Raw genomic sequence first — 144,179 nt, 5'->3', positions numbered from 1 at the left:
GGGTGGTGTATATAATGATTTACGCCATGCATTCTCTTAATATGTAAAGTATTTCTTACTTTTTCAACCTGCTATTCTCCAGTAGCAAGTCAGATGCAGAAATCTACAGTATTTAACCTAATATGCAAGAATTTCGTGAAAGTTTTGTGCCAGCTAGGCTATCAAATATAGTTGATTGAATGTTTAAGACGGTTCTCATAGCAGGCGTCTTTCAGATGCTCCGCTTCGCCTCCAGTTTGGGAAATAATCTACTTAATGTATATATATATATATATATATATATATATATATATATATCTATATATATATATATATATATATAAGCACTATGTTACATGTGTGGGCACTCTATGTTACCTGGCTGTGTACTCCCTCGAGTATACATCCAGGTAACATAGAGTGCGCCCAGTGATTTATCTTTTTACTCATGCTACAGATGGATCGTCTACCTGAAAGATGTATTAACTTTAACTACTGGCGTATCAAAATAAAAAAAAATTGGGAGGGGGGCGCCTGCCTCCCCCTCCCGATATATCTTGGCCGTATTGATCACCACGCGCCATCAACAGTACATGCGTACATCAAAGCCTCATACAGCGAATAATCCCTCACGACAAATAACAATTGCGCGGCGGCTGGAGACGCGGTGGCACGACGCGCAGTGTTCGATGGCTTGCGCTACATGAACCGCAAAAGAGGCGGCCGCCTCCGCGGCCAATCCGCGCTTTGCTGTGAGCGTATATGATTACGAAACCATTTAAGTAGCTGTTCGCGGCGTTATATTGGTTTCATGATGGCCTCATTACACATAAATATGTAATACGTACATTACGATTGTCTCTATATTACGCTCGTAAGATTTTTTTGCAGCCATCAGCGGGAAATGCAAGCGCTGCCACCTCCAAAGCTGAACTGAAGCTGCCGCTAACTTTCAGAACGCCTAGTTCGAAAGAATGTAGTGAAATTGAATATCTGTAACGCTTCTGATGCTCTAAGCATTGGGAGACGCTGCCACTGCTCCACCTCAAAACAGTGGTCTTCGAAGCACTTTTTGACATGTTGCTTTTTCTACGCTATTTTTTTTTCAGCCCTCGGCCTTGTCATGATACTTTTTCTCTACTACTCACACATATTATACACAAAAGTTTGGTCACTAACCAATGCAGAACCGGCGGTTGATGCTAAAAGTGCCTTTCTTTTCAAAACTGCGTGTGATTGCTGTAGCGAGATAGCAAAGTGGGCGAGTTGGTTACGATTCATCGTACCTTTAGCAACAGCACAAAATCAACGCGGAATCAAGGAACAAACACTCCGAAGAAACAGCGCCGTGTTGTTGTGTTTCTTCCTTTTGTCCGTGTCGCTTTCGCGCTGACCACAAGTACGAGTAACTGCTGTGTCGATATTAGCACGCGTAGAAGTAGGGCAGCGCGGATTCCGTAAATGCTAGCTTGGGCGTACAACTGAATGACTTATAATTGTGAGTTGGCTGAGTATGAAAGTTGTGTGCGGAGTATGGCCGTATTTGATTACGCGAGCATGCAAGCAGTACGCCTGTTTCACTTTGGCCGAAGTTCCGCTGCCGCTGCAAGCCAGCCATCGCCACTTTTTGTCGCCTTTATTCCTTACGCTACGAGGAAATGTGGTTCCACCTATTCAAGATAAGGCCTGACATTCTCAAGAACACGCCACTGGGCGCCATAAGAAGCGTGTATATGTGTGGCGATTCCGAATTTCTGATCGGTGGGTGTCACAGCTATCGCGGCTGCACGCACACCGTACGCCATGATGCGCGCTGATTGGCTCGTGTCCGCCGGAAAAGTTCGCGCATAGTTCGTCTAAAATCTTTGCGTATACTTTAAAAAAATAAGGCAGCGCACCAAGACACTTTAAGCTTAATAATTTGTGTTTAAATACCAGCCTTCCTTCCAGCTACGACTTTTTTTTTAATCTCGAAGGCCGTGCTTTTCCAAAATGCACGCCCTAAAATTAAATGTAGATCTCGGAGGCTAAATTCACTTGTTAACCGCAGTGCGGCGCTGCCGCAGTGTGACGGTTGACGGTGAGCTAAGCCACGTTGTGTGCTGTGAGTGGTGAGAGTGCTCGTTGCAGTTACACGGTAATTTAATCATATTTTCGAAGTGCCAAAAGAAAATGTGATCCGTACCGTGTGCATTAACCACCAGGAAACCTCTGGAGTCTGTAACGCCATTAGTTCGCCTTATGTTTCCTGTGATACGCCAGTGTCTTATGTGTACTACAGCGCCCGTCCGAGCTGCCTTTGTTCTCGCCTGTCCGCGTTCGCTCGTGGAATACCTGTAACTGTGGCTTCGAATTATGGTGCGTGGAAGAATTTGTTGAAAGGTGTGCTTTCGTGCGCTGGTGTTCATCGGCAATTCGACAGTGTTCGCGCCGGAGAGAGCGTCGTCGTGTGGTGCCTGCGAGACGAAGCCGTTTGCCGACCACATTGAAGGTAAGCAGGTGTGACGCTTGCGCGCATTCTCGCAGCTTTTGGTTCATGTAGTAAGCTTTGTGGAACGACAACAGAAGACTTTCTGAGCGTACGTTGACCATGTTGCTGTGCACATTTAGCAAAGCGTTTCACGAGGGGAGTTTCCGTGAAACGTAGTATTTGTTATCGCTTACTTGCTTTATGAAGTGATGTGCTACCACCGCTGATTGTTGGGATTTAATGGGCAAATATTTACGTAAACGCTGAAAGTTACTGTTTTCTCGGTAGTTTCCCGGCAAGAAATTCTTCCGTAGATATGAATTTCCGCAAGTTGCGTTTGTAATGCATGTCGATGTGTCACGGGCATCGCGAGTTGGCACCCGACTGCGATGTTTGACACTTGAACAGATATTAGATTGTGTGAAGATTGCTTTATTGATAGTGTTCAGTTTGAAGTCCAGCTTCGCGAGAACTTGTCTGCATTGTTTGTGTTCTTCGACGTGCTCGCGTATTTGTCTTTTATATTGCAGAGCAAATATAGACCGACATTACAACAGCAGAATTTCTTTTTATTCGAGGCATGTCAATCAGACGCTCGTTTTCATTAATATTTTCATCCGAAGAACAGGATGTCAGATCCTGCGTTTGTTAAAGACAGTGGCTTGTAGCACTGCCTAAAAAGGGATGCGATTTTCTTGCGATGCTTTGCGCTCGGTGTTTGCCACTCTTATAACCCACCTTCCACGGCTGGCGGTTCTAGTTAATAACGATAGCGGAATGTCGGTCAGATAAATGAGCAAAAGGAGTAGCATCGGAAATGGGATCGCTACATAATCGCGGCCTAGGTTTTAGACCGTTCATAATCGATTGTTCGTTTGATTTACTGGATAGTTAAGTTTTGGTGATAATTTCCCAAGTAGTCTGATGTTTGCTGCTGGTTTTATTCCCGCCTGAATTTTACCATATAACAGTGTAACCTCTTGAGATTTAACTACGAGACATCTGTACAAGCAAGCACACAAAGGTTTATTGGCCAGTTGCCCACTTCTAAAGGTCATGTACTACTTAGCAGCTGCTGCAATAATGTTTAAAAAAAATTGTGATCAGTTTAATGCCTGAGTGGACTGGCAGCTCAGTCTGTTTCAAATAACAATTAGTTAAAAGCTTTTGTGTTGCTCTGATGTTTTTATGTGCTGTTTTTGACTGCTCCACGTTTCTTAGCTGTGTGCGTACAGGCCAGGCTGTTCTTGCTTATATGAATATTTTTGAAAAAGTGAAAAAGATTGGCGTTTGTTTTGCTTTTCAGGTGCCTTGTGAGCTCTCACCCAAGCACCACATTCCAGAGGTCTGCTGTGAGCAGACGTGGCAAATTGAAGTAACATCCAGATAGTCCAATAAACTGTTCGTAGTTTCAGACAAACCTTTGCAAAGTATAGTCAAAACTTTCTTTTAAAAGTGCAAGCACTGATCCAACCTGATCTTTCTATCCAAACATTACATTTTATATTAGTAACAAAGACATAACTACAACAGCAGCACTGGATGAGGAACGTACAGTGGTACTTCAAGTGTTATACTGAAATAATCTATGAAGTCTAATTAGTTTGTAATTTTAGAACAAATTGGCATGAATTTCTCTGCCATAGCAGAGTTCCTATCCGTGCGCTGCATCATGTAGGGAACAGTAACCTTACAATGAAAACCAATGCAAAACTTTTTAACTCAGGAAAAGCTTATAAATATAAAATGTGTACACGGAATTCTTCATCTAAGCATGTCTACGTAAAATACAGGATTTAATCACTGCGGCCACATAAAGGATGTATAAAGGTAGGACACACGAAGCTAACATAAAAGCAGTGGCCAAATTTCAACATGGAGGAAACATAAAGTACGGTAACATAAGGGATACATAAAGGGAGGACATATGAAGGAAACATAAAAGCAGTGGCCAAATTTCAACATGGAGGCAACATAAAGGACATTTCCTCATGTGAACTGCTGGAAACATACAGTAAACATAAAGGACATAACCATTTTCATAAGGGCAGTGACACTGTGAAAAAGAAGCGTCTCGTGGCACGGCCGCATCCCGAACGCGCGGCTCGGTTCGGATCGCGCTGCTGATTGCTGGCGTCTCTTTAGACGGCGCTTCGGGCTGCCATGTCGTTCCAAGTCGCAGTGCCTATCCATCAGAAGCCGCCAATAAACCCCTTATCAATTCTTCGAAGTCTGGGCTTCAAACCCCGTCGCTTAAAATCCTGGAGCTGCGATCAAGTACGTTATCGCCCGCCATCACCGAGAGCTCATCCCAAACGGCGCCGATGCCAGAGTCCGTCACTTGCACAGGCATTCCACGACAACAGGATCCAAGATCTTCAAAAGTGCTGATGACGAATACGAGGAAAACTGGCTTACATCATACGAACGGGTGAGCGCGCACAAGTGGTAAGAGCCAGCCAAGTTAACCAACGCCATGTTTTATCTGGCTGGCGTTGCCCAACTCTGATTTCACAACAACGAAAGTGACGTACCCACCTGGTACGCCTTCAAGAGAACCTTTACGGAAGTGTTCGGCCGACCCGCTGCTCGCAAGCTGCGCGCTGAACAACGCTTGCGCGCACGAGCTCAGCAGACGGCAGAAACGTTAACCAGCTATATTGAGGACGTCGTGGACATTTATAAACAAGTCAACGTCACCGCCCGCTCAAAGAATTCACCAAACACTGAAAGGCATTGATGACGGTGCATTCCATATGCTCCTAGCCAGGAATCCACGTATGGTTTCCGAAGTCATCAGCCTAACATGCGAAAGTTATGAGGAGTTAAGGAAGCAACGCGCTTCGAGGGGGGGGGGGGGGGGGGGGGACTCGGCGTGCTCCGCGAATCGACCACTCGTTGGCGAGTCATCATAGCATGTACGACCAATCATCTTTCGTTGGGCAGGTCAACGCTTTCGTGAGTGTCGAAGTTGCCCGCCAACTTTCTTTGGTCCCCTTCACTCAGCAACCGACCTCCCGTCTTCCAAACACACTCCGTACTCTCATTTCCAAAGACGTCACTCAGGTTCTCCATTTTGCACACCACCAGCCACCTGCAGCCGCGAATGTTAACTCTGCGCGGCCAGTGCAGCCTTAGCCGCGCCTCTCACTCATGCGCAGCCAGTCCTGCCTGTGGCCGCGCCTCTTTCTTATGCGCAGGCAGTACGCAGGCCTCCATTGGCGCCTGCTGCCCTGCTGCACTCCTGGACCCGTCGCCTAATATTGCCGCCTTCGCCCTCAAGCGTGCGGCGACGCCTCTCGGACGTGAGGATGCAAACCACCCCTTTCCCTAGCTCCCACTTCACACCTGCACAGTTGTTCTCTCTCTCGGTGGATATATATATATATATATATATATATATATATATATATATATATATATATATATATATATATATATATATGTATGTATAAGTAATTATGGTCATCATCACCCAGGTTACGCCCACTGCAGGGCAAATGCCTCTCCCATACTTCTCCAACTACCCCGGTAATGTACTGATTGTGACCATGTTGTCCCTGCAAACTTCTTAATCTCATTCACACACCTAAATATCTGCCGGCCTCTGCTATGCTTCCCTCCCTTGCAATCCAGTCCGTAAGCCTTAATGACCATCGGTAATCTTCTCTCCTCATTACCTGCCTTGCCCATGCCCATTTATTTTTCTTGATTTCAAATAAGATGTCATTAACTCGCGTTTGTTTCCTCACTCAATCTGCTCTTTTCTTATCCCTTAACATTACACCAATCATTCTTCTTTCCATACCTCATGGCGTCGTCCTTAATTTAAGTAGAACCCTTTTCGTAAGCGTCCAGGTTCCTACCCCGTAAGTGAGTACTGGTAAGACACAGCTGTTATACACTTTTCTCTTGAGGGATAGTGGCAACCTGCTCATTATGATCTGAGAATGCCTGCCGAACGCACCCCAACCCATTCTTATTCTTCTGATTATTTCAGTCTCATGATCGGGATCCGCGGTCACTACCTGCCCTAGGTAGGTGTATTCCCTTACCACTTCCAATGCCTCGCTACCTATCGTAAACTGCGGTTCTCTTCCGGGACTGTTAAACATTACTTTAGTTTTCTGCAGAATAATTTTAGACCCACCCTTCTGCTTTGCCTCTCCAGGTTAGTGAGCATGCATTGCAGTTGGTCTCTTGAGTTACTAAGCAAGGCAATATCATCAGCGAATCGCAGGTTACTTAAGTATTCTCCATTAACTCTTACCTCCAATTCTTCCTAATCCAGGTGTCTGTATACCTCCTGTAAACATGCTTTGAATAGCATTGGAGAAATGGTATCTCCCTTCCTGAAGTCTTTCTTTATTGGGATTTTGTTGCTTTCTTTATGGAGTAGTACGGTGGCTGTGGAGCCGCTATAGATATTTTCAGTATGTTTAATACGGCTCGTCTACACCCTGATTCCGTAATGCCTCCATGGCTGCTCAAGGTTCAACAGAATCAAACGCTTTCTCGTAATCGATGAAAGCTATATATATATATATATATATATATATATATATATATATATATATATATATATATATATATATATATATATGTATATATATATATGGGTTGATTATATTCCGCACATTTATGTATAACCTGATCAATAGTGTGAATATGATCTATTCTTGAGTAGCCTTTACAGAATCCTGCCTGGTACTTCGGTTGACAGAAGTCTAAGGTGTTGCTGATTCTATTTGCGATTACCTTAGTAAATACTTTGTTGGCAACGGACTGTAAGCTGATGGGACTATAATTTTCAAGTCCTTGGCGTCCCCTTTCCTATGGATTAGGATTATGTTAGCGTTCTTCAAAGATTCCGGTAACCTCCAGGTCACATGGCATTGTGTATACAGGGTGGCCACTTTTTATAGAATAATCTGCCCACCAGTGTTCAACAAATCTGCTGTTATCTGATCCTCCCCAGCTGCCTTCCCGCTTTACATAGCTCCCAAGGTTTTCTTTACTTCTTCGCGCGTTACTTGTGGGATTTCAAATTCCTCTAGACTATTCTCTTTTCCATTACCGTCGTGGGTGTCACTGGTACTGTATCAATCTCTATAGAACTCTTCAACCACTTTAACTATCTCATCCGTATTATCTCATCCTAACTATCTCATCCGGCTTTGTCTCTTTGAGCATATATGTGCTTCTTGCCTCTTCCTAGTGTGTGCTTCTCTGCTTTTAGGCTTCCTCCGCTCCTGAGAGCATGTTGAATTCTATCCATATTATACTGCCTTATGTCAGCCGACATACGCTTGTTGATTAATTTGGAAAGTTATGCCAGTTCATTTCCAGCTGTAGGGTTAGAGGCTTTCATACATTGGCGTTTCTTGTTCAGATCTATCGTCTCCTGCGATAGATTACTGGAATCCTGTCTAACGGAGTTGCAACCGACTTGTATTGCACACTCCTTAATGATGCCCATAAGATTGTCGTTCATTGCTTCAACACGAAGGTTCTCTTATTGAGTTAAAGCCGAATACTTGTCCTGTAGCTTGATCCGGAATTCCTCTATTTTCCCTCTTACCGTTAATTCTTTGATCGGCTGCTTATGTACAAATTTCTTTCGGTCCGTCCTGAAGTCTTGGCTAATTCATGTTCTTACTATCCTATGGTCATTGCAATGCACCTTTACGAGCACTGCACCTCTTGTATGATGCCAGGGTTCGAGCTGAGTATAAAGCCTATTTAATTTCTAGTCTCGCCATTCGGGCTCCTCCACGCCCACTTTCGGCTATACCGCTTGCAGGAGAAAACATTCATAATCCGCCTACTATTCTCTTCTGCAAACTCTACTAATAACTCTACCCTGCAATTCCTACTTCATATGCCATATTCCCCCACTGACTTGTCTCCAGCCTGCTTCTTGCCCACCCTGGCATTGAAGTCGGCCATCAGTACAATGTATTTTGTTTTGACCTTACCTATAGCCCATTCCACGTCTTCATAGCTTTCGACTTCCTGGTCATCATGACTGGATGTACGAGCGTAAAACTGTACGACCTTCAATTTGTACCTCTTGTTAATTTTCACAACAATACCTGCCACTACCACGTTAATGCTATAGAATTCGTGTATTGCACCAGCTATATCCTTAGTAATCAAAAATCCTACTCCTAGTTCTCGTCTCTCCGCTAAGCCCCGGTAGCACAAGACGTGCCCGCTTTTTAACACTGTATATGCTTCTTTTGTCCAGCTAACTTCACTGAGCCTTATTATATAACATTTACTGCCCTCTGATTCTTCCAATAGCACTGCTAGACTTGCCTGACTGGATAACGTTCGATCGTTGAACATCGCCAGGATCCGATTCCAATGGCGGCCTGTTCGGACCCAGGTATTCTTAGCACCCTCTGACCGTCTGACCTCCGCCGCGTTCAATTACTTCGCAGCTGCTGGGGACTGAGGGCAGGGGTTTGATTGTTGTATTCATATAGGATCTTGTGTCCAAATACTGCACCAGGGTGGCCAATCCTGCTCTGGTGACGGAGTGCGTTACCGGTTCTGGTCACCGGGATGAGGCCGCACTCCAGGCCTGTTTATGCAAATTTATCAACACACAGATTTTTTTTTAATCCGGTGGAACATTGCATGGCACCGGGATTGCAATCACGGTCCTCTTGCATGCGAGGCGGATACTCTACCTCTACGCCACCGCTGCATCTAAATGCGACCCGCATCTATGGGAGTCGCACGCTGTCAAATCCTCAGGCCAATTACGGCGTCACCACAAAAGTGTGCTTGGTTTTAGTATGGACACTTTGTAAGTTCCAACCCTACTTATACCGGCACCCATGCGACTTGGTCACAGATCACCACGCACTTTGTTGACTCGCCAACTTGAAGAGATCCCACTGGCTGCCTAGCCTGTTCGGCACTGCGCATCCAGGAGTAAAATATTCGAGTCGTATACCGCAGCGGGAGCACACACCCAGACTCCGACGCCATTCCCGTTTACCTTTACCTGCAGACGCACCCTACAGAACAACTTCCGCACACTCCGTGTCATCTCTCGACATGGACTACTCTGCCACCACACAGCGTCATGACCCGTGGATCAATTCTTGTTTCGACGACCTATCTGGATCACCTACGATAGCTGTATCCCGCACCCTCCCTCGCCAAGCAATTCACTTTGACATTCCTGACCAGCTGCTCCCCCGACGCAATTACGCTCTTGAAGGCCTTAGGTGGCTTCTGGTGATTCCCCGAATCTTAAGGGCCCAAACATGTGCCTCTTTTCACAGCGATCCACACTGTGGCCAGACCGGAGTTTCCAAGACGTACGAACCAATTCGCCTCTGCTACTATTCGCGCGGCATGTACAATTTTGTAGAAAAGCTTGTTCAATGCTGTCTTGACTATCAACGCTGCAAATCACCGCCTTTAAGCCTGTCTGGTGCCTTGCAGCCACTCCCGTGCCGTGCCAAACCCTTCGATCGCGTCGGCAGCGCTTTATACGGCCTGCTTCCTATGACACCAGACGGCAATAGTTGGATCGTAGTTGCTGTTGACCATGTGACATGCTACGCCAAAACTGCTGCTTTGCCAAGTACTACAGCGCGTGATGTGGCGTCTTTCATCTTACATCGGTTCGTCCTTTCCTTTCTGCCGCAGGCTCCACGTTTGCATAATTTTTTTGGTGGAACGCAACTTGTCAGTGAAATCAGACATGTTGACTAAATGGTAGGGGACACGCCCTCATTCCGCTACCCTGACTTCCTTTCATCGCAGGAACCCGTACCTCCGTCAAATCAGTATGCTGCATACTCCGCTACCGCATCGTCCTCACAGCAAATGTATTCAAGCCGTGGCGTCGCTGCCACCCATGATGGAGACGACGCCTCCTTTTCCTTCCCCTGACTTCTTTCCGCCGCAAAGACCCGTTTATGTACTGGTCCACGGGCTCTATTACGGCTTCTTCTGCGCCAAGCGTACCACCTACATTGGAGGAAACAGCCTCCTTTTCGCTGCCCTGCCTCTATTCTATCGCTCAAGCCAGGCCCAGTAGCTTTGCATAGCCGCCGCTCCGGCTTCATCCTCACACCGATTGTAGCCAAGCGGTGATCATTCTACTGGCTACGCTGGGAGAGACCATCTCCTTTTCCCCTCCCTTGATTTCCTTCAGTTACACGGGCCCTGCCCTGTACTGCTGCACAGGCTCCCCTACGGCTTCGTCCTCACACTGAATGCATTGAAGTGGTACTTATAACGTCTAAGGTAAGGCAAAACCGCCTCCTTTTCTCTCCCCTGACATTTTCTGGCGCAAAGACCCTTCCGCTCAATATAGGGTGATAATATGTAGTGTATTTGGAGCAAGTGGTAATGATAACAAGAGCGCACCTACCTATGGTATAATGTAGCCTATTATGTGGTTTAATGACACAATGCTGATGTATAATTGTAGCGTGGCTGTACAGAAGTCTACAAATTGTCGCTATAAGGTGCGTAAAATGTTGTCACGTTGTAGTGACGCTCAAGAATCCCAGTAGCGAAATTGCGAATTATGATACTAGCCCTTTAGTGGGCGAACTTGTTGCCGTAAAAGTAAACTACATTCAATGCCCAACATAGCGGGGATAGTCTACGATCGCCGAAAACCTGATCTGCGGGTCAAGCGCGTAGGCTTTCTTACATGACTCGTAGAAATTCCCAGTGTAATCAGTGGTGCATGAGTGCTTTGGAAGAAGCACTACCGAATTCGCATGGGCATGCAATGAGATTACACAGTGTTTGGTGACAAGGGACAACGGATAGCACTGTCGACATTATTCAAGAAACTTCCGATACAGCAAACTGTGTCCTACGACAAGAAATTATGTTTAACACGTGCTAGCCAGACAAAAGCGTTCACTGAGGAAAGTTATACGAGTACAAATGTGACTATCTTCATTGTCAAAAACATCAACCTATTTTCATTTTCACTTCAGAACGAAGGCGTCTCCCTGCGATCTCCAATTCCCCTCGTCTTGCGCAAGCTGACTGCACATCGCGCCTGCACATTTCTTCGTTTCCTCCCTTAAAGTAATTTTCTGCCGTCGCGGACTGAGCTTCCTTAACGCGACTGTAGCCGACCACTGGTTATCTACCCTAAGCATTAGATTTGCTACCCAGCTACATTTATTTCTTTTAATGTCAACTTAAATATATATCGTGTGGAAAAAAAGTAGCTTCCGAACATTGTAGATATTTTACAAGATATCCACGTATGCTTACAGCACTCCTTCATTACCCATTGCCACCATGACTGCTGGAATCCATAATAAATCAAATAACTTTGCATAATCGATGAAAGCCACAACCACAGGTTGATTGTACTCCCTACATTTTCCATTATCTTATTGATCAAATGCTTGTGATCCATTGTAGAGTATCCCCTCCTAAATCCAGCCTTTTCTCTTGGTTAATTAGGTTAGGTGTTGCTCTTATTTATGCAAAAGCATCAAATGGTCAAATCAGTGTAAAAGCCGGCGATTGTCGCAGGTACACGAGGCCTAAATTCTCGTTGGCTGCCCCGCCACGTCACCCGCAAACCTCGACGGAGCAAAGTGGGCGAATGATATACCTGCTGCCGCGCTGACTCCACAGGTGTTCCGTGCGTGTAGAGAGCTTCGCCGAGAGGTCACGTAACTCTCTCTCTCGCTCTTGGAAACCTGCGTTATCCGTACGCACATTGTGCGCGCAAGCTCACGCCTGCGTTTAAACTTCGCCTTGGTACAGAAAAAACATTAGGGTTGTGAGGTTTCAGACTGTGAGCTCACGCTCAGAAGCTCAGTACCTTATCGACTAGGCTAAACCAGCGCCCTCAAGATAGCAGGCCTATGCACTCTGCTTTATGACATCATCGTCACTGGACCGAATTTTCTATACGGAATCCGGCGGGGACGTAAGCGGTGACGTCAAAATCACCCCGTTTTACACAAAACCGGCCCCGTTAGATTTTATGGCAGTTGGGCAAGGTAGCATGGCATCAGAAATGGAAGTCCACATGGATTGTGCTAGCTAGGAAATCGCCAAGCGTCTCAACTTGGTGGCTTCGTAACTCGGAGCACCGCTTAGAGGGCTTCAATTGCACATTGGTGCTTTTGCATTCATAACTCACAACAAGTGCTTAGGTGTCCTCGATTTTTCACTTGGAAATTATCTGTGTGAATTTTTATTGAACACTGACAGTAAACTAATGGGCCTATAGTTATTCAATTCTTTAGCGCCACCCCTTTTATGGAGTAGATTAATGTACAATTGACTTGAAACACATCTTCACCTTCTCTTATACTGCGTCTCGCTTTGACCGACTATTGAATTGCAAATTGCATAACAACGGGGGGGGGGGGGGGGGGGGGCAAGAGCTGTCTGTAGTAGTCACCCAACCGCAAATTTCTGTGTCCACTTCGCTCTCGGATCGGCCGACACCTTCACCAATTTTCTGAACGACCCTGGTGAACTGGTCCCTGTCCACGACGGGCACGTGTTTCGCCTCAATATTTCGATTTCACGAATACTCTTCTAGAGCGGTAGTACCAGAAAAAGAAGCCGTCAGGATTCTGGGAATGTGGGTGCAAATCAATCAACGCTGCACACACGCCATAAACCTACTTCTACTTCAGCAAGCGACGGCACAGGTGGCACGTATGATCACCCGCGTCTCGCAAAAAAGAAGTGGCATGAAGGAGGGAGATACGGTCAAGTTGGTTAAGAGCGTCATAATCAGCCGGATCACGTGCGCCCTCCCATATTAGAACACAAACAAAGGCAAACGGGACCAGGCCGATGCCATCATAAGGAAAGCTTACAAAATAGCGCTTCACCTGCCTGCCAACACCTCAACAGAGAAGCTGCTTGCCCTCGGACTCCACAACACGTTGGAGGAGCTCAAAGAAGCACAATTAGGGTTGCAGCTACTCAGCCTCCGGCAGACTAGCACGGGTAGACAGCTCCTAAAAACTGGGGCACAAACAAATTGAAAGGGTAGAACAAAGAACGGCAAACATACCCGAAGAGTATCGCAGCACCATCAAGGTAGGGTCCCTGCCGAGAACCATGGACCCGAATTTACACACAGCCAGGTGGAACGCTAGGGCGAAATATGTAGAAAAATACCTAGCAACCAAGGCGAACACGGTATACACGGATGCCGCAGTAATTCCTCGAGAACGAACGGAAACAGAACAAAGAGTTGTCGCGGCAGTAATAGACTCGAACTGCAGGGAAATTGCTTCCGTGTGGGCACGCGATTTTACGGTAACCGAGGGAGAGGAAACACCTCTTGATCTAGCAGCTGCGGAGGGCTACCTCACATATAGAACCCTTTTAATTATAACAGACTCTAAGGAAGCATGCCAAAACTACATTAAGGGCAGAATCGGTAAAACACGCTCCAAATCTTTCTGCGCGCTGGCCAGCAGAATAAACGCATTAGACACACCATCTTTTGGGTACCGGGGCACACTGAGATTGAGGGCAACCAAAGGGTCGATGGGATCACTCGCGAGCGTACAAACCGAGCGGACCTAAACAGAGATCCTGAGGATTTCATGAGAGTGGTCCCGACGTACTCTGAAATACTAAATTACCGTAGAGGGACGAGGATCAGATATCCCCCAACCCACAATACACTCACTCAACAACAGGCAGTTTACTGGCGAAAGCTGCAGACAGGAACTTTTGCAAATTTACATATACTATGCAACATGTTCCCAAGTCAGTACAGGAACACATGCCCGTCGTGTGGCGCAATACCCACACTTTATCACATCACATGGGAGTGCAATACGAATAAGGCATTGCACAAAATAGAAAATCGAGTGTGGAGCAGTGGGAGAGTGAGCTCTCCAGCGGCGACCATAGCCTCGAACGCAGGCTGGTGGATCATGCCGACGAGCAGCCATGCTCAGTGGTGCCCTGGAATAGGGACGCCATTCATGCAGGCTGGAGATCGTCATCAACCAATTGAAGATGAAGACATCCGGCATGACCGCTGAATAACTCTTTCTAGAGCAATAAAGTTTACCTCCTCCTCCTCACAACAAGCTTCTTCATTTCATCGCATTCCGTTTTGGGAACGCCATTTTAAGCTTTTAGCTCAGCATTTTCTTTTTCAAGCCGCAAGCACTGGGCCGACTTTCTGAAACTTATTAAAAAAGTCCAAGACCTGTTTTCACGTCACGTATTTCCTTGCGCAGCTCTCTCGAGGGCAGTCCGCATTTCACGATATTCTCGTTTGAACCCTTTGAAATGTTTTTCCATTTCGGCTGGCCACAGCACCAAAAGCAAAAGCAACAAAAGACGCTGAGGAAGAAAACAGTAACAGCACCGACCTGAAAAACAGTAGACAGTGGTTTAGTTGGCTGTGCGCATAAACGCTGCTGCTTCCAAAGTGTGGATCAGTACACCCTGAGCCGATCCGAGCTAAACAGTAATCCAGGCGGCGCTCACAGTTGGCCACAATAAAAACCTAACCGCGATGATCACAGTCCTGTCCTGGCATGATACGGGGCGGTGCGTCGACGTTATACGAGCGGGTCACCAGTGACTCGAGCTTTAATTAGTGTGCTCCCTTTACATGAGGCAGTGCATCGACCACCTCCGCTGCGGGTTGAAAAAAAGCACACGCAGCAATAAAAAGTGATGCCGGCCCTGAAACGGCTCGCAATTTCCGCAGAATACGTCCTGGCAGACACCACATCAACGGCAAGGAAAAACTGCAGTAAGTGAAAAACAGTAGACAACAGTTTAGTAGGCTGTGCGGAAATCCGGTACCGCTGCCAGGTGTTGCGTGCGGGGAGAGGGCATCGCCGCGAGCCCACGTCACCATTTATTTTGCTCTTGGAAGCCTGCGTTATCTGCGCGTCGATTTTGCGCTTACGTTCTCGCCTACGTTCAAAGCATAGCCTCGGTAAAAGAACAACTTTGATAATTGTGAGTGTCGAGTCTGGGAGCTCACGCTCAGAAGCCATGTGTCTTACACACTGGGCTAAATCAGCGTTTCCTAGATATCACGCATATAGGCTCTGCTTTATTGCATCATGGTACTTGGACAGAAATTTCAATACCGAAGCTTGGAGTGATGAAAGCAGTGACGTCAATATTGCAGCAACCTAATAGCGTCCGCATTAGATTTTATGGCCGCCGGGCAAGGTAGAAGAACCTCACAGACGGAATTGCACTGGCCTTCTGCTAGTTAAGTGCAGTTGCCCAAGCTTCTCAGCGCACCCACTTGTGGCCGAGGAGTTCGTAACTCGAAGGACTGCTCAGCGGAGTTCAGTTGGATAATAATGCTTCTTCATTCACAATTCACAAGAAGTGCTTAGGTGTCCTCGGATTTTTTCGATTGCAATTTTCTTTGTGAGTTTTTATTTAACACTGACCGCAAGCTAATCTGCATATAATTATTCAATTCTTAGCGCCTCCCTTTTTATGGATTTGAATAATGTTTGCAGACTACCAGCTGTCTAGTACAGTTAAAGTTGTGAGGCATTGCATTTAAACGAACCTGAGCTTTTTAGGCATGACAACTCCTCTATTCTTGAGTAAACCAACTGTTGCCCCATCTTCTCCATTCACGTTCCCACAGGTCATGTTTACAAGGCCCTTCTACCTTCATTGCTCGTTATAGAAGGAGCCTCTTTATCTGGTTCACCATTACTTCAAATGAAGGTAGCGTGGCAGCTCTGGGTACTGTACTGATTATTCTGCTGCTTTTACTATATAATCAGAATTGTTGTTGACATTTGTTGACATAAGGTATATTTTGTTTGAGAATCGTATTTCTTGGGAATATTATCTTCTAGGCAACAAGATGCGGCTTCCGCACCAATTATCGACTTTTAATCTAATAAAAAGAGCAATCGCTAACATGTGTCTTAACCACGCACTCCGAAAATCATGCCCCTTTGAAATGTCTAGAATCCTTGACATACAAGAAGAGCTTCATTTAGATGCAGGTTACCCAAACCATGTACTTGTTTCAGTAACAGAAGGTGCGTTAAAGAAGTTAAAAACAGAATTACACGCACATGAGTGGTTTTGACAATATGAAGAGGGTGGTTGTGCCGTGTTATCAGAACATATCACCAAAAAAACTTGGACGAAAAGCTAAATTAGATGTAGCATTTCCGAGCAGCAGAAATTGCTCAGTTTATGCAGTGCCACAAGTCCGTTTGCCGAAAAACGCTTACGAAGTAAAAAGAATCACTGGCCCCATCTTGTGTAATGCTTAAATAATGCTGTGTATCGCCTTCCGTTATCTTACGGGAAGGTTTACATTGCTCAGTCTGGGAGATGTCTGAATGATAGGCAAAGAGGACAAAAAAAAATTGAACCCATACCGGGATGGTCATGTGTCTATGGATTGCGGCGATTGTGGACGTCAACGCTTGTTGAAGAAGTGCTCTGTTTCGTCTACAAGTGTAGATCCAGTTATTTGAAAAGTTCTTGAAGCTGATTTCATCGCGAGGGCCGCTGTCAAATGCATCAGTCTCCCTTGAGATGATCTGACTACAAGTGAATTTGCGTTCCTGGAAGCGGCTGGTTATCATGTGCGGTGAAGGGTCTTTTTTGGTGTGCTGGCTTACAAAAACGATAGTTTTCTTGAAATAAACACTCATTTGAAACTTAGTGCTCGTCCTGTTGCCTCGATGTTATCCGCGTCTTCCAGGCCTATGACCCCCATTGTTGTATCTAAATAGCACAAAGAACCATACTCCTAGTCTTCTTCCCGTATTTACACGTGCTTTGACGGCAACTCATAACACTTTTGCATTGAAATCGCCCATGACTACAGTGTATTGAGTTTTCACATTTCACGCTCATAATTGAATATCATAACGAAATTGTTCTATTTCTTCAACAGAAAAAAAGCGCCAGGGGGCCGTGCAGTGCAGACGTGTGTGTCTCCCATCGGGAAGAGAGAGAGAGTAAACGTTTATTGTAGTAGAGGTTTTGTTTTGGTGGGTGGAGCCCCTCTTCCAGGCCCCTTTGGTTACAGTGACTCGACGGGCCTAGTCAAGGTTCGCCAGTTGGATTCCCTATTCCACTTTTCCGAGTCGTGCCTCCCACGACCAGTTATGAGGAGTGTTGTCTAGCAGCGGCGAGGTGACAGCCGCCGGGCGTAACGTGCACTGGAATGTTATGTGTTCCAATGCCCGTGTTCCTTCGCACCAAGGGCATTTGTTGCTGTATTTATCTGGGTACATATAGCGTGGCCTGTATAAACGTGGGAAAGTGTTTGTAAGCGGTGGCAGTCCCGTGCTTGCCTCCGGTCTAGGTCTGGGTGTAGCATGGCTCTGGTTCGCCTACTTAGTCGTTGTAATTCGAGGTTTTCTCTGGGAGCACCGGGTGTCGATGTGTTCTCTTGGGAGGTGTGGCCCACGGCTCGGCCTGTCATGCCTGGAGCCAAGCGTTCCGCCCATTCGTTCCCTACTATCCCTGTGTGAGCCGGGCACAAGGTCACGCAATGATCCATAGTGAGTGCTGTTGTTAGTTCCGTTCCTAGGTGAGACGAGCGCCGCTCTGATATATTGTGTGAGTGCAGTATGTTTGTTATGTAGTGATCTGCAGTTGCACCGCCTAATTATGAGATTCTCTTGGTGTTTAGGTGGGAAGTTAGCCAGAGTATGGGCTCTCAAAATGTTTTGTGTCTGTAGTTACGATGACCTTTGGATTTCGGTTTTCTGGGCTATGGCTTCTACGAACTTTTCGCGTTTTTTTACTCCTTTAAGCGAGTTGTCGACGTACCGTTTAAGATTGTGAAGCTCTGCAAAAAATAATTGCATTTGTGTGCACATGTTGTCTAGTTTTCCTTCCAGATTAGTGGTGGATGTAGACGTGTGTGCTATACGCTGCGTTTGTGATAGTGGTTTGGTCTGTGTGCGGAACAGTCGTGTGACTACGTTTGATTTAAGGGTTCCTCCCTGCGTCATCATGCTTGCCAATTGTCGTTTAAGCGTTTCAAGTTCATTTTTCACGCTGTCCGAGCTTGCCTTAAATTTTCTGTTTTCGGCATTTTCGGTAACTATTTTCTTTTACTCATGTTGTGTGAAAAGTGGGGTTGTGGAGAGCGCGACTGCTGCCCAGCTTACCTGTGGATTTGTCAGAACGGAGGCCGCCTTGGGTACTTATCTGGATGATTGTTGCATCTGCCTTGCTTCTCCTCCCTGTACGCCCTGTCGTGCTCGAGAGCGGGATCTGCTCGGGTGAGGTGAGGCTGATCTGGACCGAGCGTTCAGTCGGTGCGGAGATGGCGATCTCGTCCTTCCCTGTCGGTCGCGTTGGTCGCTTCTATGGCCGTTTGTGCGGTCCGATTCCTCATCCTCTGAGGCGAACCAGCGCGGCTTTTCGTGCACTTCAATGTGCTTGTCAGCGCTCTTTCTGACTTCAGGTTTTTTTCGGTTGCTTGAGGCGTCGTGGGCAGCTACGGTCCGCGGTGACGTGGGCTCCCTCACACGAGGCATACTTTGGCTAACACGGGTGTCCGTCCAATGGATTTCTGAGGGCACAAATTCTGCGCACTCGCAGGTCGGACTGTGGACAGACTTCTGTCCGATGCCCTTTTCAATGGCATGTTTCGCACACCAGAACAGTAGCACGGTAAGGATGACACAGGAGTTCGCCTCCGTTGTAGTACACCACCGGAGATAGCGACGCACCACAGAAAGTAAGGGCGGCACTCGTTCTTTCTCGGATCATTCTTGCTTGCATAAATTTCACGTCTTGAGTCCGTCTACGTATGTTGGCTATGATGGTATCCGGTGGCCTTCGGGGTGGAAGTCCGTGTATAACTCATCGGATAGCTTCCTCTCCACTGACAGCATATATGTTAACGCGATGCGAACGTCAGTTGATAGCGAGCGAGTGGACTCGGCGTACCTGCTCGGCGACCTCTTGATTTGATATCGAAAGTATGTCGGTATTGGAGCCAGGCTTTATACGAGGCAAAAATTGCTCACCTGTTTTGGGTAGTCGCAGGCCGGGACGATTGCTTCGGTGAGGGCTAGCATGCTCATAGTTTTCAAGGGCAGTCCCTGGTGGGGTCGGATACCTATCTTGAAGTCGTACTTAGGAAGAGGAGGAGATTTGGGTATCCGTCTTCGTCGTTTCCGTAGTTTCACAGGGTTAGTGCCGCCCGTTGAGTCCGTTTCTCGCTTACCCACTCGCGCCTGCTGCTTCTTTTGCCCTAGTGTCAGGACTGTCTGGCAGTCGTCGTCCGTGCGCTGGCGTCCCCTGGCGTTTCGGCGAACGGAGCCTGCTATTCCGTCTTCCGTTCTGTCTAGATTTGTCACATCCATGTTCTCTGTTGTTGCGGTCTCACCTTGCATTGTCGTCATCGTCTGAAGTTCGCTAAGCGTTCCCGTAGCCATGACCAGGCAGAACGGTTGCTGCCGTTGGCGTTCCTCATGCGTCGGAGCAGCACCGGCTGCTGCGCCAAGCTGGCGTGGAGCTTATCGACACTGCCTCGTCGTCCGGGTTTGTAGGATCGCTGGGCTCCGCAAGTTTCCCCAAGGGCCACATGGGTAGAACGTCCGTGTTCCTTGTATCCTCACGAGTCGACTGGTATCTCGGTTCCATTGATAGAAGCACTAGTCTGCCAAAAAGCACATCGAAACGCAGAGCGCATTGCAAGCAGTACTGTACTGCTCAGCGCTGTCTTGCAGCCTCCCTGTTTCTCAAGGGCTCACGCTTCTCGTGCTTCTCACCCAGGAACAAGGCCAGTGGTTGTCCAGCGGAGCTCCAGCGGTTGTCTCTCTTTTGTAGTCGGTTGAGGCGCTGTTGCCGAATATTGTAGTGTGGATGGCGTCGCTTTAGTCTCTTCTTGCTCTTTCTACTTGCTATTTCGCGCGCTTCTCCGCAGAGCTTGCAGGTCGGTTTGCATTCATGATATTGTAGTTGTCCAGTGTTGCCGCATTTGTAGGAAAAATCTGAGATCGTTTTTACACAGACGTCTTGGCGGTGTCCCGTGTTGTAACTGGTGCGGCAGCATTGCACTGACTTGCGATATGGCCAGTAGCGGAAGTCTACGCTCTGGAATATGATGTCGTAGGGAAAGTGCGGTCGTTCGAACAATACGACTGCCGCGGTCAATTGACCCATCTTTCGGGCGTGAAGAACGGTGTATCGTGCCAGTGCTCGGATTCCGGCCGTGAGCTCTGCAGTGCTTGGTCGTGCTATAAGGCCATTGATGACGCCTGGGGAGACGTCGTCTGGGGTTCCTATGTTGCCTTTGACGTTATGGTAAGTGCCTCTGAGTTGTGTTCTGTTGATACTGAGTGGCATCTTGGCGTCTTCCTTGTCCGCCTTGCTTGCGATGAGGAAATTTTCAATTATCTGTGTTGTACGCGTACTGTGTCATTGAACTCCTACTGCGATGGTGGACTCACTTTACCAATGGCGTGCAGGACTGCGACGGTATTCAATTTGGTGTGGTGGACACCTCCTTGCGGGCGGTAGGCACTCTTAAAGTAGTTTAAGTGGCAGGGGTGGCAACCTGGCTCTGCGTTGTAGCTGTGGCGGTATTAGATTGGACGTTTGCTCATCGGTAGATTTTTTTGTTCTGGTGTCTTTGAATTCGAGGTGTGGTGTCCTTCTTGTCCTTATAGTTCTTGTGATCCAGGCGCTTTCCGCTTGGATTGTTTGGCCGCTTTCTGCGTCATAGTTCCATTTATCTTCCCTGGTGCTTTCATCCGTCCGGTCTGTTTGCATTACATATACTTCATCTTCTTTCTGGTTCTTTGGCATTTCACTTGCGGCAGCTGCTTCTCAGCTCATTGTAGGCATTCTTCGCTGTGGCGTGGGCGAGTTCTGGTGCGCTAAGTGCGCATCAACGTTAAAGTGTTGCTGACTGCTTTCTTTGACTCCCGCAGTGTGGTACACCACGGGTACGCACCACAGGGTCAAACAATCACTAAAGACTTCTACAGGGATGTCCTCCATGGCCTATGTGATGCTGTGTGGCACAAGATACCGAAGTTGTCAACAGGAAATTGGCGCATCTATGACGACAATGCTTTTCTCGCACTTGATTCAGACTTTTTTGGCGAATAACCAGACTCCTGCAGCTCGACAGGCTCCTTACTCTCCTGATATGGCCGCCTGCGACTTCTGGCTATTTCTCAAAATCAAGAGGCCATTGAAAGAAGCGCGATTTCCGACAAGAGAAGACATTATGGCTGCAACGACAGCTGAGCTAAACTCCATTCGGAAAGAGGCCTTCTCGGAATGCTTCTAACAATGGCAGCACTGCTGGGAGAAGTGGCTGGAGTCCCAAGGAGACTACTTCGAGGGTGGTTAGGTTTCCAACGCTCCAGTTATGCCAGTTTTTTTTTCTTTAGCCAAAGGTCGGATACTTTTCTAACAGACCTCGTATTGATAGTTTACGTGCAATGGCTGTGTGGTTTACCTGGCCCACACCAAACACAAGTCTCGTTGCGTTAGAGCATGTGTCCCTTGGCAATAAAATGCAGACCCTAACACCGCTTCTCTGTCATCTGTGTGGAGACAAAGCCAGCTTTGTCGTCTGCATTCCCAGCCGGCAAGCTGTGCGCACATCCGAGAAAAGTCGGTGCTGACAAAATTTCAAAAAAGAATTTCTCGCATTTAAAAGTAATGCCTTTTTTAACTTCACACATACATAGCAGACATGTAGAGCTATCCAATAATGTATCACATATTTTTTGGCCAACTACGAAAGCTGTTTTTTCCTTCAACATGAAGCTTCTTGCAAAAGATTAAAATTTGTTTTTTTTTTACGGGCGATCAGCTGAACCTTCAAAGCTTCACATATATTTTTGCTATACTATGTCACCTGGGCTACCATTCTGTATTTAATTTCTGTCCTGTGAATTTTTCATTACGAAAGAAAATCTAACGCATTGAAATTTGACTCATTTATGCCGGTGCCAAAAGCAATCGAAGTATTCAAATATTTGAAAAATTGGCTATTTTGGCAGTTGCATCACTTCACCGTATTTCCACGCACACCATTTGAAGGCTTCGATCAATACAATGTGCATTTGAAAATGAATGTTGGTTGATGTCCTCTAGCTCAGCTGAGCAGGAAAACTAAACTGTCTCCAAAATGCTACAAAATATCTAGCAAAAATAAATAAAAGTGGGTAACGAGCTTTGAACTCTAGTAAACATATGGCAATGTTTCGGCTATGTGTGGTGTCAAAAAAACACTGGTCGATTCGGCATGGAATCGCACACCTGCAAGTGCATCTGTGCCATTGTCAGAGTTCAGTAAAAACTGCATTTTACATAACTTTGTAAAAATGGTTTGTTGCTATCTAAAATACATGAGTAAAAATTAATAGGTATAAGCCGGCTTAAATTTAAAATGCAACAAAAAATTTCCGGTAATGGCAATGATGTGCCTTTCATGTTTACATGAAACCATATCTTTTTCTGAATTCTTTCGTTATTTTTTGTGACAGTGAATAAAATTGAAATGGAACTCACAAAAGGAGTAACTTTGTTTAATTCCAGCACATAACTTATAGTTGTTCTTTTTTTCATATAAAAATCTGAAGTAGTTAATATGAATAAGTCGCTTGATATGGAATGACCTGCGCAGGAATGTTATCATGGCAGAAAACGTAACTGGATCATGCAACAGCAATGCAGCATAATAAACTGCTCCCATAAGCATCACTTATTGTGATTGCCATATTTCAGAAGTATGTAAGGTTTACTGAAATTGGCACACACCATTCAACCAACAAATAAGGATTGTACAGTGATCCTTTTTCAGTTTTACAGATCTTTTTTAAGTTGTCTGTGCCAGGTAGCATAATTTTTGTTCTTGAGCTGGATCATTCAGAGGTGGACATTACTAGCACAAGAAATGGAAACTATAAACTGATTCTTATAAATTTATTAATTCACTTAAACATCACGGCACATATTTCAGTTTGCAAATTGTAGCCAGTGAGGTTGAAAGACATATTCACTTGATATTAATTTGGAGGATGACACCAGTTGCGAGATTTTTCCATAAATGGGAGAGAAATACATGGGCATTCCGGTTACTTTTGTGCTTCAATGCCTAACAGTGCGTTTTGTTAACAAAAAGTGCTACAACAGTGCATTTCTACAGCCGGTTTGATGGCATGTGTCTCGTTACTGGTGTAATTCTGGAAGTTCGTTCTAAATGCATACACCTTGTAAAATTACCGTCTACAATTCGTAAAAGCTTTATTAGGAACTGAGTTTTTCTTAATCAGCTGACTATGGTGTCTTGATTTCTCATGCAAGTAATGTTTGGCACTCTGTATCTAGAATTATGTTAGCTGCAACAGTCCATGTTTAATAAATTCCATGAAACTTAAAGATAACCACCCGGCATATCAGGTCTCATTTGAGTGCTGTGGGCTCAAGCAAATTGTGCCATGGTAATAGTACCACTGGCTCCCTAATAGAGAAAGCAAGTACCTTTTTTGAGTGTTCTTATTGACAGTCATGTCAGTCTACTTCTACATTTATTTATTTAGGTATTTGTTTTTTAAAATTTATTTCTTTCGGGAAATGTGTTTTACTTGAGGGCCACACAGACTACACCTTCAGTATTCAATTTTGTTATGGTGTCAAGCTGCAGGAAGTTTGTACTGTGCAATAGTTTTTAAGAAGTTTCTGATGTTCTCAAACTACAAATGGTTGTACATTTACACAGATGTTTGGTTACAAAAAAACAGTTCACCTAGAAAAATGGTTTTTGTCTGCATCAGTTCAGCACTCTTGATTTTGTGGAGGACCATTCCCTCTGACAATTGAAAACAGTGGCATAACAGTACTGCTAGCAGTTTTACAATATGGTTTATTACAGGCAATCTAGGAGCATGCTTTTGAGCCCAGGGTGACAGAGGCCTTTGATACAAAATGGCTGTATTTAAATTTTATCCCTATCCTCTCACAGCAAACATACCAACGTGACATCAAAGGTAATTATATGCAACATAGCTCAGCAGTATTTTAAGGAAAGTGCAGGTTTAAAATGCTAAATACCCAGTGGGGCATAAAGGGCTTTCAACATAATTTGTGTTGATGTTCAACAGATCTGCAACAATTCTTCCATGGGCTTTCAATATTGACGAACAACACATTTCAACAATACGTTAATGGGCTTTCAATTTTGAGACTGAACACATCTTCAACAATGCTTCAATGGGCTTTCAACATGGACAAACAACACATTTCAACATTACCTCAATGGGCTTTCAATTTTGAGCTTCAACAATGCTTCAATGGACTTTCAATATTGACGAACAACACATTTCAACAATACGTCAATTGGCTTTCAACATTGACAAACAACACATCTTCAACAATGCTTCAGTGAGCTTTCAACATTGAAGTACACCGTAGTTTCAACGATATGCCAATGATCTTTCAAATTGAGAGGCCACAATGATGTTTCCACAAAATGTCGCGGGCCAATTATCAACACTTGTCAACAATTTCCTCAATGATGTTTCAACAATTCCCCAATGGTCTTTCAAAGTGGTTTGTTGACGTTGAACAATGATATTTCAATAACCTTTCAACAATATTTTTGGAAGGGAGAATACATCCAGTTGTAGGAATAAATGAAAATAAGTTTATTGGCTTCGTCACACGGCTCCGCTTAAGGAAGCTCACTCCATGCAGGAGCGAGGTAAACGTCTGAGTTCACATCAGGGCCCTCTGTCCTCGAAAAGTCTATGACTTTAATACCGTCATCTTCCCTAGGTGAGTGAACTAGGGAATCTGAAGAATGTTCAACAGCAAATCACAATCTTCTAATCCCGTGCGATACCACGCCCATACTTGCAACGCTCCGCAGTCATTCGCCTCCGAAGCCCGATTGTATAGAATATGCGGCAGATAGCAACCTGCGAATCTGAGGTCACCGTCGTTGTTCGGTAGCATGTGAGGGTCGCCCTCCTCATCCCTAGTTAAGGCTGTCAGGTAGTGACGGGGGTTGCGGCCTTTTGTGGACCCGTTAACAGTCCGTGTCCATGCAGCGTGGACGTCTGGATAGGCGCTGTTGTATGGGTCGGGTTCTACTGTGTGTCAAACGTCTAATTAAAGTATTTTTGATGTTGAGATGTAACAATATATATATATATATATATATATATATATATATATATATATATATATACATATATATATATATATAGTAACCATTAAAACGCAATAACGACAGATCAATAACTCCGTCACTTCCCAAAGAATAATGCCTACAAAGGCACACAACTCTGCTATAGCGAACAGCAAATCGTGCTCTCGGCCGTCTGAATTCGACAAATCGCCGCAGTGCACGGCAACGCGAATGAAAACAAATTGCAACGTTAACGAAGCAACCCCAAGAAATGTTAGAACTTCAACACTAATATACGTAAAAATCATGGGTTTCTTTTGATAACCCCTAACCGTTTAGAAAGTGGACAAATGTTTTAAGGCAACGCGTGCTATCGTTAAATTTAGTTCAGAAAAACACGCTTGTTTGTAGAACGTGCAACTTTATGCGCCGTTTTATAATACACTACATCTGGCGCCTTACAAAATGTACAAAATGTGCAAAACAAGTGCGCTCACCTTTTGTGAGATCTAGGTTCTTCTGTTTCCGAGCTCATTCCAGATGTGAAGACGGTGATCGCCATCGTAGACATTTTTTGTTGATTTTGCCTTTAATTATGTCTAGCACCCACAAAGGTATGTGGGCGCTCTGCTGCTTGTAGGCTTCGTTGGCAAACAGACGACCGCAAGCGAGCAATTTTAGCGATAGCAGTGTACTAACAAGAACGGACAAGGCTACAAGCCGGTCACCTACCCAGCCACCTAGTTACGCAGCCAGTATGCCAGCTATGAATACCATATGTGGATAGTAGGAAACAGCACGGGAAAAGGCTGACTGAAAAAGACGCCGTAAACTCCACGCTCCGGCCTGCAAGATTGAGCCTCACTGCATTCTTCAAGCGCCAGCGAGAAGAGGGAAAATGATGACTCACCGCATTCCCCAATGCCTGCACGCCTATGCGATTCTACATAGCGGCATGCGGCTTACTAAGCGCTTCATTCATAGGTCAGACTAGGCTTAAGTGCGTTTGTGGAGGATGGGAGCACCGGTGGGCGGAAGGACGGAAATATAGGCAGGAAGACAAATGAAATAAAAAATTCTGCAGCAAGGACAAGCATGGAGGTTACAGTACCGACACGGACAAGTGCAAACATTCACCTGCGTCCGAGGCGTACATATAAGGTGTTTACCAAACATGCTTAACAAAGGTACTAGCAAACTAACCAGTAAAATATGATCATTATGATTACGTGCCGCGCATGGATCTTTGTTTTTCAATGCTAAACAGCGAAACACAATTTTCATTACGTCATGCGTTCCGTCTTGAGGCTACATAATACCCTTCCACCTGCTCTCTACACCGTTCTTTCATAACGAAAGCTTCTGTTTCCTTGCACGATCATAGACGCAGCGGTCAGTTTGCCCGATATATCACTTGCTTCGTTTCCTGCAGTGTGTATTGGCCTTCATTTGGGCCGGATTTCAATAGGGTTGAATTCCAAAAACGCCCGTGTACCATGCATTGGGTGTACGTGAATGGAGCCCAGGTGGTCAAAATTGATATCGAATCAATGGCGTGACCTATAGTCATATCAGGCTTTCACTCGTAAAACGCCAGAATATAAATCTGCATTTACTTTTCTTTACAACTTCCTTTCGGCTTACATGATAATAAAAAAACTTTAAAAATAATTAGGAGCGAACTTGTGTCCATTCCGCGCACGGTGCTATCCCTTCCTTGCTTCTATCCTTCTTTCGAGGAACCCGTATATGTTTCCATTGTAGCAATTGCTACGAACGGGTGGATGTCGGATTTTCCCTTTATTTATCCCTAGAAAGCCGACTTCGCCATGTTGGCAAGTCCATATGAATGTGGGTCTATTAATTCAAACCTTGTTGCAGAGCAGTGTTAGTATTGCTTAGTGCATGTTTAATACGAGCCAGCGTTGGATCCTTATCCTAATGATGCAACTTATATTCGTGCCCTGCCATTAACCTTATGCCATCATGGGGCCGCGAATAAGAATGGCACAGCCGTTATTCAAACCACGCTGTTAACCTTACTCCTTCATTGGGCCACAACTGCCAATACGTATGAAACATTGGCCCTAGCTGAAGTGCCGCGTGTAACAAAACACTCAGGGTGACGGCCTATGAAAACTTCAATGTGTGCCTACGCTTTTCGGTGAAAGCAAATAATTTACAGCCATTATTTACGCGTATTTCTAATGAGTTCAGTTTGATTTATTTGTTTTCGAATATTTTTAGCATGTAGCGCATTTGAACACGTACCGGTTTTTCCACATGAATATGCGCAAATATTTTCGACCAAGAAACTTTTATTCGTAGAAAAAATGGCTAACTTCTCAGTAGAGAGCGGGCCAGCGCTGGTCTGTTGACTTTTGCTGTCTCCGTCTTTGGAAAGGAGTCCACGAAATAAACACCTCCATACAGGTGCTTATGTGCAGCAAGGTTACCTGCAACGTAGTAGAACAAGACGAGCGATTCCTTATACGCCGCTGGGTATGATTAGATCTGAAATCAAAGTGGGAAATTCGAAGCAGTGGTAACCACCCCTTGCTGTTAAAGACGGATAATAACAGGATTTGCTGAGGGCCTAGTTGGCGGATACCGAAAAAAATATTCTGCGCAAAAAGAAAACACAGCACGATAAAAAATGGGATGGACGCGGAACAAGCGCTGTTCGCGGCTGTTTATTCCACAAAGACCTTTATAAAAGTACCTACATATGTGAGCGCATGTGTAGTAAGCGCATGAGTGCATCACGCGCACGTGTAAATGCAATAATGAAAAATAAATCTCAAAAATAAAAGGTTTGACTTTGTGATATACGCCTCGAGGAATCGTGTTTCTTTAGCGTCCAATGAAACAGAATGCTCAGTGACGCAGTCCTCTGTCTATAGTTATGTAAAATTCTTTCAGCGTGAGCCGCATCGCCCATTGCAGCTTTTGCGAATGTCCTACGTTCGGAATAATTGCTCCTAACCGCAAAAATTTATGTTGTCCGTCGGATGAGTGCGATGTATTCTTTTTTTAAGGCATGCTCCTGGGATTGGCTCTTTACTTATGTTGACGTTCTCCCGATATAACTCCTTTTACAGGACAGTAGTTAACATGGCTCACGCATGAGCCATATCAATGTCCTGACTAGCTCTGTGTCCTAACTGTAAGAACTATACGCACTCGAGCGCATCAATTTTAATAAAGCAAATAGCTTTGTAGCCGTGCTGGCTATTCGCTTGCATTGGAAATCATTCTCCATGGTGTCAGCACAATTTTCTTTAACACTGCAGAACGAGGAGCGCCCTCCCCAACAAGTGTCAGCTGTAATCTTGTCGACAAGCGATTCGGTGAAATTATGCATCTTTCACGTTCACACTAATCCCCGCATCAGTGCTATCATGTATACATTGTATACTGATTTTTGTGGCGTCTAGAGGATGCTTCGCATTACGGCATGGGGCTTTCTTCCATTCAGCACATGTTTCGACTTTCTCTTGTAGCATGTTCATGGAGTCTGGAGCTATTCAGCAAAACAAAATGAAGTTGGACAACCATTTTTTGCCAGTACAATTTTCAGAATCTGCTGAAGAAATTAAGTTTGGGCTGATGGGTTGTGCCACATGGTGCAGCGAAGAGCGTGAGCGCACATTTCCAGGAATGCCTATACAGTACGGTGTATGAAAGATCATGTTTTGTGATTTTCGAAAACGCAAGGCTCGTGCAACCGAAAGCGATTCGTGGCTGTTCTACAGGACATCGAATCAACTTTCTCTAAATCTACCGTGCCTTCAGACTACCATGTGGAATGCGCGATTGTCCCTCGTACACATTTCAACAACTGTAGCCAACCATCTTGAATTTAACGGCAAAGTTACGATATTTCAGTAAATGTCCCGAATCCTTGCTTCCACTGCACAGGATGGCTAAATGTCTCAACGTTTGCATTATTGCACCTGAATACGAGTAAATCTGCATCAAAACTGAGAGGTGCGCGAGTTAGTGTAGTGCAATCTTAAAGAAAAAGTGCGCGAAAGAGATGTAGACGAGAAAGAGAGAATATCTACCAGATTTTCTTATTATGCTTAAAGATGAGGTGCACATTCTTCTATTTCGTCTTTTGTGGCATTGTCATAAGCATGGGGGCGGTTTAGTTATTGTCACGAACTAAAATGTTTTGTAACTCTGACCCTTCCCCGCACATATATTGCATTGGTAGCCGTGTTGGGCAGAGAACTACCACGCATTCCTTCTTTTATATATCGACAACGTAGGACAAGAAAGCTTCTGAAAACTTTTTTACACGTCAAGACTGGCGACTCCTAGCAATGACAGTGTTGCTCATCGTCAACAGCCCCTACCCCTTACCTAGTCTCTCGCAGCGTAGTGAGCTTGAGAATTGTCACCCCTAGTTTCAATCCGCAGTAACCAATGGTGAGAGCTCTGAATCCGTTGCAATCATAAGAATTTTCGCTCTCGAGCGGGATATTAACCGAAACAAAAAGCGGGAGCCTCATCCAAACACCCACAAATTTCGGATCGACACCCCGCCTGTGCAAGAATGTAAAGGGAGGCCGAACACCCATTCCACGCACTGGGGAATGGGTGTAAGCGTAGCTTTCCGTGCTGCTTGCGTTCATTAACAATAATTGGCGGCGATGGCAGCGGCCTACGACAGCCGTGATGTGATGTTAAATTTTTCCTTGAGTGAACCACTTGTTTTTGTCTAAGTAATACACAGGACACACTGCCAGACATGTTTGCTCGAGGCTCTGTGCGCCATTGTTAATCGCGTGCGAGAAAACAGTGTTATTCCCCCACGAACTCACATAGCATTGCGGCTAAGTGTTCATTTGCTGGACAGCCACTTGGCTGTTGTCATCTTGGCACTGCAGTGCTACAGAGGGGAATTGCGTCTGCACACGCTGCGTCAGTTGCCCGCGTGTACAAACTTGTTCAGTATTTATTTGTTTTCAGAAATAACTGAATGATGTCGTATCTTGCTTCGAATCAAAACATTCAGTTTGTCTGAAACCGTCGTGATGGGTAGTAGTAGCGTTTATTTTAAATACCGGACGGCAAACGCAGTGCCCTTTCTGACGAGGCATTTCCCTTCTCGTGCAAGTATCCAATGTTCGCAAGCTGCCACGTGCGAAGAGTGGCTATTATTCACCTGTTTCCTCAGTGCGTTGACTTTGCGCATTCTCTGAATCCTATTTATACCATACCATTTCCGCTCTGGTTTCTTGCACGCATGTAAAATATAAGCTTTGCAGTTTCTGATACGCTTTTGCCCGGGGCTAACGCTTAATTACAGCCGTCCAGAGGGCAATGTGTCGAGGGCTAGGGTTTTGCAGAGGGTATTGTGACAACGACCAGAAATCTTCAAAGGGCATTCTGGCGATGTCCACGACGTTGTCGATGAAGAAGGCTCAGAGACGCCTCTCTCACGTCCCTACAGTATAAGATATACGCCTTCTGACTCCCCCCACGCGGTGTGCGAGCCAGCGAGAGCAGCCGCAGCAGGAGCCGCTGCTTACTATAGTCAGTGAGCGGTAGCAGATCTCGCTGGCCTGGTGGGGACTGAGGAAGAAGGAAAGAAACAGTTGCTTCGAAATTTGATATGACGTGCGCGATAGCGGAGGATTGCATCTGCTTGTGATGATGAGGAAAGAGCTCACAGTTAGGGCTCCTTCGGCGTCTTTGTAAGCCCTCCATATAAGAGGAGTAATATCTTCGTCTTCAATTATTCTCTTTTTCTTTCTCACTAGATAGTGCTAACAATACGCGGAATACAATGGCTACATTCCTTGAAATAATCAAAATGCAGGTAAGACGCAGATCAAGATGTGTAATTGTGGAGTTGTTATTAGACATGTTTCTACAAATGGGAAGCTTGGATCGCAAACGCACAAAAAATGGGGAACAGATAGTAACATGCAGGCGAAGGTGAATCAACAAATTTGCTGTTACATATGTCATAAGTATTTATTATACTCCCTCATATTCAGATGTTTTGTAAGATTATGTTCAAGCAGTTCTTGTTATTATGGGAATGGATCAATGCACAAGAACGCGGGCTGCGTTTGCCTGCACAAACTCACTCGCAACAGTGGCCTTGATCCTCTCGGCGAGAGTCAGAAGGTCCTGTCTGCTGCCTACTTCCGAGAGGACAATGGCAGCCGCAGGTGCCTCGCCATAATCGGAGTGCGGGAGGCCCACCACGGAAACCTCGGCGATCTCTTCCGCGTGCTGACGGAGTAGCAGTTCTTCCAACTCTGCCGGGACGACCTGGTTGTCCATGCACTTTATCATCTGTTTCAGCCGCTCGACGATGTACAGGCGGCCACTCTCGTCGTAGTAGCCTGCATCACCTACGTGAAAATAATGATTATGTTCATACACCCTAATCTTAAAAACAAAATACTATTCAGGTTCCTTTATTTCGCCATTGCAAGTGCTTGAATTTCTTTCAACTTGTATGCAGCAGTGAAAAAGGAAAACCAAGGCGCTCAATCGTTTTTCTTATGCAGGAACGTACAGACACAAGAGACAAAGAAGCCAAGGAAAGTATATGAGAAATTAGCTGTGTTAAAATAGAAATGTATAAAGTTATGCAGAAAAGTGAAATTAACGTGACGGAAAAGATAACTTGCCGCCACGGAACATCAAACTCACAACCTTCTTGTTACGCGTGCGTTGCACTATCAACTGTTCTACGGGGACATATATCAATCGGGCTACTATTTTGATTATTTATGCGTATTATCCAGCCCTAGGATAATTAGCCCGCGCCACTCAAAGACTTGATGGGCGGAAGTGGAACATCTATTTTTGACCGATGGCGTCACCTAACACTTGAGCTTGGGAGAGGAGGCACATGGCCTTTAAACCCTGTATGCTAGCTAATGGCATCAAGGTTGGCATATTGGAGAGTCTTCGTATGAATGAACGATAGCAGAAGAGAAACCTATGGGCTACATTTTTGTTAATCTAGACAATAAAATGCTGAGATAATGAAGCCAAAAAAATGCACATGAGAAATAAGAAGTGGTTGAAATGACCATAATGAGCACTGGCTAACACTCCTTGGGCTAGCTCTGACACACACACATGCTGGAGTTAACGGTAAGAATCATAGCTATTGCTGTAGCAACATTGGTGACGAAACGCTTGCGTAATGTGTGGGTTGTGGGTTTGTCTCCCACCGGCGGCCAGTTATCTTTTCGTCGACCTTCATTTGCATTTTCTTCATTTTCGCGTAGCATTTTCCTACGCAGCGGGATTGAAACAATTTTCCACAGATAATAAAACCATAGTAGGCGCGCCCACACTGTGTCAAGCCATGACCACGGAGTGAGTGAAAACTTTATTCGAAATGACTGGCAATTTAGGTGGGATGGGGGCGTAAGCACCCCACCCAGCCTACGTGACGGCCTGGAGTCCTTAGACACGGGCGGCTTCCTCGGCGTGCCGGATGGCGCACAGTTTATCGGCGCAGTCGTGGGTGAGCGGGGCCGCCTCCCAATGCGCCCCTCGGTTCGAGACTGCCATGTCTACCCCGTTCGTCAGGAACTCCTGCTGCTCGGATTCGAAAAGTACGTTTAAGATTAGAGTTAGGAGTGTCGAAATTGAAAACAAAAACTGCATTTGCGGGAAATGTAGGACACCGACCGTGTATTAGAACCCTACAGGTGATGCCGAACTTAAACAATCCTGTATGTGTTCCTGCATATGTATGTATGTCACAGGCTTGTGCACATTACAGAGAAAAGCAACCAATTACGATCACAGTTTCGTCTTTCAAAAACTACAATTCATCACGGCTATCTATTACTACTTCATGACTATAAACGAGCAACCATTCAAAAGTGGTCGATCGCCTCAAAGCCATTGTCCTCTCTATTTTACTAACATCGCACAAATACAGTAAGTAAAGCTAGCTGGCCTGGGTTTTTTATTGTGTCCTCTTCAGCCATTCACACGTTGTTCTCCTCACTACGCATTCATTTTCGAAATTCGCTTCGATAACCTTCTCATGTGTTTTTCTGGAGACATTAGCAGAGACACTGAAGACTTGCTTAAGGTGGTCGCATAAAGTAAGGTCTGTGTTGTAACGTCCAAGAACCTTGCTTACTAGAGTGGGGAGCGAGCTCGTGACAAGGCAGTGAAAAACTGAAAGATCAAGCCTAGGTGATTTTCTGGCTTTAACACCAGAAGTCACCATCCCTCCCTAGAAACAATGTTTCACTTTGTCGGCCATCACCTCATGTACCTTTCCTGTACCCTTTACTCGTTTGCCATTCAGACACAAACGATTAATTGTAACAGACGCAAGCAAACCTTCACGTTTTGGGAAAAAGTGGGAGAATCTGCAATATTGTAATACAAAGCTGCATATCATTGAGCCCCACAATACTGTTCTTATGTGGCATTCGCAAAAATACATGCATGTAAGTCACGCACACAGGGGTTATTTTTTTTTGGCAAAGCTATTTCTAAACATCACCATTGGCACGTACCCCAATTCCGCTTCGTTAGATAGAACTCTCAGAAGTGGACCTTATTTGCCTCAGAAATCTAAGTGAATATATGTGGAACAAATTTTCGCTAATTCGCAATTTACTCTTTAACCTAATTGTTTATATTGCAATTTATCAGTTCTAGCTGTCGATATGAAAACTGACATCCACTTGGAAGATACTCTGAGGGTGACACCAGTTTCGAGATGTGCGATCCCAAAGTTTGTGACAAAACGCTTTGCTGTTCCACACTTCCGAGTTTCAGTATAATAAACACCTCTTTTATTCGAGAATGCGGAAGAACACTCCACTTTTACCGCAATTTTAACTGTAGATATTTCAAAACTGGCGCTACATATAAAATTTGTTCTGGTGAATGCGCCTAGTCAAATCACTGGCTTCAGTTCGCGCATGCAATATGTGCTCTAAAGAAATCGGTTAAAAAGAAGACTAGCAAAACTTTCGCAATCGACTTAGTTCGATGCGCATCGATTATATTTTGTGGCTAGATTGCCGGAATGGGTTACGTGCGCACGACTGCTCATATTGTGACAGAAATACGAAATAAACACTACCCCCAGGACGGTGGGTTTCCCACCGGCCATGACGTTACGTAGCAGTGGGACAGATTCACAGTATGACTATGAACAGAGACCAACGATTTGTGGAGAAGAGCATGCGGGCTGGTTCGGACAGCCATCTTGTACACCTAGTTATGCTGCGATTTGTATATATTCCTGAATACACCTACGTTTCACTAATTCTGCCCCGTGGCAATATGTTCCCTGAGTCTGCTGTTTAGGCATCTTGACGTCTCGCCGATGCACTGCCTTTGAAATCTTAGTGGTACAATGCATACTACTTAAACTTAACACTCAGCAGACTTTGGCTCATGTTCAACCGAGCATTTTTCAGGTTCTCGTGTGTGTGTTTGTTTTCCGTTGGCTTTTTTTAGATACGCTTATCAGTTTTTGCTGTAAGGAGAATTCGACGAGTACATCGTGTTTGAGGTTTTTCTTTCTTTTTTTTTTTTTTTTACAGCGGAGTTGATATACGCTAGGTTCTGGCGTTTTGTGCGCGCAGGCAAAAACAGAAAAAAAGGTGGCGGCCACCAAAGAGCGCAATGAGCTAAAACATCAAGCGAAACTATACCGCCGGCTATGCCCGAGCTTCGCTTAATCGCAAGAAGCGTCAGAACGTATTGTCAGAAAAGAATATGGTAATATAAAGACTAAAACCGGAATAGACACTATGTAGAATGGATTGGGGTTTGGCGTCACGGGCTCTATAGGGAAACCACGTAACATTATCTCAGTTCTTTTCCACCCGCGCAACAGGTAGGACACGTGTGGTAAGGACTGCGGAAGAACAGCGCGCCTACAAAGAACACCGTCTGCTATGCATGAGGTCTCGGGATCGGATCGCGGCCACGTCGGCTCAATTGCGATCGGGGCCAAATGCGAAAACATCCGTGTATTTATATTTAGGCGCACCTTAAAGAACCCCTGGCCGTCCAAATTTTCTGAGTGTCTCACTACGGCGCGCCTGATAATCTTATCGTGGTTTTGGCATGTAAAACCCCTTAATATAATTTTAAGAACGCTGTCGTCAACAGAAGCAAGAATGTGCGCGGCGACGGCAGGCGGCACGTAATTAGGACGAAGATCATGCCGCAAGCGATAAGCGTATGCACCTTTAGTTGGATCACCCCTGCCCACTCTAGTTCCATCGTAACTGTGGCTGATTTCAACATAGATGTGTATCGGCCACACGGGAAGCGGTTCCCGGCATTTCTCTTGGAAAGTTTGTGTAGTCAATGTCACACAAAGACCAGTGTGCCCGCGACTCGTCGTTGGTCGTGTACACTGACCTTACATTCGCCAAGCACTTTGCCAATGTCGCCGGAGAGCCACTGGCCGTATATAATAGCGATCGTAAAGCGGTGGCCACTTTGGTAACAGAATAGTAAATAAAAAAAAAATCTAACAAAACAAACAAATCAAAGTGAAGAATAAAAAAAGCACTATAAATGTAATCAAATAAAATACAAAATATTCTGTAAAAATGAAATTCCTTGTGGTTCATTGTCGTTTATTTTCGTTCAACATATGCAGGGCGTTTCAGCGAACACTTTCGAAAATCTTTAAAGTTTGCCTGTGGCAGGTGTGATAATTCTTGTTCATGAGCTGGTCTACTCGAAGCGGCGGACAATACTCCCACAAAAAATTCCGATGCAAAATCGACTAATTATGAAAAATTCACTTATTCATTTACAGATAACTACATTATGACCTATATTGCAATTTACAAATTCTAGCCGTGGGGTTCGCAAGGCGGATCCACTGGGAACAAATTTTCAAGTTGACACCAGTTTCGAGATATAAATTCGCAAACATTGCGGAGAAATGCATTGTTCGTTCCAGTTAATTTGTCAAGAAAACGTAATTTCATGCTTTGAAGCACACAAGTAACTTTAACGCCAATCCATTTTTCCGCCAGGTTCGGTTATATATCTCGAAACTGGTGTCGTGCTGAGAATTCGTTCCAAGTGTATCCGCCTAAGTTCACTGCTAGAATTTGTAATTTGCAATATGGGTCATAAGATAATTAGCTGAAAAGGTAGTTAGAGAATCCTTGTTAATTATTTGATTTTGCATTTCAATTGTTTGCGCAAGTAGTGTCCGCCGCTTCGAGTAGACCGACTCATAACCTAGAATTGAGCTATTTGCCACAGGCAACCTTTAAAATATTTTTAAAGTGTTGGCTGAAACACCCTGCATATTACAAGCATACTTGTCCCTATTTATACACACCGCTGCTCATCCACCTTCATAGAGTGCAATGGTTCTGAACCTTTTTCCAAAAATCTTATGCAGTCTAGTGTGGATACATGGCATAATTACCATTTTTTCTTACCATGATCCTAGCCCTAAATTTATTGGCTTTTCTCCCGAATTATTACGAAGCATATTTAGCAATCTAAACAACTAAAAAAAAGGAAGTACACTTGCCTTTAACCGTGTCACTTGCACGTGCACATTTTTTAAGATCACGTGGTCACAGTATTGATGCTAATAATTAATACTTAGGTGTAGCTGCGCGAATCATCACAATTACATTGATAGTGTTAACTGAATTTGTTTAATAGTAATGCTGCATTAATGTTAATTAGTCGTACTTCCTACAACATTGGCCAAAGTATTATGTTTGATTCGCTGCATTTGGTAACCCAAAATAATTATCTATCCACTGGGAACTAGAAAAATATTCTTAGTAAGGATTATGTAATGCTGAAGCAAATGGAGGCGAAAACACCCGTGTACTTAGACTTAGGTGCACGTTAAAGAACCCCAGGCGGTCCAAATTTCCGGAGTCCTCCACTACGGCGTGCCTCATAATCAGAAAGTGGTTTTGGCACGTAAAACCTCGTAATTTGTAATGCTGAAGCGATGTTTCAGTAGCGCGCATCTTAGTTGAAGAAATAATAATTGTGCTAATAAGGCATGAATTGACGAACGAGACGTTATTCGTATAGGAATGTTTTCTCAATGTGCACAAATAAAGCTAGTTGACCTAGTTGTGGCCTAGGCTTGAGAAAATATGCAATGAGCCACAATACAAGAAAGTTCGGCAGAGACACTTAAGACTGCTTGGGTGTGGCAATGCAAAAATATTATAATGCCTTTTATGAAATGTTCTTTTTTGTGCATTCCTTGTCCGAGCAAGCTCTCGCCCGCTTTCTAACTGTGCCTTGATAAGGCGAAATCAAAACGTGTCAAAGCGTCTCAACGCGACGTGACGTATGCAATGACGCACGCACTAGAGGCACATGCAGTCAGCGAGAACCGGGGAGCCGCCGTGACATCGGCAAAGCGTGTTCTCACAACGTGGACAAAAATTCCCACCTAGACACAAATTTACAAAATTTTTGTTTCAAAGCAATTAATTTAGTTTGTTTACATGAGTCTTCATGACAAATCTGATGTCAATCCGAGCATTTAGACGCGTTTTATTGCGATAGCAATTGTAAGGACACTCCAGGCGCATTTCTACCGTCGCCGTCGGTGTCACCATGAGGTTCCGTATGAGGGAAAGCGTGTGAGGGTGGGCCGGCGAAAGCGGTTCAATCTCACGTGCGAGAGCGAGGACCACGGCCCAGATGTGTGCCCTATCCTGTGGCGCGCGAGGCAGGGAGGTGAGGCGAGAGAGGAGGGGCGTTCTTCTTCGACGGCTGCTACGGCGCCTCGATCTCGTCCTCGCCTGCCGCACCGTACATAGTGCAGAAAACTGCGGCGTCTGCTACGTCGTTGGCCACGCGAATCGCGAACGCCGTAGTAGACGCCTTTGGCGGACGCCGTAAGGGCGCATTGCCGGTGCTCGTGTGCCTTGAAAGCAAAAGTCCCTCAATAATTTCAAAGTAGCGAAAGGCTTTGACCCAGCCGACGACGCCAGCGATAGGCTGATCGGTGATATGCGACCTTGCTCCGCCCCTTTGCCGCCATGAAAGTTCCTGCGCTCCGGGCGAATAGCGCGCGTTTCGTGTGTTGTGCTATGTAAATTGATGCGATAATTTCGTTCCGGGAGGGCCGAAATGCCTGGTTGCTGTGCGGCTGGGTGCTGAAACCGGACGGAGGATGGCAAGAAGTTATTTTGCATCCCGCGCGGCATCCATAACCTAACCAGAAGAAAAGTATGGTTGCGCAGAATTGCGGGGGACGGATTGACTTTGAACCATCGGTAACTGCACGACTATGCGAGGCAAGTAACATACAATGATACAAAGGTGCGAGAGAAAGTATACACGTGCGTGTGTCAAGATGTGATAGGAGTTCACTCGCGCCCATAAATCTGGAATGGCCAAAGTTTGTGGAGATTATCTATTTTAGTTCATTGTAAGCCCGCTGAATAGCTCAGTATGACCTAGAATGCGAAGGACAGGAATGCCTTGTTGCTGTGCGGGTGGGTGCCGATATCAGAGGGAGGAAGGCAAGAAGATATTTTGCATCCCGTGTGGCAAGGAACACCTAACCAGAAGATAAATGTGGCCGCATAGAATCGGACGGAAAGACTGAACCGTCGGTAACTGCAGGACTATGCGAGGAATGTAACGTAGAGCGATACGAAGGTGCGAGAGAAAGCATACACGTGTGCGTGCACATGGTTGTTGACGGCCGAAGTTTGTCGAGATCATTGATTTTAGTGCATTATGAGCCCGTTGACTTGGCAAGTGCAGTATGACCTAGCATGCGAGTAAATAGCGAGGCAGAACCGCATTAACTTGCTGACAAATATCTGCATTGCGTTAGGTGCGATAAAAAAGTTCACAAATTCTAGCAGCGAATTCTACTTTTACACTTTACTGTGTTTGTGCGCGCGTTATTAATTGCACTTTACAATATTTCCAAAAAGTCATTTTCAACTCTGCATATCCTAATCACATTTTGTGCACTGCATATGCGAATAAATATATTCCAAAGTGCCTTCATTACTCTGCTTTTAAAAACAAATACTGCAAAGCCACTGCTACTGGTCATCAAAAAATTAAGCATAATACCACATATCAAAGTACATGACATACAGCTGTGAGCTCATTCCTTCCAAATTTCTCTTACACTCAAAAATGTTTCAGCAATCGGCGATACCATTTTACTGTGAAAAACACCCAACTGCAAATTAACATAAGAAAAACGCTAGAAGCGATATACGGATTGCCAGCAAAACACAGTGCAGTAAAAGCTAGGCCAATTCGCGTGCGTTTCGTATAAGGGCCTTGTAATTCTTAAGGGGCTTTAGTGGTTCACGGAGACGAAAAAGCATAAACATAACAATGCGCGTCATGATTCAAGCTTACCCGCCATGGTTTCTCAGTGGCTATGGCGTTGGACTGCTGAGCACGAGGTCCCGGGATTTAATCGCTGCCACGGCGGCCGCATTTTGATAGGGGCGAAACATAGGGGCGAAATTCGAAAACACCCGTGTACTTAGGTGCACGTTAAAGAACCCCTGGTGGTCGAAATTTCCGGAGTTCTCCACTACGGCGTGTCTCATGTCAGAAAGTGGTTTTGGCACGTAAAACTTCATAATGAATGATGATTCAAGCTTACGTGGCGACGCTAGACGGTTAACGAGAACAGTCAACCGCATTCACACACGCGCACACACTACGCTCGCTGTTGGTGTACCGCGAGATTAGATCGCGCTGGCAGCCCGAACACAATCGAGGAAGACTCGCTGACATGATCCATACCGCCGCTTAATTTAGAATGTCACGACACTTTCACTGGCTCGTAGCACTGAACCACAAAACACAACAGTCTTAGTGTAAACGCTACACGACAGACACACTCAGTGGCTAGAAGGCTCTTGGTGCATGCTTTTGCCCACACTCATGATGCTGTTTAGTTGCCGTTAGGGTCGCACGTTTCAGCGGCGTTATGTCGAAATTTTTTCGGTCCAAACGGCTATCAGCCTTCCTTTTTATACGAATTCTTTGTTCAAAGTAACCGCTTTGTGAACGCAGCACGCTTAGAAGCAAAAGAATTCACAGAGAAAACAGTATTAAGCGCGAGCAATCACAAAGGCTCCCACGGATAGGCACGAAAGACATCTCGCGTTGTCTTTGACTCCCTGTTGTTCCCCGGTCAAGTGCTTCCATTCTTTGGTGAAATGCAAGGAAATCAACATTTCACGCTCTTCTTACTTATATGCCGATAATTTATGCTGCGAATATATAATGTAATTTAATACGAGCGCGAACGAACGAAATGTAAACATGCGGAATCGAGGCTATCATGCACTCATTCCGCTCTCTAGAGCGTTTTAGAGCGCAGTTCTTTGGCGTCCGTTCCTGGGTTTCGCGTCGTCGTCGGCGTTGTCGTCGGCCTCGTAACCAGCTCCGCCCCCCTTTCATCCCCCCAGCGCTAGCAGCGACCGACTGATACCGCTGGATGCCGCTGACGCCGCTAGAGAGTCAAGATAACGTGACTGCATAGAACACCGTCGCCGCCATGCAGAAAGAGGAGGAAAGGGTCCCCCCCCCCCTGTTCTTGTGTGGCGGATAGGGCGCCGGTTATTTCACGTAGGCCCCGGCACGTCGACGAATACGTGACCACCTTCCCACGGCTAAACCTGGTTCTTAGCGCTGCGGAAGCGAGGGTATCATATTGTTTGTGTCGGCATCGGCGGCGTTGTCCCTGAAACCAACTCCGCAGCTGGGGTTGACTCACTATCGGCGTCAGCGGCATAAAGTCAGTCGCTGCTATCTCTTCCCTCCTCCCTTTATCGTGTTGTCCGCTTGCTGCGCGCGCTTCTGCCCCCATCGTTTGCCGCTGGGTGTACACGCCGCCCCCCTCCCCCCTCTTCCTGCGAGTCTCCGGTTGTCAAAGCGCCGGCTCGAACTTAATTCCTTTCTTCGACTTCACATTCTACCACGGAAAAGCCAATCCGGACAGAAAGCTAGCCGATGAATTTCGTCGGTTGCAGTCCCACAAACTTGACACCATCACCGCCAAGTGCCTCGCCATGACTGAACAGCCGCACTACTTGTTGATCTCCGCTCTTAACGTACGCTCCCTTGCCGCACATGCCAAGGACGTACACCACGATCACATTCTGCGCCATTCCTCTGTACTTTGCTTTGCTGAAACCTGGATGGATCCCGAAGAGCCTCTCGAAATCATAGATTTCCTATACTGCTGTGGTGCTCGCAGAGACCACAACAGAGCGGCGAGAGTCGCTATCTACTTGCGCACAGGTCTCTCTGCAATACCAGTCGAAATGTTTGGCACGTCACATGAAGTTGGCGAACTGTGCGCCGCAAAGTTGCCCAACGGCTTGCTGGTAGTAGCTGCCTACTTCGCCCCTACCGCACTCACGAAAGACGTCGTGCACTTCCTGCAACTCGCATTAACCGTCCATCGATCCACACCGATGTTAGTTGTGGGGGACTTTAATGTTGACATAAAGACAAACAGCAATTTCCTCACACTTATGCGGGAGAACATCCCGTTCCTCTCGCTCGTAACGCGTCCCACGGCTGTGACAACCTCGCGAGGCACTTGTATAGATCTCGTCTTTGAGAATCAAGCATTGGTGTACCAAGTCGAACATATATCAGTCTATTTCTCCGACCACAAAGCTTCCTTCATGACTGTCAAGAACTGCTAGTGGAGTCTTTTTTAAAGGAATACGTGTGAAAAATAAAAAGAAAATTCTGTGATAGCGCATACATGTGTTGCTCGATTTCTTTGCCTCAATCTATCGAAAAGGTGAAACAGCTTATTTGCTGCGCTCAAATTTCGCATTAGGAAGTAACGTAATCGTCGGTAATTTTTTTTCTTTCAGCGCTCAATTGAAATTAAAGGACTAGTTTTAGAACTTCGGGCACTCCTTTCGTTTTCCACCACAGTCAGGCACCACTAGGTTTTATTTCCGCGCATGTGCAGATATTTTTTCACCTCATCAATGCCGCGGCGCCGCAGTTTAGCTTGGGCGCCGTCTGCTACAGAAACTTCCTAGGTGGCGCGCGCGGCAGATGTCGCTGCCTAAAAATTATAGAAGGACTTTATTGAAGGCGGCTTGCGATGTGACTAAGAGCACGCGCGCGCGGGCCTCATCTTGAAAGCGATCTGCAATGTTTGCACAGTGCGCGTAGTACTGGTAATGAGAGCAGCATTCCGGGCAAGTTGGTAATCCATTGCTTAAAAGATATTGCGCGACATAAAAACGACACGGACGTGAGAGAAGACGACACACCATGCGCAAACTTTCGACTAAGTTTATTGTGCCACTGCGTCATTTTATACATGGCAGGCAACGTAGATCGCGCATGCGCTTACAAGAAAATGAAGTGCGAATTCATGTAACATGGTTACGTGTCATGTGATGCCGCGTCCAAGTAACTTAATTCTTTTTCTGTGAGAGCCAGAGACGGGAAGCTAACACACGCATCACCCAATTTCGCGATCATCTGCGCTTCAGATATCTCACGGATGAGCTGCGTACTGCCACGGGAAACAATCGTGCATTGATCCTCAAGAGGCTTGCACCCATGATCGCGACAGTGGATCGCCAAGAAACCACCAGAGCCGTTTTTTACATTGTTGCTGTGTTCGCGGAGCCGATCATTGAGGCAACGCCCAGTTTGTCCGATATATTTCTTCCCACATGAAAGCGGGAGGTTGTACACCACCCGGTGTACACACTCGACAAACTTTTCGGTGATGCTTTCTGCATTTAGCGGAAGGGACAGCATTTGGATCCGTCAGCCTGCAAAGCCTGCCGAGCTTGTCGGGAGCAGAAAAAACAACTCTTACATTCGCCCTTTCGGCAATCTTTTTTAAGCTGTGGGATATCCCGTGCATGTAAGGTATGACACTTACTTTAGGGCGTATGCCAGGAGGGGCATCGGCAACTGACTGACTGACATTTAGATACGTTGATGACTTTTTAATTTTCATTGACTGCTCTTCTGATGCCTTCATTCTGGAAGCTAACAAAGCGTTGGAAACGTTTCAGATATAAACGTTTCAGTTGTCGGATATCCGACAACTTGAAAAAGATTGCCCAAAGGGCGAATGTAAGAGTTGTTTTTTTCTGCTCCCGACAAGCCCGGCAGGCTTTGCAGGCTGACGGATCCAAATGCCGTCCCTTCCGCTAAATGCAGAAAGCATCACCGAAAAAAGTTTGTCGAGTGTGTACACCGGGTGGTGTACAACCTCCCGCTTTCATGTGGGAAGAAATATATCGGACAAACTGGGCGTTGGCTCAATGATCGGCTCCGCGAACACAATAACAATGTAAAAAACGGCTCTGGTGGTTTCTTGGCGATCCACTGTCGCGATCATGGGTGCAAGCCTCTTGAGGATCAATGCACGATAGTTTCCCGTGGCAGTACGCAGCTCATCCGTGAGATATCTGAAGCGCAGATGATCGCGAAATTGGGTGATGCGTGTGTTAGCTTCCCGTCTCTGGCTCTCACAGAAAAAGAATTAAGTTACTTGGACGCGGCATCACATGACACGTAACCATGTTACATGAATTCGCACTTCATTTCCTTGTAAGCGCATGCGCGATCTACGTTGCCTGCCATGTATAAAATGACGCAGTGGCACAATAAACTTAGTTGAAAGTTTGCGCTTGGTGTGTCGTCTTCTCTCACGTTCGTGTCGTTTTTATGTCGCGCAATATCATTTAACCCATTAGGGACAGGTTTCTTTTTTTACTTGCTATCTTGAAACAAATCTAATATAATAACTTACCTTTATATTAATAATTCACATGCAACAAATTATTACTCTTGCCTAATTAGTTTTTGAAATATAGCCCGTGACCATATGGTCACACTGGGCCCTTACGCTACAGTAAAATACGCGAAGTGAAAAACATTTATTTCAAGCCATGAAACATAACAAAAAACATACATAGCGAATAGTCGAGCACTTATTTAGTGTGATATGGTTTAAATCATGGAATACACATGCCGTCGTCATACTTTGTGCATTGTGTGTGCACTGCGCTGTTGCAATTATCTCATGCACGCCTCCACCTCTTGTCATTAGGTATTGGTGCAACAAAGTGGGCCACATGGTCATACCATGTACCAGTCAGGGCATCACCAGCCCTTGGTATTCTGCGTTGACCAGGTCCTCTGTGTTTATTGTCCCATCGCATCAGGCAGCTTTGTGCAATTTGCGTGCGGAATTCCACCTGCGTGACGTTGAACCCTGTGCTACGAATTAGCGCCCAAGCGTTACTGATAGATACATCACAAAGTCAAGTGAAAATCGGCCACTACCACTTTTGGTTCGGATTAGAATCCTGTGGGCGCCTACATTTGCATCCATCTGGTCCGTACCCCCCATAAGACTTGTACTGAGCAACAGTATTTTTTGAGGGCCACCTTGATTTGCTTGTTCTGAACACGAGAGTAGCTGTCTGCAGATGACATTGGCTCTATGCCGTTAATGGTGCTTACGATCGTTATTACAGAATTGTCCATCCAGCGGACAACAATTATCCCATTGTCGCTCAGCACGGACTCTTCGTGCCCGCGAGGCTGGCGCTTGACGAATTGTGGTCGAGCGATAGGGTACTCTTTGGGAAAACGGCTCTGCTTCACTGTGCCCGTGCCTTCCTAGCCCTGTGCCTTGAAATGCCTGAGTAGCGGCATGCCTGTGAATAAATTATCAAAATAGAAAAAGAAAGGAAAGTCGTGTGTCTCTGCTGCGAGTTCATCCACCATTTGAAGAAGTTGCGCCGCTGCTTTTCCGAAGTCCTTTTCATATTTTTCAGATGTTCCGGGATCCCCTGCTTGCCTTGATACACTTTGAAGTTTACAAGGTATCTGTTCTTGGCATTTAGGCACCATACTTTATACCCGAAGCGGATAGGCCTTCGCGTATGAACTGTTTACAGCCATGACAACCATAATACTCAATCATACTTTCGTCATAGCTCAGGTGACGCACAGGTTGAAAGTGCTCCAGAAACCTTGCTTTCAATAGTACCATCAATGGACGCAACTTTGCCAACTTGTCACTAAGCGTTAGGCTTGCATTTCGCCCAGTGCAGGAATCGCATTATCTGTACGAAGCGATTTCTTCGCATAGCATTGTAGGCCATCGTGTTGCGCATATCCAAGCCGCTCTCCCAATAGCACTTTTTCCCTGGCAAGCGGTTATCGCCGGAGAAAACGAACACTCCAAGAAAACCTAATTCTTTTTTGGTAACCTCCGGAACGGGCATATTAAAAAATAACGCACACTTTCTTGTTTGTACGACTAGCAGCTCCACGATGGCTTCCTCAAAAAAGATTTCGAACAATTCAACAGGTGAAAAGTCCCTGTAACCAGCAAAGTTTGAGTAGGGAAATATGCCAAGGCTTTTCTGCAGATCACCGTTCGTCCACTTAGAAGCAGTGGATAATTTCGCAGGAATGGCCGCATCAACTACAGCAGAAGAAACCTCTCATGTTCCGTCACCTTGCCTGCCGGGGTCACCATCGTTCGAGTCGGATCCACCAATGCGGCGTCCGTCAGAGAAAACAGTTTCAGCGCCGGCTCATAGCTTCCGCCCGATTAGATTGTCAATGAGCCCGCCTGAGTCTTCATCGGCCGACTCTTTATTCGAATAGGTGCTACACTCTCGCAGGTCGATATAAATCACTGACACGTCGTCATCGTCTTCTTCTAGTATCTTCGCCATTTATTCCAACATCAACCTATTCAGACCATTAAATAAGAAATAACCACTGTGGGAACGCGCCGGCAGCCGTGCAAGAGATGAGAATGCAGTTTATAAAAAAATAAAAAGTTAGGTAGCCTAAAGGCCCAGCGTGACCATATGGCAACGCGCAAGATAACACGCTTGTTCATGGATAAATCAAACATTAATCTTTCACAAATGATCATCGAAGGTCACATATTCCAAGAGCGATATGGAGGTAAGGATATCCGACTATTGCTTAAACAAGTAGTGGAAAAAAAAACATTACCCCTTGGAGTGATGCATGGTGACGCTACTCGCACAGCAACACTTATTACCGCCTTTGCGAGGGGCTCCCACAATATGACTGACACCTGCTGCCACTTGATATCCGTAAAGGGAACTCTCATCTGTCTAACGGCATGTCAAAGGCAATTTTGGTGCCGTTTTGTCAATCTTGATTATTTGAAATCCACTGTGCAGACTAACGTGACCATATGGTCACGCTGGTCTTTAATGGGTTAAGCAATAGTACTGGTAGCTTCGTATGCACTGGGCTTTCGGCGATTCGTACGCATAGAATCGACAGATGCACGGAGATCAATTGGTTCGCGGCCTGCTGCCGCGATTCCTAAGTCCATCGTTTTCACAGTTTCCGCTGTCATCGAGCGATGTGTATTCATGTTTACCTGTGCGCACGTGACACAGTGCTGGTTAATTTAGTTACCACACGTTGACGGGCTAGTTGGTCTATATCCATGATAGAATCTGTAAGCGCGACTCAACGAGGACGTAGAAAGAAGCAGACACACAATGATAGCGCTGTCTTCTTGTGTCTGTTTCTTCCTACGTCCTCGTTGAGTTACGCTTACAGATTCTAACGTTGTTAATTTAGTTAGTAAGCGAATGTTTACAAGTTTAGGCGGCCCATAAAACTACTATCCTTACTTCGTAAAGCTATCTTGTAATTTGCTATCGCAAGTGGTGCTTCGCCTCTCCGGGGGAATGGGAATTTTTTTTTACTGTTCGCGCGTCTGCTAGCTTTGGTACCATCGCTCGTGGGTGACAGCGACAACGACGGATGCTCGCATAATGAGGCATATTATGCTTTTTCTTTCAAAGTAGCGTGACTTGCGCGATGCAATAGTGGATAACATATATTTGGTCGAGTCCTTCCACAGTGCTCTGGCGCAGTTCAGCGCTTCGCTAGTGCTAGCAGGGACGCATTGTGTGTCCACTCGTATTTTTCGGCAAACGTTTACAAGGAATCCAAAGTGCGTATCTATTGGTAACAGTGTGCCTACCCGACATACACCAACCGTCTTCATCGAAGAGCTCGGCGGTTTCCTTCGGTCGCTTGTAATAGCCCCTCACCATAGTCGGCGAGCGGTAACAGATCTCCCCGGTCTGGTGGGGACCCAGCTTCCGCCGTGTGTGCACGTCCACAACCTGGGAATAAAAAAAAAACATTTTTATTGTTTGGAATTTGCGAAAGCAACGTGACTTGGACATATTTACATATATGCTGAAAATCTGACCTTGGGGCCGTAAAGCAGGCCACGATGACCAAGATAGGATAGTGAAAGTATTCTCCAGATTACGAGGGGCAAAGCATAACGTGTGACTTGCTTAACTGCATTCAGGCATGCTATGCGTATAAAGCAGTGCCCAGTATTGTAACTCTTTTTTAAAATAGAGCATGCAGGAACTAATAACTTTCAACAAATTTTCTGTAGGTGTAAGGTCACGGAGTTATCGCTAGGGCGGGGAAAATTAACAGTTCTGTTAGGAACACAGAAAACTACTTTGTATGATGCAGCAAGCTAAAGTCAACAAGGACATTATGGTAACGACCTAATGAGTTTGGAAGTTATTGATTATCCGAATTTGTGGCATTTAATGAAAACCAACAACGGTAACAACCTGGGAATACTGAAGAAAATTTCATCCAAACGCAAGCAGACACGCAACAATGAAGTCATACGTATTTACACAGCAATGAAACCACCCGCCGTGGTCACTCAGTGGCTATGGTGCTGGGCTGCTGAGCCCGAAGTCGTGGGATTGAATCCCGGCCACAGCAACCGCATTTCGATAGGAGCGAAGTGCGAAAACAACTGTGTACTTAGATTTAGGTGCACTTTTAAAGAACCCCAGGTGGCCGAAATTTCCGGAGTCCTCCACTACTCCGTGCCTCATAATCAGAAAGTGGTTTTGGCACTGTAAACATCATAATTTAATTTTTTAGTAATGAAAGCACGAGAAAAATAAAGAGAAGGCTCGTACGCAATGGAGAGAATATTCTTGCCAAACCAAACAATTTCGAAAGCGACATTCTACCTGCAGAAGACGACGAAGAAGGCAGGTATGTCTTCTGTGCTGGCTGTCCACCATCTTTGGTGCTGCTGTGTGCCTTGGTGTAAATACACTACAAATATTCAAGCCTCGTGTCGTTTTACGCAACAATATTGTAACGGAGCAGCGGGCAATAATGCTGAAGACACGCCTACTATAAACAGAGAAGACAACTTGGCGAGAAGAACGTGTGGCTGGTTCGGGCAACCATATTGCATATGCATTGTTGCCGCAGTCTGTACTTGTAAATCCCCTGTAAGTACGCCTGTAATTCACTAATTAAGCCCCGTGGCATCTTGTTGGAGGTTTGTGGTAGCCCCAAGAGAACACGGATGTCCGCAGCGGTCGTCACCTCGGCATTATCATGACCAGCCTGCACAAGCACCAGTCACAACAACCCCATCCGTTGTCCTGGCCTATCCGAAAGACCTAAGAACATTATGTGGCACAGATAGCGTCGAAGTGGAAGATTGGATGGCCATGCATGAACGTGTGGGTAACCACAACATATATGATGCAACTGTAATGTTGGCCAACCTGATGTTCAACTTGCGAGGCACAGCGAGGGTGTGGTTTGACAATCACGAAAATAATCTTGTTGACAGGAAAATGTGTAAACAGATGCGGAAGGACTTTTTCGGCTCTCTGTAATTCTGACGGAAGAACGCCGCTGAGCAAGATCTCGCGACGCGCGCGCGTACGTCGACGGAGTTGTAACCTCGCTTACACCCAGGACTTGCTTGCTCTGTGCCCCAAGGCTCACAGAGGAGGTCATGACGTACAACACTTTCACCTAGCTAATTTACAAGCTTTGTGTGACGGTCAACGATACTATCAAGGAGTGTGAACGCTTTGAGCAGGCAAAGAGTGAATCCGTTGCAACTTCGTCCGCCAACTTTCTGAACAGAGGCGAGATTTCCTGACAAAAGGACGGCAAGATGCTGCGGCCATCGACTCCAGCAGACCTGACATATATTGCTTGGCACATATCTGAAGCAATCTCACCTGCCGCTATTTTTATTATTCATTTATTTATTATACCCTCAGGGCCAAATGCATTACAGGGGGGAGTGGGTAATATAGGTTACAAAGACAATGAATACAACACAGTAAATATTGATAGAACATAATTTCAACATTCTCTAAAATAAACAAAGGTTGTTAGTGCATCGCGAAATCGTTGATTATCATCACTGGCTGCAATATCGGGAGGGAGGCGGTTCCATTCGACAGATGTCTGGGGAATGTAGGATTGAAGAAAAGCTTTAGTGTTGCTTTTTTTTAGCCAACCTTGTGCCGATGATCAATGCGATTCCGGTGGTGAAATAAAATCGTCGCGTAGCGTGACATGATGGTATACATTGTGGAATAGAGTGAGGCGACTGATTTTCCGCCGACATCTTAAAGGTGCGAGAGAAAGGTTAGTTTCCATTGCTGTGGTACTTGAAGTACGGTTGTAATTTGAAAATATGAAGTGAACGAAGTTATTTTGTAGAAGTTCGAAAGAAGATACAAGATTTCCATGCCCAGGGTCCCATATAGATGGCGCATATTCAAATTTAAGTCGTATTAGTGTTTTATAAAGGAGGAGTTTTAATGACGATGGGGCAGCAGAGAAGTTGCGACGTAAAACCCCTAAACATGCGATGAGCGTTGTTACTAACGTATTCAGTAAGCGCATTCCATGTTAAGTTTCGCGATATATGGACGCCTAAATATTAGTATGATGCGACGGAATGAAGAGGAATGCCATTAAGATAATAAGAAAGGGAAGTGTTAGAGCAGCGAGAAACATGCATGGACTTACATTTGTTAATATTTAATTCCATTTTCTACGTTTTGCACCAACAAGAGACCAAATTAACATCGGTGTGGAGAGTATTAATGTTGTTCAGGTTACGTATTTCTTGGAATATTGCACAGTCATCAGCCTAAAGGTAGATGGAAGAAGATAGGATGGTGATTAATATAAATTAAACATAGTAGTGCTCCGAGTACGGATCCTTGTGGTACCACATATAGCACGTTAGCAAGCGGTGAGATTGCACCGTTAGTGAAAACAAACTGCCAGTGGTTGAAGAAGGGAAGATTGAATCCATCTGAAGACATGTGGATCAAGATTAAAATGACTTAATTTATAAAGCAACAATGGATGGCACACTTTATCAAAAGCTTTCGAGAAGTCTAAAAAGATGCAATCGGCGCGAGATGACTGGTCAAGAATGCAATGTAATTTATCAGTGATTCACAGTAACTGCGTTTCGCAGGAATGTGTTTGACGAAAACCATGTTGCGCAGAAGAAAAGAGTTATCATCAGGAAAGGTAGCTATGTCTTTAAAAAAGTATGTGTTCCAGTAATTTGAAGCATGTGCTAGTGAGTGAAATGGGACGATAATATTGAAGTAAGTGCTTATTACCGGATTTGTGGAGTGGGACCACCTTCCCGATTTTCCAGTCATTAGGGAGGCTTGATGAATCTAGTGACTGCTGAAACAGTTTTCTTAGTATAATTGAACTATAAGCACAAGTACTTTTTATGAATTTAGAACTAATTTCATCACACCCCGCAGATGAATCATGTTTTAAAGACTCGATTAATTTAGCAACGCCAGGAGATCAATAGTTATTGGTGACATAATGGAAAATCCGTGGTGTGGCATATCTGGTAGATCAACTGTAGTGCTCGAGAAAAAGCTTGCAATGAATGTTCTACTCAGTGCGGTAGCACAAAGATTATTGGGGATTACGTTGCCGGAGGTATCTTTTAATGTAATTTAAGGGTCATTTGCAGGGTGTATAATGCACCATAATTTTTTAACATTTGTTTTCAACATAGATGGTAAAGTAGAAGGCAAAAAGTTTTTCTTTGCAAGTTTCAGGGTTTTCGCGTATGTATCGGATGCAGTCTTGTAGGTCGACTATCGCTCAATAGAAGTTGAAAGCTTGGCAAGACTGAACAAACGTTTCTTTTTGTTAGACAGTCGCCTGATGGTATGAATTGTATCAGGGTGCTTGAGGGTTAGAGGTGACGACGCGCTTAGGAATATATTTCTCTCTTAGTTGGTGTACCTTCGTTTTGAACAGTAGCCAATTTTCTTTGACAGAGCGAGTATCGAAATTAACAAGAAAATGATCAATAAATACAGATAGTTCATTATTATTAGCGGCGAAGTTAGCACGTTTGTAATCTAGGGTGTTTTTTTTTATTTTATTTGTTTTTGGACATGCCGTATTAATGAGGAAATTGAGCAGACGATGATGACTGATACCTGGCAGACATGTTAGATCTGTAGCTAGCTCTGGATTTGAGGTTAGGATTAAATCTAGAGAACTTGCAGTACTTGTTATAGTCCTAATTGCTTGTGCTACTGAGTTAGCGAAAACAATGTACATAGATCTAAGAATTATTTAGCTTGTGACAAAGGCGGCGATGAATAAGGCGGTTACGCAGTCCACAAGATACTTGGAAAGATAAAGCTTCCGAGTATAAAAAGCGGTGATGTAGGATAGCGCGTGCGAACCAAGTTTATGCATCATGGAGTTCGTTAGTAAATGTGGACGAATAGGATGGAGGGCGGAAGCATACACCAATAATTACTTTCAGATGGTCGATGACTGCCAAAGCGAAAACTACTTGCGACTCGCTGCAGATTTGAATGCATGTAGAAGGAATATCTTTTCAAATGGCAAGCAGAACACCACCGCCATGTCTTGCCGTCCTATCGCAACGATACATCCAGTAACGATGAGCGTCGTGAAAGATTTCAAAATCAGACACGTGCATTGGGAGCCAGGTTTCTGTTAGTGCTACAATGTGAGGTGTACATGTATCAATGGGAGAAGATAAATTAGTATGTTTATGAAGAACGCTTGTGACGTTGGTATAAAGGACACACACAGAAGATAACTTCCCACAGCCCCTCGCGATTCCCTGCGATAAGAATGGAGAATCGGTATCTGATCCACTGGCTTCGCCACGTGTGACAATCCCATTGGCAGTGTCAGCGGTCACTGTCCCCTGCACACCATGTTCGCCACGAGTCACGACCTGTCACGACCTGTGTGTCGGTTATTGCGTTGTACATAAAGCATCGGCTCTAGAAGCATAGCTTGTTGTATCGTAGTTTAAAAGAGCGAGGGCCAGCGTGGGTGCTACTAAATTCAAACAGTTTTTTTTCAGCCAAGCGTGTTGCAGGCGAGAAATCTTCACTGACAGTGATGCTTTTCGACTTGAATCCATTACGCAAGGAGAGTATCTTTTCTTTCACTTTTGAGTCGGTAAATTTGACAATTTAGTAAATATGACTATGACAGGACGTGTCAGTGCTCGCCACAGCTAATGGGATCGCGTTAAGGGCCCCGTGCCCCAGAATATCTGATGTCAGCGTCTGCGACCGTGGCCATGAAAATCATGCACAGCGACGCCTCCCCAACCACGCAGGCCTTCTGTCTGGCGCACTGGAGTTAATGAACTAACTGAATTTCTCAAAGTAACATGCGTTAGAAAATTCGCAAACTACGACTTATACACAATTACATGCATGCTAGCGTTTGATTGTGATATGAATGTACCAGAAAAAACAATTCTCTTGCATAGAAACTCAAACACAAACCCATTTTCCTGTTGCCGTTTGAGGCCCGTCTTAGTAGGTGTGGCACGGCCCGCTCCGTTCCTTGCAACACCGTCAAACAAACAACCATAAAGCAAGGTCCATCTAAATAAGTTCGCGAAGCACTGGAACGAAGAAACGTTCGAAAACCTATCACCAGATATATCAGTCAGTGGTGCGCGATTGAAGCGCGTCTAGGTGTGGAAGGGGTGGGAGGGACAAACACTGAAATGAAAAAACCTATGTGAAAAGAAATATATAGCCTGTAGCCCTATTGAAATTCGTAACTGCAGGTTGGAGCACTGTGGAAACTAGAAGGCTTGTCCTGGCTCTCGAGAAAGTGTGTAAGCCGGAAGTGTAGGTTGAGAAGCAGTAGGAGTGTCAAAGGATAAAAAGAAAGGCGGTGTGTCAAGCGTGGGAAGCTGCTCATGTGGCAGAGGCTTGTGTGCGCGTGTGTGTGTGCATGCGTTCGTGCGTGAGTGCGTGTGTGAATTCGCTCCTCAAAAGAGAGTATGTGTGTAAGTGAGCTACTTCCTTGCTGGTGCTGCTTGCCAAGAATTGGCAAGAAAACACAATAATCAATATAACTTGAAATAATAAACTATGCAAAGCATGCTGGCACAGCAGTGACATCACCCTATGAGCATACAGAGATGCAGCTGTGTGACAATGTTAATGCATGACTGCAACATCTGGAAGGAGGCTTGCTTCTTCTTCAGTAAGCAGCACAAAATCCATATTTTCGGCTTTTCTCGTGCAAGCCAAAACGAGGCTCGTTGCAGGGAGCTTGTCTTTTGTTCTAATAGCATTTGTTTTTCTTGAACTTAGCGCGTCGTTTCTCGCAGGTCATGCAGATGATAGCAGCAGTTTCACAATGCCCAGCCTTGGTGCCCTCCATGAAGAGCAGGCCACTTGCGTTCGCCTTCAGACGTACGCTTGATGTCTTCTTGAAAGCAGTTGGGAAGACAACATTGTAAGTAGATATATGTGTGTAATATAATAAGTCAAGTTAGAATTGCTGTGGCTCCTTGGCCGCCTAAGCTTGATATCACGTGCAGTAATGTGTGGTCGTAAATATTGCCAAGGGTACAGTGCATACTGCAGGTATGACTCCTGATCCAAAATATACACTTGCATTTTCTTGATGGGCTTTCATAATGAGCACTTTCTTTGTGCAAGAATATTCACAAAATAGGGCATTGCAGCACCATATTCTTTATTGTGCATTCGCTGCTAATTTCGTATGGCCTTCCTGCTACAAATTTGCTTGCAGGAAAGGCATAATTGTTTACTCTCTGCAATGAGCTTGTTATTTGCTCGTTGCATTACACTCTTCTACTTTAAATTTATTTCGATATAATTCTGAAAACCTTAAAATTTTAGCTGTTTTTATTTTGAATACAGTATCAAAATCAAAATGCGCCGGATTGCAATCTAGACTGCAAGGGATTTGAAGAACTTACAAGAAACCAGGATCTCTCGGGGCGTTAAAAAACGTTTCCGTAGGGAATGTGCCTATTTCTTGTCCTGAGCTAGCTGCTCATAAAAATTGCAAGCATATTTCATTTCACACAGTTTGCAGGATATGAGAGGCCTATCATTGTCTCTAAGCACAGCCGTTCCTCATTTGCATCATGAAAATCTGTCTCATGCTTAATCTGGGACAAGTCTTGAAAAATGAATGTTTCATAATTTTGAAACTACACAAAGTATTGGTTGAGGCTAGACAGTTTTCAGACAACTTGACTATGTTGAACTTAGCCATTACAAGACGAGAAAAAAAAACATGCACAGGAGCACTCCTTCAATCAAATGCAATGCTTGTGGTCGTTTTCCATGTGGCAAAATGTACTTTTAAGCGGGACAGGGAGGGTAGCCAATTTACAACCATTGCTACTCATGCGGGTTGCAACACAAGATGAGAAATTGTTGTGGCTCTAAGGTAAATTGAATATGTGAACGCTTATTACCATCCGTCCCCCCCCCCCCTAGTGAGGGGTAACCGTGCAATATATTTTGGGCGGTAAAGATAATTTTTTTAGGAGACAAGAAATATCAGGTTCTCGTTGAGAGGCCACAGAAACAAGGACCATGTAAGTATTCACAGATTAACATAAACTGCCAAGGACGGGTATCACAGTTTAGAGCGTGAAGTACAAAGTGGGAGCATGAGGAAGGATCATAAGTTTATTTAAACTTATGATCTTTGGGAATACTACTTCTCACCGTATTGCCAAGCTAAGCCATTGAAAGAAGGGGGCGTGCTCTAAGCAAAATATTTAACAACACATGCTAAATTTTCAAGGAAAGTATGCCGAAATGTCAATTCTTACTAAATTAGTAAATAGGAAATACGCAAAAAAATTTTACAATAGAGAAAGGGTTTAATAAACTGCGTTGGAGAGTTGGATATTGTTGGGCTGGGTGTATGTATTACAGGGCAAATGAGAATGCCAGTGGGGGTTCCCTCATTTTCATTTTGTGTGCACTCTCTGTAAAACTGCTCTTTGTCTCCTAGTGTAATAATGTTGTGTAAGAACAGTCATTTTTAATGTCTTGTGCATCTGAGTCTTAATGTGCCATATCACATAAAGTTCACAGCTGCAGTACTTATAAAGTGTAATGCAGAGATATGTTGCAGATTTCATAATGTGAATCTTATATTAAGGTCACATACACACTCTTGGACAAATGTCTGTTGTTGAGAGATGTCATTGGTAGGGTCTTTAAATTTTATTCACTCTTATTTTCTATGGTGAAAAGGCTACTGTATATTTATTTGCTTTTGCTGCTGTATGTGCCTTGTTGTATTAACAGTGACATAGTGGTTTAGCGTCCACAGTAAATGCAATTCCTTAATTCGCAAAATAGAAATTTCTCCTACCTTTCACTTGTCTTGCCCAGTTGCCTGAGCTGTGCATTGTGCCCAGTCACATTAAGTTTCTTACTTTCAGGAGCTTGTTGCCTTATCAATTTTTCCGCAGTGAACATGTGTAATTGCACAGACTGAACTCTCATGATTCTCTTCTTATTTTGTTAATGCAGAATGCAAGATTCCAGCAATGCCATGCGCTGCATTTATTGGTCAAGATGCTCAGGGAATCCCTGCATCTCGTGGTTAACCGTGAACGTTTTTTTTTCTTTTGGAAAGCTAAACGCCATTTGCTGCATCACTTTCCTTTCTACAGCTCAGTTTGGTACTATCTTTTTCTAATCTTGAATCAATTATTATGCACTGTCAAGTATAGAAAATGACGTACAGCGTGAAGGACAAGGACTGCGAGAGATGACATACACTGCGCTGACTTCCAACAATATTTTAATGCGTTGCCACATCGTGTGTTTATACACAAGAGGGGTTATGCGCAGAAAATGAAAGGCAGTCACAAGGGGTGTTATAACAGCAAGTCATTGTACTAGGAACATGGTCACTTGAAAAAAAAAAAAAACAGCACAATTTCTATCTGTTGAGACACCAGACCTCACTAGGGGTCAGCGTGATAGAGGGGGCACTAACGCGCACACTACCCAGTTTTCTGGTGAAATCAGCTTCAATAATTTACCATGTGAGCTGTGTCTCGCTAGAACTTCCGTATCTTCAAAGAGGGCCATGCAGCGGCAGTCCCGGCAATGAATGCCCAAGTGGCCTTGAACAGTGTTATGGACGTTATAGTACTCTCTTAAACGATCATTTAGGCACATGCTGGTCCGTCCAACGTATTTACTGCCTCAAAACGGGAATATGGTAAACCACATTCGTTGCACATATCACAGAACGTTTTCTGTGCCCGACAGAGTAACAACTCTGACAGTATTTAGGCGCGTTTACACGCTTACAGAGATTTGCCAGATTTTCTGGGGCTGAGAAAAGGACTGATTCCTGCAGGTTGCCCAACCTTTGTTTAGTCTATGGGAGACATCATGCACACACGGTAGCACTGCAAACCTGTGTCTTTCAACTGGCTGGTTCCTTGACTGAGTGCGCTCATTACGTTTTGTGCCCTTCAGGAGCTGTTCCGCTATGGCTGAAATTAGGGCCAAAGGGTAGCCAATCCAAGAAAGGCAATCAGCCTGTGCAGCAAGACTATCTTGCATTTCATGTGAGCAAGATTTATTGAGGCTGTTAAGGACGCAAAACCTTACAATACCTCGTTTAAAAAGCTTTCAATGTGCAGAGTTAAAGGGCAAGAGTGACTTCTTACTTCTCGGTTCTTAGCACTAGCACACCTCTTTGTTTGCAAGGCACGGCCTGAGATATAGAAAGCGCTAAGAATCAGCAACGGGGACCTCATTTGTTAGTTCTATAGGCTGTAGCTCTTAAAGATCTCCATGACTCCGAAAGCAGCAGGCTTAAAAGCGTGATCAGTGCAATCAATAAATGCCAGGTAGTCATCCACAAACCTGCACACCTTGACAACGGGAGGCGCGTCTAGGTTACCTTGAATATTGCAATCATGATTAGCTAGATAAATATCACTTAGTGGCGGCGCCAGGCATGATCCTTTACAATATACAAAGCAATGGTGTTTGTATAGGATCATGCCTGGCGCCGCCACTAAGTGATATTTATCTGGCTCATCATGATTGAAATATTGAAGGTAACCTAGATGTGTCTCCTGTCAAAGTGTGCAGGTTTGTGGATGACTACCTCGTATTTATTGATTGCACCGATCACGCTTTCGAGCCTGCTGCTTCGGGAGTATAGGAGATGTTTAAGAAAGCCTCTAGAACTAACGCATGTGGTCCCCATTGATGATTCCTTGCGCTTTGTATATCTGAGGCTGGTGCTTCGAACGGAGAAGTAAGAAGTCACTCTTGCCCTTCAACTCAGCACACTCAAAGCTCGGTAAATGAGGTATTGAAAGTTTTGCCTCGTTAACAGCCTCAATAAATCTTGCTGACCCGAGATGCAGCATAGTCATGCTGCACAGGTTGATCGCCTTTCTAGGGTTGACTACCCTTTGGACTTAATTTGAGCAATAGGGGAGCAGCTTCTGAGGTGCACAAACCGTGATGAGCCCGCTCAGTCAAGGAACCAGCCGGTTAAAAGACACAGGTTCGCAGTGCTACCGTATGTGCATGATGTCTCCCATAGGCTAAAAATGATTGGGCAAACTGCAGGAATCAGTCGTTTTCTCAGCCCCGGAAAAGCAGGCAAGGTTTTGTAAGCTTGTAAACGCGCCTAAATCACGTCAGTGTTGCTCTGTCGGGCACAGAAAACGTTTTGTGACATGCGCAACGAATGTGATTTATCAAACTGTTTTGCGGCAGTAACTTGGTGGCCAGACAGGCAGCTGCCTAAAAGATCGTTTAAGAGAGCACTATAACGTCCATAACACTGTTCAAGGCCACTTGGGCATCCATTGCCAGGACTGCGGCTGCGTGCCCCTCTTTGAAGATACGGAAGTTTTAGCGAGACACAGCTCACAGGTCATCCGGGAAATTATAGAAGGGAATTCAACCAGAAAACTGGGTAGTGTGTGCATTAGTGCCCCCTTTAGGCGCTGACCCCTAGTGAAGTCCTGGATCTCAACAGATAAAAATCATAATGGTTTTTTTTTCAAGTGGCCACGTTCTTGGTACAATGACTTGCTGTTAGACACCCCTTGTGACTCATTGTCTGCGCATACCCGCTCTTGTATATACACACACGATGTGGCAACGCAAGAAAATATTGTTGGAAGTCAGCGCAGTCTATGTCGTCTCTCGCAGTCCTTGTTTTCAAGCTTTGCATAATTTTTTCTCATTAATTGCCAACTATCCTAAGAAAGTACCTTTGTTCAGTATATTATTGATATTTGATATGGCCATTTGCTGGCAAATGTTAACAGGGTGATATTTAACTTGAACTTTTGCATGACTGCCTGTGCCTGTGTTCTTTTAGTAACTAGAGTATGGCTAGTTTATTAAACCATTCTTGCTAATTTGCATACTCACATGCTACAGCAAGCCCTGCTCTTGTATTAATGCATCTAAGTGCAAATAATTTAGAAATTTACTATGTATTTTAAAATACTGTCCACCTTTTGTGCTCAGCAAAATCATTTAATCAACAGTGGTTTGCTTTTATCAGGCCTCCTACTGCATTTTGCACCCTCACTATAGTAAACGTGGAATATTCACTCATGATTTATAGTAAGAAAAGAACCTATTTTCAAACTGCATATTGTATATGTACCAGTGCCTTCGGGTTACAAAACAAAAATCTATAGAAACTGGAATTTTAGTTAGAAAATCTGCTACACAGCACCTTTAGCTCAGAGAACTCTTATTTCACAAAAGAGGTCAAACTATCCAGGCACTAAAAAATTCTACATATTTTTCTTGCTCAAGTAATCTTGTTGGAAAGTGAAAATTACCAATAATGCTCCTGGCTTAAACCTCATTAAAGCACGTCTATGCTTGGAAAGTATTGTTTCAGTCTGAAAAATGTTGCCCAGTTATGCTTACATCGACTTTCCAAACTTTTCATAATGCTTTGCGATTGCATTAGTGTACAAAAATAACACGTTTCTTCCTTGTACGTTTGCTCTGCATTTCAATTCCCTAATTCACCTTTGCAATATCCCTTTTTTTTTGTCAAGGCATCAAAACTTGAAATTTCGTCATTGAGCCTAATACCAAAAAATGTATTTCTTTATGTGGCCAAAAACACTGAGAGGTCCACTAAGGCACATTCAGTGCCGCTATCCATAGTTTCTTCTCTAACAACAGATTTGATCAATACATATAATTTAGATACCTTTGTGGAAAATGCACATGTTCATGTACTTACCGATGTGTTTGGTGATTGTGCATGTTTATATTTCATGTGATTTATGTATATCTTGTACTCTGTATTGCAGCATGCAATACATATATTTACATTTTTCTTGAAAACGCAGCATATATCTTACCAGTCTGTGTTGCATATTATGTGGATCTGGAAACTGTGATAACCATTGGTGTATATATACATGCTCAAAAGTCATTTGCTAGGTTGTATTTGTGCATCGAAGGCAGGTTTTGCAATATACACCATGAATTACTAATATGTAATGTGATGCACACGTATAGGTGTTGTGTATGCCTATTGAAGCTTCAAGGCCGGCTGTTGGACAGTGCGTTTGGTAGCCGAACTTGAACCTTCTGGCACATGCGAGAGTTATTCGTGGATCGCTGTACATAGTAATAATTGAAGGTGTGTACTGCCGAACCTGCCTTCCATACACACTAGAAATAAAAGAGTGTACACCCTTCCAACACGTACATAGATGGGTGTTAATGTGGACTTGCACCCTTCCACCCTAAATTTATTTTGCTGGACACCCTTCCTCCAGGGTGCATTAATTGCACCCCAATTTACACCCTTAACGGTGTTAAAATGTTTAGTGTGTATAATTTGCGGTATGACGTGATTCTACATCACGGCGAGCTGCGCCAGCTCCTACCTGATCGCGGCCGCATGTTCTTGTCTCCTGATGTCGAACATCTCTTAGGTTCCCGTTCTGCCGTCCCACCCATGTCAACCACCGAGCAATCGACTACGTTAGTGGCTCAGTTTCACGTTCACGGAGATGCTATCAATGTACGTTTCTCCAATCAACAGTGACATAACTTGTGTTACATCAGATTTGCATTTAATTGTTCCCGTGGCGAGGCCACTGTTCTCCATTTTATCTGCTGTGCGTCTTCGCCCAACGTTGTCCTGTGACCCGCTCCTTCCACCCGCGACCAACCTTCCAAGAGAATATGATCGCGACATCTTTCTTCCGGGTGCACACAGCTCGACAGGTTGCCTGCACGTGGCTCACGGCCTCACAGGTTGCACCAAACACGAGGTCCGACAGCCGTCCCCGGGACGTCGTTGATTTGTCCTCAGGATCTTTGGATACCATGCGGCCGCGTTGAGGAGTCTGAAAAAACTGCTCACGCGCTACGCAGTGCCTTCAGAGATCCTTCACCAGGTCTGTGATGCAAACTACCAGATATCCCGGCTGGGACATCGCTCATCATTTGCCCCTGTGCTCACTGGGGTTGTCCAAGAGCTTAGGCGGAACGCGTCACCGCGATTTCAACACACTAAACGCCAGAGCCGAGTCGACGGCTTTCCGACTCGGGCGTTATATTACGGAGCAGTGAACCATGGTGTTCAAGAGAGGCGGGCTACTAAGAAGGGAGAAGATTTACCGAGAAGAACGTGCGACTGGTTCGGGCGGTCATCTTGTAAATGCAACGTTGACGCAATTTTTAAGTACCTTATAAATATACCTACGCTTCAGTAATTCTGCCCCGTGGAAGTATTATTACGGTTAAGGGAAAGAAGGTGACATGAACTAGAGGAAGACGAAGACTGGCCGTTGTCTGAATGCCTTATACATCAGTTGTATACATACATAATTTTACACTCGGAGGCCTGCTTTCTTCCTGCAACATTCTGGTGGAAGTTGCGGGGTACAATCAGGGAACTTCGCAGCGGACGTGATCTACCTGCGGCCACAATGGCAAATCAACCGACACAAGCGACAGCGCCTCAGCAGCCCGTGTCAACGGTCATTCTCACTCATCGCGGGAGCCGGGGACATTTTGTGTCATGGACAACGCCGACGTTGACGAATGACTTACAATGTACGAGCGAGTGTGCGAGAACAACAGGTGGGATCCAACAGTGATGCTAGCAAACGTAATATTTTATCTGAGAGGAACTGCGAAGCAATGGTACGATACACATGAAGCTGACCTAGAGAGCTGACATGTCTGCAGAGAAGATATGCGAGACCTGTTTGACAGATCTGTCCGTCATCAGCTGGTAGCAAAAAAATTGCTTGCGTGCCGCGCTCAGACGTCCACAGAATCCTATGTCGTGTACATACAGGATGTGCTGCCCTCTGTCGCAAGGCTGATAACATCACCGTGCAGACAAGATTGGTCACATGCTAAAAGGTATTGCAGACGATGCCTTCAATCTCCTGATGTGTAAAGAGTATGCCACTGTGGATGCAATTATAAAGGAGTGCTGGCGCTTCGAACTTTCGCTCAAACTCTCGATAAATTGCCTAATACCGCCGCGACATCTGCTTCCGAAGACCCGCCGCGGTTCGTTCAGCCGACAGGACCGCAAGATATAACGCGCATTGTTCGACGTGAGCTTGAGGCTATGGCTTCGGCTCCATTTCATCCCGACTGTCGGGAAAGCGTGCCCGCTATCTCCCTTATACAAGCTATCGTCCTGGAGGAAATAGCAAGTTTGGCCATTCCATCGCTCCGCTCGGTCCGCCATACAAACACCTACCAGATTTCTTCTGCCGTTCGCTCCCAGACGCAAAGCTTTCCACCACTCCATCGCAACCTAGCTGACTCGCACGGCGGATGGTAGACCCATCTATTTGAACTGTTCCAATATTAAACTCATTGCCCGCCATTGCCGCAACCACTGGTCGTCGCCTCATCGGTGGTCGTCTCCGAGTCACTACCGCCAACTGCCAGACAATCGTACTTTCTCGCCCTATACGCCGGCTAGGAGCATCAACGCCGGCATTGCTTTACCAAGATGCAGCCGCTCCCCGTCTCCGCAAGGTCGTGGGTCCCGTTCGCCTCTCGTTCACCGCTGTTCGTCTCCATCTGCAACCGGCCACTTCACTTCGGGGAGGTAGGCGGTGCGGCTCCCGGAGGTGAAGCTGCAATTCCTACCCTGCCCACAAATCCTCGGTTGACCCCGTCTACACGCGGAAACCTACTGGACATTGAAGTTGAAGGCGTTCCTGTTCCATCTCTCGTTGACACAGGAGCGCAGCTTTCAGTAATGAGCGATGCTCTCCGCCGAAGGCCGAAAAAGGTTCTGACGCCCGCCGTACCGTGCTCTGTGCGAGTCGCCGATCATGGGAGTACTAAACTTGTTCTTGGAATGAGCACAGCATGTTTGACCATTGGGGGCATTATACCGTTGTTTTATTTATCGTCCTTGAGCACTGTCCTAACTACCCAATTCTAGGCCTCGGCATCCTTTCGAAACACTGCATAAGTTTACTTCTTCGCATGTGTTGTACAGTTGGATCTGCCGCTTCCTGCCGATGCAACAACTTGTGCTTCACACAGCTTATGTTCTGCTGAGTTCGCAAGGCTTTCTTCACAAGCGGCTAAAAATGTCCTCCTAACGCCCCGTCCTCCCGTACCTGATGACGAGTGGGTCGTGTCGCCGCTTACTGACGTGGTTTTGTCGGGCGATATTGCCCTACCGAGTACGTTAATCCGGATCCGCGAAAACTGTGCTCGCATGCCCATCCTCAATTTTGGATTTTCGTAGCATGTGCTGCCACAAGCTATGACCATAGCGCCTATCACTCCTTTGGAAGAATTTCAGATTTCTTCCTTGATCTCTGAATCCTTCCTTATTACCAACGGACCTTTGTCACCCGCTCCTTCGTGCTCGAAGCCTTCAGACGATGTTGGTTCGATGATTGTCCCTGACCTTCCTTCAGAGCGAACAATAGCTCGTCGTCACCCCCTGTAATCTTATCGGGATATGTTTCATTTGGACGACCGTCCACAGGGCCTGACGTCTGCTGTCACGTAGCGCATCAACACCGATGATGCAAGCCCCATTCATAGGCGGACATATCGTGCCCCCACAGCAGAAAGGGCCATCATACGGAAAGAGGTAGACAGGATGATGAACCAGACAACACTGAACCTTCCAGTAGCCCATGGGCATCACCGGTTGTCTTAGTAAACAAAAAAGAGAACTCGTGGCGCTTCTGCGTTGACTATTCTGCGTTGACTACCGCCACCTCAACAAGATAACAAAAAAGGATGTTTATCTCCTGCCTCGCATCGATGACGCTCTTGACTGCCTTCACGGATACCAATACTTTCCATCAATTGACATCCGCTCCGGCTATTGGCAGATTAGCGTCGACAAGTTGGACCGCGAGAAAACCGCCTTCGGCACAACGGACGGTCTGTACCAATTTAAAGTCATGCCCTTTGGACTATGCAATGCGCCAGCGACATTCGAGCGCATGATGGACGCTCTCTTGCGAGGCTTGAAGTGGTCTACGTGCCTCTGTTACCTCGACGATGTGATTGTGTTTTGGCCGTACTTTGAGAACCATCTGCTGCGCCTCACAACCATACTCTCCGTGTTTCGCAGGGCTGGCCTTCAGCTAAACTCCTCCAAGTGCCATTTCGGTCGCCGTGAAATTAGCATGCTCGGCCATCTCGTAAACGCCGCCGGAATCCAGCCTGATCCACAGAAAGTTCACGCCGTGCGAAATTTTCCTGTACCTTGTTCGACAAACGATGTCCGTAGTTTTCTGGGCTTATGCTCTTATTTCACCCTATTTGTAAAAATTTTGCCGACATAGCTCACACTCTCACTGACATTCTTAAGAAAGACGTCTCTTTCTCTTGGGGACCAATACAGCAGAAAGCGTTCTCTACCCTGATTGAGCGGCTTACAACTTTCCCGATTCTGTCACACTTTAAGCCTTCTGCACCCGCTGAAGTATGAACTGACGGAAGTGGTCATGGCATCGTCGCTCTCCTCGCTCAGCGTCAACAGGGCCAAGACCGAGTCATCGCTTACGCCAGCCGCCTTCTTTCCATGCGCGAGCGAAATTACTCCATTACTGAGAGGTAATGTCTCGCGCTCGTATGCGTGGTCGCGAAATTTCGGCCGTGCCTTTTTGGTCGCAGCTTCTGCGTCGTAATCTATCATCACGCCCTCTGCTAGCTCTCCTCTTTGAAGGACCCCACTGGACGACTAGCACGTTGGGCATTGCGTCTGCAAGAATATACATTTCCTATTATGTATGAGTCAGGGCGCCTGCATAAAGACGCTGACTGCCTGCCAGTCAATCCCATGGATCAGCCGCACGATACCGATGTCGACTCTGACATCAGTATTCCGTCCCTCTCCGGCTTCCTCCATATTGGCGACGAGCAACACCAAGAGCCTGTTCTTCGAACACTCATGGAATGCTTAAGCTCCTCGCCGAATGACCCGTCCTGATGGCCCGGAGCTCCTCCTAGTCGTTCCCAAGATCCATGAACTGGCCGTCCTCCAGCAACTTCACGACGCTCCTACTCCTGGGCATCACTCGTAGTTGCGACCGCCTGCGATGACCCGCATTCATCGCTCTGTACGCCGTTTTGTCGCCTGTCGCGACCTGTGTCAGCGCCGTAAGACGCCTGCTATGCCGCCTGCTGGTTTGCTTCAACAAATTGATATCCCTACACAGCCCTTCTTCCGTGTTTGCCTCGACCTCCTTGGCCCCTTACCAATTTCCATTAAAGGAAAGAAATGGATTGCTGTAGAAACAGATTAGGCCACGAGATGCGCGGCACGTGTCGCCGACTTATTAATATACGACGTGATCCTGCACTGCAGCGCCCCTTGCCAATCGCTCACGGATCTCGGCCGCTGCTTTCTATCGAAGGTCGTCGATGATCTGCACCACTACAGTTCTACAGAGCACTAGCTTGCTGCCGCATACCACCCTCAAACGAACGGCCTCACAGAGTGACTCAGCCGCACATTAACTGAAATGATGGACATGTATGTTTCCGACGAGCCCCGCGACTGGGACGTCGCCTTACCATACATCACTTTCGCATACTACTCGTCCCGTCACGAAACTGTCGGATTTACACCATTTTACCTTTTGTATGGCCACGACCCCACCTTTCCCTTAGACACGTTGCTACCTTCCGCAGTACAATCACCCAGCACTGGTTACGCTCGCGATGCTATTGCCTTAGCCACCCTGGGCCCGAGAGGTCACCCGTCGTCGCCTCACAGTCTCGCAAGCTTCTCAAAAGCGACGCTACGACCTTCGGCACCGAGACCACCATTTTCACCTGGTTCCCTTGCTCTTCTCTAGATGCCTTCACGTCGCGTCGGCTTGTTGGAAAAACTACTTTCCCGTTATTCTGGTCCGTACCAGATCTTACGTCAACTGTCCGACGTGGCATACGAGATCGCTCCAGTCGGTCAGCCTTCGGTGCCTCCCAACGTTACCAGCGATGTTGTTCACGCCACTAGGCTCAAGCCCTATGTCCCCCCAATAAATCAGGCTCTATAACTTGCACCGGGACAGAGCTACCCCCGCAGGGAGGGTGACGTTAAGGTGACGTGAAAGAAGCAGGTAACATGAACAAGAGGAAGACGAAGACTGGCCGTTGTCTGAACGCCATAAACAGCAGTTGCATATGTACACTATTTCACCCTCGTGGGCCTGCTTTTTACCTGTAACAATATTACGAAGTTATGTGAAGAATATAATGTATCTGCTAATCAAGTTTTGCAGGAATTGCTAAAAAGTAACAGAAACTTGTGAATCGTGGTAGCCTTCAAGGTCTTATTCATTGGTACAATACATGAAATTGCACAAAGCGAAAGCCGTTGTGGTGTCTATTAGAAATCGCGGCATGATTTATTGATGCTTAACACCGCATCATCCACATACATTGCATTATTATTCGTGTGTCGAATATTCTATATAGGAATGTGTTAATTAAAAAAAAGAATATCATGGTCCGCTCTTTTATACATTTCCTGGAACGTTTTAGATAATTTACCGACTTTTTATGCGGAAATAGGCTATAGAAGAGACTTGGAGTATGCTGTTCTCATGGCGGGTACATGCGCATCAGCCTACTATGACAGTTCTTTATTTACTTCTGCCGTAAATGCTTCATTTTTTCTAAAAGATAAGAAGCTATCTATCTTTCATTTAAATGCTAGGAGCCTGAAAAATGAATATATGGAAACTGAAACTTATTTGAAATCTTTAGAACATAAATTTGAAGTTATAGCTTTTACCGTGACGTGGTTCACAAGCGAAGATGATATTATTCAATTTGATGGTTATAAATGTGATGGTGTTTATCGTAAACATCGCCATGGTGGAGGTACTTCCGTTTATTTGAAGAACGATCCGTCCTACGTGCTGCTGTGTGAATTCTCGTGTGTTACTGATTCCTATGAATGTATTGCTGTAAAATGTAAATATCTAATTGCATCAGTGTACCGTCCTCCTTCAGGTGATCTTGATGATTTCGTTCAATTCATTACCAAAATATTGCAACATGCTTCTGATGAGTATCCCGGTTGTTTTGGTGGGCGATATGAACATTAACGTATTATTACCTACTGCTCACGCTCAACAATTCATTAACGTACTACATTCTGATAATTCACTAACATAATTTGTTCACCAACCAGAATAACGCGCCAGATTCTGAATCATTAATTGATATATGTATAACGAACAACGATCCAAATGATGTATTTACGGGAATTCTCACCTCCGATTTAAGTGATCATTTGCCAGTATTTTGTTTTTTGCCACGACATGAAAACAAAAGATAGCGTTTTCGATGTCAACTTTCTTTCTATCGCCACGTTAGCGATGAGAATATGAGTGCTTTTCGCTCAATGATAGAGAATACAGACTCGTCTAAAGTGTATAGCGAAAATGATCCGAACATTTCGTATGACACGTTTATTCAGATTATAAAGTCGTGTTATGTGTCCGCTTTCCAATTACAACAAATAAGGACCTACAAGAAAGCTAGGAAGCCGTGGGTAACATGAGAGATGTATAAAAGGATGCAGAAACGTGACAAATTATTTGATACATTTATTCGGTACAGGGATCTTGCTATACTAAGTGAATACACGAAAATAAGAAACAAGTTGACTTCAGAACTCAAAAAAGCTAGAAGCAGGTATTATGAACATATGTCTTTTACGGTATCAAACAATCCAAAGAAATTATGGAATGCAGTTCGCAGGTTAAAAGGAACGCAGTATAACACAAACCCGAATACTCTAACGTTTGGTGAGACTGAATACAGTGAAACTTCCTTGGCCAATAAATTCAACGACCATATTTTACTTGGTGGTGGGTCATCCCACTCTTGTTATTCATTACTGGCATCTGGAACATTTCAAAACTACGAGACTTCCAATTCTATCTTCCTATCACCTTGCACTGAAATGGAAGTGTACTCCGTTCTTAAGGCTTTAAAAAAAGATGGTGCAGCAGGGCTGATGACATAAAATCTGCACCAATCATATCTGTTGCTGATGTTATCTCGGCTCCATCATTCCATATCTGTAACAGTGCTTTCGCGAATGTCATTTTTCTCGATTCTATAAAAATTGCCAAAGTGACTTTATTGCATAAGGGAGGCTCTGTGCTGGTTTAAATAATTATAGACCGATATCCATATAACCTCTTTTCTCAAAAGTGTTAGAACGACTCGTAAAGTGCAAACTAACTAAATTTCTAGATAGAAACCACACCCGTGTGGACCAACAGTTTGGCTTCCGTGAGCAAAGATCTACTGAAATGGCTCTTGTTAAAATCAAAGAAAAGCTCCTCAGTAACATCGAGAACAAACTATATACGGTTGGTCTTCTCCTGGATATTAGAAAAGCTTTCGACTCCATTGAACCCACCATCCTATTTAATAAACTGTCATACTATGGAGTTCGCGGTGTGGTCCTAGAAATGATTCAAAATTACTTCACTACCAGACAGCAATACCCGTGTTATAATGGGTTTTGTTCACAAAAGGAAGAAATTGCACTCGGTGTCGCTCAAGGGTCAATCTTGGGTCCACTGTTCTTTATTCCATATGTAAACGATATTGTAAACATACCGCTTACTCCAGATATAGTCTTGTATGCTGACGACACAAGTTTCTTTTTCTCAGGTGACAGTCTACGAGTGCTAGAAATTACAGCTAATAATTGGCTAGATGAACTTTTAGTTTGGTTATCAACGAACCACCTGCAGTTGAACGTCAATAAAACAAAATATGTGGTTTCTAAGCCTAGAAATAGGCCTGATGACTGTGCCTTTTGTGTAAAGTTTAATAGTTGTGTAATGGAGTGGACTTTAGCTTTTAAATTTTTAGGTGTGCTTTTTGATGAGAACTTTAGTTTTACACCTCATATAACGAAGATTCATTCTAGCATTTGTAGGTCAATAGGCATATTGTTTAAGATTAGATACCTTGTTCCTACTTGGTTGAAACGCAGTCTGTATTATGTTTTAATTCAGTTCCATCTTAGTCATTGGCTCTTGGTATGGGGGACTACATTCCAATCAAACTTGGATCGATTGATATGTCTCCGAAAACAGGCAGTTCGCTGTGCTGAGAGCCTTGGACCCCGCGATCACACGGCACCCTTTTTCATAAAACATGCACTTTTAAAACGTAATCAACTGTACGAACTTAAGCTCGCTATATACATACGAGGCGAACACGAGAAAAATTTACTCTTTTTTATCAAAGCCACCTCTCAAGTTACACCCAATATAATTTCAGGCATGACCGTATTAGAGTTCCATTTTGCAGGACCAACTACGGTAGAATACATCTACCATAATTAGTCCCATCCTTCGTAAATGCACATTCTAACACAATCACCATCGCGCAAAACTTTAGATCATTGAACTGCTTTCAAAGTGCTATGAAAAAATAATTCCTTTCCCTTTCTGATTCTCTATATATTTTGCCTGCACCAGATAAAGCTACCAAAAAATTACAATTCTCACTTGATTGATACAGAAAGCAAAGCGGAAATTTCACGTTTAATTGGGGATTGAACAGTACAAATGCTTTAGCTTTCCAATGAAATCTTGAGATACGTGTTGATTTTAAAGCACTGTTGCGAAGATATTATACACCGCTATTATTTTTTCAACGCTTACTGATGCTAACATACCCGCGTAGATTTCAGCTCCTTCTATGTACAAAATATTTTCATGCATGCTCTTTCATTTTCTTGCTTACACTTTGCCTTACAGTGCTCAACCAATACATATTAGATGCAGCTCACAAAAACAAGGTTTTTTTGATCGAAGATGGCCTTGATTTGACTCGGAAAAATGGTAAGGTCGCCACTGTGGTATTAGTACTAATCATTTTCATGTACATAGCTGTGTCTAGCCTCGCATTACAGAATTCTACAGCGCTTTATTTTAGCAAGCTCGAAATTCAGACAGAACATTTGCATCTTGAGATTTCTAGCATCGTAGCACTGCAACGTAAAGTAAGCGAGAATTTAGCGTACCGTCATGTCTTTTTCTGTACCGGAATTGTGCGAGAGATAGAGCTATAGTGATGTGATAACTTATGTCAGCCTTCGCTGCTTTGCACCTCCGAATAACGTAACCACTCACTCGCATACATCGCTCACCGGCTGAATACTGTTGAGCACAGCAACTATTTATGGATATTACATAAATGAGGCAGCAGGACAGGTCAAGCAGGTACCTCGGTTTTTTTTTGGACATATAAATTAGGTGTTACCCGACAGCAACATTGAACGAATTAGCCGAGACAAAGCTATTGTTGAATTATTCGTTAAAATTACATTCCCGCCAGGTGTTTCAGTCTTTTTGTTATCAGAGGCGTTCGCTGCATTTGGTTTATGTCGCTGTTATTTTTAACTAAATGCCTGCCCTTTGTAGGATATGAGCTCAAGATGAAGCAAAATGTTTTTGTTTGTCCGGGTATGATTCAAGAATAACCTACCTTTATCTGGAAATTGCTTAAAGGAACACCAACATCAGCAGTGTTGTGGGGCTCGCCTGTCTTTGATTGACAAGTGACAAGGGCACACGATTCCGTCAGTCCGTAGACCTTCTCCAGTACCTTGAGACCACTGAAACATCCATGCACTGCCTCGGCTGTTGCGGTCGAGAGCATGCTGCCGCCGACTGAGATCGCTCGCATGCTTGGCAGATCCCGTCCTGTGCGCCGCATCACACGTACAATAGCTTGGAGCAGGGAAGGGAAGATGAACGCCGCCGTCGACTGCACAGACATGGGAATATTTCGGAGGATTGCGATTGCAGGACAATGAGAACATTAGTGAGACTCGACGATTTTTTTAATGAGTGTGCAGGCCTATGTATTGTTCTAAAGCTGCTTAGAGAACGACAACGGCTGCCCGTGGGGTACATAAAAGATACATTTGCACGAATGAAATTCTCAAAACACAATTCACTTGCATTCACGTGCGCTGCGCTGATTGTACCGCTGAACTATGCTCTCTGGGGATAAATGAAGGAATGTAGACTACATCTGGGATTTTCAAAAAACACATGCGAAAAGTAAATGGACTATTTCAAACACTTATCTGTGCAAGTTAACTTGACTCAAAACCGAATACTACTGGAAAGCAGAAATTTTTTTCCAATCACGCGGTAAAACTTATCCGCAAGATAAGTCAGCAAATGTGGTGATCCTGTACGTGGGTCTCTTCAGGACATTTAAATGCCATCCGCAACAAGTAGTGTCCGGGCTCCCCCGGGGTTGCGCTTTATTCAAGTTGACCGAGCTAACCGATGTGCGCTAAGGTGATTTGTCGAGCCTTCCAAAAGTTTGAGTAACATTTGCACTGCCTTCAGTAGCCACACATGAAAATACATTACCTAGCACACCTGATTCGCTAATGACCCATACCCTTAGGGTATATCAACTGAGGAGATGTAAATATTGCTCAGGCATTCAAAACTCTCAAGTTCCAACATGCTAATTTGATGAGCCGTAGAGAAGTATCAACGTGCTGCGCCTGTTAACTGGGGTCGCTAACAAACTTTTGCCGAATAGTTTGAGGCCTTCACAACTTCAAGTTTATGCAATCATCGATAAAATGGAAAGGACATGTGTGTGTATGTCCTTTTATTTCCCTGAAGGGTGCACAAACATGAAGTTGGTAAACTATGAAAACGATGTATACATCGAGGCCCTCGGTTTCTCTTCTCTCGTATATATACATATATATATATATATATATATATTTTGAAATATCGTGGAATATTGTATATATCGTGAACACAACGGTCATATGCACCTGACCCACATTAGAAAGGAAACGTTTCTTTATTGGCGTCCCACCTAGAATAGAAGAGATGCCGTACATTTGCCTAGCGTATATCAGAGACGATACAAAGGGTTAAGCGAAACACGAATAAGTCATGTTCGTTGGTAAAACGTCGGATATGTCAGCAAATGTCCAACCATATTATTTCTCTGAGACAGTCAAGCCAAGGTCGACCAAAGATTTTCACAATGGCGGTGGATGAAACATCCCTTTTATTCGTCTTTATGTATCTAACTTCCAAACGCCTTAGAAAGTTATCAAAAAGCTGGTTTAGGAATGGTCTTCAATGGTATAGGATAAGGTGAAACTCATTTTAGTATTTTCCGGGAGGTTCACCGTCGAAGCGGAGGCGTTAACTACAACATATAGTGCCTCGCTCCCGCCTAGGCTACTATTGCCTACAAAAGCCAGTGAGCCACTTCATAGATAACACGTCCGCGATTCCAGAATACTTAGTTTAGTATGCAGCAATCATCAGGACTGTGAATGTGGGAATGGCACCTTGCTACGAAATATTGGCCGTATCTTGAAAAGCGGCCAGACCAGGCATATTGCGCCGAAAGTGAATCAAATCAAAATGGTATGACAAAACAATAAATTATTAAATGTGTAACAGTTGTGCTACGTTTTCGTAAAATGAAGACAAAAAATGTTATTCCAAATAAAAGTAACCAATACTGAGTAGAACTCGCATAACAGTGATGCTTAATGAGCTGCACCAAGTATTCACATAAAAAAATGCGTAACTGCAAAACTACAATAAACATTAGCAAAATCATGGAGCATGCCTAAGTTTTTTTATCAGCTTAAGAAAGATAATATGCTGTAAGATAAATTCCTACTGTAGTTATTTAGAAATAGATACTCCAGCAAATGCAGAAAGCGGTAGTTGCCTGCAAGCTATATTACGGAAAATATGAAAGCTTGAATAAGACACAAAAGTAATTGTACATACCACAAAAACCAAGGGAACACGCTGGCTTCAGGAAGGGATACTCTACAATGAATCACATTCATGTCATTATTTTGGTTATCGAGAAATTCGCAGAGTACAATAAGCCTCTCTATATGGCTTTCATATAGACTACGAAAAAGCATGTGATTCAGTAGAAATACCAGCAGCGAGAGAGGCATTGCGTAATCAAGGAGTACAGACCGCTTACGTAAATATCTTGGAAAATATCTGCAGATATTCCATAACATTCTTAATTATACACAAAAAAATTAGAAGATACATATAAAAAAATGGGTCAGACAAGGAGGCACATTCACTCGAATGATATTCCCTGCGTGCTTGGAAGAAGTCTTCAAACTATTCAACTGGGGAGGTTTAGGAGTAAGGAATGATGGTGAATACCTCAGTGACCTTCGGCTTGCCCATGACATTGTTCTATTCAGCAACACTGCAGACGAGTTACAACAAATGATTGAGGACCTTAACAAGGAGAGTGTATGAGTTGGGTTGAAGATTAATATGCAGAAGACAAAGATAATTAACAACAACCGTGCAAGGAAACTAGAGTTCAGGATCGCAAGCCAGCGTCCAGAGTCTGTGAGGAGTACGTTCACCTAGGTCAACTAAACACAGGGAACCCTGACCATAAGAAGGAATTCAGAGAAGGATAAGAATCCGTTGGATCGCATACGGCTGAAATTGTGACCTCCTGACTGGAAGCTTACCGCTACGATTGAAAAGGAACGTATAAAATCAGTGCATTTTACCTGTGCTGAACTTTTGGGGCAGTGACTTGGAGACTGACAGAGAAGCTTGAAAACAAGTTAAGGACCGCATAAAGAGCGATGGAACAAATAGTTCCAGGCATAACTTGAAGGTACAGAAAGAGAGGGGTTTGAATGAGAGAGCAAACGGGAATAGATGATATTCTAATTGACATTAAGATTGATATTATAATTGACATTACGTGACCTACGCTGGGCCGGTCATGTAATGCGCAGACTAGATAACCATTGGACCATTTGGGTGACAGAACGGGTACCAAGAGAAGGAAAGCGCAGTACAGGACGGCGGAAAACTAGGTGGTGCGACGAAATTAGGAAATTTGTGGGCGGTAGTTGGAATCGGTTGGCGCAGAACAGATGTAATTGGGGATCGGAGGTAGATGCCTCCGTCCTGCAGTGGACATGACATATGATAATGATGATGATGATGATGATGAAGAGGACAAAAAAAAACGCCATCACAAACACCAAACAGTGGGAACAATTATTGTATTGATGGCACATCAAATAGTGTATTGCCATAGAATTCAACGATAAAATTCAAAAGAAATTTATTTAAAAAACTACCCCAGTTCAAATTCAACTGTTAGCATGCTTTGCGTGGTGGTTACTTGTGGCGCTATCAATGCAGATTGTCTTATGGGTAACGCTCCTCGAACGACTGGGGCTTCTCCGTACGCGGGAGCCAACCAAACGCATCTCAGAGCGCCTGTCGTCGCAGATGCAGTGACCACAGGCACAATGCATCAAATGGCAACATCTGCGCCATCGACGAAAAACTCAACGAAAATGTCTAAACACGTTAGCTTTCTCTGAGAAAGTGGGACCTCTCGCAGCCTTTGTTCGCCGCTAGGTGGCCAACAAATAAGTGGTGGCTTCCGTGGGGAACATGTTCCTTAAATGGTATGGAAATTTTTAGACGTAAATAATCTTTTGAATAAGTTTGGTAAACGTAATCAAAAACGTGGTCGAATCTGTTTGGTTGAAGGTGTCTCTATTAGAGGCGAGAATATGGAGTAGCGCCCTCTGTCGAGTGACGTCACTGGCAGGACGCCGCTCGCTCCGGACCACTCGGCTGCCGCTTGCACTCGTTTCCGTCGTGTATGCTTGGGGTATAAGTGGCTCGAGCCGTACTTATTGCAACAATATGTCGGCTTCTTTCTGCTTCCATGCCTGAACCGCGGTTCCTTCTTCAATAGAGCGCGGGTTGAGAAAATTGGCGGCTTAGATATCGCCGGCTATGTAGGGTTGAAGGAGTCTACTGGTTTTGCAATGCATATATGTGGCGTGTCTGTACATACATTTTGCTCGAAAGGAATGTCTGCAATTCAACACGCTTTATTAATGCGTACACCAAAGAGTTAAGCGCGCCTTTCGTACGAAAAACTTTGCTGCTGCTTTCCCCGCTTTCTAACACAGGCCCCCATAAAACGAATTGCTCATGGCTGCTAACAAGAAGGCGCATCATCTCTGCAGTATTTACATATATATTTAATTCATAATTGCCATAGTAGGAATCACCTCAAAGAAAAGTTTCTCAATTAAGATCAAGATCGAATCGATTGCGAGTGTTGCAATGTTTCATGGTGGGGGCCCTCAGTGGCCTTTACGGACAATGTGGCACACCCCTCACGCAACGGTATGAACCGACTGTCGTTATGTCGAGGCACGGATTGTTTGTGATACACATCAGTTCACGACAACTTCAAGCTAAAGCCATGAAAAATATTTTACAGCGCCAATTACAGTGCCTAAATTATACTCGAGGTGCTACAGCACAGCTTATAAGCTGCCTGGAAAAGGAAAATTCAAACACCTTCTGCCTCACCATATCTGGTTCCTGCGTTGTTTTAGTTATACAAACTCAGGACTATTCGCTTCGTCAAAACATAATATAGAGCCTCGCACACCCGCCTCGTAAGAAAGAGACCGCAAGCCTCAAATGAATTCACTTGATTTTTTTACCTGCATCAGGAAGTAATGATATCTTAAATATGTCCTATGCTACTGTTGTAAGCCATACGGCTGAAAAGGTATATTCCACTAAAAATTTGGGCCGAGCAGCCGGTGTCAGTTCACCATACAGATTCATCATGTGTATTTCTGAAGCAGCAGGCACGAATAAATTGCTTAAGTGAATTGAACATATAGCGCGTAAAAGGGAATATATATCGGTACATTCCTTTTGTTATTCTGGAAACAGCTGTAAGCCTTAATTACATTTACTTCAAATTACCACCACTTAATTGAAAGCGTGAAGAACCGCCTAATATTGAGAGGCAGTTAAAGAAGGAAGTGGTGCTGGTTGAACTTAAGCTGCAATGTTAGTTAAGTTCTCATGTTACTGCGGAGAAATTCTGTAAAGAAATGCGAAAATTTGATATGCCATGAACTACTCGTCCTGAGAAAACCTGATTTAGCCGATTAAAATCAAACTGTGTTAGAAGTCATATATAGCCAACATTTTTGACAGACTTGTTGCATCGCGTCAGGTATGGTATCATAACTGTATTCTTATATGCTATGTTTGCGTGATTGTCCATCCGCGTATGAAAAAAAGAAAACTCATAATGGGCTGGTCTGCGCTGCTTTGGCTGGCGCAGTATAGCCTCGCCTTTGAGAACTGTATGGTCGTCTCAGAAATAAGCTCTTTGAATAAATTTTCGTGAACGAAGACGCCGTAAAAATATATTTGATACGACGGCCATAAGTATACAAGCAGTGGGAATGAGGGCTAACAAACGAAAACACTGCGGAAGGCGCCCGGACACCGCCCGAACTGCAACAGACGGCAGTCACAAGAGTGGCGCTTGCAGCGCCCCTGTAGTTCGTTCTCGGGGCTAATAGCTCGAAAATTGATCATAAATCTGTTTAATCTGCTTTGTCCTTCAAAATAATGCTCTTATGCTTCGTGTGCTGCCTGAATATTTGACCATGGCACGGCCTTTGTGAGAGTGAGAGATTGTGTTAAAATACTCAAGAGTGGGCGCTATCAATGAGACGATTTATTAAAAAGCGAATAATCATATATCGGTGACGATGAGGAGAGATGATTACAGTAAAGTTACATTTGACATTGGAGGCATTTAATATTTTCAAATCGGTAACAACGCATGTTATGCCCTATTGTATAAAAGATGAACAGCAATGGATCAATTAAGAAAAAGAAAATCAGCAAAAGCAGAAGCACCAGCAACCATTGCTACAAAGTCATCACAAAACGCGTTTTGTGTGGCAGATGACCCTGTCAATGTTTTTGTAGATACCAGAATATATGGCATCAAATTTATGGATTAACCATTCTTCTCTGATTCCCTTGTCGTGGTGCATTTCACCATGAGAATGAAGAATGGTGGGTCTAATTTTGTCAATGTAGTGACCGTGTGTATACAACGGTAGGCCCGATGGTTGTCAGATTCAATTTTAAAACTAATTTATGTTTCGTCGAGGTATGGATGTTTTCATGTTGGACACTCCGGAAGACAGAGGACGATAGCACTGTAACACATAAGGTCACCGTCATTTGCATGTATACGTACATAGATACCTACCTACCTACCTGCTTAATGCCTACATGCGTACGTATTTACATACATACATACATACATACATACGTACATACATACATACATACATACATACATACATACATACATACATACATACATACATACATACATACATACATACATACATACATACATACAAACATGCATACATACATACATACCTACATACATACATACATACATACATACATGAAGGAACTCGTCGCGAGATCTTACTGTAGCTCTTAAGAAGGTCGCTCCAAGAACCGAAACTGCAGGGCCAGCAAACCGATCATGACCGTGAAGTTGTCCTTTTCATTCTTCTTACACATAACGAGAATTGCGAAGTGCCGCTGCCACTGGTAAGACCAGAGGAAGATACATTTTGGTTTTGCAGGCACTTAGCCATGCCTCAATATTTTAGTAATACTCATCGTAAGCAAAACCTTTATAGTTAAATTTCGTACTTGGATGCGTTCAACATTCTTTAGCGTTCTTCAACTGAACGAAATCTCACATGAGGAGGGAATATTTACGTAAATACAAGGGGCATAAGAACGAGAACATATGAATGGGCAAGCGCGTAAGAGTTATAGAACAGACGAAAGTTTAATAACTATTAGCCATCGAGCGGCTGTCAATTAACTATCAATCATAGTTGTCACAGCCATAAATAAAATCAAACGCTGTGCAAGTGCACTTAACTTTCATCAAACTAGTCGGTACATTAAAAAGTGCTTTTGAATTTCGTGCATACACTGTTAGGGGCTCGTAATAGATAATGTTGCACTGAGCACCCGCGTCGCGGGAATAGAAATCACTTGGGCGGCACATGTCGTCGAAACGAAGCAGTGCCACAGTACACGGCCTGTCACTGTGACAATTTTTAATACCATGGGAACGGTCAGCAGCTTGGCTGTACTTTGACAAATGATTGCGTAAAGCACCACATGTCTCTTTTTTTTTTCTGCCGTGATCGAGATGGGGGCCCTGTGGTAGTTAGTTCTCTCTTGCCTGCTTTCTTGTCGCATAAAAACACAAAGTTCAAATGCAACTCGAGCTGGGAAATATGTGCTTGCCGCTGCACAGCGTTTTATCCTAGATGACATCGACGTAGAAAAATAATACAAGCGACAACAGCAAATCCTGTTTAATGTCTTGGGCGAAGGTGTTTCGAAGTTATTTATTTGACTATTTTAAGCGTCAAATAAAGAATCGGCGTCAGAGTAATGGTGAAAGTGGTTGATATCCAGTCACTAAACAAAACGCCGTGGAACAAAGGCCATGTTAAACACAGAATCTATTTTTAGCGACTTAGCATATACGAAAGCTATGGCTTATAGCTTTGAAGAACGCTGTAGTGAAAGACAGCAGAGTAATTCAGATAGATGATATAAAATTGGTGGACTTGCCTCCCTCCCAGGCTGTTGGCCCTGTCCTATATTCGACACCAATAACTCAATATCTGCAACTTCACGCGCCTTTCATATAGATAATGCTTTTCTGTACTGGCAGCTTAACGAATACTTCAGCTAAGTGAGCAGCAGCAGGTAAAGGCGCAACATGGTATTTCGAGGTGACGGCAGGAATTCAAAGTAAGGACATCTTATATCTGTTGAGATACCGAAATAGACTGTCTTCCATATTATGTAGGTACAGGACTTCAGTGAATAATACGTAAAAGAACATTCTAAATGTATAACCCACATTTTGGAATCTGAGGAACGGTTAATTAAGTACCATAAGTTTTATTATATTCTGCAGGGCGTTTTATACCACAACCAAAACCTGCCTGCCGGTAGAAACGGCAAGACTTGGAGATCCCCCCCACGGCCCCCACGTGACCGCGAATCATACTTTCTTCAAAAATGGCTCTCTTTTCCATGACTGTATGCAGAATCGCCACGCTGACTTGATCGTTCGTGGAGATAGTGCCACAGTAAAAGAACGACCATGCAGATGCGCCCAACCCCTTACCCAAGGAAAGCATTCATAGAACGGTTGCCTATATTAAAATAATTATGGAAGTGATGATGCTTATTTGTCGCGCTGAGAAGATGCAGCTGTCATTGGTATTATAACCGAGTAATTTCGAAGAAAACTAGTCTAGCAGCTGTCTAGCAACAAGTCTAGAAGGGGAGCAAATATCATAGTGCTCTCCTGCGTGTGAGTTATTCGGCAAGGCAGTAGCACCCAGTCACGGATAGAAAAATGTATGATGGTTTAGAAAGAAAGATTCGAATTTAAATAAGTAGGTAGACAGGAACCTGCGTTGCCATTACTGAGCTTCGCCACAGCGGCCTGAGCGCGACGACTGCCAAAACCCGGGACAACACTTCGCTTTCACAGTACCAAATGCACGCTTCTACTTTTTGTCACACGATCAGGTAACACAAAGGCCAACAATAAAACGGAGTAAAATATGAGCCAAGCCCGCTTGCTATGCAGAAAATGAGCTTAACTTTCTTGTATAGCATTAGGTTGGGCATTTGTGGTACTATTATGAAATGCCTTACTGCTGGCGCACCGCTTACCACTGTGCCTTACATGTATGCGGGCTCCAAGATGTACTTCGACCAGCACTTCCTGAAGAATCAGTTACGAACCCCGTGCAGCGCCTAGCTGTCAACGCCTCAACGCTACCCCTAGAAGAGTGGCATCTCAAACGACAGCGCTTGAGTCCCCAACCAGGGGGGGCAGCATCACAACGACACCGTTTCAAAACACTAGCTATGACGAGACAATAATGCGACAACGCTCCCCTTACCACCGTGCAGCTTTGCACAGCACCACCAGTACCCTTGGTACCATCAGTCCACCGGTACCAAAGCAATGTTCTACTGTTGGTTTTTACCTTTCGGTTAGGCTGCACCTTCTTTGGGATCTGCACACAACAACGCTTTCGACAGTCACAAGAGATCGAGGTTTGATAAAAATGCTGAACCAATTAAAAGGTAAAGAATCCTCCTCTAGGAGATTGATACTTTCCGTCGACTTGGAGCCAATATATTCTCGTATTTCTAAGCCGATCGCCGTCTAAACGGATTGGTGAAATCGCTATCGTGGAACCATTTTGAATACAATAAGAATTCCGGAGAATAGGTGGGGGTTACTTTTTCTTTCTTCTATGTTTCCTTTATACAAAATACAGGCTACCCTATGTCTTTTCACGAGATCCCATCGCATTACAGAGAGAATAGGCAGTGTTTTTCCTGCCCCCATCGTAAGCTCAACAGATCACAAGCTAGCGCGCTCCGCATGCTCCAGACGGGGTCTCACCCCCTAGGGCCTTTCTGAACATGTGCCACCACGACATTGATCCACTCTGCCTAGATTGTGGCACTGAATTTTGCTAATTAAATCGCATACACTGGCAGTGCCCTGTGCTACAGGATTTTAACCAAGAAGACTGGACGAAGGCCATCCCAGACCCCAGACAAGACGTCTAACTCCTGGCTCTTACACCTGACTCATAAACATTGTTTACCTTGTACTTGTCGACTGTGTCCAGGATCTCCGTTGGGGTCAGCTTGGCTGATACGACAGCGCAACAAGCTCCCTCAAGAATAGCCATCATAAGATACGCCATGCCCGATATGTGTGTAATCGGCAGCGAGCCGAAAATGATGTCTCCTTCACCCCATGGCATGCTTGACCTGCGTGAAAATGGGCACTGAGCGGTTCTCTCACAAAGATAACCGTTTTTCACGGCAAGAACTGACAAATAGTCCTTTGTAATAAATACTTGGGTTATTTACCCGCCCCAATAGTAGCGTAATGGGTTGGGCCTCTTTGTGGTGAAATATTTTATGTGAAAAACACAAATGTTTACCAGCAACACTCCAGCACAGGGTTGTTTACGGAATACTCCTTTTCGCAGTACATGATGCGTATGTCAAGGAGGCAACTGTTTGAACGCCTTTCTGAGCGAGCACCATAACACTGTTCGAAATGTAAAGCCGGATCGCTTCATTGGAATGATTGTGGCTGTTGTTCAAGGTGTCAGCTTACTCCTAATGCTTTACAAATATTTATATATGCAGGCTTGGAGTGACGTCAGTCATAGCCAAAAGCTGCCGAGAGCGAGTGGGGCTGTAATAATCCTGGTACAACCAAGTTAGGAAGCCCCACTAAGCTTCAACAAGACGCTCCCTCACCAGAGCAGGAATTGACCTTCCTGGTGCAGTATTCGGCCACTCCCTCCCAAATGACTCACTCAATTACCCAATGACCCTCACATCCAGTAGCTGCGGAGCAGGTGACCAAGGCGGTGGTTAGACCTGTAACGCAGCAGAGGATGCTAAGAATCTCTGGGTCTGGACAGGCCGCCAATGGAAACTGACCCTTGCATCATTTAACTCCCGAATCCTCTCGAGTGAGGCTAGCTTAACAGAACTCTTTGAGGAACTATGAGATATTGTTTGGGATATCATCGGCCTTCGTGAGATTAGAAGAACTGGTGAGGCTTGTACATTGTTGAGTAATGGACATGTCCTCTGCTATAGAGGTGTCCTAGATAAGAAGCAATACGGTGTATCATTCTTAATCCATAAGCACATAGCGGGCAACATTGACGAATACTGCAAAATCAATCAGAGGGTAGTTGCAGTCGCAAATAAATTTATTAAGAGGTATAAATTAAAGGTAGTACAAGCCTACGCTTCAACATCCAGTCACAATGATGAGGAAGAACATCAGTTTTATGAAGATGTTGTATTAGCGATGAAAAAAGTGAAAATTCAGTATACTGTAGTAGTGGGCAACTTCAATGCGAAACTGGGGAAAAAGCAGGCTGGTGGACAAGCAATTGTCAACGACGGCGTCGTTTCTAGGAACGCCAAGGAGAGATGCTGGCAGAATTCGCAGAAAGGAATAAGCTAAGAATACTGAACAACTTTTTGAAGGAGCGTAGCAACAGAAAGTGGAGATGGAAAAGCCCTAATGGTGAAAGAAAAAATTGAAATATATTTCGTATTTTCTGGCAATGCCAGCATAGTGCAGGAAGTATAAATGTTAGGTAGGGTAAGTGGCAATGATATTATGCTAGTGAGGTCTAGGATTCTCCTCAGTTTAAAGAGATAAAGAGTAAAATTGGTCTAAAGGAAACAGATCAACCTACTCGCAGTAAAGGTAAAAGCAGACCAATTCAGGCTCGTACTTGCAAATAAATATACAGCCTTCAAACAGACAGATGAAGTTGACACACAGGTAATTAATGAGACCATAACTAGGCTGGCTCCAGAAGCAGCAGCTGAAGTGGGAGGTAAGGCACCAAGAGAACCAGTGGGTAAGCTCTCCCAACTAGTGAAGGACCTTATAAAGAAATGGCATAAAACGCAAGTGTCCAACTCATGATATTAAGTAGAATTCGCGGAACAGACAAAACTGAGGAACAAGGAACAACCAAGAAATTTACAAAATTATAACGTAAGCAAGACTGAGGAAGCCGCAATATATAGATGCGGCATGAAATCAGTGACAAGGAAACTTGGCATAGGACAAGCCAATATATATGCACTCAAAATTAACCAGGGTAATATCATCAGCAATTCTGGATATATAGTACAAGCAAACTAAGAATTCTATACTGTCCTGTACAGTTCCCAGACCAGCCCTGATACCTGCATTCCAAGTAGTAATGAACAGCTCACAGAGGCTCCTTCTATAACTAGCGATCATGTTAGAAAGGCTTGCAAGACATAAAACGAGGGAAAGCAGTAAGAGAACATGTAATAACAGTCAATTAAATCAAAGTTGAAGGGCACATCATCGTTGAAAAGTTTGCAGCCCTTTATACGAAATGTCTCCGTACTTCAAGGGTACCAGAGCACTGGGAAAATGCCAACATTATAGTAATCCTCAAAAATGGAGATGCTAAAAATTCTAAAAATTATAGGCCCGAGAACACACATCCAGCAATACATAAAATGTTCACCAATTTAATTTTCAATCAAATAAAGTCAATATAGGGCTTCAGTCAATCAAGTGAACAGGCTGACTTCAGGAAGGGATACTCCAGAATGAATCACATTTTTGTTGTCAATCAGGTAATCCAGAAATCCGTAGATGACAATGAGGCTCTTCTTATAGCTTTCATCGATTACGAAAAATTATTTGATCCAGTAGAGATCCCAACGGTCACTTAGGCATTGCTGATTAAAGTAGTAGAGGAAGCTTACATAAATATCTAGGAAAATATCTACACAGATTCCAGAGCTACCATAGTTCTCCACAAGAAAAGTAGAAAGATACCTATAAAGAACCTATATACCTCTAAATAGTAACAATAAGCATATAATAAATAAAATAATAGCAAACAATAACATATCTGTTATCTATACATTTTCTTGTAGCGAGCACATTAGACATGGATTGAGGAAGACGGACGTCTGACGGACTGGCTGCTGGACTGTGCAGACATGCCGTCGTTCGTCGTATGTAAATCAAGCCTTTCATAGTAACAATTTTAGTTGAGGCGTTGCTACCCAACACTCGAAGACAGAGGTTGACCCACCAGTTCTTCGACAATGTTGTCACCTTGCTGGACTCCTGCTGAGTCTGGCCTGGGTTAGGGATCTCCTATGACGCTAAAGAGGAGCGGCACGTTCCCGTCAGAAGCCCGGTGCAACGAATGAGATTTGCCTCCCTTCGCACCAAAACCGGCCGAGTACGTCGTGGAATGGCTGATTCATTGCAAAGGAGTGAGCGACTTCAAGCACTGCAATAGCGCTCCTGATCTTAAAAATATCGATATCTTTACAGCGCATAGTGTGCTCGCTTGGTTTGGCAATCACCAGGAAACACAACATGGAGCCAGTTTGCTTCCAAAATGAAGGAGCGCTTCGGCGATTAAGCGCCGAAAAAGAAACGGGCAGAAGAGACGCTACTATTGTAATAATAAAGCTCTGCAGGGCCGTGGACTCTCTCATGTCTGAAGAACATAAAGTCGGGCACGCCGTGAATTTACCGAGGATGAGTGTAGCTACCTCATCGCAAAAGTGAAGCTACCCTCTGTCGCCGACGTCATACGGCAATTTCAAAGTTTATCACGGCGCGCATCACTCCAAAGTTCGGCAGGCTAACGAACGTGGCGACCGTTTCAAGCAATGACAGCAACCAGTACTCCATGTTGCATGTTGTCACGTTGCAGCCACAGGTCAACACGACGCAGCCGTGATCCGTCGCCAAGACCTAAATGCGACGCTGTACGAAGAACCACCGACCTCGACTTGCTTCTCGACGGCCACGGAGTCACCACCTTAGTGGACACAGGAGCCGACTGCTCCGTCATGAAGGACCCATCGCCACAAATTTGAAGAAAGTTAAGGCTGCATTGGAAGGTTCTTAAGTTGGGGTCGCTCGAGGACACCTATTAACGCCCACTGGATTTTGCACGGATGAATTGCTGTCCATGACCGGACTTACCCTTCACCTCCACCTAATGTCACGTAGTAGTGACGGCGAAGACAAACAGGCAAAGAGTTTTAATGAGGTTCCGAGAAGTGCCGAACTTAGAGCAGCATCGTGGGCCGCACCCACGTGGGGACGGGGAGGCCTAGCCTCACCGCCGCATTATGGGCGCTCTGGACCACCGGGAATTGTGGGAGATGCTCGGAACTCTTGATGGCAGACCTCCACTCATCCTTGGTGACTTGATGGGATCTCCGTAATGAGGGTCACTGCTAGCGCATGTGTCTAAGCTGCTAAACGACCCACAATCCGGGCAGGTCGAATCAAACGCGTCCGGAGCAATAACACCGAGGAAAGCTAAGCCGGAATATGACCTAGTCTGCAACATTCTGAGTGTGACTGCCGGAAGTCTGGAGAATTTATCGTGCGGAGGCGGAAACGTCCGCCTGCCCGTTTGATAGTGCTTGGTGACTTGGTTAAAGGTGAATAAAATGTATTTAAATTCCCCGTACCTGTCCTGCAGACCGGCGTCCTCTCCAACGCTGAGGGTTAGAGCGCGTGCCTGAGAGTGAGCAGTATCATTGAGGTTGGCGAGTGAACCTAGCTGAGCATCGAGATGTGCCGGAAACCAAGTAATCGTGTGCGAGAATTTAATTTCATCGTTGAGAACTTTAGAGGCTTCGACAGGAATCGAGCAAGAAGAAAAGACTCTAGCCACCGATCTAGAGTCTGTAGATTTGCGATCCAGTACCTTCTATGATGCCGAGGGCTATGACCACCTGCTCGGCCCTCGAGGAAGTAAAATCCTTCAATGCTACGGCATTGAGGATCGAACCCTTGTGATCGATGACTACGGCAGCGGACCTGGTAAAGAGGCCACACAAGGCGGCATCTATGAAGCAAGCCGAGCGAGGTTCGTCTATAACGCGTCTTAGAAGCGCGACGGCCCTGGCCCTGTGCCTGCCAACGTTGTGCTGTGGAAGAACGTTGTGAGGAAAGGAAAGGCCTGAATGCTCACCGTGTGCGCTTCAGAGAGCTGATATTGCTGTCAAAATCTTCCTTCCAGCCGGCGTAGACGACAGCTAAGCTACCTGTGCACCGATGACCTCTTCCAGGGGGTTGCGAACTTCTAGCTGCATGAGTTGGCCGGTGCTGCCTTGCATGAGAATGCCCAGCACCCTGTACTTGCACTTTCAATTTAGCGTGTCCAGCTTCTTGTTCTCGTGGCCACATACGTTATGTGACTCATAAAGACGGCGTGAAAGAGCCTCAGCAGGTTCTGTTCTCTGAGACTTACCTCCCCACCTGTTGGAGACACTATTTAGTCGGATCTTGTTCTCCGTCTTCGTGGTGATTTTGTTGATCGTTCGACCTTTACAGGCCTTCGACTCTATCAGCATGCCAAGAACTCAAAGTACGTTCACTCTGGGAATGGGGTTACTGCTACTCGTGCGGAGCTTTATGTCGACTGCCGGCAGCGGCATCCAGCCCTTGAATATAGGCTCTCTCGTGACGGGCCTGTATAGGAGGAGCTCCGACTTTTTCGACGAGCACCTAAGGCCCGTGTTAGTAAGAAAAAGATCTGCTTGGTCAAGGGCTTCCTGAAATACTGCCGCCTGATGGTACACGCTCAACGTTCACATGTATGTGAATATTTGAGTCAAAAAAGTGCTTACATTTGTATGGAAGCCTTTAATGGCCCATTGTCAAGGTCATCTGCTGTTAGCAGAAACTGTCAAAGCTTTCCGGCCTCCTGATTGGTCTCCTCTGTGTCGTGATGCCACTGTCGCTAGGCACAGGTGTGCGCCTCGTGATTGGCTCGCGTGCGTAACGTCACTGTGGTCAAGTGCGGGTGTCGGGGTGGTTCAGCGCCGCGCGAGATGACTCATTACTTCGGCACGCGTGGTGGCCGTGTGTTCGACGGTGCGCCCTGACGTCACTGTTGTCAGGTGCTTGGGGTGGCCTCCCGATTGGGCGCTGCGTGACTTCACGTCACTGTCGCGAGGCCCGCGTAGCGACCGTCTGTTTGGCTGTGGTGTGGCAGCGGCGGCAGTTAACTTTGCGGCATTGTGTGGGATGGATGCATCGTCTCGCCCAACCAGTGTCTCCCAATACGCGACGTGCGGCAGCTGCGGAACGCAAGCGGCGCTCAAGAGAGGCTGAGCGTATATGTCGCATGCATCAGGGCGGCGAGGCGCGTCCGACACCACAAAGTCCAGGGACGCGAAGGGCCAACGCAAGAGAGGCAATGCGTTTGAAGCGACTCAATGCATATCCGGGTACCAAGGCAAATGAAGCTGGGAAGCGCCGTGACCGCCATCTTGCCGCGGCAAGCCGAGCAAGTACAAGTCAATCGAGCGAAGTGCATGATGAGGATGGCCAACTACACCCTGACACCACCATGGAAGACGCGTCTCCTCCTGATACACAAACGGCGCAGCAACAGTTCCAGGTGGCCACAAACTACTTTAACAGACACTTCGTCCAGAACGACGTTGCAGGCATTTAATAAACAAACATTCACATAACAGGGTCCGAGTTGTGTGCCTCCATGGTGTATCCTACGCAACAAATCGACATTGGCAATGGCGTCAGGCTTCCGCGATTTCACACTTTAGTCTCGACAAAATGTCTTCCATTTTGTGTGTGTGTGTTCATTTTTACTCAAATGTTACACTTGTTGTATGACGTTTCGAGGGGGTATATATAGCGACGAGAACTGCAAATAAAGCTAATGTTGAACGTTGGTGTGGTGTGCGTCAGTTGTGCCTTTCTATTGTCCTTGTTCAGTTTGCGCGACGATGAATAAAGACGTGCCGTACAAACAAGCCCCTATAGCTATGCTTACCCCAGCGAGAACTTACAATGCAAAAGAATACAGACGCACGAAGTATACAGATATAAAACAAGCACTTCAACAAAAGTGTTACTGGTGCTAATGAGGGGGCAATAATTATTTTGAAACCTCTGTCCAGTTGTCCCAAGTTTGTTCTTGCTGTCAAATTTGAACCACTTGCAGTGTAATATATAAAGAACAATTTCATGGGCTGGTACGTTGTTCAACATTCCACCTGGCTGCCACAACCCGTGCATGAACTGCACGAATCTGTAAAATGCACGGAGCAGAAGCGACCCCGTTGCTATGCATCGCTTGCCCCAGACAGTTGGAATCTCTCACGCGCCGGCCGAACAAAATTGTCCTGCAGGTACGTAAATGTGCCTACCAAACCACGTGCACATACGTTCACGCAATCAAAACCTGAAGCTGAAGTCATTACGTGCCTGTTTGTGCACAACGTGTGCATGCGTCGTGTCTGAGCAACACGAATTCTCAACGTGCGGGTGCTTTACGTTTTGAATAATGGTCATTTTCTCTATTTTTTTGCGCATTTCCAACAAGACATTACTAAGGCCACTGACCGACTGACGAAACAAAATGCCGCCTTAAAAACGGCTCCGCAGGGCTAGAACAATCTTTTCCGCGGATTTCCTTCGGTAGCGCGTTAGCCGTTGTCTGCTACGCTGGGCCAGCATAGGTGGTGCCACTGTCGAGGCGGCGCAGGCGGAGCCGACCGCCGCAGGGAAGTGGAGGAGGAGGGAAGTGCTAGCGCTACTTTGGTAGATTGCGGGGTAGACTCTGAGGCCACACATGACGTAGTTTCGCACTTTGAGACCGTCAAAGAGTATGACGACCATGGTGGAATTCTTGATTCTTCTAGCTTCGACAGCTTTGGGGTTCGTCGGCTATACGATGGGACTTCTGAGGTGCTCGTGATCAAATTCCCGGTCGATACTTCTGATGATTCTCTTGCACGTGTTGTTGCGTGCAGCGAGGTAGGAGCTTACGTCGTAGTTTGCTGAGCCGAAGGCTTCAACCCCTGCATTGGCCTTGGAGTTCCGTTTCTAGGGGGCGCTGATCACCGCAATGTTCTGCATGGCGTTGGGGCAGGTGATGTCTTTGGCGGCATTCGTGAAAGAAAGATCCCCCGCCGTCGCGAGAGCATGAGCGATCTTGACTGGACTGACATTTTATCATTTAGGCCTCCCCGAGGCCGGACGATGACTCTAAAGATGTGGCTTCACGCTGGAGGGTGCGCGGCAGCCGCCATTGCTACTGCCACTTCGCGTGTCTGCTGGCTGCTCCTTCTCGACGGGAACGCATTTCTGGGAATATTTACCCTTGTTGACCGCCGACATCGAACCAGCGAAAAAAGCAGAAAAACTGCGAATGACGAAACTAGCTTGTTATTGGGCGAACCTGTGCCTCCCAAACAGGCTACACTCGAACAACAACGAATGCGGCGAACACAGTTGGCGATCGTTGGAAATCGGCTCCATGGTCAAACGCGTCTTCTTTTATAGACCAGAATACGCTAGCCTCGCACCCAGACTAACCGAACGCATACTCTCGCACCCGGATTGCCCGGTCGACCAGCGCCATATTGTAGTGGGCTGCCAAAGTGTGTTCGCCGGCGACCAGTAGACATGGCAAGCGCCAGCTCTAGGACTCCAAAGTGCGGAAATGTGTCAGTTCACGCGGATCCAAAGTACAAGAAGTCATCTGGGCATCATTGCGTCGTGTTTGGATGCCAAAATAACCAGCCGAAAAGGAGCAGGTTGCTTAGCGCTGTTTGCGAAGAGCACAATACACGTAGGGAATCGTGCCGGTGCGGTGTTTTCAGCCTGCACCGATTTCCATCGGCAACGAAGAATGACAAGCTGCGCCACCGGTGGATAGCTGCAGTGAATAGGAAGAACTACCGACCCAGTAAAAATGCATGAGTGAGTATTCGATCTGTGTATATTGTCACGTGGTGGTGACGTTCAATAACACAGTAGCAATACTGTGAACGACAAAACTAACTTTTTATTGGGCGAACCTGTGCCCACAAAACAGGCTACACTTATAGCACAACGATAGTGGCGAACACGCTCGGCGATCGTCGAAAATCTGATCAGCGGGTCAAGCGTGTCAGCTTTTATACAACAGTCGTCGAATGTTCCAGACTAATCGTTGGGACCCGCATGCCTTCCACAAAGTTCTACAACATTCGAGTCACGCGATGCAATCAGATAATAAAAGGTTCGGCGACAACAGACAGCGGATAGAAGCATCGATAACTTTCCAGAAACTTCGGATACATGCAGACGCGTCCCACGCTGTGCGATAACATCTGTTAGGCGGCGAAACGTGCTTGCCCGATAAATATAAGTACACGTGTCAATACCCCCCTCTTAAAAAGAGCATCGACCCGATGCTGCATACAAATGAAAGCAATAAAGAAAAACACCCGTAGCAAAGAAAACAAAAATAAGGAAGTTCGTCAGCGTCCGTAAAAGGGTTTCAGACGCACCACGTGGACCACTTCAGATCGTGTGCGGCGCCGCTGTGAATGCTAAATTCCGTCTGGCACGACCTCATAGTCCAGTGCGCCAATACGTCGGATGATCTTGTACGGTCCGAAATAGCGACGCAAAAGCTTCTCGCTCAGTCCTCGTCGGCGTATAGGGGTCCAAACCCAAACACGGTCACCGGGCTGGTACTCGACGAAGCGTCGTCGGAGGTTGTAGTGTCGGCTGTCGGTCCTCTGCTGGTTCTTGATTCGCAGGCGGGCGAGCTGTCGGGCTTCTTCGGCGCGCTGGAGGTAGCTAGCGACGTCAACATTCTCTTCGTCAGTTACGTGCGGCAGCATGGCGTCAAGCGTCGTCGTCGGGTTCCTGCCGTAAACCAGCTTAAACGGCGTGATCTGTGTTGTTTCTTGCACCGCCGTGTTGTACGCAAAGGTTACGTACGGCAGGACCGCGTCCCACGTCTTGTGTTCGACGTCGACGTACATTGCTAGCATGTCGGCGAGGGTCTTGTTCAGGCGCTCCGTGAGACCATTCGTCTGCGGATGGTAGGCAGTTGTCCTCCTGTGGCTTGTCTGGCTGTACTGCAGAATGGCTTGGGTGAGCTCTGCTGTAAAAGCCGTTCCTCTGTCGGTGATGAGGACTTCTGGGGCACCATGTCGCAGCAGGATGTTCTCGACGAAAAATTTCGCCACTTCGGCTGCGCTGCCTTTTGGTAGAGCTTTAGTTTCAGCAAAGCGAGTGAGATAGTCCGTCGCCACAACGATCCACTTATTCCCGGATGTTGATATCGGAAACGGCCCCAACAAATCCATCCCAATCTGCTGGAATGGTCGGCGAGGAGGTTCGATCGGCTGTAGTAATCCTGCTGGCCTTGTCGGTGGTGTCTCGCGTCGTTGACAGTCTCTGCATGTCTTGACGTAACGGGCGACTTCGGCGGTCAGACGCGGCCAGTAATACCTTTCCTGTATTCTCGACAGCGTCCGGGAGAATCCGAGGTGCCCAGCGGTTGGATCGTCGTGTAGGGCTTGCAGTATTTCTGGACGCAGCGCTGACGGTACAACAAGAAGGTAGCTGGCGCGGACTGGTGAGAAGTTCTTCTTCACGAGCAGGTTGTTTTGTAGCATGAACGACGACAACCCGCGCTTAAATGCCCTAGGGACAACGTCGGTGTTTCCTTCCAAATACTCGACGAGGTCTTTTAGCTCCGGGTCTGCTCGTTGCTGTTTAGTGAAGTCTTCCGCGCTTATTATCCCAAGGAAGGCGTCGTCGTCCTCGTCGTCTTGCGGCGGGGGATCTATGGGGGCGCGCGATAAACAGTCGGCGTCGGAGTGTTTTCTTCCGGACTTTTATATTACCGTGACGTCATATTCTTGTAGTCTGAGGCTCCACCGCGCCAGCCGTCCTGAAGGGTCCGTTAAGTTAGCTAGCCAACACAATGCGTGATGGTCACTGACGACTTTGAATGGCCTGCCATAGAGGTAAGGGCGGAATTTAGCTATAGCCCAAATGATGGCGAGGCATTCCTTTTCAGTCGTAGAATAGTTGCTTTCCGCTTTTGACAGCGACCGGCTAGCATACGATATCACCCTTTCAAGTCCTTCTTTCCTCTGGACTAGGACGGCACCGAGGCCTAGGCTACTGGCGTCAGTGTGGATTTCGGTATCGGCGTCCTCGTCGAAGTGTGCAAGTATCGGCGGCGACTGCATGCGTCGTTTGAGTTCTTGAAATGCCTTGGCCTGCGGCGTTTCCCACTTGAACGCAACATCACATTCGGCTCCGCGATGCGTGAGAAGTCCTTGACAAAGCGCCTATAGTAGGCACACATGCCAAGGAATCTGCGCAGTGCCTTCTTGTCGGTTGGCTGCGGGAACTTTCCGATGGTAGCTGTCTTCTGTGGGTCGGGGCGTACTCCTGATTTGCTGATCACGTGGCCTAGGAACAAAAGCTCATCGTAAGCGAAGCGGCACTTTTCCGGCTTCAGAGTGAGCCCTGATGACTTGATCGCTTCTAACACTGTCGCAAGCCGCCTAAGGTGATCGTCGAAATTTCCGGCGAAGACAACGACGTCATCCAGGTAAACAAGGCACGTCTGCCACTTCAGTCCGGCTAACACCGTGTCCATGACGCGCTGAAACGTTGCAGGTGCCGAGCACAGTCCGAATGGCATGACCTTGAACTCGTAGAGGCCGTCTGGCGTGATGAAGGCAGTCTTTTCGCGATCTCTCTCGTCGACTTCTATTTGCCAGTAGCCAGACTTGTGGTCCATCGACGAGAAGTATTTAGCGTTGCAGAGCCGATCCAATGCGTCGTCTATCCGTGGAAGGGGGTACACATCCTTCTTCGTGATCTTGTTCAGTCGACGATAATCGACGCAGAAGCGTAAGGTTCCGTCCTTTTTCTTTACCAGGACTACAGGAGAGGCCCACGGGCTTTTCGACGGCTGGATGATGTCGTCGCGCAGCATTTCGTCGACTTGTTGCCTAATAGCTTCACGTTCTCGCGTCGAAACTCGGTAAGGGCTCTGGCGGAGTGGTCGAGCGCTCTCTTCGGTTATTATGCGATGCTTTGCAACTGGTGTTTGTCCAATCCTCGATGACGTCGAAAAGCAGTCTTTGTATCGTCGGAGAAGACTTCTGATCTGTTGCTGCTTACTCATAGGAAGACTTGGATTCACGTCGAAGTCTGGTTCGGGGACAATGCTCATCGGGGTAGATGCGGCTGAATCCGAGAGGACAAAGGCATTGCTGGTTTCCACAATTTCCTCGATGTATGCGATTGTCGTGCCCTTGTTGATGTGCTTGAACTCTTGGCTGAAGTTGGTTAGCATAACTTCCACTTGCCCTCCGTGGAGTCGAGCGATCCCTCTTGCGACGCAAATTTCACGGTCGAGCAGTAGATGTTGGCCGCCCTCGATGACGAATTCTACGTCGAGGGGGGGTTTCAGTGCCGACGGAAATAATAATGCTGGCGCGCGGCGGGATGCTCACTTGATCTTCGAGCACACTCAAGGCGTGCTGACTACGACAGCTCTCCGGCGGTATCGCTTGATCTTGTGACAGCGTTATCGATTTCGACTTCAGGTCGATGACTGCGCCATGTTGATTCAGGAAGTCCATGCCGAGAATGACGTCTTGTGAACACTGTTGGAGGACAACGAAGGTGGCAGGGTAAGTCCGGTCATGAACGGTAATTCTTGCCGTGCAGATCCCAGTCGGCGTAATCAGGTGTCCTCCAGCGGTTCGAATTTGAGGGCCTTCCCATGCAGCCTGCTAGTAACAGCGCAAAATGTAGACAAGAGACGAGACAAGAAGACACCACAAGCGCTGCAGTCTTAACTTTCCTCAACTGGGCGGCGATGGGTCCACTCATGACGGAGTAATCGGCTCCTGTGTCTACTAAGGCGGTGACTGCGTGGCCGTCGAGAAGCACTTCGAGGTCGGTGGTTCTTTGTCTTGCGTTGCAGTTAGGTCTCGGCCTCGGATCACGGCTGCGTCGTGTTGAACTGAAGCTGGAACGTCGCGTCGTCAAGCCGTCTTTCGTCGGTGTAGTCTTGGCTTTCTGACTTCGTCGGGACGGCGGCGTGTCGTCATTAGGTCGTCGAGATGGTTTCTTCGTCGTCTTCGTCAGCGGCGGAGGATCTTCGTCAGATCGACGAACAGCAACCGCACCTCCATCGGTTGCTGCTTTTAGTTTTCCGGATACGGGCTCGCTGACCGGCCCCGGGCTGGGCCAGTGTATGGTCGGCGTTGCGGCGACAGGTAGCGGCCTGGTGATGGCGAACGCGACGGTCGTCGATAGCTCCCCTGAGTAGCGGCGAGGTAGTCGGCGATATCGCGAGGGCGTTCACCTCGCTGCGGGCGCGGAGCATTGACGGCGAAACCTCGCAGTCCCATCTCCCGGTATGGGCATCGGCGATACACATGGCCGGCTTCTCCGCAGTGATAGCAGAGCGGACGGTGGTTGGGGGCGCGCCAAATGTCCGTCTTCCTCGCGTAGGTCCGCTGGGCGACGGGTGGGCGTGCTGGCGGCGCCGGACGACGAAATTGCGTCGTTGCAGGGCCCTGGCGTGGTCGCGGAAGGGGACCTTGACGGCGTGCGACGGCGGCGTAAGTCATCGCTTCTGGCTGGGGCTGCTGTAATTGAGGTTGCACTTCAGGAACCCCAAGCGATCGCTGAACCTCATCTTTCACGATGTCAGCGATGGAAGCTACTTGAGGCTGCGATGAAGGCAGGACCTTGCGCAGTTCTTCGCGCACAATGGCCCTGATGGTCTCTTGAAGGTCGTCCGAACCCAGTCCTTGGATGGCATACTGCGGCGTGTGCCCCTGGCGGTTATATTGCCGGGTGCGCATCTCCAGAGTTTTCTCGATCATCGATGCCTCTGCAGAAAACTCAGCCACAGTCTTCGGTGGGTTACGAATAAGTCCGGCAAAAAGGTCTTGCTTGACGCCGCGCATCAGGAAGCGAACTTTTTTCTCCTCCGACATTTCCGGGTCGGCGTGCCGGAATAGACGGGCCATCTCTTCCGTGAAGATCGCGATCGTCTCGTTTGGCAGCTGCACTCTGGTTTCTAGTAGAGCTTCGGCTCGCTCTTTTCGCACGACGCTTGTAAACGTGTGCAAGAACCCGCTTCGGAACAGGGCCCACGTCGTTACGGTGGCTTCCCGATTCTCGAACCACATCCTGGCGGCGTCTTCCAATGCGAAATAGACATGCCGCAGCTCGTCGTCGCTATCCCAACTGTTAAACTTAGCGACCCTCTCATACGTCTCCAGCCAGCTTTCCGGGTCCTCAAATGTGGAACCGCGGAACGTCGGTGGCTCCCTGGGCTGCTGCAGAACTATTGGGGCTGCTCCGGCTGCCATTGGGGCTGTGTTCTTGGTTGTCTCGGGACGAACTTGTCTGACGCTCTTCTTGGTCGTCTCTGGTATAATTCCGTGTTCCGGGGGCAGCTGCTGTAGCCGGCGGCTTGCTCGATGTTCCGGGACGGCGCTGGTGTTGTCTTTGCGGTCCGGGCTTGAATTACGGCTCGTCGGGGGCGTCCGGTACATGAACGTAAAGCACCTCCACCAGATGTCACGTGGTGGTGACGTTCAATAACACAGTAGCAATACTGTGAACGACAAAACTAACTTTTTATTGGGCGAACCTGTGTCCACAAAACAGGCTACACTTATAGCACAACGATAGTGGCGAACACGCTCGGTGATCGTCGAAAATCTGATCAGCGGGTCAAGCGTGTCGGCTTTTATACAACAGTCGTCGAATGTTCCAGACTAATCGTTGGGACCCGCATGCCTTCCACAAAGTTCTACAACATTCGAGTCACGCGATGAAATCAGATAATAAAAGGTTCGGCGACAACAGACAGCGGATAGAAGCATCGATAACTTTCCAGAAACTTCGGATACATGCAGACGCGTCCCGCGCTGTGCGATAACATTTGTTAGGCGGCGAAACGTGGTTGCCCGATAAATATGAGTACACGTGTCAATATTTTGGTGCCGCGTTCAACTTTGCGCCCTACGAACGTAATATGTGTAACACGCAGGTTTGCTCCGAGCACTTTCTGGACAACAAGCCTACAAAGCAGAATCCCGCGCCGGTGCTTCGCCTTGGCTATAACAAGAAGGCAAGCCTTTTCCTGTTTTCATTCAGGCAGAGCTCCCGACGGTTAAGCGGAACAGATGAGTTTGCGGTTAGCGATACTTGCAGCTGGTGCACGGCATGACCATTAAGCATGAACGACAAGTTGTAGACAATAGTATGTTGCCCTGCTTGTGAGCGTTATTGCTAATGAAAGTAAACCGAAGTCCGCTCGTCACGTAACATGCGTCCACAAAAACGTAGACGACTGCTCGTCGCCGAAGGTGTTCTTGCAGCGCGCCTGTCTTTACGAGCTGGTGCTGCAGGTGTCATTCGTAACGAATTCATTTGAGCCGCCTGAGCTCTAAACTGCGTGCGGGCTGTTTGGCGAGGAAAATAAGGTGCTTAATCATTGTTGTTTTTTTTTGTAACAAAATTTTGCTGGTTCTCACCAGTTTTTTTTTTGCTGTTTTTTCTGAGGGAACGCCAACAATCCGATATGGCCTCGCGCAAGCGAAACAGGTCTGATACCAGGTAGCTGCAGTTGGTCGGGCTAATTTTGTGGAATGCAGCAGGTGCGGTTGTTGTCTTGTACCAGAGGGGTCCCTGATGATGCAGCTTTAAGTAGGAATGGTAATTTTATGTGCCCTGTCATGGTTTGTGCAACTGTACAACACCTACAGCTGTCATGCTCGCCCTGTTAAACGGGCTTTAACTGCACATGTAGTTGAACATTATAACTACTATAGTTCCTCATTTTCCAATGAGTGACGGTTTAGCATCATATGCTGCTTGTTCGCGTGCTGTAGGCTTGTGTTCTGAATGTTGTACTCTTAAGTGGTTGTACGATACAATTGGCCTGGTGTATTTTCTATTTCATTTTGAGAGGCCTTTATATCTTCGCAACAGTGATGGCATGGGAAAGAACTACAGCCCTTCTTACTATAACATCTATTTTGTTTTCAATGTGCAGGTGGTGAAGGGCAGGCGTCTGGTAATCAGGCAATCAAATGACCTCGCCAGTTGGTTGCCAAACGTGGCCAACCCAGTAGTGACCATGACAAACAAGACCAAACTGAAAGTGCAGAGGACAATGTTCTGCGTGCTTTAATAAAATGTGGCACCAACACAGTGCTGTAAAATCCTTCACAGGTTACGTGCCAAAAAGCTCACACGTGCTCTAGCATATAGCGCGCGGTTTGTACAAACGTAATAGCGTACTTAGTCGATATATTCGCTTCTGCAGTCTGCACAGCACTCAGTGTGACCATTGCGGACTCGCATGAGGTCTTGAAGTTTGATTGAATCGAGGCAGCGAAAATGACAGGTTAGAAAAAACGCGACACACGCCTTCCGCCCAGCTAAAAAGCTCAAGTTTCGCTTTCGCGCCGGGTCGCATCTCCCAACGTGGCAGCCCAGGCCTGCTACTTCGCGGCGCTTGGGATAGATGGCGCGACCGGCGCTCATCAATATGGCGGCGCGCTTAGAATTCACGGTGTTCTGGTGTATAGATGAGTCATCGAAGTTTGAAAAGTAAGCAGTTGTGCCCACGTGTTTTTTAGAAAGCATTCCACAATCCGCGGCGTGTATTGGTTTCAAATCTCGCGTGCTTTCGTAGTGAGAAATAATTTAAAACCACAGGAGCTATTGTGAAGGAAAAAAATTATTTTGCATATTTCTCGATACGGCTCTACATGGTCGGAAGGGAAAATTGAGTGAGCAGTCAAATACATTAAAAGAGGGTGATTATTATTTTTTCATAGCCTAAGCTCCCAGTGAAAAATTATTTAGGCTGTTGAAGGGCACAGTGAACAATTCAAAGCTTGTCGCCTTCTCGCAGCGCACACGTGCATTTCTGATTGCTTAGAACGGGCTCGCTGAAATTGGGCAGCTCTACAATGCGTAAAAGAAAGAAGTGAACAAAAATAATCCTAATTGTATTTTTGAGTTCTGTATTGATGCGATGTGAAGCGATGAATATCCACTCATTATTGGGCGACTGATGCGACAGCTGAATGGAGCAAGAGAGGCAGGCGCCGAAGGAATACAAGTTTCGTGAATCGGTTCGGCATGAACGCCGTTTCAACGCTCCGCCTAACACATGTCCAAAGGTAAATATAGAATATGCATTATTAGTGCATGGATAAATAACAAGAGTATTTAGGGTATTGAACAGAAAGCGTTAAGAATTTGGGCATAAAAATGTTCCACGCCGTTCTATTTGTCAGCATCTTATATATCTGGTTTCGCAATGGCCGATACAACGCCACTGCCTCTTTTTACTGTTATTAAAATAATAAGTATAATAACTTGAAACCAAGCTGTGCCGCGGTATGTCAATCGCTTGCACTGAAAACGCGAAATGAGCAAAATCGAGGAAGAGTCCGTAAAGATATAGCTCGCACGCGCGTATTTGATGCGTTTTGTTGTAAGCTGTATATGCAGCTTATCATCTCACCTCATCGAGTAGAAGGAAGCCACGTAGTTGAAGTGCGTTATCTCAGCGCCCTTCGGCTGCCCTGTGGATCCCGACGTATAGCACAGAGCTAGCAATGTCTTCCTAGGGTCTGCAATGGGGCACTCGTGGAAGTCTTTCTCGTCAAGCTTCGAAAACTGGGAAGCCGACACGAAGCCAGCTGCACGACCCATGCAAAAGAGGGCCTGCAACAGGAGATGAGTCGGCTGCCAACGTCTCGCGTATGTAAAGCACCAAAACGAGCTACACTTAGAGCAGAAGATATCAGGCCACCAATATATCTTCGAGCTGCGATTACAAGTCAGCGTTTGGCTGATCTTTTGGAAGAAGGCCTACTGGAAGGCTAGTTTACGCTAATTAACAACAATGCTACGTGTATCGTAACAGGCACCCAGCACAAATGAAAACAGAAGTTCTTAAGGTGGCGGAAACATTATTTACCTTTCAGAACAACACTCAATATATTACAGGCATGGAGTGACGGCAGTGAGGTATTGTAACGTCGCAGTGATGTTCAAGCGCACAGCAGCAAAACTACGACTGACGAAGAAAACAAATTTTTTATTCGGCGAAACTGTGCACAAAACAAGAAGTAGCATTCAAGCACAGTGACAGCGACAAGCTCAGTCAGCAATCGTCTGAAGTCCGATCTTCGACACAAGCGCGTCGGCTTCTAATCATGTCTCATCGAAGGTCCCAGTGTGAGCACTAGTGCCCGCATGCCTTCGAGAAAGTACTACCGAAATCATTTCGCGGATAAAATCTCATTACACCAGGTCCGCGAGAACATACACAGGAGCTAGAATAAATGAAAACATTCCAGTAATTTCCAATAATGCAGTCGCGTCTTGCGCTGAGCGATAACTTAAGTTTCTGAGCGGTTGGAATGCCGTCCGCGGTAAAATGATAAATAATTACACGTGACAATATTATACAGGGGTAGTTGAGCCTGAAAATAAAAATGCGCCACATGCAGCACTGTAGGGCCAATCACACATATCACATACCACGGAGTGTTTGGGAATATTGCAAATTCTGAGCACGGATCTAATAGCCCCTCATATTTGACTGGTATTTATGTCCCTTGGAACCCACTGTGAATTTCCAGAAATTCTAACTCCTAAATTCTAAATTCTAAATTCCTAACGAATATTAGAACGTTCTGCGGGATATACGTTATTTATGCCATCCGGTTTATATTATAAAGGAGGAATATACTGTACCTTAATCGGGGGGTTATTTCAGGAACTTGACCATTAGTGAGCTGTCATTCTTTCGAATGGACAATCAGGCACAGTCATACTGCTGGGTCGGCTGTTGGGTACGTTTCATGGTAATTTCAATATTAAACAAAGGTGCTTGACACCTACTGATAGTGCTATTATATTGGCCGCTAAAACCATTTCCGGACCTGTGCGAAACAAAGTTTATCAGTACTTTTTTTCCGACAATGCAGCACAATCTTGAGAAGCAGACTGGATGTTTGTCGGCGACGAGGGAACGCGGTCCTCGCTCAGTCGGCGTTCGGGTGTTTTTCCAATTCATTTTCTATTGCAAAAGGTGTGATCAATTTCTGTAGCCGCGTGTCTGCGAAAATGGTCCACGAGGAATATATTGTTGCCTCGAACAATCACGGTTCAATAATTCTACTCATGCTATATGAAAATATCACATAAGTATGCAGAAACTTTACCTTCGCCTAAAGCAAGACTTCAAGCAGGCCAGCCACAAGGCATATTTGAAACTGTACATTCGCCAAGCTTTAAATATTGCCTTGTGCCGAATCTTACTTAACTTCACTTACAATCATGTGGGAACTTCTATGATGAGGCGTACATACCCATTCCTAGTAGTTCCTACCGTGAATGCAGAACAGCAAAATTTTTTTGATGAATACTAAATCACCACTTGTTTGCCGCTTGATGTTTTAATACGCTCCAAGCATAAATTTTTGTACGCTGTAAGATGACTTTAATCTCTGCTACAGCGTCCAATATTCTCAATGACAAGTGAAGGAACCTTACAAGACAGTCCTGGCACCAGTCACATGTACGTCAGCACAAGTCAGTCAGTCAGGCTAAGGTATTCTGTCATTCAGGAAGGTCAAGATCTCACAGTAATCCAAGCACATGGTCCTAAATATGCAAGGTGTCTTACGTAACTACAAGCAAATTTATTATAAAAGTGGTGCGCCTCAGAGGAACGCGACCAAAGGTATAACGACCGCTGTCTTCTGACTTACGCGAAATACCATAAAAAAGCGTTTCTTCATTCATATTCTGGCGATATAAAGCCGCATTAACTCAATGATTTAGCTAAAGGATGTCGCATCATCCTGCGAGCGTACTCTTCTTGCAAGCCTAAATGATGACTGCGAATTTCGGGTAGCTGGTTACTAGATATGTATGACAAATGTAAATAATTGCTGAAGTATTTTTATATATCTTGCCACTTTCTTCATGCGCTGAGCAATGTAAAATTTGCTGTAGTAGGTACTGAAGTTACTCTACCAAAAAATAACTTTATCTAGACATTTAAAATACAACACGAGACATATCTACCACACTCGGCTATAACGGGGAAACATAGAAGAACTGTAGGTGCCTGTAAAGCTGACGATGCAAGGTGTGATTTCGGTTTGCAGAACAGCAAAATTTATGCACCTGTACGGAAAGATGGCATGCTGCAAAGAATACGTGCACGTGGCTGCTTACCTTCATATTCAAATTTGCAACTGCAGCATTGACCTTTGTTGTATACTGCTCGTCGGTGATGACATGCGTGCAATCGCCGTCTTCTGCCTGGTAGCTGAGTTCTCCTACGAAATATGTAATCAGATCGCTAACCTCCTCCTCAGCACTACATGCGTAACATGTTTAGTTAACCAGGCACTCGAAGTATTGTTTAGTGGCTAGTGCATTCAGCAGTGTATGACCCTAGGATGTCGGTTACAAGCAACATTACTTCTAACTACTCAGTTTCACCGCTACGCATATTGCCCAGCGCAAGCATGGGGCCCACGCGGTAGTCGCGACAACTAACCGCACCGCGGTCTAGTCCTGCGGTCGCGTCGGCAGCTGCTGCAGCGGCGTGGCAGCTGGGTATAGCATACACGTTCGCTCGTCTGCGTCTATTTATTACTCTAGTTAAAAGCTATACTCCCTGAGAGTTCGTGGTTCTCACTATGAGTGACAGCTTCGCAAGCGCAGTACATATCCAAAGGGCGACGTGTGCGCTTCGATTTCAAAGATTATGCTGTACTGCGAAGCTACTCCGACATCAATTGTGACTGTTTCTGCTAGATAAGACAGTTCATAATCAATTATGCTGGAGGAGGGTAAAGGCAGGAATAGTCAATGAAGGAAGAAGCTAAAGAAACTGCTGGATAGCACGAAAAAGCTTTAGATGGCGTGGTTTACGGTGCCATCTGAATAATGAGAGCTCCCTTGCATCCTACAGTAGTTCTCGATTTCCTTGGAGAAATTTAGTCATATTGCGCGATTGCCCACCTTATAGTTAGGTTAGCCCAACCTCAAGTTTCGATCAGTGCACCTACAAATTTGACATTGGCTCACCGAGAAATTCCAGGTTGGCCCATCCGCCGATTTCAGTTGGCCCACACTGAAATTTTAGCTTAGCCTAACCCCAATTTTAGGTTGGCACATGCCGAAGTTTTAGATTGGCCCACTGCTAAATTGCTTCTGGGGCCAGCCGCACATTTCAAGTTAGCGCACATGCAAATTTCAAGTTTGGCCCCCTTGCGAAATTCAACTCGGCCCAGCCCCATGTTTCTTTTGGCCCACTCCTATTGTAAGCATCTCAATGCATTTTCTATGCAGGTATATGTATCGCTAAGGGCACTCTCTGGGACCAGCGTTTCTTTTTTTAAGTCATTCCTGGTCACTTGTAAAGCTACCGATCATCTACGATTATTATATTACTACAACGACTAAACTTCTTCGTAAATTACACATTTTTGTGCAGATAGAAGGCATTACACCATTCTCGTGACGGACATGTAATACTCGTCAAAGAATGTTTGCGCATTAATGTGGCGGTTAGCTTAAGACTTGTAGCTGCTTCTTCAACCCGGAACAAAGCACGCTGACATATTGCATGCTTGCACAAGCCAGGCTTCACACTTACGCAGCCCAATGTGATATACGAATACTCACAACTCCAAACGAACTTCTGCAGGACACAACAAATGCACATCAACAAAACCACTACATGGGACGCAGCCGCAGCGAAGAAGGCCCGCAACCGAAACCGCTGCTGGTAGCGTGACGCCATAGCAGCGCCGTTAGTTCTGGCGACCGCCACGCGGCCCATGTTTTAAGCGGAGCTGTGTAAATGATTTGGTTCTAGCGGAGTCCTTCAATGTTTTTTTGGTCACGAAACTCTGCCGTAACCCTATGGGAGAGCTTGCTATATCGCCGCAGCTGCCACGTGGTGGTGCAAGGAGCATGGTGGGGGCTAGACGAAAGCTGCGCGCTGCGTCGGTTGGTTCTTTATTCAATGCCAGGGTGCCCAATTAGGCCGGCGGTATCGGCAGTCGGTTTTCCTAATTTCAAGAGATAATTCGTTGATCTGTACCGCGTTGTCACTTCGGTTACAGAGCTACGAACGAAGAGGTATCCATATTTTGTTTGCCTAGTGACGGGGATGAGCGGGTAAAGTGGAAACGTGCTATACTGCGACAGGAAGCTGGAGCTGCACCGGTGGCCTTGCATAGCTGCGCAGCGTAAAGTAAAACGCACATTCGCTCGTGCAATGCCTACGTAACATGAACTTGTCAAGTTTACACGTTGAAAATGAACAGACGGTGGTTGCAAACTCGGAGTTAAGGCTAGATTAGAGATCAGCGTGTATTCACGCCACACACGGACGTTGCCTTGCGAAAGCTTCGTCGTTTCCGTTTTTAAATGTTGCCGACGCTTTCTGCGATAGCTTGCAGCAGAGTGAAGTTAGCTTTTATAGAGTGTAAATACGGGAAATGTAGTAGCTTTTCTGTTTTCTAATGCAGCAAGGGCAAACTCCCGCGGCCTAGATGATCGCATTGCAAATAGCTAGCGCGATCGGCGCTGCTTCAAGTCTCGCTACGAGGCTTAAATTGGCGAGTTGGCGAGTTTCTTAAAGAGGCTTGCACCGTGTCACAAACCCAAGCAAACGGCCTATTCTTAAATTAATAATATCATACTCCTCTACCTGAGATAAGCAACTGCGCTGTAACGACACATACATTTCTTATTGCTGCGTCGGCACGACTGCCTCCATCATAGCCGTTGTAACTTTTTCACGCGCACATGCAATAACCGCATTGTATGTAAGGGCCAAATACGTGTGGTATTAGAATGCCGGTTGGTTGATGAAAGGTAAACAATTGCTTCGAACCGGCACAGGAGTTTCAGCGGAGTGCGGCGCGTGCGGATACGGAAGGCCCCCACGCTAATAGCACCGACCCTAGCGGCAGCTTCTGTCTCTGTAGAGAACTGCGGAAGGAGTTTCGTGACGAGAAAAGCATTGAAGGAATCTTGTTCTAGTAACGTTGGGCGAAATTGCCTGAGGGAGCGGCTGGATTATGCTGATGCCGGAAGTACAGGCGCTACGCGCTCTGGGCTCGTTGGTGCAATATTGCTACACGTTGGACACGCTGAGGAAGATTGTTGATAGCGCTCTACTTTAAAGGTCGTTTGTTTGAAAAAGTTCCAGATAGATCATTTCACCATCTCAACAATCGTCATGGGCTATGCGCAATAATGGTGCCCGCGTGAAAGCAACGTCGAAATTATTTATATGCCGAATAACAGAATTAAATCGATGCTTTCACTTTCAGTGCCACTGAAGGATGCCGATGCATGAGCGCTCCGAATAAAGTTGATGATATTATATGTGAGGAAATCTTCGTACCTTAAATTATGCTGCATTCCTTAAACTGGGTAGAGCACAGCATGAATTAAAAGGCACTGCTAGCCATTCTTAACGGCGAATGCATGATGAAATGGAGCGACGGGACAGATTACCCAAGCGCTGAATGTGGAATTAGTCCAAAATTTGCAAGACAGAAGCCAACAACATTGGTCAAACTAAGCTGCGTGATACTCTACTACGATTTCTTTATGACAAACTACTTTTTAATGATTGGAAAAGCATAGTTATATTATTCGCATCTGTAAATTAAGGTGTTAACACATGTACTTTGTACAAAATAAGATATAAATATATAAATAAATTCAAATAAATTAAAAAAAATACTCATTGACGATTGCGATACTCCTAATACGACGTTTTAGGGCACCTCTATACGTGTTTTCATTTCCCGATATATTGACTGGCGCGCACAGTTCGCCTCTAGCAGCAAATTGCAAACGGAGCGAGGTACGGCGCGACAGCGTCTCTAATTTGTAGTCGCGATAGACAACGCTTGGGCCCAATTCACAGCAATCGTTACCGTCAAACCTCTCAGACGGCGCACTCTACTCTGGCGCCATCTCGCAGTCATGGTCGCCGCACTACGTTTTAGCGCGCCAGCGTCAGTGTCCAGCGTACGGCTTCAGACGTCGCATCTGCAAAACAAATCTTTGAACCACACATACCCAGACCCTACAACTGACGCAAGCAATCCACTAAATTGTATTTCTAAGAATAAAACACGTGGAAAAATTGTAAATTACGACTTACACATAACCTTCAGACATGCTAGCTTTCCGATTGTAATATGAATATGCAATAAAACGTAATTTTGTTGCGCGAAAACTGAAATAAACGCCCTTTTTCATTGCTTCTACAATGAACAGGCCGGAGACGGCATTCGCGATTTGCGCACGCCAGCGCGGAAGCATCTCAGAGTCCACGGAGCCACGCGCCCGCTTCGGTGAAAGACTTCTAGATGGCGCTCGCTTGCACAGCATCCTTAAAGGGAAGCTGAAAGGTTTTCCAGAAAAAAATGAGTGAACATAATGGTTTTCAACCCTCCGAATTCGAATATCGTATCGAAATTGAGCGAAAGAAAGCGCAAATATATTTTATTTCGACGAAAAGTGCAGCAGCGGACACGCTAAGCTCGCGCGTCTCGTTTGTGCCTGTGATTGGTCGGGCGCCTCGTGACGTCAACTCTAGTGACCGACCGCTGCCGCTACACATGAAGCGCGGTGCCAGCTAGTTTGGTGCTGTAATGGAAAATTAAGAGGTAATGGAAAATTTAGAGAGACTGCGTTTTTCTGAGAACTTCGGCGTTACTCCCTACATGTACGAGCCGATTGCGAAGAGCCGGCCTCTCGAAGAAGCAAACGATGCTGGTGCGAGCAGTGCTTTCGACGCGAACGAAAGCGAAGTCTTGGGATCTCCTCGTGTTGGAAATGCTCTTTGGTGAGTATGTTTTTTGCAAAGCGATCTAGTGATCTCGCCGATCTTTCGCCGAACTAGTGAGCTCGTTTCCGGTCAAACAACTGCAGTGTTGTGTTCCTGCATGCCTCCTCGTGGAACGTAAGCGGGGATGCGATCGTCGGCATTTGTGCGCTGTCCAAAGCTGTCGGCAATCTACAAAGACGGTTTAAACGCGTGAAAAGCTTCCCGGTTCATGCAGTACGTGTAGTGACCTTCATCTGTGCGCCATCCGCACACTACTCGTAACCGAAGTCGTAAAGGCGGCGAATTCCGTCGGCTACGTGAGACGGTCGGTTTCTCGCTGTGCGTGAGAGAAGGGGGTAGCGTAGCGTCCTGGCGTGCGCCGGCTTTCCAGCACATGCAAACTCTACATTTGCACTGCGTTGTGGTAGCTGCATGCAGGCTGTTTTACAACACACGTGCAAATAGAAAATTCGCGGCGCTCTGCGACGAAACCAGCGTCAAGGGCGGGAGATAAACATACACCATCCGTTCAGCGTGCTAACATGAAGGACTCGCAGTAAATCAAAATCCAGGTTTGGGCGAGTTCGTGTATTCATAAGGCCTTCCAACACCAGTTATCATCAGTCAGTCCGCACTCGTGCCATCTTTGTTTTTGTTGCTCCGATCTTTTCGCGCTGCGTTTAGAAAGCCTGCTAGTGGCAAGTAGTCCACTCTCATTCTGTGGCCATATACAGCAACTGCGCAGGCCGAATTGCAGGGCTGGCCGTATACTACCACTCTACATACACGCAGACGCACCAACAAAGGAATGCAGGGTCGATCGAAGCAGATTACGATGGCACGCACGCAGAAACAAGAACGGTCAGGCTCGGTCGCGCAGGCTGCGGAGGAACAAAACACTAGAGTTGACGTCACAACACCGCGGTTTCCGGTCTCCGCTCCCGTCGTCAGCGTCAGCAGCAGCGCGCGGCATTCGACGGGGGGCGGAGCTACAGCGCAATTTTAACCGACGATTACGTCGCTCCTAACTGAAAAAAAAAAACCCCGAAATTTTACCTACATGATTTCTAAGGTTCCCGCATCCGTATATGAGCGCCTTATTAAATTCGACAGACTCTTCAGCTTCCTTTTAATGGGACACTAAAGTGAAAGATGATTTCTTCCGCATCAGTAAATTACCGTTCTAGAACACCAAAAACACCACTCTTGCAACGATAAGACGTTTGGTAAACCAGAAAAAGTGCGGATGCGGGAAATGTACGAAATACGGGTGGCGACACCTACTTAAGTTCCCGCACCTGGGGGCTGTGAGGTCTTGGGTTTTGATGGCATCTTCTAGGGCCTACTAATTATATATAGCGGTACAGATTGACTGCATTGTGTTCTAAAGGAACCAAAAATTAAACATGGCAAGTTTCGGGAACCTTTATTCAGCCAACGCGGCACAAATGCGACAACATACTTTGGAATCCCTCACGTCACGCTGACGTACGGGCGCTGGGGTTTCGGCGCGAAATTCAAGTGCTGATACTTGGACCTTCATTTTCTTATCTCATAACTATAGTACTTTTTTTATATAACCGCCTGAAGGGTTCCCAAACAATGCTTCATTAGTCTAAACTGATTTTTGTTTCGCTTTAGTGTCCCTTTAAATTGAGTAGAAAGAACGACTGAGGAATATGGAAGAAAGTGGTTGGGCTGGGAGAGTGTTGAGTTATCTGTACAGGAAAAACATTGATTCACAGTGGAGGAAAAGAACTAGGAAGCTTACCAGCAAGTACGCGGCAAGTAGGGTGGGCATCGTAGCAACAAAGAACGTCAACCGGAAAGTCAGATTGGCTGAAATAATCTCATGGGTGGCGGCAATGGAAAAGAAACCTGCCACGAGTCACCACTTAAGAGTAAAAAACTAAATCAGGAAAGTAGCAATTTATGATAACTCAACGGGAAGCTCATTACTTTTCGAAGCAAGATCGGGATGCCTTAGAACACGGACCTGTGAAGCGAGATATAAGAAGGAAGAAGAAGCTTGTGCTTGTTGCGGTAAGGCTAGGGAAACTATGGAGCATGTTTTGTTAGAATGTGAAGACGTCCACCCAGCGGTCGATTTAGGCACCACTGGCCTCCTTCAAGCCCTTGGGTTCCGCGAGTGCAGTGGAAAAGTAAACAGGTCCGCAATAGGGATTAGTAAGAGGCCATTGGAGGATTCGGGGAAGAAAAGTAGGGAAACGACAAAAAACGGAGGCGCACAGTTCGCAATAGGGGATCATAAAATTTGGTTGTGGGAGTTCATAGCGTTCTTTTTCCTTTTTTTATTGCTTAACGTAGGTGGGACATTAGGCAGTATAATAGCAAGAGCTTGGTGGCGCTACCCACCGCCCCGTTCCAAAGGGAATGCTCATAACATCCATCCGTCCATTCCATCCATCGCAGCCCCTGAGGCCGCGTTTTTGACCGGAAAGGCCGCCTTCGTGCATAGCGTACGCCGCGAGCGTTTCCCGGTAAACATTACGGTTACTGACGCTGCAGTAGTTGGGACCCGCTAGAAGCAGTCAGGAATTTTTTAATGCTATCGCCTTCCTCTCTTTAGGCGAAGCTTAAGCATCCTCCAATTTGTATCTTCTCGCGCTTTCTCACTACCCTCGTCCGCATTCCGACTGACGTTTCCGATGCACCCTCCTCTGCGCTTTCCTCCTCGAATCTTTCATCCCACGCGGTCCGCATTCGCTTTGATTTTTAGCTGTGCTTGTTGCCTGGCTTACGCCATCGCCGAAGCTTGCCGCAGGTACGGGCGTCGAAGAGCTGCACTAATCCGCATAGATACAAATTAGTTGTTCGTTGGTAATTACTAATGAAAGTGCGTTTTCATTTGTGTGTTCAAAGGTTACGCGGTTTTATTTCCGCATATGTTATCACCATTCAACGTAATTTACCTGCTCATATAGTTCAGCTATGACTCATTACACAATTTTCAGAAACACATTGAAAGAAATATTTTTTTTTTGGCCAATAGAACCCGCCTTCTACGCAGCTAACTGTTGAGACTGCTTTGCAATTTAACTCAGCTGAGGACTATACCATTGATTGATTGGAGATGATACTAGACACAATCTTGAAATGGGCGTAGTGTATGTTAGCAACGGCGCGTCTGACCACAACACATTGCACCATGCCAAACAGTGCATCCCCAAACCTTGCTATCTCTTTCAGTGTTTCGATTTCTGTGAGAAGCTGCTAATTTGAGGCGATGTTTATTGTAGTAAAACCTCTCGTTATTGTACTCGTTAATAAATGTTCTACCTAAACCCCTCGCACACCCTTTCCTAGAAGTTCTGTGTAAGAATTAATACCATGCAGGGAGAATTCATGCCAGGTAATTTTCCTCCTTACTTTCTGTGAGCGACGTCTTGGCTAAGACAATGGCAGCTCCAGCTAGGACGCAGCCATACATTGCTAATAGATTTTCCACTCCGTTATCCAGGTGAATGCAGATCCGGTCCCCTGGAAGCACGCCATGCTGTCGGAAACCCACGGCGTAGCGTTCCATGCCAGCCAGCATCTCAGCACGTGTGAGGCTCACCACGTCGTTAACCTGAAAGTATTCACAGTAAATCTCGTCTGTGCTTTTCTTCTACCAATAATTTAACTATGACTGCTGACCAGGTAATCATTGCATCTTTATATCCCAACACTTTTGACATGAGGACACTCCCTGCGGATTTTGCTGAATGAATATCTTAGCAGTTCATTGAGATTTGCTGAGTCGCTTCCAATCTTTTGTAGCAGCGAACGCCTATTGTCACCAGAGGAAACAACGTAGTAGTCAGATCGGAATGGATGGCCCTTTACTTACTTGTCAAGAGGCAGAAACCGCAAATGTTGTCTTTCTCGGCGACCGCTAAGACAGCGTTATATGCACTACCTACAAAGAAGGGCATGATCCCAATGCTGATGCACAGCAGTACAGTAAGGTGCTTAGCCACAAAAGGTGCAATGGTGTTCTCAACCGCGGGATGGTAGAGAGGGGTACACGGGGGCACCACAAAGTTGGAGCATTCAAATAAAGATAAGTGCTAGGTTTCATCCTCGCAACATGAACGTCGTCAGGGATAGTTGTCCTACAGAAATTGTGGAAGGTTTTTGTTAGTAGAACTTTGTAGCTGACTTCGTTTAGGTAACCAGTTCTGTAAAGCCTAAAGTAACGGAGTAACAGTTTTTCGGTGAGGGCTCGTTGATGAATTACTTTCTAAACGCACACCAGGTCGGCGAGGTCGTATGGAACGCCTCTGTGGAAAATGCTGTATCGACAAGCATCACGATGTTGCTGAAACAAAATGCGGAGCGGCATGGGCGGCCGTACCTCTTTGACACGTCCATCAAAGAGATTGGTAGCTGGCGTGGTCCCATTGGATCCTGTACGAAGATGTAGCATATATAGAGGATTATGGTGGCGCCGGTGCCGCCAGCCAGGCGAGAAGTACTAAAACCGATAGTTTCTTTGAGCACAGTATGGTGGGCGAATGTGACATATAAAAGCACTTCGCCCGAATTTTTATCCTTGGTGAAGTATACGGCAAGAATAACTGCAATGGAATTATTTAGCCGTTCAGTTCAACTCTTTAACTGGGGGTGCATGTAATGGCTGTTCCGTGGTAAGTACCAGAGGGTTGTCGTACCTCCGGAGAAGGTGTGTTGCGAATGCTGTGCTAGGATCTGTGATAATAACAGCCGGGGCACCGTAGCAAATCATGGTTGTTCTTGAAATAAAACTCAGCCACATCAAAAGCAGCAGCTATTTGAACGGCGTTAAAGAGCTACTGCTTCAGAGGTGGCTTCAATGAAAGCGTTAGCTTGATAATAGTATGTTCTCGGTACTGCCTAATCGTCCTTTCCTAGTTTCCGAATCAGCCTTAGATGAGTCAACAGGAATGAACGCGCTGTAAATATGACCAAGCTAATGATAGCGGTGCCCTTTTTAAGGAAGAAATGTTCCTCTCCATTGTCATGAAGCTACATTTATTTTATTATTTAGTTAATTTCATGTCTGCAATGCAGGGCTGCCACCTTGCATTGATCACTCTCTCCTTGAAGGTGTAATTTATGTGACCTTGGTGCTGTTTCTGCAATATTTCGCTGAACAAAAGCGGTGCTTCACATTTGATTTCCTGAACTACAATATCCTCGAATTTTTTGTACAGGGAAATCGAGGCACTCAGCATGCCTTGCATGCTAAACGAGACCTAGAAAAATTAGGCTGGGAGGCCGCGACAACTTGGGTGCTGCTTCATCTTCTTTCGCTTATCAGTGGCCACAGGACTGATCACGCTGATGACGCAATGTGAAAACTAACAGCTATAATATGTGCGCGCACTGTAACAGAGCAAAGGGAGCATACTTGGCCATCCTTTTGGACTCCTGCAAAGACAGATGCGACTTTCTTTCCGCAAGAGACGAAAACCAAAGAATTCATTCATGCTTTACACTTTTCAAGCTTGCAGCAAACCTTTGGTCCATTGATAGTTTCGAAATTGCACTTGCTTTCTCCAGGAACTGAGTGCTATCGACTAAATACTTTAAAACGGTAACGAAAGTTTTAGCTGAGAAGCACCGGAAATTGAAACATTTTTTCATTTCAAGCAATTTTTGGTGTACGCACAAGCGGCAACACTGCGCCAGCATATTTCTCCAGGAACTGCGCCCCAGGTGTCCAGATATGTGCAGCGGACCTAGGCTTTAATGACAACATTTGTGCTGTATCTCAGTCAGTGTTGGTTAAAGGCACAAGGTACAGTGTTTAAGATTTTGTGTCAGTGCTCTCAGCAAGCTTTACTGAATTGTAGTGCTTGCTGGGAGGCTGTTCATTTCGAAGTTTTTCGCCACATTGCAGATTTGAAACTGTGTGAGCGAAATCAAGAAAAAGAAATGGGCATGGGCAGGACAAGTAATGAGAAAGGAAGATAACCGATGGTCATTAAGGGTGACGGACTGGATTCCAAGGGAAGGAAAGCATAGCAGGGGGCGGCAGAAAGTAAGGTGGGCGGATGAGATTAAGAAGTTTGCAGGGACAACATGGCCACAATTAGTACATGAGCGGGGTAGTTGGAGAAGTATGGTGGAGACCTTTGCCCGGCCGTGGGCATAAGCTGGCTGATAATGATGAGGATGATCGAAATTACTATTCATTAGAGCAAATAGATAAGCTTGCTTACTGATTTGCACTTCAATGATATGAAGTGCGTGCAGACGAAGTAATCGCGTTGAAACATGCACTTGACAAACAGTATGGACAATGCGCTGCTGGTAGTGACAGGCGCACTTTCGTGTTTAAAGAATGACAAGGTTTATTTAGACACAGTGAACTTTGTTACATTGCTATAAAATCCTGTGACCATCTCGTCTTTCTATCTGAAGACAAGCTAAGTGATGGGTTCCGCCCTATCCAAAGAAGAAGACCCTATACTTACTTCTAGAAACGTAAGATATCTTTGTCTTCAGAAGGTGTAGAAACAAAAATGATGAATACTTTCACAACCACTCTTCGCAATTTAGGGCTATTGAGATTTTGTTTGTATTCAGTGTCATTGCTTCGTGTACATGGTAATGCTGATAACGTAATGAACCTGCAATAGCATGATGACGTACGAGGTAATCTTATAGATTTGTACTAGAATAATAAGATGTGAGCATATTAAGAATGTGTTGTGGAAGTAATGGAAAAATGTTCTAGTACAACGGTTAACTTCAGTATGATGTTTTTGAAGAAATTCTACAGATGCGAATATACTTTCTTCCCTTACTTGCCTTTTGTGCGGAAGACATTCATGGTGAAGTGTCAACATCAGTGTGTTCAAGTAACCAGATATGGTTAAATATATTTTTAGTTAATCTTTGTAAGGCTATGTTTCAATGGCAGTAAAGTACGTGGGCACTGACGTCGGCAAATACAATTTAGGTGATTTTAAAAATGCAATCTGTTTTGCAAGTATTAGTCGACAAATTTCACCCTTTGATCCCAAAAGTGGGCCATTAGAAAGCGTCGCGAAAAATGCCCATGAAATATGAACCACCTGGTCCGTTTCTTAGGTCAATGACTTCACCGCCGGTCGGCGCCTCGTATATCGCGAAGCCTGTGGGTAGGCGACCGCTCGTCGCTTGCGTGGTGCAACGAAATGCTAGACTGGGTGATTCCGCATGCACTCGAAACGAGGTGTTCTGCATCACGATGATAGCACGGACTGTACCTCCCACTCTGTTTGTGTGACCTATTTTTGAATGGGATCTAGAAAGTAGATTTGTTCGACTAATATCTTAAAGAGAATCGAGTTTCTTTCTTAATCAAGTAAAGGGCTATAGCATCCTACAGTGCCCCGAGGGTTTACTATCACTGTAACACGTGCCCTAAACGAAGGGACAGAAAAGCCAAATAACCATTTTTTTGTCAATTATCAAATTACAATTTCCTGACGGCAAGGACAATTGGTGACAAAGACAACTAATGGAGAAATAATCTTGCATCGGCTAAGTCGCATTAAGAATTTTGTTTCATTTTGAAAAAAATATCACGTATATAACTATCCAGAATACAGCATGGGTAACCTGTATGTTATTCTTATAGAAAATATTTGTCCAGCGCTACCATGGTACTTGAGCTGTTGTCTATTTGTCTTCGCTGCTACGTTTCTAATAGTATAAACTTTCTAAATGTCTGATAATCGAATTTTCCGCCCAAGCCGATTACTTAACCTTTGTGCTTTTGCATTTTCTACATCGATGTAACCAAAATCGATCACTCAATCTGCCAATTCCCGAATAATGCTCGCGCTGTGATCCTACTCGGGAAGACGCTAACGACGTCAATTCTCTTTTCAGCCCTAATTGGGTACAAATCTTTGTTTTTCCATATAATGACACGCGAAAGCCTCTGCTGGTAAGAAATTCAAGCGCCCCAAACCTAAAATACAACAGAATAATCATCAAAATTGTCATCAATATCTTTCAGAATGTACCAAAACCTCTTCGCAAGCAACTTGCGTTAAAATAAAACATAATTATGGACGCTTACCAAGCATTATTCGAGGAAACTTTTGACGGAACCCTTATTCGCACTGATTGCGACTTGCTGGTAAAGCATATGGTATCCCGTGCTGATAATTTTAATAGAGGTTGTTCTAGTTCCGAAAATACGCCTGAGCCATAGGGTGCAAAGAACAGCTCTGTGCTTTACAAGAAAAAGCAAGAACTGATCAAGCGACAACGCAGAGAAAGCAAGCCGATTTTCAAATTATCTTCAAAGCTAACACCACTAACGATGATGATGTGCATGTGCTTATGGGTTCAACACAGTCACTACAGCAGAAACGCATACGGGAAGGCACATCTATGATGGAAGTAAAGGGTGTGTGGCCCTTTTTTTAGGCCTTGTGGACACCTATAGTATTTGAAGCTTGTTTTGGGGTTGAACTCCTAGCAACGCGCCAACTGGTATTCGTGATATAAAAATGATGTCCTTCGGCTAGCCTTTGGTAAAGAAAAATACAGAAAGAGTCATGGCAATGTGCAAAGCATCAACAGAAAAGTCTTAATAGACTGAGCCTATCAGACTCATCTCGCGTTTGAGTGCCCGGTTTGGAGCAAGCACAGATGGAACGCGGTGAATGAGACAGGTAAGTTCGGTAATTTTCAATTTCATCATGCCATTGGTGGGCTCTGATATCCTTCAACGTACGGCCTCAGACGCATTCTACACATAGTCTTAATGGACAAAACATGTCTATCCACATTTAAAGCGATACCGTTGTACTTTCTCACGCACGTTACGCTTACATTGCGACACTGTCAAATAAGGTTGTCCTTATGACAGTCAGTTATCCCCATCTAGTGAATAAGCAGGTAAGTTTCATTCTTAGTGACTTCAGTCCATGTTGCGCTACAAAATCTGCTGGGTGGTAGGCAACCTAGCAAACTATACATGCACCTTTCCTAGGTATACTTTGTGGCGCCAAATACATTTCCTGAAAAGGGACAGAAGAAAGGAAGACAGCGAAGCGCCAATGTCTTCCTTTCTTCTGTCCCTTTTCAAGAAATGTATTTTGCGCCAAAAGTATACCTAGGAAATCTAAGCCCCAACTTGCCCAAGAAGAAGTCGTTTTTGAACATGCACCTAGTCCGCGCTTCCAGCAAAGCAGGCGTCTACACCCCGTTTATGGCTGGAAAAAACGAACGAATTGCTCAGTGCAATAACCATTTACAGAGGAACAACTCAAGAAGCTATCGGCCAACCTGCGACAGTTGTACCATAACTCCCGTTTTTTATTGGCGTTTTCGAACTCACTCTCTCTACCTGACGTCAGGCATCAGCGTCGACATTGGCCCCAACAATCCTTGCATTACTGCTGCATCCCTGTAGCGTAATACGGAAAGCGAGGCAGATCCCGTAGGGCACGCTATTGATCGGCATAACGCCGGAAGAAAAGCAGCCGGTAATGGGCGCTTGCGCCAAACCTTGCAATTATCTATACTTGTTATCTGGTCTCTGTTCAATGTGCTAAAAAGTGTTTTCCTTCTGTACATTTAGTCTTTCCATCGCTATGACTATTTTGCGTTTTTCGTCGTTGATAAGAGCAGTGCGCTGGAAATCCCGGCCCTGATGCCATGTTTAGCAGGCGTCAATCCCGGCGTAAGTTCACCTTCCCATTGTCGTAACCTCTGCTTGTGCAAACGTCAAACATGCAACCGACCTTGTGCATTACCTTGTCTTCGGTTTTATGACCCGAATATGGATACTTCCGACGGAGGAATGAAAGAGTTGCCTTTTGGTGCGACATATAAATAGGAAGGAACTATTTAACAATAAGTGGCGACACTTCAACTGGCTTGGCTGGCTTCCTTAGCCAATTATTGTAGCATTTGCCGTCTTTTATTTTCCCCTAGGAACACTCGGTGCAGGCTGCCACCGCCAGGGTTGTGGTGACCAAGGCGTGCCGCTGCATGCTCCTAGCGGTAGAGACAGGTGGCCCTCTTGAGAAGATTTTAGCAACTTGGCGGCAGCGAAACTGCTATTTATCTGTTCCACTTGAACAGCGACGCAATAAGTATGTAGAGCAAAGTTCGCTTCCCAGCTACTCACAACATCAATATCGCAGCCGATTTTATGGTGGTTTCTTTTACTTGCCAGCTACCCTAGTGATTTAGAGCAGCAACACTCCAGATATATATCTCACGAAAATGTGGAAAAAAATGCAGCGCTTACCAGGGCACCTTTGTCGGGATTCACAAGCAACCTCTGTCTTGCGAGACTGTAGAAAGAACACACCGGAATTTCGATGCTTCCATAGGGTGAGTAGATGACGTTATCTTCAACGCAAGCCTTCATCTTCCGAGTTACAGGCAACGAAATGACTCTGCAACAAAAAAGCGACACTTTGTCACTACCTAGTTTTTCATCCTCGCTTAAATTTATTTTTCCTACATTTACTATAGGAGCACGTCTTATAATATCATTAGTTTCAATCATTCTGCAACGGACCTACTACATTTTCTTGCCTTGGCCTCACTTTTATATTTCCGATTCGTCAAAAGCCACCTCCAGATAGATTTCATAAAGCTTGTCTTCAAGCTTTATGTAATGTGAACTATCTCTTTCTCCTATGTGTCACCCACTGGACATTAATCATGTTTTCAGCTCTTAACAATAAGCTTTCCTTCTTAAGGCTTCTTAAGAAGATAATTGCCAAAACAGAAAATGTGGTTCGTCTAGTGAAGAGGGTGGCCAACAGGCAGAAGGGGTTCAAGGAGGATAGTCTGATTAGACTTATGCACGCATTTGTATTGTGTCACTTTGCTTATGTGGCGGCCATGCACAAGTGGAAACCATCGGAGAAGGAGAAGCTTGACAGGCAGATTAGGAAGATCATGAAGAAAATCTTGGGAGTGCCAATGTGCACCAGCACCAACCGACTTCTCCAGCTGGGAATTCATAACAGATTGCATGAGATACCTGAGGATCAGGAGAGGACGCAGATGGTGCGTCTCTCTACGACTAGCACGGGTCGGCAGATCCTGAGAGAGTTAGGTGTTCCTCAGGAGAAGATTTGGCAGCTTCATGTCGGTATTCCCTTGAAGATCCGTAATCGGTATCACGTCAAGCCTGTCCCTAGGAACATTCATCCGGAGCGAAATGTGGGTATAATAAAGGCCAGGGGGGCTTGCCTGCTGAGACTCATTCGTGATGAGAATCAGAAGGTTGGCTTCGTCGATGCTTCTTTTAACGAGGAGAGGAAGGTTTTTACCATAGTTGTCGTGGACAATGAGGGCAGTGTCGTTAACGCTGCTACCGTTCGAACTGATAGGCCAGAGGTCGCAGAGCAAGCGGCTATTGCGCTCGCCCTGGTTGACAGGCGCAGGCCTCTGTAAATAGCGATTCAAAGTCGGCCGTTAGGGCCTTTGAGAAGGGCTCGGTGGCTAAGGTTCCTTTTGAAATTATGCAGACATGTGAGATCTCTCAACACTACTTATGTTAGTTCCCTGCTCACCTTGGGATGAATAAAGGAGCCGCTCCGAATCTCAACGAGTCCGCTCATGAAGCAGCGCGAGATCTTACCCTCCGCTCTGCCCCGCGCCACGGCGGGGTGGTACTCCCCGAGAACAGAGACTCCCCTTCCACACACGATAAAATTACGAAGGTATTACCTTCTTAATCACCAGGTTTATGGTTTGCCGTATCCTAAATTAAGCAGGGCTCAGGCACTTACATTACGCTTACTACAGACTGGTACTTATCCTTGCCCACGGAGACTGAACACGTTTTATCCGGATACGTATACAGAGCCTTATTGCCAAGATTGTGGTGCTTTAGCCACGCTCGAACACATGCTCTGGTCTTGCGAAAGAATTGAAGACTCGGCGATCAAAGATGCGTCCAGGTGGCAGGCTGCACTTCGCAGCCCGGACTTAGATGAACAATTCTGGGGTGTCCAGCAGGCTCACGACGTTGCCGTGAGGCTTGGCCGTCCGGTCCCGACGTGGGAGCGGCCCGCTTAGTGGTTGATTATCACTACTTACAGGACTAAATAAAGTTTTCCATCCATCCACCCATCCATCCTTCTTAAGGCTTACCACACGCGGCCATTGGCTTACGCTTTCGAATGTGTGCTCTGGTTTTGCTCTAACTTAGTTCGCGCAGAACAGCTCTAATAGCGTCAACGTTTTTTATGGGCATATAGGTAAGTTTTATTTTATATTGCTAAAAATGTTCCACAGCTTCATACAGAACTTCATTTTTATTGCGAACCTTATTTCCCTCATTCTAGTCGCTTCATGGTTGGAAAGTAGGTAAATAGGTAATTAAATGTCACGCTTTGTTTATAACCTCTGACATCTTCCATAGCATGCTGATGCTATAACCAGAAGGACATCATCGCATGCACAGTTCTCTCAATTCAAAGCCAGCCAGCTTGTTGAAATGCTTCGCCTATTCGATGTTAGTTGTTGTTGTTGTTGTTGTTATGCACGAGTGGACACGCACACACCATATGCGATCAGCAGAGTAATTGAGATTTTCGCAAAATGAGTAGGAGATCAGACGGAAGAAAATGTTTTACAGACGTAAATCTTCGTGCAATGTTTCGGTCGCACTAATACAGTGAATTGATTGACATGTAATACTCGTTAGTTTATTTCTATAGGAATGGATCAAATTGGTGTCAAAATAATGCCTTTCATAGCATTGCAAACGTTTACCCGAACATGGAAACTCGAACAGAAAGAAGTACCGTATGAGGGGATTCAAGTGGAGGGGAAGCTTCCTTACAACAAGTTTCGCCTTTCATAGACCAGAAAATCACCGACCAAAATTATGCAGGTAACACGCACTGTGGGAATCAATGTAAGGGAAGCTTTCCGAGCAGGATGCTTCGATTGACGATAATTAGACGTGATGCTGACGGCTAAAGCATTGTTTCTTCAACGTTTAGGCTAAAAGGAGAGTGGCGAGCTGCGTGCACCACTGCTGGTTGTCTGCGTAATAAACAGAAGACACAGGGAGAGTTGCTTGCTTGAGGCGTTGTTGTGCGCCATATTTTATAACCTCTGACAGCGTTAAGCGTTGTCATTTCGTCGCATGGCACATCGCATTGTGGCAGAAGTATTAAACTTGAATGCGATTATGGGATTGTACGTGCCAGAACCACACTCGGATTATGAGGCACGCGGTAGGGGCGGACTCCGGAGTAATTTTGACACTGTGATGTTCTTTAACGTATCCCAAAATCTAAGTGCATGTGCGTTTTTTATTTCGCCCCCTTTGAAATGCGGCTGCCACGATTGGGATCAAATCCAGCACGTCTAGCAATACCACAGCCGCAAGGCTAACGCGGCGGGCACAGAAGTGTTTATTGAATGGTCGACAGCTTCCGTAGTGCCTCGTGGACCCTGCGGTGCGCTTTAATTAATGCGGCTCTGCTTCTGCACGCCCTGCGTAAGTTGACCGCTTGATTTATTTGCATGGTGTTTATTTTCCAGAAATAGCAGCAACGTACTGTACCGTACAGCTTAAGCTTATCTTGTTTCCCCGCAACCATTGCCGTGTAATAGTGGGCTTTCCTTGCCTTCTCACGTCACCTTCCCCCTCTCTTATTTGGCAACTGGCTGTTCCCCTCCCTCTCATTCTTCTCCTCTTCTCTCTACAATTCTCTGTCCACTCTGGCCTCGCACGTTAGTAGAAAGGGAAGCGCTGTAGTTTCTGAAATGCTTCTGAGGGGAGTCATGCTTAATTACAGCTTTCGAGTGGCTAAAGGGGCGGTGGGGTGAAAACGAGTTTCTCCCGCCACCTTTCCTTTCTTACTCGCGCCTGTCATCTATATACATGCTCTGAACCTCCCTCCCCCCCCCCCCTCCCTGCGCGATGTGCACGAGAGCAGCAGCAACCGCAGCCCACAGCAATAGCAGCAGTAGAAGTGGGAAAGTGGAAAGAAAGGGCAAAGAAAGCGTCGCTTTAAAATGACTTAGTGTTTTGTTTTCTCTACATTGCGCTATATACGCAAAAGAGATGCCGTCCAAGCAAACCTGTGCATATAGAAATTTAGCGGTGGGATGCGCCAGCGTAGCTTCTTCATAATGTCACCTCCAGTTGCATTTTAGGCTGAATTTGCCGTTCCGGGGGAATAGTACGTGGTGGATGTAAGGTTATTAGGCCAGACTCCATTTACACAATTCGTTCATCCTTGTTCATTTTACGAAACGTAGCAGCAGTGGTATAGAAGGTTGAAGGAAGGGCACGAAATACAGGGCCACCAATGAAGGTATCTACAAATTTGACTGATGTTCAAAACCCATCTCTATGCTGGTGTTTGTCAATGAGTCGCTTCCCATACATTTATTTCACCTTCATGTTATTTTTTCCGCCAAGCACTACATCGGAACGCACTGCCCTACCACGTTGCTGATATTACTTGCCTGAAATCGCTCTTATAAAATGAGTACTCATTGGCTAAAAATAGTCTGATCTTTCTCACGTCAATTGTATTGTTCATTAAATTTTATTTTTATTTTGTGCTGGTTCACTTGCGGTGTGTAGCTATCTTGTCTTGTTTTGTAACAGCCTGTGTTTCTGTTATAAAAGTTATAAACAGAGGTAAAGTGCCTCAGAAAGGCTGGTCAACGTTTCGATAGGTGGCTTCGTCAAAGGCGGCATCGTCATCTTCGGCATGTTAGTTTTAAAGGTATACTACAGTGACTTCACGTGTGACTGTTGGTGGCGGCTGGTTGTAAAGGGAGAGACTTCAAAGAGAAAGTGCGCTGTCACCTGACGTCTGTGAGTGTGGTTCTCAAGACGGGGGGACAAGTGCGGGAGAGTTGGAAGGTGGGGAGAAAAGAAAAGAAAGCAAAGTGGAGGAATAAAGGAAAACAAGAGGGGAGGCACCAAGAGGGGGGGAAACAAGAAAAGAAAAAGACGGGCATGGGATGGTGTTGGGGAAGCGAGAGGTCAGCGAGCATTCAGGGGTGTCGTTGGCGGTTTGCTTATGTGGGTTTAAAAGAGCCGGTCAGATGGTCAGTGCGCGAGTAACAAAAAGGGCCCGAAAAGACGTCAGTTGAAAGAGTGATTTTAGTAGCTGAGCAGTAAATGCGTGGAGCAATTATTTAGTAGGCGTTAAGATGGCGACAAGGAGTCTGGGGTGCAATTCATGGGGTAACTGGAAGGCAGCGGCATGATCTTTCAAGGGACGTTAGCCCCAGTCCCTAAACGTAGGTGTCATTACGGCGGTGTATACAAAAGGAGATACCCTGTGTGGCTGGAGCGCCGAAAAAGGTATGCTGTCGTCTGGGCCTGTCGAATGTGTTGGTGAGGGGGTTTCAAAAAATACATAATTAAAACAGACCAAAAAAGAGGCGGGGGGGGACCGTAACCGGAATAACAATTAGGAAGGTGAGGTGCGCAGAAGCGAGCGGAGGCAGGTGTACATGGGGAAAAGGGGTTGTACAGTTGATATAGACATAAAAACAGGAAAGTGTATAATAAATTGAGTACTAGGCAGGAAAAAGTTTTGGGAAAGAAGGAGCAGATGAGGTTAAGGAATTAAGGTTAGCTGGAGGCATAACGTGTTTTGTGCCTTTGTTAATGATATCAGAATTTCAGATTTAGGTTACCGCTTTTAAAGATTCTAAGTTGCCACGTGCTAAATTAATTCCCGCCGGGTGTAGGCAATTAAACTTGTGTATGAGGTATGATTCCGTATATTTTCCGTTGATTCCCAAAGACTACTAACGCCTCAAAGAATCGCGATGACCCATCTCACAATGGCTGTTGACGGTAATGCGTTTGTCATTGAATCAATATTCGGACACAACATATTGGCACCGTCGAAAGGAATTATGTTTGAGATATATAGGCTGCAGTGGGAGTCCTATTTCGGGTTTCCTTAAGAATACTCTACGCCATCAGGCGAGGTCTGAAGTGACAAAGCTTAAAAGAGATATGTAAGGAGCATTTGTGGATTAGCGACACATGCCAAGGCAAAATGACGGGGCTGGGAGTAGCTTACCTTTGGAAGTGATAGCAGAGATAAAAATGACCAACTGATAGATTGCATTAGGAGGAATAATAATATGTTCAGGAAATCGGGCCAGGTGATATTAGTGGGCAATATGAACGCGCACATGGAAGATTTAAAGAAATATACTGATTACAATGGTTCTTTAATTGGATCTGTGCGATGAACAGAATCTTACAGTAGATAACAAGGAGAATAAGTTCCATGGAGAAATGACGTGGCAATGAAGAAATAGGCAGTCATGTATCGGTTATGCGTTAGTCTCAGAAACGGTCTACCAAGGGCTAGACCAAATGATCATACACGAACACGGAAAAGATAGACTAGGTAGCTATCATAAACGTGTAACCTTAAAATTTGACAGAGGTACTTTTGCTAAACACGAACCAATGGCAAAACAATTTCTTAATATTTACAAAAGGGAAATAACAAGATATTGCAATATATATACAGACGAAAATCGAGGTGTCTCTTGCAACAGTGTCGGAATGTAAGGAACTGCTAGACGTTATGGAAAAGGAGATCGGAGAGAAAAGGAAAACGAATGTTGAATTGGAAGTAGAAATTGGCGTGGAAAAGAGGAAGTGGTAAAACAGGGAAATAAATGTACCTATAGAAGAGGGTAAGCTGCCGTCTAGGGACCATGGAGAATACAAAAAGTGTAGAAGACAAGCAGAAGATGCACACATTAGATGGAACAGTGGCGTACAACCTACTTCTCGAATGAAGGGGGGCACACCGCAAACTATCTGGCCTCTCCTTTTCACACACACACACACACACACACACACACACACACACACACACACACACACACACACACACACACACACACACACACACACATATATATATATAAATTGTGACACGCTGACTAGAAAGATGTCAGCTTGGGCGGAAGAAGACGACGCTTTGGACTTCGCGCGCTGTCTACCGTCTTGTGAGGTGCTACGATTATTGTAGATATCCGGTAAATATACGTCTGACTGGTTTTAACCCCGTAACATTTTTGGTGGAGGCTGCGGGATCATTATCAAGACGGATTTACGCGGCGGGCGCTCCTTGGCTGCATCTCTAATGCCAGCTCAAGGCGAGGATGCTTCGGGCCCGTCGGCACCCACGGTCACCGTCAATCTACCACAACCCTGCGACCCAGGAACCTTTTCTTGCACCGACGACACTGATGTTGAAGACTGGCTTCAACTATATGAGCGGGTGAGCTCCACCAACCACTGGGATCAGACCATCATGCTCGCTAATTTGATATTTTACCTCGCGGGCACGGCACGCGTATGGTTTCAGACCCACGAGGAGGAACTTACCAGCTGGGACATTTGTAAACAGAAGCTGAAAGATTTGTTTGGCAAGCCTGTTGGACATCTGCGCGCGCCCAAAAAAGACCTCACTTCGCGTGTCCAGACGTGCACTGAATCCTACCTCACGTACATCCAGGACGTGCTCGCTCTGTGCCGCAAAGTGGATCCGAAGATGTCCGAACCTGATAAAGTTGCACATGTCATTAAGGGCATAGCAGACGATGCCTTCCACTGCCTTGTTTTCAAGAATTCTTCCACTGTGCAAGCCATTATTACCGAATGCCGGTGGTTTGAAGAAGCCAAGAGTCGCCGCATTGCCCAGCCATTTCTCCGCCTTCCCAACACGGCTGCTACGTCCACCTGCGAAGACCTACGCAGTCCGCCCATGCGCGATCGCTCTAATTACGTCCTGCATATGATCCGACGTGAAATAGAAGCCGCATCTCCTGTCACAACCCGAACCCATGGCCGCGACAATTGCCAGGCGACCGTCTCACTGATACAGTCCGTCGTGCGCCAGGAATTGGCCAACATTGGCTGCACCAACGTCTGCTCAGTTAATCGACCTGACTACACTCCGTCCAGCACTGTCATACGCACCGGCAGCCTGAATGCCCCAACGCGGTATCGCAATCCGACCGAATGGCGCACTCCAGACGACAAGCCTATATGCTTCATTTGTGGCCGTATCGGCCATATTTCACGTCACTGCCGGTCTTCGTGGATTTCGACCCCCTGGCCCTACCTCTCATTCCACGACCCTCATGGTGCTTATCGCTTCCCCCCGCAAACGCAGCCAGTACATTCTGGCGACACTTCTCTGCCTACGCGCTCTAGCCACTCTCCTTCGCCACATCGCCGCTTTTCCCGATCGCCCCCATCTCGCCGATCACCGTCCCCTAGCTCCTTCCAGCGTACCCTTCCGGAAAACTAATGGGTGCAGCACCTGGAGGTGATGCTGCCAAACCGACCCGACGCAAATAGCCTCTTCTGACCTTGCCCACACATCGGAACCTCATTAAAGTGAACGTGGTAGGTGTACCTGCTACGGCTCTGATTGACACTGGCGCGCACATATATGTGATGAATGCTCTGCTTCGGAATCGTCTCAAGAAAGTCCTTACTCCTGACCCGTCGCCATGTGTCCGGCTCGCGTGAGTGTCGCCGGACATCATACTTCTGTTTTATTTTATGTTCTAGAGCATTGCCCGCACGACCTCATTCTGGGCCTTGACTTTCTGTCTACACATTCCGCTTTGATATACTGTTCTGCTTTCCTTCCCTTCGCATGTTTTAACTCCAAGATGGTATATTGTAGCGCTCTAACATGCGCCCGGACGGCCCTGCCCGACTCTTCGTTGTGCCTGAGCATCTGCGTCAGACTGTTCTCGCCCAGCTTCATGATGTCCCGACTGCCGGTCACCTTGGCGTGTCACGGACCTATGACCGCGTTCTTCGGCGCTTTTATTGGCCTGGTCTATACCATGACGTCTGCCGTTATGTCGCTGCGTGTGACCTTTGTCAATGACGCAGAAAGCCGACCACACTCTCTGCTGGTCGCCTTCAACCACTTCACATACCATCAGAACCATTCTTCCGTGTAGGTGTTGATATTGTAGGCCGTTTTCCTACGTCTGATTCGGGAAACGAGTGGATTGCTGTAGCAACAGACTACGCCACCCGATATGCTATCACATGGGCTATTCCGACAAGCTGTGCAACCGATGTCGCCGACTTCCTCCTAGAGAACGTCATCCTTCACCACGGCGCCCCTCGACAGGTCCTCACCGACGCGGCCGCTACTTTCTTTCTAAAGTTGTTAACGACATTCTGCACTCGTGCGCGACTAAACAAAAACTTGCTACTGCTTACCATCTACAAACGAACGGTCTAACCGAGCGCCTTAACCGCACCTTTACTAACATGCTGTCCATGTATGTCTCCATTAACCATCACGACTGGGACGTTGCGCTGCCGTTCGTTACTTTCGCCTATAATTCGCCTCGCCGTGATACCGCCGGCTTCTCTCCATTCTTCCTCTTGTTTGGCCGCGACCCTACGCTACCTTTCGACACCATTGTACCTGCTAGCCTGAATTCCACGTCCGAGTACGCCCGTGAAGCCATACTCAAAGCTCAAGAAGCACGCCATATTGCCCGACGTTGACTTGTGGAGTCGCAGGACAATCAGCGGCGCTTATATGACGCCCGCCATCCTGACATCCATTACACACCGGGCACCCTGGTTCTCCTTTGGTCGCCTTCGAGACGCGTTGGCCTCTCGGAGAAGTTACTTTCATTCTACTCTGGCCCTTACCGCGTCTTGCGTAAGGTAACTGACGTCACGTACGAAATCACCCCTCTTAGAGCCAACCGTGGCTCAGCATCGCTCCGAAGTGGTCCATGTCGCGCGTCTTAAGTTGTATCACTCGCCCGCCTCCTAACCAGCACCGAGCCGCTGCTTCCGCCGCCGGGGGTCATATGACACGCTGACGAAGATGGTGTCAGCTTGGTCGGAAGAAGATGACGCTCTGGAGTTCGCGCGCTGTCTACCATCTTGTCAGCCGCCACGATTATTATAAATATCTTGTAAATATACGTGTGACCGGTTTTAACCCCGTAAAAATATACATAGGTAATTGCTATCGCAAAATGTCGCCGTTTGGTCCGAGAGGCAAATCCTCGATTTCTATAGCGAATTGCAAATTAGTAGGCAGCCATAATAAGAAGGACAGTAGTTTTATCGGCAGTATAAACTTGTAAGCACACGCTTAGTAACTAAATTAACAAACAGGCAAACATTCGCACATCGCACTCTATGACCGCGTACACTCGCCAAGCACTCGCTGTCAAAACGCTAGCAAGGTAAATATACCTAGTAGCGAAGCTTTCATAAGAGCCCGTACGTTCAAAACATGGCTATTTGTTACCGGTTCATGGGGCATAGCGCCATCCGTATGTGGAGGGAACACTTCCGGCGGAATAAAAAGTTATGGGACGCCATATCTGTTAAAGACAGAAGTAACGTCATTTAACGTCACTTCTTATGAAAGTAACGCTTATGAAAGTAACGCTTATCACTGCAGGGCTTACACTGATTGTTTTCCACAGCGCCCATGGTGTCGTCGTCTTTCTTCTGTGTGTTGTTTTTCGGCGCAAAATCTTTTCAGTATGGAAGATTACCAACTAGCCCAGCAATTAAGTATCCCGCTGCATTACGAGCCTCCTACATTATTGGTTTGCACGGTGGTAATAAATTAGGTCAATGTATTGACTCTATGCTAACGAATTAATGTCGACAGAGTTGTAAGATGGGTTCTACCTAAATGCTTTAGGCATGCAACCATTTTCCCGCCAATTCTGTTCACACAGAAGTCCGTGGGCCTAAAGGCTAGAGCACGGAGAGGGTGTGCTGAGAGAACTAGGTTCAAAACCAACCGCCAGACCATGCTGCGTCACTGGGTATGGGGCATTGGATAGGTGAACCTAAGCGGTTATCCGATTTCACTTCAACTTGCGTTTCCTGTTATGTCATCATCATCATCATCATCAGCCTGGTTACGCCCACTGCAGGGCAAAGGCCTCTCCCATACTTCTCCAACAACCCCGGTCATGTACTAATTGCGGCCATGCCGTCCCTGCAAACTTCTTAATCTCATCCGCCCACCTAACTTTCTGCCGCCCCCTGCTACGCTTCCCTTCCCTTGGGATCCAGTCCGTAACCCTTAATGACCATCGGTTATCTTCCCTCCTCATTACATGTCCTGCCCATGCCCATTTCTTTTTCTTGATTTCAACTAAGATGTCATTAACTCGCGTTTGTTCCCTCACCCAATCTGCTCTTTTCTTATCCCTTAACGTTACACCTATCATTCTTCTTTCCATAGCTCGTTGCGTCGTCCTCAATTTGAGTAGAACCCTTTTCGTAAGCCTCCAGGTTTCTGCCCCGTAGGTGAGTACTGGTAAGACACAGCTATTATATACTTTTCTCTTGAGGGATAATGGCAACCTGCTGTTCATGATCTGAGAATGCCTGCCAAACGCACCCCAGCCCATTCTTATTCTTCTGATTATTTCCGTCTCATGATCCGGATCCGCCGTCACTACCTGCCCTAAATAGATGTATTCCCTTACGACTTCCAGTGCCTGGCTGCCTATTGTAAATTGCTGTTCTCTTCCGAGACTGTTAAACATTACTTTAGTTTTCTGCAGATTAATTTTTAGACCCACTCTTCTGCTTTGCCTCTCCAGGTCAGTGAGCATGCATTGCAATTGGTCCCCTGAGTTACTAAGCAAGGCAATATCATCAGCGAATCGCAAGTTACTAAGGTATTCTCCATTAATTTTTATCCCCAATTCTTCCCAATCCAGGTCTCTGAATACCTCCTGTAAACACGCTGTGAATAGCATTGGAGAGATCGTATCTCCCTGCCTGACGCCTTTCTTTATTGGGATTTTGTTGCTTTCTTTATGGAGGACTACGGTGGCTGTGGAGCCGCTATAGATATTTTTCAGTATTTTTACATACGGCTCGTCTACACCCTGATTCCTTAATGCCTCCATGACTGCTGAGGTTTCGACAGAATCAAACGTTTTCTCATAATCAATGAAAGCTATATATAAGGGTTGGTTATATTCCGCACATTTCTCTATCACCTGATTGATAGTGTGAATATGATCTATTGTTGAGTAGCCTTTACGGAATCCTGCCTGGTCCTTTGCTTGACAGAAGTCTAAGGTGTTCCTGATTCTATTTGCGATTACCTTAGTAAATATTTTGTAGGCAACGGACAGTAAGCTGATCGGTCTATAATTTTTCAAGTCTTTGGCGTCCCCTTTCTTATGGATTAGGATTATGTTAGCGTTCTTCCAAGATTCCGGTACGCTCGACGTCATGAGGCATTGCGTATACAGGGTGGCCAGTTTCTCTAGAACAATCTGCCCGCCATCCTTCAACAAATCTGCTGTTACCTGATCCTCCCCAGCTGCCTTCCCCCTTTGCATTTCTCCCAAGGCTTTCTTTACTTCTTCCGGCGTTACCTTTGGGACTTCGAATTCCTCTAGACTATTTTCTCTTCCATTATCGTCGTGGGTGCCACTGGTACTGTATAAATCTCTATAGAACTCCTCAGCCACTTGAACTATCTCATCCATATTAGTAATGATATTGCCGGCTTTGTCTCTTAACGCATACATCTGATTCTTGCCAATTCCTAGTTTCTTCTTCACTGTTTTTAGGCTTCCGCCGTTCCTGAGAGCTTGTTCAATTCTATCCATATTATACTTCCTTATGTCAGCTGTCTTACGCTTGTTGATTAACTTCGAAAGTTCTGCCAGTTCTATTCTAGCTGTAGGGTTAGAGACTTCCATACATTGGCGTTTCTTGATCAGATCTTTCGTCGCCTGCGATAGTTTACTGGTATCCTGCCTAATCGCGTTACCACCGACTTCCATTGCACACTTCTTAATGATGCCCACAAGATTGTCGTTCATTGCTTCAACACTAAGGTCCTCTTCCTGAGTTAAAGCCGAATACCTGTTCTGTAGCTTGATCTGGAATTCCTCTATTATCCCTCTTACCGCTAACTCATTGATCGGCTTCTTATGTACCAGTTTCTTCCGTTCCCTCCTCAGGTCTAGGCTAATTCGAGTTCTTACCATCCTGTGGTCACTGCAGCGCACCTTGCCGAGCACGTCCACATCTTGTATGATGCCAGGGTTAGCGCAGAGTATGAGGTCTATTTCATTTCTAGTCTCGCCGTTCGGGCTCCTCCACGTCCACTTTCGGCTATCCCGCTTGCGAAAGAAAGTATTCATTATCCTCATATTATTCTGTTCCGCAAACTCGACTAATAACTCCCCCCTGCTATTCCTAGTGCCTATGCCATATTCCCCCACTGCCTTGTCTCCAGCCTGCTTCTTGCCCACCTTGGCATTAAAGTCGCCCATTAGTATAGTGTATTTGGTTTTCACTTTACCCATCGCCGATTCCACGTCTTCATAGAAGCATTCGACTTCCTGGTCATCATGACTGGATGTAGGGGCGTAGACCTGTACAATCTTCATTTTGTACCTCTTATTAAGTTTAACAACAAGACCTGCCACCCTCTCGTTAATGCTATAGAATTCCTGTATGTTGCCAGCTATATTCTTATTAATCAGGAATCCGACTCCTAGTTCTCTTCTTTCCTTTAGGCCGCGGTAGCACAGGACGTGCCCGCTTTTTAGCACTGTATATGCTTCTTTTGGCCTCCTAACTTCACTGAGCCCTATTATATCCCATTTACTGCCCTCTAATTCCTCCAATAGCACTGCTAGACTCGCCTCACTAGATAACGTTCTAGCGTTAAACGTTGCCAGGTTCATATTCCAATGGCGGCCTGTCCGGAGCCTCCTGTTATGTGGTAATGTTTATATCCCGCTTTTGTGCGAACTTCACTGACAGCAACTTGGGTCACTGGTTTGCACCAAAGGGTATGTGCCGCTCTTCAATGAAGCTCGCTGGCGCCATTATGGGCGACTAGGTATACGCCACTGGGTAGCATCACTCTTGAATAAACCAATAATTTCCCTCTCTATCTGTTCATACTTTTACGTCTACCGGATCATTATGGGCCACATGCTACGTGCGTCTTTTCAATAGCACAGAACTCCTAAAATTTATCTGGTGCGTGGGCGTTGTTGGTGACGCGTCATAGATATTCACAAAAACTTCCTTGAATGTATATTCCCAGAAGCGCCTCACGTACGCTTCGCAGCGTTGCCACTCAGTGACCCGGCACGTCAGCAGTGGTGCCTGGCTACGTGCAAGCCGCATACATGACTCTTCTCTGGGGCAGCATGGTGTGTAATGAATTGCTTAATTGCTAAGCGCATGAACGTGAAGTGCAGTGGAATACCATAGCCGCTTCTGTGTCCAGTGTGTCCGGACACAGAAGCTCCATCTGCAACAAGCGATCAAGTCGCAAAAGCTTTTCAAGGCACGTACCGCAGAAATGCGGCAGGAGGACATGAAATAAGAGCCTATGTAATTGAAGATGAAGGGGTCATTGCACTTTTCAAAGCACTTGCCAAGTCCTTATACAAAACTCCAGAAAACTTCAAGCTTGCTAAGGTATTCAGGTCATGTCCACAATATATTGATTCGTAGAAAGCGACTGAAGCATTTTTAATCCTAGTAGCTTCCTCGCAGAACTGTACAACATATTTACCAAGGAAATGTTTATTAGGACCAGGGCCTCACTTGATTTGAATCAACCACGAGAACTGGCTTTCAACAAAAAAACGTTTCTAAAACGCATCACACTCATGTCGGCACTGTGAAAATTCAGAACTTTACGTGGTACAACCGCCATCTCTATTAGGCTTTCATAGATTAGTAAATGGCGTTTGACTCAGTAGGAATGCCAGGAATTATGAGCGCACTGCGTGACCAAAGAGTGCAGGCAGCATACAGTTATATTTTGGAAAATATATAGAAAAACTCCAGAGCTACCCTGTTCTCCAGAGGAAAAGCGAAAAAGCACCTGCAAAAATAGAGGTCTTGCAAGGAGTCACAACGTCGAATGCTATTCACTGCATGCTAGAACTATTCCAGCTATTTGACTGGGAAGGATTGAGACTGAATATCTCATTGAGTATCTCAGCAATGCATGATGTGCAAATATATTGTCATATTAAGCTGTGCTAAAGATGATTTCGAAAAGTACTTTCATGATATTAAGTGATAAATTGCAAAAGTAGACTTGGAGATTGTTGTGCAGACGGCAAATATATTGTTAGATAGTTCGGAAATATAAGAACAATCCATAACTTGCAGTCTGCCATTGGAGCCTGGACATTGCATCTACCCAGGTGAATTAACCACAGCGGGGCCAGATTATGAGAAAGACAATTTAGGCAGAATAAACATGGGTTGCAGCGCGTACGGCCGGCATTATGTAATCATGACCGACGGCTTACAGCGATCCTTCGAAAGAAAGGTGAACAATCATTACATTATACGGGTACTCTGTCAATAATTGCATAAACTTTGAACATTGTAGAAGCTAACACCAATAAAAACAAGACGTGCCATAGATTAGTTCACTGCTCATGAGAGATGGCGCTCTATCGGAGGATGTTATCTGTTCTTACATTCTCGTCACGAATGTGCGCTGTCGCCCTTCACGTACAACGGCCGTCTGTCGCCAGCAGTAAAAGATATCGTAAAGGAAGCTGTCTTTAGTACGTTCCGCTTATCGGCCCGCCACTCGCTTTGCAGCATCCCTCCATAGAAATGTCTGGCGATAATTGGTCCCTATGGCACTAATACTGATAAGGTAGGCATTTCAACTTTATTTTTCTTTGTGATGTCCATTGCTTCTTTTGTAAGATGTGTTAGTTCTTATGTTCGGCAGGAGATAGCGCAGCAGCGAATTCCACAAGTGATACGCTTTTCATAACAGATACAACTGCCTTTTTGAGACAGGTGTAAAAAGAAATCAAAGGGCTGCGTTTTTCCCAGCCTTCGCCTGTTGTGCTACTAGGTTTTTCATGCAGCTAATGTTCGTAGTCTTGGTGTAGCGGTAGGTCTTTCTTATTGTATAGAACCAGTTTCCTACGAAGAACTTCAAAACAAAATCTACCGTCTAATCTCCCCCAAGGGGAAGTATCGTGGTGCGCAGCAATACATAGTGGCTCCTCACTTACGCGTTTGCGAGCTATATAAACGTTCTTGCTTCTCTCCTTCCGTTAGATCACACCGTGTAGCTCGGCATATCTTTTGCTGTTATGAAACATGACGCAGATGAAAAAGGTGGGCATTGCTCACCTTCTGCAGTAAAGTCATGTTTGCAGTCCGAGAGCTGGAGTAGCTGTGGATAAATCCCTTCAATAAACTGAAATTAACGTCATGTTTTTAAAGCTGCCGCCATCCTTATATTGTACGCATTCTCTCGACGTTTGACCCTCCTGCTATCCTCGAGGTCACGGGATCAAATCCTGGACACGACGTCCGCCTTTCGATGAGGGCGAAATGCGATTTAGGTGCAGGTTTAGGTCCACGTTAAAGATCCCTAGGTGGTTAGAATCTCCCGAGCTCACATTACGGTGTGCCTCATAATGAGATTGCTGTTTTGACACGTAAAACCCCATAATTAAGTTTGTGCTTTTTCCAGCATGTCTTCCTACATGTACCGTGTTTCGTGTTAGCGACGCCGTGTAGCTCTGCTTTCGGGTGCAGCACCAGTGAAAGTGAAGCGAGCTACTTGCCAGGATTCCATCGCGAAGCCAGACGCGGCGAAGTCAGATGCGGCGAAGAAGAATGTGTCGCTTCAAAGAATCAGCCGTGCTAACTTCAACGTAGCCTTCACAGCGAACCTGTTAGCCTCTAGTTGGTCGGGATTATTCGCCCCGTCGTCGTCACGGAATGAAACATCTTCAGCTAGTGAACTAAAACGTGGATACATTCCTTGGTATTACGCGTACAACTTGCAGCACAGCATTCGTTTCAACAAAGAGCCACCACGACAAGAATCCCAACCACACAATTGTTGAATAAGTGCTCCTGCTTACAATGCGATGGGGGTAGCGCTCCGCGCGCAGGTTTCACGGTATATATTGCTGTTGCTCAAGCTGCCGCGGTGCCAGTAGCTTGCGAGGTGGGGAGAGATGACACAAGCCTTTCATATATAAAAAAGCCAACCTAGCAACCTAGCAGCCTACGAGCAGTGTTCCTGTATAGGTTCCCGCCGGGAGCAGAGTTGCTCATAACTCTTCCAGCGCCGCTCACAGCACAATTCGCCGAGCGCTATCACGTGGTGCAATTTTTTAGAATTACAGTTCTATTACTTCGAGCAGCCCTCCAACTGCGAGTTTGGGAGCAACTGTGGCATAGATGTCGTAGTAGTATCATAACATGCGTTTATTTCTTTGTTCCTACTCGTATTGAGAAAACGCGCAAATGAAATCCCTGGATAACACGCAGCATTATTCATATGAAACGGAAAGTAAGAGCAATGGAAGTTGCAGCAAAGAAAAGTGATGTGAAAGAAACTCTTGTGAAATCGAAAAAAAAAAAGGTTATGTGATCACACGTTTGCAAACCTAAAAGTTCAGTCCGCAAATTTTGGCGGTAATTCAGTGAAAAAAGGAAAGAATGGAACAGATTGAACATGAGGGACAAGTCCTAACACGAGTTGAAGACTAAGCTGATGCATTTAATCGCTTCTTTCAGTCTGTTTATACAACAGCAAAGCGTGAAAAGATAGGCGAATACATCAACGGCGATGTGAGGACGAAATGAGCGACATGAGCCGTGAAGGTGTTTTACAATTGCTGCTTGAATTAGACACGAAGAAGAGAAGTGGACAGGACGGTCTGTCAACTGAATTTTTGAAACGATATGCCAAATGGGTTTCCTTTTGCTTAGGGATAATATTCGCGAAGTCAATTGGAACGCATTCACTTCCATACGACTGCCGCAATGCAATAGTAATCCCCGTTTTTAAAAATGGCAACCGTACAAAAGTAAACAATTATAGACCCATATCCTTGGTGTCAGTTTGCGGCAAGGTCCTACAACACGTTATTGCAAAACATACTATTAGTCTAAAGAACAGTCTAAAAATCAAGCGTCTAAACAATAGCAGAGCTATCAAACCTTATTTAACACGTACTCAAGCTTTTCCTTTCACCTTTTTTTCCTGCCACTGTTGAAATATACAACCGATTGCCTATTGCAGTTGTGAGCCGATAGGGCCTCTGCGATTTTGAAAATGCGTTAGATACTTTCTTTTGCGATGATGTATGCTCAATTTTTCTACGAACATTTATTTATTTGTTGACTCTTTTTTGTAAACCACTCTTTGCTCTTTGTTTTTTGCTGTTAACTACTAACAGCGTTAGTGAATTTATATATTACATAGCATGAAAGTTAGGTATCATGTATTCTTGACACATGACGCTCCCTTTAATTACCCTAAGTGCGGGGTTGACAGTATCAAATAAATAAAATAAAATGACGCAAAATGCGGAGCTAACTTTACGGGCGCAGCGCCGACTCTTTCCCGTCAGTGCCATTGAAATTGCAATCAGCGTACCGTCGAGCGTGCGTTGCACCAATCGAGTCCTGGTTGTAGGGTACGGTATTTGACGATAATTATTTAACGACTTTGCTGAAGTGATACGAAGCACATCATTTTGACACTTGTATTCCTGTATGACGGGGTGCAGTACACCAAAGTGCACAAACCGCACGGAAGTTGGCAAAGCTTTTTCTGCGGTGCCGGGCGTAATGACGAGGCCGGCCGGCTTTAAGAGAGACCAGGATATGCAAGGGGTGTTTGCCTTGTTTAAAGAGGCGAGTTCGGAATGTTTACGTTAAAGAACATTTACTTCGAGTAACGCTCTTGTACACACTGAAATGCGTACGCCTGACATGAGTGGTTGTTCACTTGTGCAATTTTTTGTGTATATGTGCAGCGCGACAGACGCGGGATAACGGATGGATGATAGGTTTGTCTGGCGCTCCCCATATGTGCCAAGAGTGTTAACTTACGGAATCGCACAATTCGCTGTGTTGCTTGTACTATTGTTCAGACTATGCGGCTCAATAACAGTGTGTTCAATACAGAGTAAATACTAGCAGATACAATGTGCCCGCTGCACCCTGCTCTTTCTCTACTCTGATTTTTCAAGTTTTTTGTTGGCGTTCTGACTTTCATGAAACGGCGATTGATGGGCTGGTGTTCATCGTTTTGTAGCAAGTGAAAACATCGTGCGCTTCTGCTGATCAGACAGCTGTGATAGCTTCAGCATTTACTGCCCGTAATATGTTGCCTTTTCAATCAGCCTTAGTCGACGTGAGGAATATAAAATTCATTTTTGTACGTTTAATAAGGACTGTGTTGTAGTAAATTAATCTGAGTAGTATGAAATGATAAAGAAAAGTGTGTTGTCATATACAGTCTGCAATGTGTGAATAATTTGCAAGTTTGCCATCCTGTGATTAGTGCAATAAAAACTAATGTTCTCTTAATCTCAATAACTTGTTGCCATTATACTGGCTTTGAATTCTGCTCCCCAAGGATTCAAGAACTAGCACTCATGCCCTGCTGCCACCAGCCATTGCTCATCCATTCCGTCGTACGAAATAAATTTGAACTGGAAACTCATGCATCTTGAATCTTTTGTCACTTGTAAATTTACTGCTACGAAGCAGCTATAAAGTTTGCGGTATGAATCGTAAAATAAGCTTTGCATAAAATGCACGCAGTGAACATTTGAAATGCGTTTATATCTACGTGTCTGCAGTGCATATATCGAAAACGTGCAGCTGCTCTGAACGACGATTAGTGAGGAATGACGGCCACGGCCAATGGTCACTGACATAACTTCAACCACGATAGTTCTCTTGGCAACAATCATTATTCGTCTGGTTTCGGTAGCCAAAGTGCGCTCACATAATTGTTTAGCAAACATGTGTGAAGTATTCCTTAAACACTCTTTAAAACATTTCTTGCCTTCCGGCATCCGCGAGAAAACTTCATATGCATGCTGAACAACATTGCACCGCTTGTTATTGCAAGGTAATGTGCGTATGCACGCGAACTTTTGAGCTGTTGAAGCCATCGGCGTAGTCAGGATATAATTTCGAGGGATCGAGGGCGGTCCTACTCCTTATATTTAGGTTCATACGTGTGTTCATATTTGTGTGTGACGCGAGCAGGAGGCTGCGGACAGAGACGAACATGGTCAACCGAGCATTGCCTTTATTCTTCGTCTTCGTCTCCTTTCACACAGAGGCCTGCTGTCTTCTGTTACACATTCCCCGCCCCCCAAAAGGGCGCGCGCTGCAAGCAACACAAGAGAGAGCAATGGCAGAGCACAAAATAGTCAAATATCCAAAGGTTCAATTGGTCCAATGTCCCGATTTACCTCTGTATACTAATTAAATTTCAGAATGAACTATCGCAGTGCGGTGATGTTCAGCACAACTCTGGGGGACGGGCCTTGCTGTTGCGATTCGGACGACGCCTACATGCGACGTAACTTGCGAGCACAGATTGTCGTACACGTTCAGCTCTTGACACAACTGACTACAGTACAAGCGCCTTGAAGTAGCTGGAGCAGTGGTTGCCCTTGAAGCTAGCGCGGGCGAAAGGATTCATGTTGAGAGCTTTCTTTAAGGTATTTCGCTTACATGAGATGCACCGTAGGCACATGACTCGTCTCGTTTGTGATGGTTGGCTAGCTTATTCATGTGTTCCTTGTCACATTCGTGTTTTTGGCGATGCTCATCGTCGTCGCCTGTGCTAAATTGGCCGTCTTAGGAAGTGACGCTGCTAATGGAGTTTATGGTGATCTTTCTGGTGTGGCTGCGAGAGCCCCTGAGGCAGCATTTCCATTAGAATATGTTTGACTTGTTTTGCAATTTAACGTGGGGATCTGTCGGTAGCTGGTCCACTGCGCTATTTTGTGAGGCTTGTCTGGTGGCAAAAGTATTGTACGAGGCTTCAGAGAAGACTCCTTTGAGTCTGCTACAGCAATATTACGAATGGGTAGTGCACTCATTTGACAGGGTGCGACACTTAGGACTTGCGCCATTTCTGCGATGGCCGCTGTTCTTAAAGGTCTTGTGCGCGGAAGAAAGTTTGTGTGTTGCGAAGTGGCTTGATCTCTAAATGTACATGGCCCATCCGTAGCCGCTGAAAGTGCACTGTCTTCCTAGTGAAAAGAGCGCATGGTGTTCGCGGTTTGCTTCTCATGTATTCGCGGGAAGGCAGTCTGCTTCATGTCAGTGCTGGAAGTAATAGCTGCGTTCTTTCCTTGATTAGTGTGACTGGTACCATAATCTCAGCTCATGTGGCTTGGAATCCTGGATCACTGATAACGCCGTAGAGGATGTAGCTTCATCACGCGCTCCCAGTGATGGCCAAAGTTCAAGTTTTCACGCGAGGGAGAAGTTATGAGTTTCATAGAAGAACCGCGGGACTCGAACCTAAGCGGTGGCCCGTATGTACAAGAAGTACTGGATGCATTCGATGCTTCAGCAATGACACCTGTCTGATGGCATGATGAAGACGCGCACAGCGGTAATGTCTGCGCGGTGGAGAAATCTGGTAGAAGGTTTGCTCATAATGAAGAGCGACTTGGATATCGCTCAGAGAACGGAGGCTTTACTTTTTCCACTGTGCTCGGTGGAATCATATTAGACGTGTTCTTCTGGAAGTTGTCTGGAAGTTGTCGACGATCTAGTCATACGTGGCTTTGGTTGGTACTGATGATGATCGCTGCATGGAAACTTTGGGTGACTGCATTAGACTAGTTGCAGTGTCTCCAGCTGTTGGATTATGAGGGGGTCTGCAACGTATACTTTAAATCGACTGATCATCTGTTTCTTGATTTCCTCCCACGATTCATTGTTTTCAAATGTGCGAGTGGTAAAAGCGAAATGCCTCGCCGGTGACGTACTCATAGAAGTTGGTGACCGTATCCTGTTTCAACCACGATGCAGCGGATGCGTGGAACTCGAAGAGACGAAACCAGTCTTCCACGGGTCCATCATCCGCTGATCCGATGTACTTGGGTATGTCCAAGGCTTGCGGCGATGCGGTCATTATGGTGGTTGGTATCGTTGGAGGGGCTATGCGCTCGAGGTTCACGGCGTCGGTTTGAGTACTTCCATGTTAGTCTGCGGTCCAAACATGGTCGCCCGAACACTGCCTTTACTCTCCGTCTTTCCTTTCAGACAGCGGCCTTCTGTCTTCCGTTACTTGTGCGTGTATATATGTACATATAAAATAAAACTTTCTGGGGGTTGGCAACCCTCCGGCTACGCGAATTGTTCGAGCGTAGTCTACATTAAAAAGTGACATCCTGCTCTGCACTTGCAAATAATTTCAGCATATAGCTCGCGACCAGCACACAAAAAAAAAACAAATGGAACACAGCGCGGTATATGCCTCCTGCGCACGCGAGAAGTGGCTTCACTCCAGAGCTGGAACGTAAAGCGGCCCTATGCTTGACTCTGCTCCCTGCAGGAGCATACACAGAGACACTTCTTAACACCAGTGGTGGCGTGCTGCCACTGGCCGTATTGCTGGGGAATTCCATCACAGAAGAAGTCTGCACGTCCAGATTCTACACTGGCTGAATAATGCGCTGGAGGAGGAAATTAGCCATTAACCATTAGATATCCCCCTCAGTATATGTAGTGGTGGCTTTCAAATGCTTCTCTGGAGATAGACCCTGGCAGAATCGGCATGGTGAGTCAATTTTTTTTTGTATGTTGCAGCCAATATGTAGACATCCATAAGAAACGCAATGGCTTGCGCTCTACTTCACGTTCTGTGTTCCCTGTATGAGAAGAAAGGACAAACACATCTTTCTCTCTTCTCTATTTTACCACTGAAGCACCATGCGAACCCTTATAACCATATTCACCTTCTGAATCTTTATAAAATTTGCATCTTAGCCACTAGTACAGTTAGTCAGTAGCGGGTATCAACACTAGAGAACGCCTTACGGGCCTCTATAGCATGAGCAGCTTTTCGTAAATACTGATTCTGATTATTATAGCCGGACAATCTTTCTGGCCAAATGAAATTGGCAAGCAATCAAGAACCTACCTGTGTGTTGCAACTTCTCAATGTGTCGTTGAAAAATATGTGGCAGGTCCCTTTTAGGTCGCGAACATTCACTGGATGTGTTTCTTAGGAGACAAAGAGTAAGGCAATCTGGCTTGCTTGTGCGGCGCCTAATGCCGTTCAGCAGAATGACGTTTGCTCTTGCGCAAGTGATAGAGGGGCACACATTACGGTGTTATCAGCCTAGCTAGGACGCCCCTGTGGCAGAGATAAGGCTGCCACTTTTGGGACCGGCTGAAGATTACGCCCGATAGTGAAAAACGGCGCAGATTCTGCTCGTCTTTTAGAAACGGCTGTTTAGAGTTACCGAGTGCAATTTCTTCTGAGCTTTTATAGCAAAAGCTGTTAAACGGCAACTGCGACGAATATGTATAGATATTGGAACAACTATATTGTTACGTAGGAAGACGCAGACGAGAAGCTATGTACAAGTATATTTACAAGAAAATACGCTGCGCTTGGCCAAGAGGCAACAGCCCGCGCTAGCTTCTCATCGTCGTCGTCGTCTTCGCACTGCTCGCCTTTTCGTGATCGCACATATTGTTCCGTAGCACTACCCCCGGCTGCAAAAGCGCCGTCCCGGAGCGACTAAAGATCGGACTCAGAAGCAGTGTAGTAGGCCTTGAGCCTACTGACATGCACGACATCACTTGATGCCAGAAGAGAGGACGAGGTTGAACCCACAGGTACAATTTCGTAAGTCACAGGCGTCACCTGGCGCAGCACGCGGTAGGGCCCTGTGTATCGCGAAAAGAGCTTCTCTGAAAGTCCGACGTGACGGGAGGGCGACCACAGGAGCACGAGCGCACCAGGCGAAAACTGTACGTCACGATGGCGGGCGTTGCAATGACACTGCTGAGTGGCTTGTGAGGCCGTCAGTCGAGCTGGCGTGCATGGTCGGCGAGGGCGATGGCGTCGCGCGCATACTCGCTTGTTGAGATCGCAGCAGGAGGAAGTGCCGTGTCTAGGGGCAAGGTAGGTTCGCGACCGTACAGTAGGTAAAATGGAGAAAATCCGGCGGTGTCGTGCCGGGAAGAATTGTACGCAAATGTTACGTAAGGAAGGGCAATGTCCCAGTCGTGGTGGTCTTTGGAAACGTACTTTCTTTCTTTCTTGCTTTCTTTCTTTATTGATTTATTTAAGACAATGAAGAGATTACTTGGACAGCATATCGGTAACGGTACGGTTTAACCGCTCTGTCAGGCCATTGGTTTGAGGATGGTATGAGGTAGTCAGTTTGTGTTGAATGGAGCAGGAACGCACAATGTCAGCGATAACTTTCGAGAGAAAGTTTCGACCACGGTCAGTAAGCAGCTGTCGCGGGGCGCCATGAAGCAAGATAATGTCACGCAAGAGAAAGTCCGCGACGTCAGTGGCGCAACTGGTAGGGAGAGCCAGAGTGATAGCGTATCGGGTGGCGTAATCAGTCGCGACGGCTACCCATTTGTTCCCAGAGGATGACGTGGGAAAGGGACCGAGCAAGTCTAATCCAACACAAAAGAACGGTTCTACAGGGACGGTGATCGGCTGGAGATGACCGGCAGGTAGCACCTGAGGTGTTTTCCGACGCTGGCAGCGATCACAGGCAGCAACATAGCGTCGAACGGAGCGAGCGAGACGAGGCCAATAAAAGCGGCGGCGGACGCGGTCGTACGTGCGGGTTACTCCAAGATGTCCTGCAGTGGGTGCGTCATGCATCTCAAAGAGCACAGTCTGTCGTAGCTGTTTTGGCACGACAAGAAGAAGATCAGAGCTGTCAGGGAGGAAGTTCCCTCGATAGAGAATGCCGCCCTGGAGGACATATCAGCGAACGGATGCGTCGGTAGGTGTTGAGCGCAGACGCTCGATAAGTGCTCGCAGCGATAGGTCTCGGTACTGCTCATCGGCGATCTTAGCGAAGGCAGACACAGAGAAAATGCCGTTGGCGCTACTACTGTCGGCGTCGTCAGGCTCGTCGACCGGGTAGCGAGACAGGCAGTCAGCGTCCGTGTGTAGACGGCCAGATTTATAGGGGACAGTATACGAATATTGTTGGAGGCGTAAGACCCAGCGACCAAGCCTTCCTGTAGGATATTTCAGTGAGCATAACTAGCAAAGCGCGTGATGGTCTGTGACAACGGAAAAGAGTCGGCCATATCAGTATGGGCAGAATTTCGCAACCGCCCAAACTAGGGCCAGATACTCACGCTCAGTGATGGAATACTTGCCCTCCGCGGGTGAGAGGAGCCTGCTGGCGTAAGCGATAACACGGTCGTGGCCATGATGGCGTTGTGCCAGTACTGCGCCAATTCCGTGACCGCTGGCATCAGTACGGACTTCGGTAGGCGCAGAAGGATCGAAATGGGCCAGAACGGGAGGCGTTGTGAGAATGTCGATTAGATGTGAGAATGCAGAGGCCTCGTTATCGCCCCACTGGAAAGGGGCGTCTTTTTTCAAAAGCTCGGTTAGTGGTCGTGCTATGGCGGCGAAATTTCTCACGGAACGACGGAAGTACGAACAAAGGCCGATGAAGCTGAGCACATCCTTGACACAGTTCGGAACAGCGAAGTGCGCAACAGCATGGATCTTGCCTGGGTCCGGTTGCACTCCGTTCGCGTCAACGAGATGTCCAAGGACGGTAATCTGGCGACGGCCGAATTGACACTTCGATGCGTTGAGTTGCAGACCGGCTCGACGAAAAACGTCCAGGACTGCTGAGAGGCGCTCGAGGTGCGTAGCGAAGGTTGTGGAGAATATGATAACGTCATCCAAGTAGCACAGGCACGTGGACCATTTGAAACCGTGAAGAAGGGAGTCCATCATGCGTTCAAAAGTGGCAGGGGCGTTACATAGACCGAACGGCATCACTTTGAATTGATAAAGACCGTCGGGTGTCACAAAAGCAGTCTTCTCGCGGTCGAGATCGTCCATGGCAATCTGCCAGTAGTCGGAGCGAAGGTCAATAGAGGAGAAATAGCGAGCACCGTGGAGGCAGTCAAGGGCGTCATCAATCCGAGGTAGGGAATACACGTCCTTTTTGGTAACCCTGTTAAAGACCCGATAGTCCACGCAAAAGCGCCATGAGCCATCCTTCTTTTTGACCAGTACAACAGGTGACGCCCAAGGACTATATGATGGTTCAATAATGTTCTTGGCAAGCATTTTGCGAACTTCTGCGTCAATAACTTGACGCTCAGCTGCTGACACTCGATACGGGCGGCGATGAATAGGAGGGGCATCGCCTGTATTGATGCGATGTTTCACAGTTGTAGTTTGGGCCAAAGGACGATCGTTAAAGTCAAAAATATCGTGGTAGGAAAACAGAACGCGGTAGAGTTCCCGAACGTGCTCGGACGGTAAGTCGGGCGCAATCATTTTCTGTAAGTCAGCGATGGTACAATTTGCCCACTGCGATGGTAGAGGAGCATCGGATGAAGTGTCGTCTACTGCAATGGATGCTACTGAGTGATCCGCTAATGAGCAAAGCTGGGCCAGAGACATCCCGCGTGGCAGCACTTGTGTCGTCAAGCCAAAGTTGACCACTGGCAGGCACACGCAATTCGCCGTAATAGATAAAACTGTATGAGGTACTGTGATCCCTCGTGTAAGGAGGACGTCTTGCATAGGAGCCGCGATGTAGTGACCGTCGGGGACTGGTGGGGAAGACAGTAGTCAACGTAGGTCAGCGCCGAAGGTGGCAAGCGAACGAAGTCGACGGAACTGAGGCGACTGGGGTGTGGTTCAGTAGGATCCAGAACAGGCAGGTCAAGGCGGAGAGTACTGGCGGAACAATCGATGAGAGCAGAATGTGCGGAGAGGAAGTCTAAGCCGAGGATGATGTCGTGGGGACAGTGGGCGATGACTGTGAATAGCACGATTGTTGAGCGATCAGCGAAGGTGACGCGGGCGGTGCACATACCAATTACGGGGGCTGTTCCGCCATCGGTGACGCGGACAACAGGCGTCGTGGCGGGCGTGATAATTTTCATGAGCCGGTTACGAAGGTCAGCGCTCATTACGGACAAAGGCGCCCCAGTGTCTATGAGTGCAGACACAGAAACACCGTCGACTTGCACGTCAAGAAGATTCAGATGAGTGGGCAACGTCAGTAGAGGATTTGGCGGCGTAGGGAGCAATACAGCGTCACGTCGAGGCGCTGCATCGTCTAGTTTTCCGACTGGGAGCGGCGTCCGACGGGGGTCGGCGAATAGGAGCGACGGGGCTGGGGAGAGCGAGATTGTCGTTGTTGGGGCGAAGGCGAACGAGAATAGGAGCGGTTTGGTGCAGGAGAATCAGCGGCGGCGTTATCGGAGCGCGCGGCATAGGGACGAGAAGGGCCACCTGGGGGGCGAGAGTAGGCGGTATAAGTAGACCGGGTCGGGGAACTCCAGCGACTGCGACAGTGCCGAGAAATGTGCCCGATTCGATGGCAGCGAAAACAAATGGGCTTGTCGTCAGCAGTGCGCCATTCAGATGGGTTGCGGAAACGTGGTGGGTAAGAAGGTGCGGGACGGGGCGCATTCGAAGAAGCCGGGCGGGTATCAGGACGATGGGCCCAGGAGATGGTGTGAAGACCCTAGTTTTCGAACTCTTGGCGGACAACTGCTTGGATCAGTGAGACCGTGACTGCAGATGTGTTGGTGGGACTGGAGTCGAAGGCAGCCGGATAGGCGGCCTCGATCTCACGCCGGACGATCCTGGTAACATCGGCAGTGTTGTTGGGACGAGGAGTGTCGGCACAGGAAGATGTCGCTGGGGTGTTGGGCAGACGGGCAAACTGCTGGTCAATACGTCGGCTTTTAGCGAGTTCCAGGTGGCGGCACTCTTTTATAATAGCATCCACCGTCGCTACGTTGTTGCAAACGAGCAAGTTGAAGCCGTCATCGGCAATGCCTTTGAGGATGTGGGCAACCTTGTATGACTCAGTCATGTGGGTGTCAACTTTGCGGCACAGAGCCAAGACGTCCTGAATGTACGTGACATAGGGCTCTGTTGACGTCTGCACACGGCCGGAAAGCGCCTTCTGCGCGGCAACTTGATGACCGTAGGGGTTGCCGAACAAGTCCCGAAGCTTTGTCTTAAGTGAATCCCATCTGGTGAGCTCATCGTGCGCGCGATACCAAGCTCTAGGTGTGCCACCGAAGTAAAAGACTACGTTGGCGACCATAATAGTAGGGTCCCACCGGTTATTGCGGCTGACGTGTTCATACAGGCTGATCCAGTCATCGACGTCTTCCCCATCTTTGCCCGAGAATACGCCAGGATCACGGGGAGCGGGGAGAGTGATGTAGGTCGTCGAAGTGGCAGCAGGTGTCGGAGCAGGGGGAGTCCGGTTGTCGTCGCCGGGAGCCATGAAGGAAGGTTCGACGTACCGTCCACTGCGAAGCTCCGTGACGAGGTACGGGGAACGTCCACCTCCACCAGATATGTTGCGTAGGAAGACGCAGAAGAAAAGCAATGTACAAGTACATTTACAAGAAAATACGCTGCGCTTGGCCAAGAGACAACAGCCCGCGCTAGCTTCTCATCGCCGTCGTCGTCTTCGCATGGCTCTGTAGCGTGTATAGTGGTCAAAGCGCCAACAATATTTACC

The 144,179-nt window shown here is 46.0% G+C and overlaps 1 protein-coding gene across 1 annotated transcript; it reads right to left on the bottom strand.

Moving 5' to 3' along the window:
- Window positions 1-27,875: 27,875 nt before the first annotated feature.
- Window positions 27,876-138,749, bottom strand: LOC126530657 (uncharacterized). The gene is made up of 10 exons (XM_050177924.3): window positions 138,590-138,749; window positions 115,867-116,017; window positions 109,008-109,209; window positions 100,982-101,085; window positions 98,250-98,452; window positions 80,931-81,099; window positions 70,802-71,083; window positions 47,608-47,752; window positions 31,682-31,951; window positions 27,876-28,033 (listed from the first exon to the last, which is right to left on the bottom strand). Exons 2-10 carry the CDS (start codon window positions 115,987-115,989, stop codon window positions 27,915-27,917), a joined length of 1,617 nt encoding a protein of 538 aa, XP_050033881.2. The 5' UTR covers window positions 115,990-116,017; window positions 138,590-138,749; the 3' UTR covers window positions 27,876-27,914.
- Window positions 138,750-144,179: the final 5,430 nt, after the last annotated feature.

This window comes from Dermacentor andersoni, chromosome 4 (genome assembly GCF_023375885.2).
Source record: "Dermacentor andersoni chromosome 4, qqDerAnde1_hic_scaffold, whole genome shotgun sequence".
In the NCBI taxonomy this organism is placed as follows: Eukaryota; Metazoa; Arthropoda; class Arachnida; order Ixodida; family Ixodidae; genus Dermacentor; species Dermacentor andersoni.
Note: the sequence above shows the minus strand (reverse complement) of the source record. Positions and strands in the feature narration are given on the sequence as shown.

What these genes read in the sequence shown, in the direction of transcription:
- LOC126530657 (XM_050177924.3), bottom strand. Translation starts at nt 115,989, where the DNA reads ATGAAGGCTTGCGTTGAAGATAACGTCATCTACTCACCCTATGGAAGC. An exon ending in CAAGACGTCGCTCACAGAAA is followed by an intron (nt 101,086 to 109,007) that starts GTAAGGAGGAAA and finishes CATATTTCGTAG; the next exon opens with GAGAACTCAGCTACCAGGCA. An exon ending in GATCAAGGCCACTGTTGCGA is followed by an intron (nt 28,034 to 31,681) that starts GTGAGTTTGTGC and finishes ACTACGTTGCAG; the next exon opens with GTAACCTTGCTGCACATAAG.